General features: G+C 50.2%; 4 protein-coding genes across 15 annotated transcripts; 3 read left to right on the top strand and 1 right to left on the bottom strand.

Moving 5' to 3' along the window:
- The first annotated feature begins 10,654 nt into the window (after positions 1-10,654).
- On the top strand, positions 10,655-35,879 carry LOC123356074 (A-kinase anchor protein 13-like). The gene is made up of 12 exons (XM_044999047.1): positions 10,655-10,713; positions 10,869-11,005; positions 22,843-22,950; positions 24,141-24,277; positions 25,534-26,036; positions 30,418-30,622; positions 31,459-31,573; positions 32,877-32,934; positions 33,373-33,417; positions 33,745-33,825; positions 34,330-34,435; positions 35,156-35,879. The coding sequence occupies exons 1-12, from the start codon at positions 10,655-10,657 to the stop codon at positions 35,321-35,323; spliced, it is 1,722 nt and encodes a 573-aa protein (XP_044854982.1). The 3' UTR covers positions 35,324-35,879.
- A 12,632-nt stretch (positions 35,880-48,511) lies between these two features.
- Positions 48,512-91,610, top strand: ARHGEF18 (Rho/Rac guanine nucleotide exchange factor 18). 2 transcript variants are annotated; one of them, XM_044998671.1, is made up of 22 exons: positions 48,512-48,590; positions 52,864-52,931; positions 54,673-54,736; positions 60,066-60,210; positions 61,041-61,153; positions 61,315-61,455; positions 62,934-63,184; positions 63,980-64,105; positions 65,463-65,580; positions 66,019-66,267; positions 70,391-70,467; positions 72,947-73,125; positions 73,662-73,753; positions 75,020-75,208; positions 75,891-76,028; positions 79,311-79,435; positions 80,371-80,427; positions 80,924-80,971; positions 81,616-82,083; positions 82,914-83,238; positions 86,145-86,267; positions 86,361-91,610. In XM_044998671.1, the coding sequence occupies exons 4-22, from the start codon at positions 60,143-60,145 to the stop codon at positions 86,504-86,506; spliced, it is 3,033 nt and encodes a 1,010-aa protein (XP_044854606.1). In that variant the 5' UTR covers positions 48,512-48,590; positions 52,864-52,931; positions 54,673-54,736; positions 60,066-60,142; the 3' UTR covers positions 86,507-91,610. The 2 variants fall into 2 exon arrangements, with proteins under 2 accessions (XP_044854606.1, XP_044854605.1); XM_044998670.1 differs by lacking the exons at positions 48,512-48,590; positions 52,864-52,931; positions 54,673-54,736 and having other exon boundaries at positions 59,825-60,210.
- Positions 91,611-100,212: 8,602 nt separating this feature from the next.
- On the bottom strand, positions 100,213-118,800 carry LOC123355731 (ectoderm-neural cortex protein 1-like). Of its 8 annotated transcripts, XM_044998327.1 has the most exons (5): positions 117,342-117,472; positions 116,983-117,171; positions 113,914-114,092; positions 110,913-110,963; positions 108,381-110,009 (listed from the first exon to the last, which is right to left on the bottom strand). In XM_044998327.1, exons 1-5 carry the CDS (start codon positions 117,411-117,413, stop codon positions 109,784-109,786), a joined length of 717 nt encoding a protein of 238 aa, XP_044854262.1. In that variant the 5' UTR covers positions 117,414-117,472; the 3' UTR covers positions 108,381-109,783. The 8 variants fall into 8 exon arrangements, with proteins under 8 accessions (XP_044854255.1, XP_044854254.1, XP_044854261.1 ...); XM_044998320.1 differs by lacking the exons at positions 108,381-110,009; positions 110,913-110,963; positions 113,914-114,092; positions 117,342-117,472 and adding exons at positions 100,213-100,951; positions 102,121-103,927; positions 118,670-118,800; XM_044998319.1 differs by lacking the exons at positions 108,381-110,009; positions 110,913-110,963; positions 113,914-114,092 and adding exons at positions 100,213-100,951; positions 102,121-103,927.
- TEX45 (testis expressed 45) lies at positions 117,537-130,077 on the top strand. 4 transcript variants are annotated; one of them, XM_044998328.1, is made up of 9 exons: positions 117,537-117,734; positions 120,407-120,956; positions 122,104-122,207; positions 123,082-123,176; positions 123,310-123,425; positions 125,594-125,712; positions 126,244-126,445; positions 129,165-129,253; positions 129,807-130,077. In XM_044998328.1, the coding sequence occupies exons 2-9, from the start codon at positions 120,413-120,415 to the stop codon at positions 129,993-129,995; spliced, it is 1,458 nt and encodes a 485-aa protein (XP_044854263.1). In that variant the 5' UTR covers positions 117,537-117,734; positions 120,407-120,412; the 3' UTR covers positions 129,996-130,077. The 4 variants fall into 4 exon arrangements, with proteins under 4 accessions (XP_044854263.1, XP_044854265.1, XP_044854264.1 ...); XM_044998330.1 differs by lacking the exon at positions 117,537-117,734 and adding an exon at positions 118,803-118,917; XM_044998329.1 differs by lacking the exon at positions 117,537-117,734 and adding an exon at positions 118,853-118,966.
- Positions 130,078-139,724: the final 9,647 nt, after the last annotated feature.

A 139,724-nucleotide genomic window follows, 5' to 3' on the forward strand; every position in this document is an offset into this window, starting at 1 on the left:
ACCTGCTATTATTACACATAACCACTGATATGGCTAGAACCAAAAGACTGGAGAGAAACTGTTTCCAGTTAGTTTGCTGTGTAGATTCACTGGCCTTTTGTATAGTCTTTCCCCTCTAAGATCAGCCTTCTCTGCTGTTCATCTGGGCCTATCACAAAGCAGCAAGAGTGAGAATAATGTTTTAAAAAGAAACTGTTTGTAAAACCCATAAAAATTGATTTGGGGGAAGTATAAGACCTGAACTGCTTTTCACTCAGTTCCTCCTCCCAAAAGGACTAGATTTCAATCAATGATGGCATCTCTTTCAACTGTGTTGTCCCACCCACTTGGTCTACAGGTTCATACAGTGGACTGTCACGTGGCATGCTAGCATGTAACGTGTTGTATGTGTCATAAGATGAGTGGTACAATTTGTGGCATAGACAGTGATCTGTGATATATCACAGAATTGTTGGGTCTGGGAAAGCAGGTGTCTGACTGTAGGCTTTTGGGTGGAGGTGCAGAGCTTTTGTTCTGACTCACCCTTGAACCCAAACCAAGTAAGTCTCATGAGCCCCACTAAGGAGCTCACCAGGCTGAGTGTGTGTCTGACGCAAGTGGGGGCAGAGGCAGAGAAATCCTGCTTGGGAGGGAGCTTGTGGGCTAAGTATTATGGGCTTGTGTCCCAGAGGTGCTGAGCACCTACTGTGCCCATTGACTCCAGCTGGAGCTGTAAATGCTCTTCTCTGTAAGTACTGGCTTGTCTTAGGGCTTTCCTGGGGCAAGCCGCAGGGACGGGGGCAGGGTATGGGTGACATCCATGGTGTGAGTACTGTCAGATGCCACCAGTTAATGCAGACCATTGAAAAGGTAAATCCCTTCTTCTGGAGCAGGAACCATCCATATGCCCTCTCCAGGCAATTCAGCATGGTTCTTGTGCTCCTTTTCCAGCACCTTGGCTATGGCTACTGCTAAGTCCCCATAAGAATTCACTCAGCCCGGGCAGATGTATCGGACTCTTACCCAATGGGCTTTTCCTGGAGATCAGAGCTATTTACACAACTGCGTAACGGCAAAAGGAAAATGTGCTTTGTACCAGCAGCATGAATCCAAACTGAGTGGAGTAGGGAAGAGGAGCTGCAGCTCTGATAAGGATTCATCCAGCACTGTCTGATCTCTGGAAGCCTTGCTCATGGTGGGGGCTATGGTGGCTTGTTCTATAGATTGTAGCAAACGGTTGGGGAAGAATCTTCCCATGGCGACAGTAGTCGTGGTTCAGCCTCCCTGGGCGATCAGGAGAGTTTGGCCTAGAGACAGAGGCAGGAGAGACTGGCTTGTGCGCTGCACAGCAGCAGCCTGACGCTGTCTGGCCTGTAGCTTTAACAGCAGCAGCAGACGAGTTTGGCCTGGAAAGACACAAATTGGCCCAAAGTCTTTGGCTTGGGAGTAATACAAAAAAGCTGCTTGTGCAGCTGCTGGTGACGGGGCAGTTTAGCAATCTGCACAAACCAGATTTGCACAGTTCAGTAGTGCCAAAGAAGGCACCTCCCCCCGCACCAGCCCACAGGATCTGGCTTGACAGAGCAGTCTTAGGGCAAAGCTACTAGGGGTACCTGGCTTCCGAATGCCAGCAATCGCCCCCAGGGGCTGGAGAGAAAAGCCAGCTGTAGTGGGACAAACTGCTCTCGTCCCTCCTGGCAGTGGGTATCTGGCAGCCCACGTGGCCATACTATCTGGGTGGCCTGTCACTGGGCTCAGTGACTCTGCATGATCCCTCCTGCGTGCTCTATAAAATGCTAGAATGTACTGGAGGCCATCTCCCCACCCCATAGCCAGTCACGCACATGCCACAGGAAACCAGGAGCCGGGCACCACCTCCTGGTGGCTGCTCCTCGGGGGCTGGAGGTCTCACTCTGCAGTTCTGTGGGAGCCCAGTGGCCTGTCCCAGCCCAGGAGATGGCTATTCACTTTCTGGCCTGACCCCACCTCTGTCTTCCCTTGTGAAAGCAGAGCCTTGGGGCCAGGATCCTGCCTTTGGGGGGAGGCGGGAAGGAAGAGGGCTGGTCCAGGTCACTGTTTCCTTGACATGCGGCAGATTCTCTTTCCATCTCCCTAGTCAGGGATTTCTTGTTCCTTCCCCTCCGAGGCTGGGGGACAAGTCAACCCCCCACCCTGCTCCTTTCAGCTGAGAAGCTTCTAGTGCATTGAGCATCCCAGGGCTCGTTCCCCTAATTCTGGGAGCATTGGGGATGAGAAGATGCCAGAGTGGGTCAGACCAAAACTCCATCTGATCGGTCTCCTGTCTCCCACAGTGGCTGGCACCAGTTGCTTTTGAGGAAGATGCAGGAACTCCATAGTGGGCAGTCCTGGAAGGGTTTGTCCTAACCCCTAACAGACATTGGCTTGAGGCCTGCAGCTTGAGGCTTTAGCTGTAAAAGGCTTTGGGTACCTGTGGCGCTGAGCTTCAGAGCCTGTGTCAATTGACTGTGAGGGCTACAAATGGCAGTGTAGATGTTTTGGGCTTGGGCTGGACACCGGACTCTGATACTGGCCAGGCTCCAGCCTGAGCCCAAATATCTACACTGCAATTTTAGCCCCACAGCCAGAGTCCCACAAGCCCTAGTCAGCTGACCTGAGTCAGCAGTGGCCCTGCCACGAGTCTTATTGCAGTGTTGATGTAATCTTTGTTAACACTGTGTGCAATCATGCTTTTAGTCCTGTTCAGTTCTTGGCCATAATGACATCTTGTGACAGTGAGTTCCACAGACTAACTTCATAGTTTGTCGAAATGTATTTTCTTTTGTCAGTTTTGAATTTGCCACCTTGCCTCTGGTACTTTGCATCCCTCCCGCCTGTCATCCTGAGTGGTGTTGGCTGTGGGAGATGGTTATTTATACGTTAAGCAAGTAAACAACAAATCTGAGGAAATTCCAATCCTGAAAAATGAGAGAATCCAGTGACCATGGAGAGCAAAGGGAACAAGGCAGAACACCAAACTGAGGTCACAGGAATGGCCAGGGGCTGGGTCAGACTAAGGGCCCATCCTGCCCTGTGCCAGACTTTTCTGAAGAAGGTACCAGAATTCAGTAATGGAAAATTATAGAGCAACCTGCCCAGGGGGAAGTGCCTCCTGAAATCCTGTTAGAAGCTTGGTTATGCCCTAAGGCCAGGACGGTTTGTCCTTACAAGGTTTTTGTCCCATCATTTAGCTGTGGATGTTCTCATTACTGCAAAAGAAGGCTCATTCTCTTCTGAATCCTGCTAAGCTCTTGAACTCAGCAAGATCCCGTGGCAGTCAGTTCCAGAGGCTAATAGTGCATAGAATCATAGAATTCAAGATCAGAAGGGACCATTATGATCATCTAGTCTGACCTCCTGCAAGATGCAGGCCACATAAGCCGATCCCCCCACTCCTTTAGCAAGCGACCCCTGCCCCATGCTTCGGAGGAAGGCGAAAAACCTCCAGGGCCACAGCCAATCTACCCTGGAGGAAAATTCCTTCCCGACCCCAAATACGGCGGTCAGCTGAACCCCAAGCATGCGGGCAAGACTCTCCAGCCATACCCTCTGGAAAAAGGTTAAGAATATCATATCATTGACCCATTGTACTATTTACCAGTGTGGCACTTAATTAACCTATTGACTAAGCCCGGTATCCTATCATACCATCTCCTCCATAAACTTATCTAGCTTAATCTTAAAGTCATGGAGGTCCTTCGCCCCCACTGTTTCCCTCGGTAGGCTGCATGATGTAAAGAAACAACGTGAGACCTTTTATCAGTTGTTTAAACTTCATTGACTGTCCTCTTGCCCTTGTATTGTGAGCCAAGGTAGCAATCGAACAGCAGACATGAGCCACCCTGCCTTGTCTAAGACAGGGCCTTCCCATGTAGGCAGGAAGCCTGGCTAACCGTGAACTCATTTCAGAACAGGTGTGAGTGTCACAGCAGCTGACCTGCCCCTTCCCCCAGCTGCTCTAGTTCAGTCATTCATGTTTGTACAATGCACTGCAAGGTCCGGTCTGGAACGTGATCAGCTCCCAGCTAGAACTGCTGTCTGGACCAGCTGCCTCTTCACCTGCTGGCTCACCCAGAGGGGACTCGCTCTTGACATGCAGCAGATGTTGGCTGGCCCTGGGAATCTCTTCAAATGATGAGCCCATGACGGAGGGGTAGCTGCCTCCACGGCAGGGTGCGGCGCTGTTCATTTGGAGGCTGCTTTCTCATTTTCTTGCTCTCCTCCTCCTCCCCTGGAGTGAGTTCTAATCCTTGGGGGCAGGGCAGGGAGCTTCTGCCGGTTTATGCCCGTTTGTTTCTAGGGGCTTTCCCAGACAGATGGGAAAATGTACCAGTGTTCCACAGAGGGACACACATCAGCCCAAATCAGCAGTTCCTGGGGCCATCTGTATTCTGGCTCCAGGTCCAGTCAGCTGGTCTGATCAATGCTAGAGACGGCCGTGCCCAGTAGCTGCAACATCAGCCGCCTACAGGAAGCACCGTTGGAACCCCGTCTCCTGGCCGCATGCTCAGACTTGTGGTTGGCCCTTCCCGCTCTGCTCAGGCCTGGTCAGTGGGCTTGTTGATGATGGGTTGAGGTTCTGTGGGGTTGCAGTGCTAAATGCTTCAAGAATAATGCTCTCCGTCCTCTTAGTCCCACGGTCCTGCTGCTGAGCACCACAAATCCATCATGCTGTCAGAGCCAGGCCCAGTGGCAGACCTGGCCTTTCAGGCCCCACTATGGCCGGTGCTCCCTAGTGCTTCCTGCCCAAGCCCCTCACTGCACTCTCCTGTCTTGCCCATCGCCAGATGTGCCAGGTTCCTTCGTTAGTACTGAGAGCCTGCGTCACGTCGTGGAGCTTAGTCCCCCCGAATGCCATCCCGCTTCTGCAGTTAGTGCTGTGTAATCGGTGCTGCTGCTCTGAGCAATCCCCAGTCCCAGATCGCAATCTCTGCACGCGCAATTGTGATGGTCTTGGCCCCGTCTTGGCTCACGCTGCCCCTGGCCCACAGAGCACTTGGCTCCTATCCCTGAAGGCTGCTGTTCTCTTTGTACTGTTACGAAACACAGGGCAGCGTGTTGCATTTTATCAGTGTTTCCCTCACCCAACCGTGCTGGAATCTGCCAGGGATGCACATGGAGAGAGAGTAACGGGCTGAATAATCACCATGCTGTACTGATGCCATCTAGTGCCTCTAACAATACGGGGAGAAGCCCTTTGGTGTACTTGCAGCTGGCTGTGAGTCTGGGCTAGGGGCGCCAGGTAATAGTCCCTGATACAGAACTCACATTAAAATGCTTGAAATGGCGCAGCCACCTTTCAAACTCTTCCATTTATTCCTTCAAATGTGACAGCAGCGTGATGCACCTGACTTCTAAACTAAGTCAGGACCCGGCATCTGGTGTGCACACATCTCCCCGGACTACAAAGGCAGACCAGCCTGCTGGGCCTCAGCCACAGAGTTCAGATCCAAACCTTCAGGCTCTTCGGTGTCACACAGGAGCCAGGTTAGATGCTTGTATCTGGATGGGGGGTTTCTCTGAGTTTAGGAGTGTTTGGTTCAGGCTCATCTCTCGTTAATGGGAATTCAGGGATACGTCAGTCCTAGTGAACTCCCCTTTCTTCTTGTTGAGACTCTGCCTGGAATATAACCAGCATCTGACTTGGTTCTGGGGCATCGTGGATTCCGCACTACAGAGCCTCTTGCACAAGGTCTTCAATCCGCTTGATTAATGCACGAGGGACACCACATGTGGTCTGCAGATGTGGATACTGCAGTGCCTACACTGGCCTTTTCCTGAGGAATTCCCCACTGTGATGAGAGGTGCCGGCCTCCTAGCCATTGTCCCTGGAATTCTAGCTGCTCCCAGCAAGTTGTGATCACACTAGTAACAACTCTGGCATGGGGAGGCTGGAACAATTTGTACAGTGGGGGGGGGGGCGGGGGCTGAGAGCCACTGAACCAAACTGTAAACCCTCCATATAATGGAAACTACTTAAAGCCAGGGGGTGCTGCAGCACCCCTAGTTCCAGCACCTACGCTCTGTCTACCCTGGTGTTGCCCCCACTAAGCGGCACCAGTGCTGGCAGCGTCGGCAGAATCCCTGCCAGCATCAAAGGGGGATTGCTTTAAAAAGAGCAGCAGTTGGCTTCGGTGGACCTTCTGCAGGCGTGCTGGTGGAGGGTCCGCTGGTCCCGTGGCTCCACTGAAGCCGTGGGACCAGCGGACCCTTCGCAGGCACGCCTGCGGGAGGTCCACCGGAGCCGCGGGACCAGCGGACCCTCCGCAGGCACGCCTGTGGGAGGTCCACCGGAGCCGCGGGACCAGCGGACCCTCCGCAGGCATGCCGCCGAAGGCAGCCTGCCTGCCGCGCGACCGGCAGAGCGCCCCCCGCGGCTTGCCGCCCCAAGCACGTGCTTGGCGTGCTGGGGCCTGGAGCCGCCCCTGCTGGAAAGTATTAGGCAACCTCCCCTAGGAGCCTTGCTGCTCCCTATGAGTGCTGGAGGGAGGTGGGATGCTGAGCGCTTGTGCGCAGGCAAGTGCAAAGTGGTTTCTCTTCAAGCGGAACAGGAAGCCATTTGTGGCAGTCGCTGGCCGCACATCCACTGCCGACTCGGGCTGTGCTGTGAGCTGCCACCTGGGGCCCCTGGGGTGCTTCTGGGCCTCTCCTGTCCATGTCACCCAGCAGGGTCACTGCAGGTGTCTGCAAGCAGCTGAGCTACCTTGGTCTGGGCAAATCGCAGGCCAGGAGGGGCGGGTTTGTTTGTGACTCAGGAAAGGGGAAGTGGCAAGACGACTGAGCCAGCAGCTTCTGAGATGAGTCCTGATGCTGTGTCTTGTCTCGATACCTGGCAGAGAAGCCCGGGGCATGGGCCGATGAGACTGCTGCCACAGCGTGCTGAGGAGAGGCCTCCCACGTCTTGGGTAAGTCACACTGTCCGGGCCCTGTGTCGTTCTTTGATTGCTGCAATGGCCTGTGGGAGAACCGACTAGCTCTGGGCTGAAAGGGCTGGGTCGTGGGCTTTGGTAACTCACCCCCCCACGCCTGCCCTGCGGCAAGGACTGGCCCGAAGGCCCCTGGGATGCAGGGCTCCAGGCCAAGACGGGGGATGTTTGGGGTAACAGGGGAGAGGTTGAGGGCAGTGGTTGTAACCTGAAGCCTCCCCTCTGCCCCAATCTGTGGAGGGAGCTGAGGCATTCGGAAGCACTGGGCTGGTCAGCTGCTTGGGGAAGATGCTCGTGGCCTCAGGTAGTGAAGTTTCTGGTGTTGGTTGGTTGTGTGGTCAGAGGGGTCACAGTGCAGCTGGGCGGCAGAGGCAGCTGGGGTTTGGGCTCCAAAGCAGGGTCAGAGTTGGCATGAGGTGTGTCTGGCTGGATGTGTGTCTGGCACCGCACAGCCCTGCACCCGGGGAGGGAGGGATGGCCCCCTCCCTGATCTTCAGTCTTTCTTGCCTGCGCCCTGGCCCGGGGGTGCTCCCTGCCCTGGGGTGCTAGAACCCTGCTGGGATTGGCTTGTTCTTCTCTGGGACCTGGGAGCGGTGAAACGTGCTGGGCAGCTTGTCCCTCTGTCTCGCAGTGACCTGCAAGCCCCCCGCAGTCCGCAGTGCAGGGGCAGGAGTCTTCCCCAGCTGCCCAGGGCCTGCCCCAGCTGCCCAGGGCCTGCCGGCCTCGGGGTGAGATGAGGCGACGGCTCACGTGCCAGCCGCCAGGTGGCAGCCCTGCATGTCCAATCACGCAGAGGCCTGTCTGCCAGCGACACAGCAGGAAACCCTGATGTGGGGGCCCCATCATCCCCACACATTGAGCAACTGGGCATCTTGTGACTCAGGCTTCCTGCTTCCCACGGTAGCCGGCCCCAGGCCAGGCTCTTGCCTGGCTGGCTGCAGACAGGGCCTAGCCCTGCGCCACCTCCCCCAGGCCTGTTCTCCTTTGCAAAGGTGCCTGCCCCCAAGCTGAGGCGAGGGGCTTTTGTGCTGCTCCCAGGTGCCCACGGGCGTAACTTCGTCAGGAGTCCCAGGCACCAACCGTCCTCCTGCCCGCTCCAGCGGCGAGGGGTAGGGCTGCCAGGCCCTATGCACCCAGCACCTCTGGCATCGCCAGAGCCCTTGGGCTCCTCAGCTGAGGGCAGCACGCCCAGGGGAGGCACCTGCGGCTCTCCCCGGCTCTCCCCTGGGGTGACGGCTGGACTGTCAGCATCGGCCTGCATGCACAGCTCCCCAGTCCCGGAGCCCTTCAGCCCTGCGGTGCAGGCTGCTGTTGGTCTGACTGTGGCGAAGCAGAGGAGGGGCAAGGGGCACCCGTGCTCTGCAGGCCATGGGCTGGGACAGGAGAAGGTTGTGGGGCTGCCCCATGGCTCCTGAAGGAGGCGCCCCACTGGACTCCAGGCCCCCAACACCCACCCACAGCACTGAGGGAGGAGGGGTGCCCTGGAGCCATGGCTGGGATTCTGGAGGAGACGCTGGCCTGGGACCTGGGCAACAATCTGGACCCAGCCCTATGGATCTTGTGCAGTCCGGCAGCTGGAGCCTCACACAGGGACTGGCTTCCGGGCATGTTGCTAGCGAGAACGACCGCGTCCCCCACGGGGTGGTGTCACCAGCCCCGTGATCTAGGAAAGGACAGTGGAGACGGGCCCAGGGAGTGACTGAGCCCCAGTCACACAGGGAATTGGGGTCAGAGCCAGGAACCCTGGCTCCCAGCTGTAAGCCACACCCTGCTAGCTCCCTCGGGGCCTGTTCCCAGGCGGCTGGACACCCCCGGAGGACAGCATGCAGGGAGGCGGCCAGGAGAGGGTAAGCTTACCCACTACAGCCTGAGGTGGCTGACTCCCCTTCCCTTATGCCCAGCGGGAGGAAGCCTGGAAAGGCGCACGGGCGCTGCATGGCCATTCAGCCTCAGAACAGGTTCAGATGGGAGGAGAGGCCCCAGCTCCCACTGGAACATCTCCTGGCGGGAGCTCGCTCGGCAGACTGGAGGGACAAGGCCTGAACTCATGCTATGGCAGCGGGTGAGAGGTCCCAGCTGGAAGCTGCGCCCGGCGGCGGGGCGAGAGGGCTCATCTAGGCTCCACTGGCGTCTGCCTGGAGCCGTGTGAAATGTCTGTGGGCTCTAGAGCCTGTTGCCTGGTGTGAGAGAGGACGGGAGCCCTTATGAGTCCCTGTGGTCCCCCACTGGTTCAAGTGATCCTGTCACGGGCCCTGGGCCTCGGTGGGGAGGGGGTCAAAGCAGCCCTGAGCATGGCTCACTCTAGTGCAGGGGCCGTTCCAGCTGAGGCGACGCTTTCCCTATTCTGGGCTCTGTCCTGCTCTGCTCTCTCCTCTGGCTGTGGCTGGGGCGGGCAATGCTCAGACCTGGTGGCTAGGGAGACTCCAGAAGCCCAGTGCCTGCTGCTCCACAGGCTTAGGTTAGCAGGGCCTCTCACCAGGCGTTTCTTGGGGAAGCAGGCTTTGGGGGAGACAGGCTGAGAGCAGGGCCTGGCCGAGGACAGGGTCTTTTCACCCCTGGTAGCCAGTCCTCTACTTTGTAAAGAGTCAGCCACGTAAGCGAGGCCTGAGAAATAGTGAGCCTAGCCGTGGGGAGCAGACTCGGCTGTAGGGAGATGGCCTAGATCAGTGGTTCTCAACCAGGGTTAGGTGTCCTCTGGGAGGTAAACCCCAGAGGTCTTCCGGGGGGGCATCAACTTATCTAGATATTTGCCGCGTCTTACAACAGGCTACATAAAAAGCACTGGCAAAGTCAGTACACACTAAAATGTTATACTGACAACGACTAGTTTATACTGCTCTATATACTATGCACTGACATGTAAGTACAATATTTACAGTCCCATTCATTTTTTTATAATTACATGGTAAAAATGAGAGACTCAGCCACTGTTCAGTAATCGCCTGGCTGGGACACTTCTGTGTCTGATTTTGTAAACAAGTAGTTTTAAAGTGAGGTATAATTTGGGGGTGCACAAGACAAATCAGACTCCTGAAAGGGGTACAGTAGTCTGGAAAGGTGGAGAGCCACTGGCCTAGAGCTCAGGCAGGCTTCCCATGGCTAGACCTCTGCTTTTCCAGCCTTGCCACAGGGCCAAGGGGCTGGGTTAAAGGTCTGGGGCATCGGCTGGAACCGAGGGGTGGGTTACCAGCTGAGTTACCAGCACAGAGTCAAGGGGTCCACTCAAATTTTGGGTGAAGGGTCAGGTCTCTTATTCCCTCTGAAGCAGCTTGAAGATGCAGGCCCTGCTTAGCCTGATTGGATGCTGTGGGGAAAATGAGCTGGAGACAGGTCTGTTCTGGGGGCAGTTTCTCCCTGCTGAGGGTGGGTTTGCTGCAGAGCCGCACAGAGCTGCTGGCTTGTCAGAGGGACGGCTTCCCAGGCCTGCCCTGTGGAACTCACTCAGGCTCTGCCTTTGCACTTGGATACGCTGCCAGCCAAAGCCGTAAACGCCAGGCCCGTGTGCACGTGGTGTTCATCCGGTGTTTCCATGGTATGAGTACACGGGACCCCGCAGCGCTGATTGAGTGGCTGATGGATTTGGCAGGCTATCATCATCGTGACCAGGAGTGGAATGGGGAGCTCTTTGCCAGCCAGGGGAAAGTTACCGATGTGCTAATAGCTTGTTTTTGTATTTAGTTTCAATCCGGTAAGTAGTGCATGGGGCTTCGGGAGCAGAGCCGTCGTCCTAGATGTCCCCATCCTGGCGGCACTCGCTGCTGCAGGGAGTGTGCACGGCTCCTTCATGCAGGTGGGCAATACGAAGCTCAAGAATTTCACTCTGGCTGCCTCTTCTATCAGCTGATACTTTTGACAAAACACTTGGCTTCTCCACTCCCGCTCTTGGCAGCTCCTGGGCTGGAGTCTGCAGAGCTGCCTCAGACCGTGCTGTGCTCTGCCTTGCAGCGACTGCATCATCGCCTTCTGCTTGGGCTTGATCCCCCAACGGGGCTCAGAAGGCTCCCCAATGGCAGACTCGCTGCTAAACCACTCCTGGCCGTCGTTCTCAAAGCGCTGGATGAAGAGATGGTCCTTTAAGCGAGGTAACGTCCCACCCGTGGGCCATGGATGCTGGTTGGAGCCCTGCTCTGTGGTCCTGGGTAACTGCTGCAGAATGGTGCAGACACCCAGACCCGGAGCTAGCGGAGTTTTGGCTTGCTTTGGCAGAGAGGCTTATGTTTGTTTAGAAATGAGCCTTTCCTTGCCGGAGGGGATGCTGCATAAATATTTGTTCATGCTTTTCCTTCCCTTTAATCTTCTTTTCAGGGCACCTTAAGTGCTTCTAGCAGCTGGGTAATTGGTTAAATATCAGTCTTCTGGTGTGATAATGAACTTGATTCATTGCTCCCAGAGGGCTGGAGAACCTAAAGTTTATAGAGGCAGCTGTCTCCAGGTGAACCTCGGGCAGTGCTGTAGGTTCTCATGCTGAGAGATCAGCTCCCAGAGCCATGTGTGCAAAGGGGATGAAGGCCCCTCTGGTGCTTTCAAGGAGACCCCCTGGAACTTGTGGGCTAACAGAGCCTCAGCACTTGACAGGAGCAGCCTGTGATTTGAGGAACGTGGCGCCCGCACGGTACTGAGTAAGGCCCCACTTTGTTAATCAAAGACCAGTGCTGTTAGTGAGCGGTGACAGAGGAGACTGATTCTGGTCTTAGGGTTCTCAGCCCCCAAACACTGCATAACTGTCTCTGAAAACGTTGTGTTGCTTTTGGCCAACACTAGAGCCGGAGGCCTGAGGAGCATGAATTCCGCAGTCACTTGGGGCGTGGCTCGTCCTATGCAGACGTTTCCCCAGTGAATATTTACAGCGTGCAACTGCCACGCTGCTCTGATGCTTCTAGGTATTTTTACCTGCAATGTCGGAGCTCTCAGCCTGCTCATCCCCCTCCTTTTCACCTGGCTCCTCTCTCCCCATATCCCTGCCTGCCTTTCCCCCCGCACTCCCCTCTCCTGAGTGAACGAGCCTTGGATACAGGGTGGATCTGAGACTCAAACTGAGCGAAACATGGAAAGTCATTCTGGGCAGGAAGAAGAAATTGACAGGGGACTAGGCTCCCAAAAGGCTGATTCAGGCTGACCCTTTCCAAACCTGGATGTGCTGTGGCTGCTGGCTGGGGCCCAGGGAGATTTGAGGCAGCTGATGAGAGCTGAATTTTGCTAAGTTCCAAATTAAGCTCATCTCCCTTGTAACGATGTCATGGTACTAACTAGCAGGAGCGGCGCCAGGGTTTTTGGCGCCCTAGGCGGGGGTCCTTCCGCGCTCCCGGTTGTTGGCGGCAATTCTGTGGCGGGGGGTCCTTCCGCGCTCCCGGTTGTTGGCAGCAATTCTGTGGCCGGGGGGCGGGGGGGCGTCCTTCCACGCTCCCGGTCTTCGGGGCACTTCGGCGGCGGGTCCCGGAGCGATGAAGGACCCGCCGCAGAATTGCCACCGAAGACCCGGAGCGCGGAAGGACCCCCCGCCGCTGAATTGCCGCCCCCCCAAATCCTGGTGCCCGCCTAGGTCGCCTAAATGGAAGTGCCGGCCCTGCTAACTGGCCCCTAGGCATTGGGTTGGAGAGTGTCTGTCTCACACCAGCCTCCCTCCTGCAGCGCCGTAGGTTCTGCACACTGGGTTCAGTGAACATTGCCTCAGAACATATTGTCCTTTGGGGCATTTGCCTCACATGCACAAGACATTCAGCTGCAGCTCCGCCCTGCAGGCCTGTGCTGCTGCTGGGGATGCACCTTCTCTGGGCCAGCAGCAGAGGAACCAGACTCTCAAAATGCATGTGAATCCCCCACTTCCCTCCCCACAAGTTACTGTATCTGGGATCTTCCAAAGTGCTTTGTCAGTGTGACAAACACAAACTGTGCTGGGCTCACGCCATGCACCACCGCCGTGCTGCCGTCTCTGGGGTGTCACAAAGGACTTGTGAAGGCAGTGTTCACCAGCTGGTGAATGAGAAGTCCTTGCACACAAATCCTTCATGAGCCATGTCGTATGGGCTCTAAGCACTCATCTAGTGGGGACTGCCTGTTAACCACATTGGTGTCAAACAGACCCTAGCTACTGGGGAACTCAGGAGCTGAATACCCCTGTGAGATTTTCCGGGAGCCTTTCTCAGCAGGACCCTGGGAAGCTCGTAGTCCAGGTGGAGCTGGTTTAAAGAACAACGCCAGCACTGCCCAGCGGCTGCCCCCACATGGTTGATGGCTGGCCTGTGGGGAGGGAGCAGGGGATTTGTGTCAAGGAGTGAGATGGGGAAAGGGCCTTGGGCTGTCTTCTGGGTCTCTCAAGCCTGGAGTGGAGTAGGGCAGGTGAACCAACTACCAGCCTCAGAAAATGGACAGCGGGTGTTTGGTTCAGCAGCACGAAGGGAGTGAGCACACGCGCCCGGAAAACAAACTGGTTCAACAGTAGCAGTCGCTGCCAGAAATCCTGACCCAGCGCGGTCAGAAAGGGTCTGGAACCTGTGACGATGTGTGGGCGTTTGCTAAAGGAAGCTCAGAGTACAGCACCCAGCAGGCTCGGGGGCTGATTTAGGGGAAAGAGGAAGAAGCCGAACATATGTCACTTGGCCCTGGGCCCACTGCGTGAAGAGTGATTGCTACGGGGAGGGGGAGGTCCCGAGGGTGCTACGAGAAACAGAGACTGGAGCTCGCTGAGATGGATCCGGCTGGGTGATCGTCTCCGGAGGGAGTTCCAATGCTGGAGAGAATTTAAACTAAACTGGACAAAGACCTAGCAAATATACAGCCAGGAACCACGTTGCCCTGGTGCCCAGGAGGGTCCAAAGGGGACCCAACTGGGGCCCCCTGCTGCCTGTCTCCCTAAAGTGGTGGTAATAGAGTTCAACATCATCCCCAGGTCCCTGGTGGGTGCACTAGTTGTGTGCGCGTTCGTTTTCTTAGCAGTCAGCTGGCCCTGCCTGAGCCCAACAGCCGGCCTGGGCATAGCCTGGAGGAGCGGCTGGAGACTCCCCAGTGTATGGCTGAGAGTTACTGTTCGAGTCAGACAGCTTGTCTCCCCAGCCCAGCCCAGCCCTCGAGCTGCTTTCTGCCACAGCGAAGGGCTGCTCACGCATGGCATTGGCACGTGCACCAAGGGGCCGCACTCATTCAGAGCCCCCAGGAGCGTCAGGTTTATTGCGCATTCTACAGCTGTCTTCGTCTGTAGTTCAAATAATCCAGAGAACCAGCCATAAAGAGTTGGCTTTGGGTTGGCTTTGGAGCCAGGAGGTGGCTTCCTGATCGTTCTTTTTCTCTCTCAAACTTGCCATTGTTATAAGTGTCCAGGAGTCTCTGCTTAGGCTCTTGGGAAATCCCCCCGGGGCCCAGCCATTCCTGCCTCGTGGAATGATTGCATGGCGTGGTATCACTGCCTTTCTTCACAGTGTCAGGTGTTACCTTTTAGAAAAAAGAAAGCAGTGAGAATGCCTGAGACGTGGAGACCCTGAGCTGCGCATACGGAATGTGCACTCTTGATTTTTCTCCAGCATGCTTCCTCCCAGACGGTTCTCTGGCTCATTCACTGAGCCTCACAAAACCCTGCACTCTATTGAGTGGGGGAAATTGAGGCCCAGCTAGGGGAAAATGTCTTGCCCAAAGTCATATAATGAGTCAGTGGCAGAGCTCGGAATAGACCCTGACAGTCTGCCTTGCTCTAACCACTAAGCAGGTGCAGCGTCTACATCGGATTCACCTGGTAGCCCAGTCTGCAAAGAACCAGGGACTGGTTTGTTAGAGGCAGCAGCAAGGACTGCACTGACTGGGCTTTAATCCTTCTTGGTGGTGGTGGTGGTGGTGGAGATTTCCTGGCACTTACACCCAGACTCTGCTTTAACGGTGGAACCTGCTCAGCTTGTCTGTATATCATCAGAGCCAAAGAGGGGCTACAGGCCTGCATGCCCTTCTGTGTGCCCCCAGAGATGGGACTCTCCTGGCCTTGGCCAGCCCTAGGGGCTGAGGGGCACAGGGAGTTAACCTGAGCCAGTGGCACAGAGTGGAAGAGGCTCCAGTGTTGTCCTGTCCTTTGGGGCCTGGGGGCAGATTCACCCAGGTCACAGGCCTGCCCTCTCCTAGCTGCTGTGCATTTGCACACGTCCCAAACTGTCTTGTCGTGCTGCATGTCCCTTCCCTTCTACCTGTGCAGGAGCGCGGCTCCGGGACCGGGTGCCAGTCGGGCTGTGGCCGAGCCTTAAATCAAACCCGGCTCGCAGGCTGCTGGTCGGGCCCTTTCCAGTTCTAGGGAACTCGGAGACCATTTCCCCACAAACTCAGCTCTGGGGATTCCACGGCCAGGCGCTCGCTCCCTGCAGCAATACCCTTTTATGGTTCCCAGCCAGAGACGCATTAAGCAACCACAGTCCTAATCTGCTTAATGTTTCCTTAAAGCAAACAGCGAATGCTCTTGAGAGCATCACTCTGTCATCTCCTCTCCAGCCTCCGGCTGAGCAAAGGTGGGAGCTGTGCTGCGCCAGAGGTGTCTATCCCCACCCCTCCAGATGTTGTTGCACTGGGCCTGCCTGCCCCGAGGAGCCTGCATCTTTCACAAAGGAGAAACACACGGAGCCCAAGGCCTGGTCTATGCTTCAAAGCTACATGGCTCTAGCTATGGCTCTCGGGGAGGGGACACGTTTTGTGACCTAAGCCCCATTGACGACGCAGCCAGGTTGATGGACAGATTCTTCTGCCTCTCGGTGAGGAAAAGCCCCTTCCGTTGCAGTGGGAAGCATCTACGCTACAGGAGCGCAGCTGCAGCACCGTAGTGACACTGTGATAGCGCCCGCAGTATAGACATGGCACAGGGCCAGCGACTGCAGGTTCCTACTCAGAGTGTGCGGTTGGGTGGGGGGAGCCTGATGCTGCGTGTCCTGCCCTGTTCAGGGCCATGGACTGGTCCAGCTCTCCCAGAGTGGTGCTGTGGATGCAGGGCCGGCTCCAGGCACCAGCCCAGCAAGCAGGTGCTTGGGGCGGCCAGTGGAAAACGGCGGCACGTCTGGGTCTTCGGCGGCAATTCGGCAGCTGGTCCCTCAGTCCCTCTCGGAGGGAAGGACCAGCCGTTGAATTGCCGCTGAAGAATGAAGCGGTGCGGTAGAGCTGCTGCCGAAGCGCTGCCAATTGCAGCTTTATCTTTTTTCTTTTCTTTTCTTTTCTTCGCCACTTGGGGTGGCAAAAAAGCTGGAGCCAGCCCTGTGTGGATGCCCCTTGCCACGCAGTCTGCTCCTGTGCTTGGCAGGCACGTGTCTTAGTCCTGCCCTGCAATGTTGCTCCAGGGTCACTCTGTCCCACCTGGGCCTGCCCTGCTCTCACTTGTGCTGTTGGAGTCAGGAAGGTGTAGGAGAGGAATCCTGCCTCTGGGGTCCTGCCAGACTACTTGGGGGCTTCCTTGGGGCAGGAAACCCCTCCCACTCAGCAAAGGACGACGGATCTTCTCAGCAGTTGCTGAGTGGCTGCTCTGTGCAAGTGTGGATTGGGCCTCGCCCAGTTGATTCTTGTGTGCACACCAGTCTGCCGAGACAAAATTTGGAAATTTCAGAGGCTGGTTTGCGAATGTGGTGCACCTGTCCACGTGCCAAGCTGTTACGCATAGTGACCAGTCTGGGTGTAGTTGATAGTGGTGCTGGCTTAGTAGGAGACTCTGTCCTGGGAGGGACTCTCAGAGCTGTTCGTGTTACGTGGATTAGATCAGGGGTTCTCACCCTTTTACTTTCTGAGCCCTCCCACCAACATGCTATAAAAACTCCACTGTTTTTCAGCCCCGCCGTGGTGGGGTCCGGCTGGGATTTCTGCCCTGGGACCCAGCCAGTCTAACGCTGGCCCTGCTTGAGAGACCCCCTGAAACCTGCTGACAGCCCCCGAGGTGAACCGCTGGATTAGATTAACATGGCTGATGTGACATGACACCCATACTCCACAGTCTGCACTGGCTCAGGCCAATCTGGGGGGTCTGTCGACTTGGGCATTTGCTTCTCTTGGCAGTTGGATGAAGCCAGTCTGACCTTCAGGGCATCAGATAAGGCTCCTCTTGTTTGCTTAGTCTTTGGCTCCTGGGAGGGTTTGCTACTTGGCTGCCCCTTCACCTCGTCTCTCTCCATGGTACTAGCTGGAAAGGAGTCACTGCAAAGGTAGCCTGGGGCTTAATTTGTCATGTCTGGCTGTGCACACATTGCCTAAAATGGTCTCCCAGCCCTATAGCTCTGGGCTCTATATGCTGTTGAGTAATGATGCCGTGCTGTGCGGGGCTGTGTTATGAAGTTTACGGGGGCTGGTGTGCAGGACTGATTTATCGAGTGTTGAATAGGAGTGTCTGCAATGCACAGAGAGGATCTATGTTGTGCTGGGGGGTGAAGATGTTACGTTGGCTGCAGTCTGTGCCTCTGTCCAGATCCCCAGCCCCGGGATGGCACAAGGAGAACAAGCTGAATGTTTTCTAGGATTCCAAGAGTGCTGGTTCCATTCCAGGGTTCCACTTCAGCGCTGAAGATTGAAGGCCGCCTTGTACAGGCGTGATGGGCCTCTTTCTGGAGCGGCTCCGGCAGGCAGGACGTGGCTCCTGCTGTTAGAGGAAAACACTTATTGGTTTAACTTTGATGCATGTGACTCAGAGCTATCACCCACATCGGTGTGGAAGCAAAATGCGTGTCAGTCTGCAGTGGCTGCCTGGTCCCTGCAGCTGGCTACCTTTGGGGACCTGCCAATTCACTTTCAGAGAAGGTTCCCTGCCTCAAAGGAGGCATGAAAACAAGAGGCTTCCTTTTTCTTCCCTTGTTCTAGGCACCTCTCATTATGAAAACAGAACTTGCTTCCCTCCCCTTGGGCACTGCCAGCTGAGCAGTCCCTCCTGCTAGTGGCATATCTGACATGGAGGCCAGTCACTGTGAAAAAGACTTGGGGGTCCTGGCGGATAATCACCCGAAGATGAGCTCCCAGTGCGATGCTGTGGCCAAAAGGGCGAATGCGATCCAGGTCCATGGGAGGGTCTATGTCAGTGTCTAGCCCTGTCCGTCAGGAGCCTCTCGTGGCTTTCATCACACGAGGCATCCAACTAACTGCCTATTTCATCTCAGCCCAATGCCTCTGCTGTACCCAGTCAGCTTGATTTAGGTTTGTGACGTGACTAAGTGTGAGATGTCATCTCCACTCCTGCTGCTACCTATTAAACATGAGGAAGTCCAGCACAATCCTGTGACAGAGTAAACAAAAGCCTTTAGAACTCCTGGAGCATTTTAATGGGGGTGTTTATGTTGATAGCCCATAAATAAAAGATTCAATTCAAATGTCTTTTATGTGGGATTTCAGTGTAATCTTTTAGGGTTTTTTCTCTCATATGAACCAATTAATACATATGGGAAAAAATAAAATAAAAAATGCATATTGCCAGACACTTGCCTCTGCTGATTGGTAGCAATTGTAATTTGAAGTCTCTGGAAGGAACACATAATTCTTAAGATTCAGGAAGGAAAGATTAACAGCCATCAAATAGCTACATCATTGCATGCCAAGTTCCATGGAACGCATTAGCATCCCGAGGGAGGTTGTACACTTTCTCTAGGACAGTTCTGTAGGGCTTACCCATCCTGAGGCTGGCTGTATACTCATCACCCAGTTCGATGCTGGACAGTCCTGCTTGTGTAGAAGATCATTAAGCCAGCCTAGTCTAAACAAGTGAACCACGTGCATGAAATGTGTGGTGGTGTCATTGCAGAGAGTGATTTAAACAAGCTTAGAGTAGTTGGTTCAGGTTTCTTGGTGTCACATACGGGGTCAGCAATAGAGATCTACAGAATACTTTGTTTCATTTCAGTTTTGAAGTGTGTTGTGTTGTGTTCCTTGCAGAGTTGGTTTGTCCTGTTGGGTCAGCTGGAGTGTTTGGCCTCTTGCAGAGAACAAAGCAAGAGACTGTATCTTCAATTATCCACCACAATGCTTGGTCCAGTGGCCTGGCTTCTGTCCAGTGTATTCCTTAGAGATGGCATCTGAATTCTCCATGGGTTAGAGGTCATGGTTAACGTTTTCAGGGTGGCTTGCTACATAGGAATGTGCTGTAGTCAGCTGGATGATGCATTGTACCATGAACCATGTCAAGGCTTTGTTTTATTTCTCAATGAGCTATCAGGTTGTGTGCATACACACACCTCTCTCTCACTCACACAAACACTGTACAGTGCAGAGGACACGGACATAGGAGCGTTCTGACACCAGAGAGTGAAATCCTTCCATGCTGCTCAGGACTGTCATTAGAACCCCAGCGTATGGCTCTAGCCTCACACCTCCAAAGTCTCTCCTGGGCTGTAGCCTTTAAGAATAAAGGATGAGAGTAAAATTGTTGGATGTGTTTAAATCTTGTAGGTTTAGCACCTGCATTCCCATGGAGGGCAGCTGCCTGTGAGCCCTCGAGCAAACTCATAGGACTAGAAGCCCCTGAGAAGTGCCTCAAAGTTTGTGACAACTATCTGCAATCCAGGTCTGGAAGAGGGCATTGCCCCAACTGCTCTTTACGTGCATTAGCTGAGAATGCGAATTTCCTCTTTTCAAGGACAATGAATCTTTCACTGTTGGGACTTATTGTGAAACAGCTTTTCATCCCTGCAGTATTCATGTGTAGGGCTGCGGATGCTGATAATGGGCGTTCGTGCCAGGAATCAGGAGGAATCCTTCCCCAGCCAAGGATGCAGATGCGAGTGACCAGGCTGGTAGGAAACAGCTTGCACCCAATTGTTCTGAGTGACTTTGGCACTACTCTGTGGAGCCCATAGGAGTGGGGGTGAAATCTGTGGGTGCTGGACAAGCCCACCTTTCTCTGGGATGATCCAGACTATGCAGGTGAAAGCAGGTTACACACATGGTGGAGATGTGCATTTATGGAGAACAGAACCTCACCTGGTCGAAGTGCTGAAGAACCCTGGCCAGCGAGGGCAGGAGATGGGGGGCACCCAAGGGCATTCCTTGGTGGAAGCCATGTTCTCCTTGATGCACAGAGTTGTCTCTGGGTGTAGCTGATCTGGGCTCTGGGCCCCTTTTCTTCAGTGTCACTTTGGCGTATCTGGGAATTTGTTCTGCGGAGAAGGCAACTGGAACGCCTGTATGGGACTCCTCCCAGCTGACAGGTGCAGGGGCCTGTGGGCTCACCGAGGGCTGGGAGAACAGTGCAGGTTGCATGCCATGGAAATCGCCTGCTGTAGCGTGAGGTGTTACCCGCACAAAATTCTCTGTCACTTGCACACTCTAGGGCATCCCACCTCTACCTAGTGCTCAAGGTGTAACCCAGTTCGTTTAGGCACCCCCACCCTTTCCCAGTTCTGAGGGCTCCAGGCGAAAGGCACCAAACTTTACCCCTCTGTGGGCTCCGGGCTCAGAGCACACACCCATTCCCTGTGCACTCACGGCTTAATCTTTTGTGGGTTTACGGGGTCTTTTACCAGTGAAAGAGTCTTAAACAGTAATATCCTACTTAACCTCTATTAACAATCGCCAAAACAGAACGCACACGCTAAACATACTGTGCTCACTGCTTCTACTCCTAATAAGACAGATGAACTTTTCTTGATGGCCAGTCAGGATCAGGTCATCTGGGGACTCCAGCTTTTGCACCATGTCATTGGCAGAGTGTTGAAGTCTGGCAGCTCTGATCTTTGGGGTTGTGTCCTGGAGTTGGTTCCCCAAAGAACTTCCTTTTGGACCCCTGTTTATATAGTGAAAGTTGCGTCCTGCTTAGCTATACCTTAACCAATCATTTTACTAAATGTTTACTAACCAATCCTAACATATTGTAACAAAATTCTCTAACTTAATCATCCCACCACCTTAATTTACACCTAGCAAAATTAATTATGTAACAGAAACAATCATGGCCGGCCGGTAACCTGGCTGCCTGGGGAGGCTAATCCCCCCCTTGTTCCCGAGGCCCCACCCCTCCCCCTGCTACTTCCCCTGCAGGAGCCCAAAGCACCCCCACCGTGGCCCCCCAGGCCCAGTGCCAGACACCTGGGGATTGGGGGGGGTGGGGAGGCCCTAGCCCAAGTGCACCGCAGCCTCAGCACCCACAGCCCCTGAGCGGTGCAGCCTCGGGGCTCCGGGCGGCTGGGCAGCGCGGTCCCCGGGGCTCCGGGCGGCTGGGCAGCGCGGTCCCCGGGGCTCCGGGCGGCTGGGCAGCGCGGTCACCGCGCCCCCAGCCTCGGGGCTCTGGGCAGTGCGGTCCCCGGGGCTCTGGGCGGCTGGGCAGCGCGCTCACCGCGCCCCGGGGCTCTGGGCAGCGCGGTCCCTAGTCCCGGTGCTCAGGCGGCCAGCGCCGGGCAGGGAGCACGGCCCAGCAGCAGCTGCCCTGGTGGCACCGAGTCACTGCCGGAGGCACGCTGGCCTGGGGGTGGGGCCACGGTAGGCTGTTTGGGGAAGCAAAGCCCCTTTCCTATGATACCTGCCGCCCATGGAAACAATCAAAGGATCAGACAGAGACTATACAGACAAACAATAGAGAAGTGGGGTCTGTAAAGATAAAACAATAAAGAAATGAGGATTTCACAACTATTGAGAAGTGATTTCTTGCCAGACAGACGCTATCAAACTAAGTTTTCTTTAACCATTTTAAGTTCTGTTTCTTTCTCTGATGGTAGGTGCTGTTAGGACAGGCACCGTCTCAGCAGCCCGATAGTACATTGTTTTAATGTAATTTAGATGGAATGTGAGCAGGACCGGCGCCAGGGTTTTTGCCCCCCAAGCGGCGGGAGAAAAAAAACACAAAAAAGCCGCGATCGGCAGCAGCTCCAACGCGCCGCTTTCTTCTTCGGCCGCAATTCGGCAGCAGGTCCTTCTCTCCGAGAGGGACCGAGGGACCCGCCGCCAAAGAGCCTGACGTGCTTGCTGGGCTGGTGCCTGGAGCCGGCCCTGAATGTGAGGATGTGACTTTCTGCTTCTTAGCTAATGGCTGCTGCTGTCTTAATATGGCTGCAGACAAAGGCCTCAGGCCTTACCATATGGCTACAGTAAATCGCCTGCTGTAGCGTGTGGAATCCTGGGAATGGCTGGCTGGCGGAGCGCGAGCTGCCTGCCTGCCCTAGCCTCTGCTCCTGCAAGTGCTGCTGTGCCTGGTGAGCTGGTGCCGCTGCCGTCTCGTGCCAGACCCGAGCCAGCAAGGAGGGGACGTGAAGGCGGCTGGGTCTCATGATGGTTGTAGGTGCTGCCCTGACAAGGTGCAGTGCAGGGGGAGTTAAGGAGCGTGGCATTTCAGGTGCTCGCAGGATGAGATCTGCCCAGGGGCCCTGCTTGGCTTGTGATTTAGATTGTCAATCCCTGAAGGTCTGTGGTAGCTCTGGTCAGAGAAGTAGCCCTGCTTCCTCCCCAAGAGCTGAAATTTGGGGTTCCCCTCCTGAGAGCCATGGGGGTCCCACAAGAAAGCTTCCCATAGCCATAGGGCTGCCCTGAATTGTCTCAGATCCTCCTCCACTCTCAGCACTCGTTCAGGAGCCACATTCGCTGACGTTTCGCTGGGTCGGGGCCAGTGGAGACATTCTGTACTTGTGAAGCACATTGTGCAGAGTTACAGCCCATCACGAGCACTCCCCTGTTCTCTGGGGATCATGAGCAAAGGAGACTTTCCATGCAGCAGAATTGCAGCCAATCCAACTGCGCTGCCCTGTGGAGGGGGCCCTGCCTAAGGGGGTCTGGGGGCACAGGAGACGTTCTGCATAACATTTATCACCTGTCGGCGGCGAAGGAAAATCGCTTTGCAAGCGGAAGGGCTCGAGCTCCCCATTTGGGCCACGAGGGAGCAGGGAACAGGCACATTCTGGGGAGGAAATGCTGCATTTACAGCACCAGCAATGACATTTGGCTTTCTCAGTGCAGGCCTCCCCACAGCCCATCGCCCTCTCTGCTGTCACGCTTGCTGTCTGTCCTCGGGCAGGTGACGGGGACACGGTCAGCACTGGAGAGAAGAGGCCAAGTTCATCACAAGGGCCTTGTGCCAGGGAGAAACTGGCCTTGTGCCTTGTGCCTAGCGCCCAGCATGGTGGTTGGTGGCTCCCATGGCTCAGTCAGGGCCTGATCACACTCAGAGGGATCTGGTTACAGATTCCTTGTCTCGTGCCATTTGATTTTATACTGAATTTAGCAGATATACGTGCTGCCTTCTCCAGGCAGGCCCCATGTGCCCCGCGCCCTCCCTGGGCAGGGACACCAGGCCTTGGGGGTTGTGCAGACCCCGTGTGCCCCACAGGGATGCCCTGCTCCTGCTGCATCAGGACTCAGGCACCTGGGCTGTTTGTTGTAGGGGCCATAGAGACTCTGCTCGTCCCTTCCCTCTGTCATGGCCAGATCTGCTGGCCACCAAGGCCCCTCGTTGGTCACCCGCTGGCTCAGTTAATGGCCCATGTGCTCAGGTTATTGTTTAAAATGCCCTCCTGCTTGGGAGTGACCTGGTGCTGGGCCAGCACGAAGGGCAGGCTCAACCCCCCTCTGCGTCCTCGGTGAGGAAACAGCGAATCCCGCACGGCGTAGTGTGGCTGGGGGACAGGTCGGCCATATGCTGGCGGGTGGGAGGGAACGGATTTGGGCCTGGGTCCAGCCTGGGGCAGTGCTTCTGGGGGTAAACCCTCTTTGAAAGGACAGGTCCAAAGGAGCAGCCTGGGGGCGAGGGCTGGGCCTGGCCTGAGACAGAGATCGGCGCTCAACTTGCAGTGCCTGGGCCGCCTTCAGCCAGTGGCTGGCTTGTCTCGCTGGGGCTTCCTCCTTAACTCCCCTGTGTCTCTCCGCAAAGGGCTAAGGAGGGCGCCCAGCTTGGGCAAGTTCTGTCCCTTACTGTGCTGTCTCCTTTCTAGGGCTTTGCTGTCCTAGTGTATCTAGTGCCCTACATGGGGAACGCAGGACCAGTGTCTGCCTTCTGCCACCAGCAGCTTCACCTCTGCTCAGCTGCGTTGGCATCTTGTCAGCAGCCCGAGGGTCTCAGTGGGGCAGCGTCTCCAGTGCACCTGCAGCGAGGTGGCCATGGCAGGCCGTTCTCTAGCTGGCTCCAGGTCGATGGCTGCTGAGGTCACAAGGGCCCCGGCACCGCCACCATGTAGGGAGCCCAGGGGGCTGCGTGTCATGTGTTGGGGCTGCCCTGTTCTGCACTCGCTCTGCGTGGCTGCATCTGATCCATCACTGCCCTTGTGGCTGTTCCTGTTTCCCTCTTGCTCAGCGACTGTGACTCTCTCTCTCTTGCAGGGTCAGACTGCAAGCCGTGCTCGCGGGAGTTCGCTGCCAGCAACATCCCCACGTCAGACTGCAGCAGCCCAGACACCTTCTCCCCATCCCTGATTGCTGAGGATGAAGTCTTCTTCACCAGCATGGCAGAGGAAAAGGCAAGTGTAGCCTACTGTTCTGCTGCCAAAGCACTGTCCTGTGGGTGAGAGTGCTGAGTGGGCAGTCTCAGCTATGCAGGGGCTAGGCTGGCAGCCCTGTGGGGAGGACTCCGGACTGGGAATCCCCCTTCCTTTTAGCACAGTATCCAGTGTACTGCCTGTCCTCTGCTCCCATCCACAGCCCCCGCTGGAAGCACTGGGTCCCTGGGGCCGCCTCTGACCTGGTGGCAGTCTCGCTGTTCTCCGCAGGGTGCTGTGGATGGATGGTTGTTTCTCTGGGGAAAGTGAGTGAGATTTTGCTGCACCAAGGCTGCTCTGCTCAGCCAATGGCTTCACTTGCAGAGACCTGACGCTCGAGCCCTTGGCTTTGGGTCTGGATCCAAGTGAAAGGGGTCAGAGGTTAGTCAGCCCAGCCCCCAGCCAGCGTTTGTATCCCCCACCCTCTGGCCTTGCAGCAGCGAAAGCTTTCAATTCGGTCTCCTGCAGAGAGGGGAAGAATGTCCTGGAGGATTTGCCCTGGTGTGAGACTGGAGAGCAGGGCTACTGGGGAGCCTGGAGGGCTTGGGAGACGCACTCCCCCTGTTCACGGGGAAATGACACACTCCCCTTCCCTTGGCATTAGTGGGAGTCAGGCACAGGAATGCCACATGCCATAGGGCAGAAGTATTAGGCATTCCCGTGCTAAGGTGGCAGCACAATTCACCCACCAGAGAAGCCCTTTGTGCCCTGCTGTTTCCCCTCCAGTGTTGAGACCAGTGCCTGCCCTGCTCTGGGCATGCAGTGCCTGCCCTGAGGCAAAGTGCAGAGAGGTACCAGAGCCCTGCTCTTGGCGCGGGCAGCACCACGAAAATCTCACACATCTGAGACGTCTCAGTCCTCAAAGCCAGCCAGGTGATCAGCCGTAGTCATCGGAAAGCCTAACTCCAGCCCTCTGTGCCTCTTCCCCCATGTCACGCCGGTCTCTGTGTGTCACATGTCGACAGCGATATCTCCCCCCACAGGGGAAGGTGAGCTGGAGTCTTTCCGAGGTGTCAGGGACAACACGTTAAGTGTTAATATTCCAAAGCCCCAGAGGGAGGGATTAGCTGCCTTTGGATGGACCCAGCTGTCTCCTGGTTTGTCACAAGAGGTGAAAGGGAAGCTAGTGGGAGTGAGTGCGTGCCCCTTTCTGAGGCCTGGGCAGTGTGGTCTGCCCCAGCCACACTCTGCTCTGCCTGGTCTCTTCCCAAGGTATTAAGCTGTTGCTCCCTTGGCAGGAAGACTCCTCGTCTCTGGAGCCGGATGCCCTGATGGGTGATGTGCACAGCAGCACTGAGGATCTCCTCTCCATAGACTTCGCTCTCCACGGCTCAGAGTATTACAGAGACCTGGGGCTGCCAAACCTGCCAGAGGCCGGCGTGACTCCAGCAATGGCAATGCTGCCAGAACAGACAGGCCAGGTGGCGCCCAGCTCTCCTGTACCGGAAGAGAAGCCTGGAGGCTTGGGGCGAACGCTTGTGGGCATTGCCTACCCCAGTCCCATCTCCGGCTCAGTGCAGAACAGGGAGACCAGCTGCCATTTCCTGAACAGTGACTCTGCTTGCTCCTGTGCGGCAGGGGCCCAGGACAGCCCCCCTGTGGGGGGGTGCCTGGCAGAGCAGGGGAAAGGCCTGGAGCTGCATGAGGATGAGCAGTCCTTCCCCGCGCTAATGAGATCCATGTCCACCTCACGGAGGCACAGCTGGGAAAGCCCCGTGTCCCCTACAGAGAGCGAGCGCAGGTACGGCAGGCTCAGCCAAGCTTGTGTGGGGCCTGTGGGGGGAAGGAGGGAGAGAGGATGCGGTGAAACAGCAGCTTTCCAGACATCTGAAATCAGGGTTCGAGCCCCCGGCGGGTGAGAGGGGGCTGCCGCTTCCTCGGCCTGGGATGCACCTGCACTTGCTGTGTGACCAAAAAAAACTCCCCTAGGCTGGGGGTGGGGCCGGTGTCCCACTTCTGGGCTTCCCGAGACTGGGAAAGGGGCAGTTCCGGGTCTTCCCCTTGGTTATTCATGTTGTGGCTACATACGGCACCCAAGGGTCTGAAGCTGACCATGTCCCCAGCAGGCTTTTCAGTGTAGCTGCTGTAAGCCCAGTGTCTCAAGGAGCTGGCAGCCCCAAGACGCTGCTTCCTTCCCCAGCCGGAACTCCCCAGAGCTGAGCGCTGGCTTGTGGCTGTTCGCTCCAGGCACCAGACTGGGCCCTGGGGCCAAGCTCCCTCTAGTCTGAGGTGGCAGGACCCGGCTGGGAGGAGCTGCTGGCTTGACAGTGACTGTGCCGTCTCTGTTCTGCCCCAGGACAGCCCAGCCCCAATAAATGTTCAGGGAAAGGACTCCAATTCCCCGGGTTGCCCTGAGCCACCCATCCAGTGGGCCTGCTCTCTGCCGACATCTCCGCTCCTCCTCTGCAGGAGGCTGGCTGGTGCAGCCCACCCAGAGCCGCAAAGGCCTGTGCAGCGCTTTGGCTGGAATGCTCAGGCAGCCCAGATCTCTCTCTGCTGCTGGGTGGTCCCCCTCCCTAGTCAGCCTCTGCCAAGGGAGGTCTGGAAGCCTCCCACTCCCTGTGCTGTGTGGGATGTAAACTCTTGCAGGAGGCCTGGGTGTGGGGGGCTGGGAGAGGCTTTTACACCATCAGCCGCTTGGCGAGGGGCAGCAGCAGCAAGAAGGTCCTTCCCAGCAGGCCCAGGAGCTGGAAAGGGGATCTCCCCTCCTGGGATGAGCGGGGTCCCTGCCTGCATCCTTTTGCCCCAGTGGGGGAGCTCTGGAGAATGGCACCAGCCCATCCTTGTCCCCTCAGCTCCGGCCGTGCCAGCAGGAGGTGTTGGGTGGGCAGCTCTGCCAAACCAGCTGCTCTCCCCTGGAGGGAGCCAGCTCATGTGATCCCAGCACTGACCCTGTCTGCCCTGGCAGGCCACATCCTCCTCTGGGTTCCTGTGGCTGGAGAGCGGGTGTTCTGTGGGTAAGGCTGAGCCAGGCCTGGAGCTGCCTCCTCTGCACGTGCTTTGTCACACACAGGCCTCTGGGCAGGATTTCTGTGAACTTGTGTGTCCTTGGGACGAACATATTGATCTGGCTGCCGGCAGGGAGGGAGCTGTGAGCCAGCAACGACTATTTTTATCTCCTCCTCCTTATAAGGTGGCCTGGAATTATCTTGGGCTGAGATCTTGGCAGTTCTTTATCAGGCGCAGGCTTCGGTCCTAAGACCTATTGTTGTTCCATGTGCTATGTATCGTTCACGGCTTACGCTGTGGCAGGAGCATGTGATCTCGTGCGCAGGCGGCCGGCAGCAAGCCACAGCCTCGGTCAGTCCCCTTTCTGGGTGATTTACGATGTGTGGAGAAGGGGAATGTCTGGTTCTCCCAGGACCTGGGTCTGGGTAGCAGGAGCCAAGTGACACGGATCAGCACCTAGGTGCCCACAAGGTAGCATCAGATTTTCCATTGGTCTCTATTCATCACTCGCTCCTTTGTGGCTGGCATCCTGACAGCGCTGTCCCTCAGCACGCTAGGAATCACCAGGGCCTTGGGGGACACGGGAGAGTTATCCTGCCCTGTGGCCCCTGAAAGAGAATTTCTTTGTCCTGCCTATTTAGCAGCCTCCACTGTAAGTGGGTGGTGGCAGGGTTTACAGGGCAGTTTCATGGCAGTGGATCCCTGCCTGGAAAATCAGGCGTTTCCAAAGGGAAAGCCCCATGTGATTTTGATGGTGTTTTAGCCAACAGGAGAACAGCATTCAGACTGAGTCAGGTCATGCTGCCTGGGCAGCTGCCCACGTCTGTCCCAGAACCTCACAGGGGCTGGGCAGGGGTCAGCAGTGTTTGCTGGCACAGTCTGCCCTGCAGGGGTATGGGCAGGTCGTGGACATGCTGAGGATTAGAAAAGCTGATCTATACAGTCTAGAGTGATGCACCAAATGCACCACAGAGGGCATAGCTCTGGGCACTGTGACTGGGCATAACAGATGCCATCTATGCTTACCATGGGGTCCCCCATCATTTTGGGGGTGGGGGTGTACAGTGGCTGGTGAAGTTGGGCTGGAGCCTCTAGACAAATTATCATAATCCCTCTGATTGTAGGGACTCTACAGATCACTCTGGTTTTGCTCTGAGTTACACAGTGTAACCAGAACCCTGGAAGGTGCAGCTGTAGCAAAGTTGTTATCTCTTGCATCATCTACCCTGGTCCTCCACCCACCTGCTCTCCATCCCCACCTCTGGTTGCATTCTAAGCTGCCCTGCAATAATCCCTCCTTTGCAGGCATATGTGGGATTTGGGCAAGCAAACCTGGTTGCTGTCTGCTTGGTGGTGGAAACAGCTGCAGTGTAAATGCAAGCTCAGCTCCGTCTCCTGCTGCATAGTCCCCTGTGCAAGGGAATGTGTGTGCAGGTGTGTCTGTTCTGATGACTCTCTAACACAGTGTCACAGTTCAGGGCAACTGCACCAGTGTCCCCCTCTGTGGTCCAGTAAGGTCACCCACTTTTAGGCTCCCAGCTCCTCAGGCCTCACCTCTCTTTGGGCAGAGACCCGCATCTCTCTCCCTCCTGACTGGGGTATGCCCAGGCTGCATGGTGCTACACGATAGCCCCAGCTAATCAGACGGCCTAAGCAGTCAGCTTCTGCACGTTGCTTTCTCTACAGAGGCTATAAGCAGCATAACTCTGAGAACCACTCGGCTCTTTCCAAGCAAGCACGTCTAGTTCTAAGGTGAAAGCAGTACAGAGAAAACATATTAAAAACACTAAAAGAGCCTACAAGCAGGCTAATGAGCTCACCAGAGATCACCCCTAATGCCAGCCAGGGCTCTGGCCGGCAGACAGTCCCTCAACCCCCCAGGAGTTTTATGTGGTTACAAGTAACGGCCTTAGCTCAAAACAAGAACCACCATGAATCGGTCGTGCTCTCCTTTCTACAGTTCAGGCTTTAGCGCCTCAGATTCCAGGGTAGCAATTAGCAGTCAGTGGTTCTGTCCTCAAGGCACAACTGGGTCTGATGGTGTGAATTTACATTCACCCCCCTACACCCTGAGGCATTTCCTAGGAACCCACTTCACTTTGTCCCAAAAGAGCCTCCGTGTCTGGCCCCTGGTTTAGAACAGACCTTTGAGGCTCACAACACTTCACAGGGTTTACTTTGCCACATCTCCCCCTAGAGAAGTTGCTTCCTATTCCACAATAATCCATAAATTTAGCGTTCAATACAGTGGACTCTACCCCACAGATCACAGATCTGAATTAAGTTTAAGTTAAGTGTTGGGGCCTATCTTCTAGCACCCTCCTCCTACTTACCAGGCCAGGTTTTGCTCTTGGAGAGCCGGCTTGCTGCCTGTGGTCATTCTGTCTGAGCTCCCTTCAGAGAACTCAGGGAAGCAGTTTCTAGCAGGGTTTGCTGTTTGTTTTAACCCTTCTGAACAAAACAAATCAAACCGCATGGATTCTTCCCTCAAAGTCTGTGCAGGCAGAGAGGTCCCTTCCCCACGTCTGGCCCTCACACCAATAGCTTCAGCAACCCAAAATTCCTGGCTCTGACCTCAGAGCCTCAATAATCCAGGACTTCCCACAGTCTCCAGCAGCAGTCCGTTAGGGGCACAGCCCCTTCCCCTCAGCTTTCTGGAGTCTCTCCCTCTCTTATAAAGATCAGCTAATTAAGTTTCTGCTCTCCTCTCAGGTGCAGCAGGCAGAGCTTGCAGGCAGCCAGCTGCAGGCCTCAGACCCCAAAGGGATTGTACCCTTTATACCTTCACAAATACGCTTTTTCCAGGCTATGGCAGGAAATTGCCCTATCTGTCACCCCCAGGCTGCTGTCCAATGTAGTTCGTGCCTGTAACAGGCCTTTCTTGTCCTCAGCTGGCTGCCCTTGAACGGGGACACAGGTGTGGCTTTGTTTGGCCAGCCTCTGCCCACCATCCACAGGCTAACGGCACGAATCACTGGCTTGGGCCCTCACTGAGGGCCAACAGCCTTTGTGGGACAGACGGGTCTGGTGCAGAATTGGGCCTGGATTTCCTGTCTGTCCCTGGGGATGAGGCCCTTGGACAGGTGGCTGTAGAGGAGGGCACGGACCGGTGTCCTCTGTCGGCCCCCTGCTGCCTTCCTGTGGTCTGAGCTGGCTTCTGTTCCCTGAACTAGGCTAAGCCTGGATGCCTCCGAGATGGCCAGTGACCTGGAGCAAGAAGAGCTCGAAAGGAGCCTGCCCTGCCTGGCTCCCCGTGTGTCCCTGGAGCTGCCCACAGCTGGGGTGGAGGCCTGGGCAGGCGGTGGCAGCACTCTGATTAAAGTGGAGATAGAGCCCCTGCACCTGAACTTCGCCATCGTGCCCGATCACGAGGACACAGTGAGTGGGCGTGAAAGCCGTGCCCGTGGCACGCTGTGGGGAGGGGGAGATGCTGGACTGCAGGACACGCAGGCTCAATCTATACCCCGTCTCTCCAGGCTCTGTTCCTGACAGCACTACCCCCAGTGACGTCAGCACCTGTGAATCCTCAACTGTGTCCTCGCTCTGCTCTGGGACAAACCGCTCCAGCCCCTGGGCCCCGAGGGGTCACAGACACATGTTCCTGAATAATAATAACGTGGGTCACTTGGCGGTTTCTGTGCCGTGAGGCTCACAGACCCCATCAGAGCCCCAGAGAGGAGGGACATCTGGGGGACCTGATGCAGAGGTCACCGAGAGTCCAAGCCAGTTAGGAATAGAGCCCAGTCTCCTGATTAGCAGCTCCACCCAATATCTTTGTTTCTTTCTATTCACTATATGTAAAAAGGAGACCTGTACAAAAGTTCTAGGCACCCTAGCATGGAACCAGCCGGAAGATAGCAGATATCACAGCAGCATATACTTCTTCCACGCCATCCTAAAGCCCAGACCCTCAGCCCTCCCTAGAAACTCTAGTAAATAGATGGCTTTTCCAGCATGAGCTGTGATCATAACTCTGACCCCCTCTGGTATTTGGTTAAATACCAAAGGGTGGCATGGGATGTCAGCCTATTCCCAGGGTTTGTTTCCAGTGTAATCGGTTTTGAAGGGAGGCCCTGATTTATACTGTGTGGTAACTATCTGGCTGTGACTTCCACCAAGACGGTGGGGTGGGGTCATCAGCAGAACCCTGCTGGTGCTCAGGACCAGTGCAAACCACGTGCCCCTGAAGCGTTGCTGATTCTGGTCTTTTCCAGGAATATGGCAGCAGTGGGAAGAGACTGAGGACAAAGTCCGTCCCTTCCACCTGCAACAAGGTTTCCTCTCCTCAAATCTCTCACAACCTGGAGGTGTCGCTCCCAGTTGCCAAAGGTGAGTAAATGCCTGGCATGAAATAGGTTAATTGTACAGACGTAGTCTTAGGAATGTGCACTAGCAGGAGATCCTGTGGAGAATCCTGAAGTCTGTGCAGCCCTGGGTATGGACTCAGGCAGCTAGCCCATGACGCTGCCTGTTTAGCTTCAGCTACACTGTTGCATGTTAGCTGAGTCAGAGCTAGTGTGGTTATGTCTTCCCAAACCAGAATTTACAGCCTCAGGTGCAGTGTAGATGTACCGTGAGTCTGATCGAAGGAATTTCCATAGCCCCTGTTACCGTGGTATGTGACGTCGTAGCGGTCTCTAATGACACATTGCCACAGAACGTGTCCGTGGCTGGGTGCGGTGTCGGATCCCTGGTTGCACACAACAACAAACAGTGCCCTATGGACAGAGAGCAGCATCCCAACAATACAGTTTGTACATGAGCCTCAGTCCCACCTGTCAGGGGCACAGTGCAGGCTTCCCCTGGTAACCCAGCTTCCAGAACGGCCAGTGATGTGCAGCCAGCAAGTACTGAGCCTGCCTGAGATGGGATAAACCAAGGCAGGGCGCAGCCTTTAGAGCAGAATCGCAGAGATTCTCATTCCTGGATTGGACAGGCTTTAGGCAGGCTAGAGAGAGAACTGACCATCGCCTTGCTAGGTATCCTGTTGGGGTTTATGATCCCTTTGTGAAGTTCCCCAGGAAAAGCTGCTGACACACAATCCCTGCCCAGAAAGAGCCCCTTCCCCTTGACTCCTGCCCATTCAGAAACCCCTTGCTTCAGAGCAGGGTGACGAGACAAAACTCGTTCGAGAGCACGAGGAACCCACGAGAACACCAGGATTTGACCATGGCCTGTCACCTCCAAAGCTTCCCACCTCACGGGAGCTCTGTTCCGTCCACACCCAGGGAGCCTGCTGCTGAAACCTCCATTAATGAGCCCACCAGGCTGCCATCAAGCAATCTGCATGTATCTCCGGCCCTCAGCTGGGAAGAGTTGGGGAGGGAGCAGAAAGAGATGCATCGGAGAAGTAGTGCAGGAGGTCAAGTAGCTTGGCACATATGTGATGAACTGAGCTCTTGCCCTCCGATTTCAAGGAGCATGTGAAGGAGGCAGAGCAGAGAATGGAGCTAAGAAGGGACAGGTTGGGAAACCAAGGCAGACTCCACAGCGACGCTCCTTCCGCATTAAAGGGAGAGTGGGAGCCCAGCAGGCCCAGGGTTAATTGTACCTAGCTTGAAATGTGACACTCTGCCAAGGGACAGCCCAGGGAGCTAGCATCCCCACTGACCATGTTCTCCCTGGGTTCCAGGTATTGAACCGCCTGCGCTGGAGACGATTGAAAAGGACCATGTGGCCCCAGACCATGTGTAGGTGTCAGTGATCCTGGAGCAGGGGGTGGGTCAGTGATTCTCTAAGTTCTTCTGAGTTGCTGGGGATCTGGATTCAGCCTCTAACTGTAAGAGAGCAAGAAACAGCAGTGCCATGAGCCGTGGCAGTGCCTGCTCTGGGACGCGCCCCGGACCCAGGGGATGCTCTGGGATGCGTCCTGGGCTCACTGAGATTGTCAGCCAAACAGCTGGTGTTTCATGCTGTGTGAGGCACAGTGTGGCCTTGCAGGTGGGTCTCCGTAGCTGGCATGCTCCCTCCATCAGCTGCTCCTTCCTCGTCACCAGGGTACGAGGGAAGCATTTTGCTGGCTCTTGCTGTACCCCCAGGCATGAATCTTGTCCTGGGCTTGGCTGCGCGGGAGTTTGGAGCAGTGGCCGGTGGGGCGACTTCCTAACCCCTTTCCTCCTCCCTGGCAGGCTGATCGTCCAGCAGGTGCTGCAGGAGCTGAAACAGTTTCACGGGTGAGTGTGGGGCTGGGAGACAGGACCTGGGGGCTGGATTAGTCTCACGGGCTGTCCTACCTCCCAGTGCCCCCTGGGGAAGCTCCCATGCAACAACCCCCCAGAGTGCGCAAGGCCCACCAGGATCCCCCCAAGACCTTCCTGGGAGCTGACATCCACATGGCCCCCAACACCACCCTGGGAACAGGTGTGCAGGGCTTGCCAGGGACCCACACGGGAACTGCCTGCTGGGGTCCCCCTGGACAGGCAAAACTTGCTCCCTTCAGAAGCTCTGGGGCAGTTTACTCTTCCTCCCAGTCTGATGCCTTGTCCTGTTCCACTGCGCAGGGCGAAGCAAGGGGCCTGCCCCGCTGAGGGCAGCAACGAATCCCAGCAGAACCTCACCTGGTTCGAGTTCCTGTCTCATGAGTAAGTGAGCCATTGGCATGGGTGCCCCACATCCCCATCCCAGCTCCCCACCTATTCAAGCGTCCCAGCCAGCTGCCCCAGGCAGGATCAAGGCCCCATTGTGTTGGGTGCTGCACAGATGCAGCCCCTGCCCCAAGGAGCTTACTGTCCAAATAGGCGGCAGGGTTACTCTCCTCCTCTTGTAGACAAGTGCTGCGTCACAGAGGGGAAGTGACTTTCCCAAGGACATGCAGGAAGTCAGTGGCTAAGCTGGGACTTGAACCCAGGTCCCTGGAGAGCTCAGCACCTTCACCACAAGGCTGCAGCTGTGGGAGGTGACTGATGCTCATGAGATTTGGGGAATTCAATGTTGGGGGGCCCTCGGGGGGCCTGACAGTGAGCTCCATCGGGAGTCTCTCCTGGGGGCATTGTGCATGGGACACATGCCTGTCCCAGGGCTTCCCTGGCACTTCCCTCCCCCCTTGCCTTCCCTTTAGACGAGACTCATTTCCTGGCTTGTTTCAGGGCTGACGACAATGGGAAGAGTGACAAGATTGAGAGAGGCACGAAGGTGAAACGCCGGCTGAGTTCCCTGCGGAGCCGTGTCACTGGGTCCTGGCAGAAGGATAAGGTGAGGGAGAAAAGCAGAACCCATGAGGGGCTTTCAGCACGGTCACCAGAGAGGACGTAAGCTCCCCGGGGTCTAGGGTAGGGTCTAGCTGGGCTGCTGTGGGACACGACAGCAGCCCAGCCCCTAATACCACCTGCTAGGAGTGTCGCTCCCTGGGCTCCGCCCTGGGCTGGATTTGCTCAAGACTTGTCCCGGCTGCTCCAGCATGGGCTGCCCAATGTGCGGGGGGTTCCAATCAGGGAGGATGTTTCCTCCAGATGACAGCACGGCCTCCTGTGTGGGGCAAGGGTGAGGAGAGGTCTGGCAGGGCTGGCTGCTGGGCTGCCCTGGGGAAGCTGTCCTCTTTCCAGTGCACGGACCCCGCCTGGGGCACAGCCCTCCCCAGGCAACAACCCCTGGGCAGGGAGCAGGTGTGAGTTTATATTCTAGGGTGTGGTGCAGATGTTTTGCTGCACACAGACTGCATCCTGCCCTCGGTCACAAGTGCACCCACCCTAGGGGGGCTGCAGAGACTCTGGGGCTGGCTCCGTCCCTGGGGAACACATGCGGGCCAGGCACTAACCACACAATTGAACTAGCACTGATGAGCCCAACGTCCCTGCTGAGGGGTCGTGTGTGTGTGTGTGTGTGTGTGTGAGGGGTCAGCTGTGTGTGTGTGCGCGTGCGCACCAGAGCAAACTCCTGCTACTCTGTGCCATGACACTGCTTTCCCCCTTCTAGGGTAAGAACAAAGACCAACCAAAAGAGAGAGAAAAGAGCCAAAAGTGGAAAAGGGTCAATGGGCACCAGCTGGCGCCAGGGACGTTCTCCAGCTTCACCAGCTGTTCACTGTGCGCCAAAACTCTGGTGAATAAAAATGGTCTGCAGTGCCTGAGTGAGTATGGCTGATACCATGGCCTGGCTGTACCTGTCCACCCTCCCTTCTGGCCTGGCTTGGCCTGGTTGTGCTTCCTGTCTGGCTTGGCTGTACCCGCTCCCCCATCTGTGCCTGGCCTGGCTTGGCTTGGTTTGGCTTGGCTTGGCTGTACCCTCGATTCCTGCCAGGCCTGGCTGTACCCAGGAAGCCTGGCCTAGCCGCTTTGTTCCCAGACTCCCAGGGCATGGCACCCTGTTCATTCTCATTGGTCTTAGCTGCCCAGGCATCTCCTGTCTCTTTCCCAAAGGAGGGTTCCGGGTCAATTTGTTCCTTTAAATTTGATATTAACAAAAAAGGGAAGGTCAGGAAATGCTCTGTCCTTTCTGAGTAGCCCTGAGAGCATTTTTGGGCCTGCCTGGGGCTAGCCCCGCTGGGCTGCCTGGGCCCAGCCTTTCCTTTCCAGAGACACAGATGTTTCAGCTCCACATGTGATGTGGGAACAGACACGGGGAGTCAAAAAACCATCCAGGGCTTAGTTAAGCAAAGCCAAAGTGAAATGCTGTCTCCCCCGCCACCCCCCCCACACTCCCCTCCCCTGTGGGGCTGCATGGAGAGTGCTAACCCTGTGCAGAGGCAGGACACGCTCAGTGCATCTAAAGAGAGGGGGAAACATCCCTAGGCTGCGGGGGGAGGGCTCTCCTCTGTGGAATGTGCTGGGCAGACAGGACTTTATCCTACGTATGTTCTCACCCCTGGGCCTCGGCCCCCTGCTTCCTGTGCTTGGTGCGCGGGTGAAGCCGCTCGGGGCACTGCAGAGCATTGGCCTTCCAGAGGGAGCAGCAGGAGTTTGGAAATGGCAGGATCTCTCTCTGCACCCCATGCCCCTTGGCAAAGCTCACGCCCAAGCGAGGGATCTTCAGAGGTGCTCAAGGTCAGTAACACCCTTCGAGGGGGAGGAAAGGACTGGCCACCCCATGCGCTCTCCATGGGAAGCATCTTTCCCTTTGTGGCGCCTCGGTCTGGCACTGAGGTATAACAGGGGCTTTTACAGACACAGGTGGACCCGCTCGCATAGGGCCTCTAGCCGGGTTTGTAACACAAGCTCTGATTATTTTGCATTGCGGTAGCTCCTAGAGGCTGGGGGCTGCACAAACAGGTAACAGTCAGGTGGCCCCTGCCCCAGAGAGCTTACAGTCTACAGGTAAGACAGAGGAACAGAGGCAGAGACAATGAGCCCAAGGAAAGAGTGAGACGCTGCTGGTTGGACTGAGAAGCTGCAGTTGGAGTTCCCCAGCTGCCTGGCTGTTGCATGTGTCGTAGGTATCACAGCTGAGGAAATGTCAAGGAGGGGTTTGAAGGAGGCTTAGCAGATGTTTATAGGGAGTTCCTCCCATGCAGGAGGGGTGACATGGTTACAGTGAGGCCCTGGAGTGCTGGATCTTGACTTTCCAATGAGCTACATCAGCAGTGACTTAGTGTATAGTGCTCTGTGCTGCCAGGCAGGAGATTCCGCCTTGATAGTCAGGTCAAGCCTCCTTCAGGAGCTCAGACCTGTGCCACTGCTGGCCAGGTTTCTTTGCACTGCCGTTGGGATCCTGGGTTCATTTCCCCAGGCTGGCGTGCCTTAGGGGCTCGGGCTCTGGTCTGCTGTGTAGGAGAGCCCAATGCCTGGATCATCTAGATGTGTACATGGTTCAGTGTGTCGCAGTCTAGAGCAAGTGCCCGGGGCTGTGTGTGAGCTGGAGCTGCACAAAGCTTGGATCTGAGCTGTGCTGGAGGAGATCTGTGATCCTGCATCTCCCATGAACATGCAGACACCAGACCCTGGCACAAGGGAAAGGCTCTGAATCTCACTGGGCCTCTGTGAGTGTCTCCTTTGGCTTTCCTGGGTGCTCAGGGACGTTGAGCTGCACTGGTTAACATAGTGTGGTGGGCTGAGGCAGCGAGAGTTTGTTCTTGCATGGTGTTCCCCTCAGGCTACCTCGACAGGAGGTCGAGTCATTGAAGAGAGCTCTATGACAGCTGCTGTAATTAGCGGCCCTTCTCCACCCAGACCAGGACTGAGACCAGCATTCAGATTGGGCTGGACAGCTGCTGGGACCTGGAATCTCTGCAGGCTGCACCGGTGGGTCAGTGATGAAGGCTTACGCCATTGGCTCCATTTATGCAAAGTAGGGATGGCCCTGGGGCTCCTGTGATGTGGCCCTTGGATAGGCAGCGCTTTGGTCCCTCTCCCTCCCCTGCAGCAGCACAGCCAGAGTGATCTCCTTCTTCAGCAGTGATACCGATGCCGGCCAGGTGGCAGTCCTGGAGCAATAGATCATTTTCCACCCTCTCAAAATAGGCCCTCTGCCCCACACATTGGCTGTTCCTATTGTTCCTGCTCAGTAATAGCAGTGAGGAGCCCGCACCTGTAGTCCCAGACCTGCCGGCTGCTGGTGCTATTTCTGTGTTGACAGCGTTTTAACAGCAGTGCCACCACATGGCAGAAGAGAAAACAAGTTTAGATGAGCAAGCAAATTACAGGAGAGGCCAGAAAGAGAAGGGACGGAGGGCTGGGTAAGAGGCCCCAAGTCTGTCTTGTTTCCCGTGGGCACAGATGGTCTAGTAGCTACTCTGAGTGGACTATGACCTGGATTGCCAGTGAGAATCAGAGCCCTGCCCCTTTATGTAAGAAGCACAAGCAGGACCTGTGCTCCTAATTCAGAAAGGCAAAGAGGAGTCATTTTGTTGCTGGTAACATTAATCCATGCTATGAAAGAGGAAATCATCCTAAATAGCTCCACACAAAACATACTTGCCTCCCTCTCTCCATGAGATCGCACCAGCCATGCCTGGAATGAGGGACACCTTTAGGTATAAAGTTCCTTAATGAGGGAGGCGAGGCAGGCAGCTGGGTGCCAGCTTAGAACCACGTGGGGTTCAGAGCATGACTAAAGAACATTTTCTGGAGCCCCTGTTTCAGGACCGAGGGTGATTCACAGACTAAGCCCTGGTGGAAAATCCACACCTCTGTGTGATGTAGTTATACCAACCAAACCCCCGGAGTAGACAGTGCTCTGTTAACTGAAGGGCTTCTCCTGTCAACATAACTACCGTCTCTCAGGGTGGTGGAGTACCTACCCCGATGGGAGATACTCTCCCATTGGCATAGTCAGTGTCTTCACTAAGCAGCACTGATGCAGTGCTGTAAGTGTAGACAAGTCCTTAGAAGTGAGATGCCAGCAGGACTGACTAGGATTCAAACTAAATGGGTCCTCTGCAGCAATTGGGACCCCATCACTGGAGTCTAGATGGAGACAGCCCCCATTCTCAAGTGTAGAAAAGGTGGTGTGTCTAAATTAATCCTTTCTCATAAACATGCTCCCAATGTTTATGTAACAGGAGGTTAGATGAATCCCAGGAAGCCACTGCCAGGAGCAGAGCTCTCCAACTTGGCTGTGCCATGGAAGGGAGCCAAGGGTTTGCCATTGAATGTGTTACAGCAGGATTGTCTCTGTTCTAATGGATTAGGTTTGACCATTGGGGGTTTTCTGCCCCATGATGAGTGACGGGTTACATGTTGAAGGCTCTGTGAGGCAGTGTGCAGCCCTCAGTCCCATGGGCATACGAAAGAGGGTCTGTAGAGATCTACCTGCCAGGGACATGCTGAAATCTATAACTGCGACCAAAGCACTTTGCAGATTTCAGGGAAGCTCTTCTCCCCTTTGAGATTCGATGGCACTAAACCCTTGTGAATCATAAAGGCTGGGGGACTGTCTGGCTCAGGTATCAGCAATGGCATATAAAGCCTTTCACCTTGATATCACTATTGCCCGTCTGTCCCAGTCTGACCCCTTGCTGGCTGGCTCTCAGTGGAGGGACTCAATGGGCCTTGGAGAATGAACTCCTGCTTAGACCCCAGTGCTGGGCTGAGGAATATTGGTGAGGGAGGCTTGCATTGCTCTGACCCATGTTATATCTGTTCTGTGGCCATCGGTCTCTGGGGTTCTTGGGCCAGCATCTTTCACTAGTGGTGAATTAATTTCTGAAGAAGAAAACAGGCTCAGGCGTCTCTTCTTTGTCCCATGCTCGGGTTCTGACATGTTAAAGTGACCCCTCGTCTTGCCAGTTGTGTTTAATATATTGATGTCTGCACATTTTTGCCCTGGGCTCCCCAGTGCAGCACCAGTAAGCTAATGTAGGCAGGCAGTGCTTGGCCTGGAAAAGGGCTGAGTTCTGTGAATTCCAACAGGAAACTTCTGCTAATAGCCCTGACAGAGGACTCTGAAAGCCAGCAGTCAACTTGAAACTAGACATTTCTAGAAAGAGACAGCTGCCTAAAAGCTTCTATTTAGGGAACAGAGAGAGAGAAGAGGTTTGGCTATTGTGACATGGGGCCAGTGATAAATGTGCTGGGAATCCCATTTGGAATGGGAAATTACTGACAAGAGTCCAATAAAACAACCAGCAGAACCAGAGAGCCCACGAAAGGCCATGATGATACTGTGCTAACCTTGCTGTAGGCCGGAACAAGGCGAGACTTCAAGCAATCTGTGAAGCTAACTGGGAATGTGCTGCCGCATATCTGCATCCTAGTGGATGCTCATTGCAACCCCAGGAGTTTAGAGGAAGGGGGCAGGCTGGCTCTGTTCAGTGCTTCTCCTTTTTACGTTTCATCTTCTTTTCCTTTCAGTTCAGCATTGCTTTTTCACTTGCCCCTCCTATTCCCTGCGTTGCCTGACACAGCTCCAGGATCTTATCTCCTCTGCCTGGGGAGTGGATAAGCAGGCCTGATACTGATGGAGCTTCTCTTGATGACATGTCTGGGTTGTTCCCTATCTCCTATTTGTTCAGTGCCAATAACAAGTGTTTTATCGTGTAGATTATTAAACAGCATTGGAAGGATAATGCTGTTTTCTTTGTCACTATCCAACCCTCATTTGGATTTGGTGACACAGTATTTGAACTGGTTGCTGTGCACACTCTATACTGACGTTGTCCAGATGCCCACAGGACACATGCCCCCAGCATCAGATGTTTTTCCTGTGCCAGTTTTGAAAAATTATAGTGACACGCAGGGCTGGATTTAGGAGCAGGCGAAAGCCTGGGAGGGGGTGGGGGTGCTGGCCTTGGGGGGGGGGCTGTTTTTGTTGTTAGTGTTAAAGGGAAAATAGAATGTTTGAAGTAAAATGTTTCATGTATTCCATATGTGGATTCATTTTTCACTAACCTCCTAGAATGTTCCTGGACCTTTGCATGCAAATTTATTGTCTTATATCACAGGGATAAATCATGCATGCAAATCATTCATCAAAGTCGTGAATTGGGCTACAAATACAACAAAAAATAAGCAGCAAAGAATCCTGTGGCACCTTATAGACTAACAGACGTTTTGGAGCATGAGCTTTCGTGGGTGATCAGAGGTGGGCGTTGACATTTAAATAGTGAATGAGAGAGCATCGTCAGGGTGGTGCTAAGTCATGAAGTCAAGACAAGCAGTTTGTTTGATGAGATAGAGAAAGAGAGCAGTGGAGGGATTCAAAGAGAGGGATGTTATGGTCAGGGTAGGGCTAGGAAACTGATCTTTACAGCAGTGTTCTGAATGGATGAGAGTAGGGCAGGATTGCATTTGTTGAGGTCAGTGGAAAAAGTTGCATCTCATCATTAGGCCAAACGCAGTTATTTTCAATCCTTGTCATGTCTGGGTCCCCTCCTGGAATCTGGTCTGTCATGACTGAACTTAGTATTATGAAAATAACTAGGAGAGTTAGTTGTTTCAGTTTGACAAAGCTGATGGCAAAATGAATTTAAGTGTCTCAGGTCTTTTAGGGCCGTGTTTAATCATTGACATTCAGAACTTTGTGTCTGATCAGTTCAGAATCCAAGTAGTGAAGAAAATATTTTAATAATGAGTCTGTAGGTGAATTATGCTTTGTTCACTGTAGGATGGCGTTTGAGCATAGACAATGATTGAACAAAATACTGCAGTGTCTCATCCACTTGTATATGCAGCTTTGGAACCATTTCACAAGAAACAAATAGACTTTATAGTTAAGGACAGTATTTTCATTCTGAGTTGTGCTTCTACACAGCTTTGCTAATGCACCTCAGTACCATCTGAGGCACCCAACTCTCCTCATCATTGCAGTCAATCCTGCACAGCTTTGTTGACCCAGCCAAATCCTGTCATGCAAATGACATCCTAGATTTGCAGTCCTGGGCTTCTCCTGAGCAGACCTAGACAGTTCCAGATTTTAGTGTGTTGATTCTGTGATAACTAGGCTGAGACCCCAAACTTATTTTGCTTTGAATACATGAGCTTGTGGTTTTTTTCCTACAGGTATTTTAGTAGCCAGGTACTGAAATCAAAGGATTAGCTTGCTTGTCAGAATCCTTATCAATAATGCAAAAATAAAAATAGATTTTTATTTCCAGCAGAGTGAACGTATTCATTCATATAGTATAGCATACAAGCTCTGCATCAAATGCGGAAACTAAACTTCCTTTACTGTATAATGTCTCACTCCAGGGCAATAGTTGCTTTGGAAATACATATTCATATTAATGCCTTCCACTCTGCTGGCTGCATGGGGCACACTGTAACTCATGGCTGAATTCTGCTTGAAAAACTTCTCCATTGCTGCCGGATGCCTTGCCCCTGGCTGTAATTGTCTTAGCTGACAAAGATTTCAAATACCACTTTGGCGCTGTCTTTACTGAATGGAAAATTGCATCATAAGTTTAATACCACATTTAATGTAAAGCCCTAAATGATCTTTACACAAACATATGAACTACCTTGCTAAAGCTGTCAGCTGAGGTACTAAACACCATTAATTAAAAGCCTAGCTATTTGTTTCTAGTCACAGACTTTTGCTGATGAAAGGCAGGGCTTCTGGAAAGCCCCTTTGGTGAAGATTCTGTTTATCTAGACGCTCCTATAGGTCAGGTAGCTCTTTGAGAGGAAGAAAGTTTGTCATCCATCTCTAGGATTAGGTTCAAATAAGTTATTGGCCTTGTTTATAAAATGCCAAATGTTCATAAAAAACGAATGCTATTCTTTCAAGTATTTGAAGAGGGAACTGACTTGCTGTCTGAGCATGCAAAGAGACTGTGAGCAGTGGCCAGTGGAAATGGTCAGGGAACCTTATAGAAGGGGTAAATAGCATCTCCTGTGGATTCCTCTCCTTTGCCTGTGAGGGATTCTTTGAGAGTCTGGATGGACCCTCATTACCTGCTGCTCTAAACCTGCACCCTCTTGGAGAAAGCATGTTGATGTGGTTCAGAGACGCCCCAGAGGGATCAGTTCTCCATGTTCTTTTCCCTACAGATCCTGGCTTCCCACAGGCTTTGTAGGCCAACCTCCTCAGTTCCTGAAGGGACCATTCGAAAGAAATGCTGAGATGACCCTCACAGAATGACCAGAACCCCTCACTCTTCTGTCTTGCATCTCACTGATAAGTAGGTTTAATGAACACAGAGATAGGGTGGCCCTACACAGCACATGAAAGCCAGTGTGCTGGAAAACAATAGTGCACAGCATCTTGCTGATTGGGAACCTTGGTCTGAGCACGCAGCTTGCATGCGCATTTCAGCTCTGGCCTTGAATCTTGCTATGCAGCTGGGCCCACTGCTCCACCTCCCCACAGGGTTTGCAAGCTGCTATAATGAGCCCCTTTATACAGATATAGCTCAGTTAGGGGTCCCAGACCTCTGGCTTCAGGCCAAACCTGAATGTCTACACTGCAGTTTTACAGCACCACTGCCTGAGCCTCAGTCAGCTGACATAGGCCAGCCACAGGTGTTGTACCACAGTGTAGACGTTGGTCTCTCCTTGGAGGCTGACTCGCTGAGTTGTTTAAATTCTATATTGTGGCAGCGCCTAGAGGCCGTTGCGATTGGTTTGATGTGGTCGGGACATGGCCGGCCCCGGCCCCGCAGCACTACTGGTGGTCGTGGGAATCACTGACAGGCCCGGCTCTCTGCGAGCCTCCGGGTTCAGGCCTGACTTTAAACTGCTCCCCCCCAGTCTCACCCCCTGCTCCCGCCCAGTCACAGACCCGCCCCCCAGTCACACCCCGACCCCCTGCTCCCGCCCAGTCACAGACCCCCGCAGTCACACCCCGACCCCCTGCTCCCGCCCAGTCACAGACCCCCGCAGTCACACCCCGACCCCCTGCTCCTGCCCAGTCACACCCCCTGCTCCCGCCCAGTCACAGACCCCCGCAGTCACACCCCGACCCCCTGCTCCCGCCCAGTCACACCCCCTGCTCCCGCCCAGTCACAGACACGCCCCTAGACACTCCCGCTGCTCCCGTCCAGTCACCGTCCCGCCCACAGTCACACCCCCTGCTCCCGCCCAGTCACAGACCCGCCCCCAGTCACACCCCCTGCTCCCGCCCCAGTCACACCCCGACCCCCTGCTCCCGCCCAGTCACAGACCCGCCCCCAGTCACACCCCCTGCTCCCCCCCGTCACACCCCCTCCTCCCGCCCCAGTCACACCCCGACCCCCTGCTCCCGTCACAGACCCCCGCCCCAGTCACACCCCGACCCCCTGCTCCCCCCGTCACACCCCCTGCTCCCGCCCAGTCACAGACCCGCCCCCAGTCACACCCCGACCCCCTGCTCCCCCCGTCACACCCCCTGCTCCCGCCCAGTCACAGACCCCCGCAGTCACACCCCGACCCCCTGCTCCCGCCCAGTCTCCCCCCGCCCGTTCAGGGTGGGGGTGTGTGTGTGTGTGTGAAAGACACACCGCCCCCCCCCATCTGGCGCATGCGCAGTGCTGCTCCTCTACCTGCCCCGCTGTTTCCGGGTCATAGGGGCATTTCCTGTTGCCTGGCGGCGGCTCCCCCCGGCCCCTCGGTAAGTGACGGGGACGGGGGGGTGTCAGCGCCCCAGGCCTCGCGCTCCACCGCCCGGCCACTGCCCGTGAGCGCAGCCGCCGCTGGGCCGGGCCCGTTGGGCTCCTTGCCCCGCTGCGGTGCGCGGCGAACCCGGCCCGGGGGGCGGCCGGGCCCAGGCTCTGCCCCGCGGGCCCTGCAGTGGGCGCGTCCCGGGGGGCCCGAGCCTGGCCCTGGGGCTGCGCTGTGCCCGGGCGGCCGGGGCCGGGGCCGGGGCCGGCGGGCAGCGCAAGCGGAGCTGCCCGGCCTGCACCCGCGGGAAGCGCCCCGGGCTCGGACTGTAGGTTTGTCGGACATGCTCGAGCCCGGGGGTGGCGGAGCCGTTCCCGAAACGTCCCTTTCTGGAGTGCGGGGGCCGCGGGGGGCGGGTCCCTGGCCCCTGTTCGCCGGGAGCCGGGAATGGGCGACAGGGGATGGGTCACTGGATGATTAACTGGCCTGTTGGCTCCCTCTGGGGCACCTGGCACTGGCCGCTGTCAGCAGACAGGACACTGGGCTAGATGGACCCTTGGTCTGACCCGGTCTGGCCGTTCTTATGAGTCCTCCTTGCATTCTGGCATTGGGTTTCAATTGACTGGGCACGCCTTCCCTGACACCAAAGAAGAAACCAGAAGTTTAGGATCCCTCACCCCCTTATTGAGGTTTGAAGTATGTCAGAAAATCCTAGAGTTTAGGGGTGGAAAAGCCCCAGCAGGGGGTCTTGTATCTCCTGCTTATGCAGGATTGTGCCTTGTGGGGCAGTCACTTTCTCATGGTGGAGACACCCATGTACTGCCTATCTGTGTAAATGAAAGGGTTTTCTTGTTTTGTTTTGTATTCTAGCTGTAGTGATTGTAGGTACAGCACATTTCCAACTCTTCAGTAGCTAGGCGGGTAAAAACTCTTTCTGTGGACTGCTGCACTGTGTCTCTATAACTTGTATTGAGTAAAAAAAAAAAAAGGAGAAGTCTGGTGGCACCTTGCAGACTAAGATTTATTTGGGCATAAGCTTTCATGGGTAAAAAACCCTTCTGGGAGCTGATAGTGTACTAAAGTAGAGGATAACTTATTTTAGTTGATTTTATGTTGTGATGTACATAATCAAGTTGGGGCATTAGGAGATGAGCCCCTGTCTTAGAAAGTTGACCATCTGGGATGTTTGAGGGAGGTTATTTTCTCATATTTGGGCAGTTGCTTTATATATCATGTTAATTCACTTTTCCTGTAGGTCAGACAGGACTTTTATTTTTTTATCTGTGTAGAACATGAGTCTTCAGAACAGACTTGCAGGAAGAATATGTAATCTTTGCCTATTCAGTGTTTTTATAGTATAAAATAAATAGAATAGTATGAAAAAAATAAGTGGAGTTAGTGTCTTGTCTTGCTATCAGATATGTGGGATTAGTTGTATAAATTTTCCTCTGTACTTAGTTTTCAAAAGAAAATTTTATACTGCAGTTTTTCGTTTTTGTGTTGCAGTATCACAGACTGTGTATGTGTGTCAAGTCTCCTTAGTTACTAAGCAGAATTTAGTAATGTACTGTCTATCTAAGAGTTTTATACTGCATGCCTGTCACCATAATATCTGGGCTTCTTCCACCTAAAATCAGCAGCAAAAGTGAAGTCGCTAATGGACTTCCTAGAGTCTTTGGCACATCTCCCTTATTGAGGTTAAAAACTCTGCTTGAGTGGTTGGTTGGTTGGTACTTACAGCTGCAAAGCAAAAATACATATATGAAATATGACTCTCAAACAGGAGCTATCAGACATTATGTGCTGCACTTCCACTTAATGTTCACCTATCAGATGTTTTAAATATCTTTTGTAATTATGTCTCAGTTGCTAATTCACTCCCTTAGCTATAACTCCATAATGCTCTTAATAGCATGTTTAGACACACTTTCAGCATTTGTAGTTGGAAGAGTCTGAGAAACTAGAAATGGGGAAAAAAAATTAGGTTAAAATGCTCATTTTGTATTGCAACAGTTAAAAAAGAAACAAAGTGCCTGATCTGAATCGGTTTTGTTATTGAGTTTGGGTTTAAAAAAAAAATTTTTTTTGTGGTGGTGGTGGGAGGGGGAGTGATTTGAAAATTACTTATCTAACGTTTAGAATAGAATTTGTTAAAAACAAATACATTGAGAAAACATCCCCTTGCTTGTTTTAGGAGAGAGAATAGTCTTAATAAGGAAAATGAAATGACTCAATAAGTACAGGTTTCATTGCTTTTCAGTGTAGCTTGTTCCTGCTGCTACATCAGATTGTACAGTTTTGCTTCTGCTCTACTCATTTAGGTGTTAGCAGAACAAACAGGTGCCAGTCACTGGAGCCACTAGGACAAAGTTAAATCTGTTCTGAACTGATTATGATACATGGCCTGGATTTACTGAATTCAGAAACTGCTGCAAGTTCAGCTGAAACTCCATCTCCCTGATGAGATTGTCACAGACAGTTCCCTTTTCTGGAACTGTGTACTACCGGTAGTAACAAAAGAAGCTGATTGCGTATCTTCAGGTCTATTCAGCTACCTTGGACTATGGATACATCAAAATGTTCTTATGTAAGATCTATGAAATATTATAAACAACTTAATTTCCATAAGCATGTGGTGGTGTGTTTTAGTGGCTAATCCTAGATGCACTGGTGTTGGAAAGCACAGTTTGTGATTTAATTCTAACTATTTGTGCTGTGAATCAAAATGGAGTTTACAGCAAATTAGTGTTTTAAGGCGTACTTTTAAACAAATACCTGTATAGTTAATCCTCCAGAAGCACATTCATCATGAACTACATGACATTTCCTGTAGAGTCAGGCTAGAGAAATAATCTTGTATTTCATATGGAGAGAAAAGGTTCCTTTTTGGTTTCTGAAGACTCCAAGCATGTCTGACAGCAGAGGAATCGTTAATGTCAAGGGAAAGGTATTTGGTTCACAGTTCATTTCTGTTAGGTCAGATCCATTAGGTAGTGAGCATATCCTTGGGCAAGCTCTGTACCTTTGCAAACAGTGACAGAGATTTCCAAATCTTATAACTGAATTGTGCTTCAAGGATGTTTTCAGTCTTTCTCTGTCTAATTTAAAAAAAAACAAATGCACCAGAACCACATCGTGACTATTAGCAGTAAGGATTCAACCTGATTACAGCATACCTAGATGTTAGCCACAACTGATTTGCAAATGACCAGTTAAGAGTGATTTTACTAGGTAAAAGCAGCAAAGAATCCTGTGGCACCTTATAGACTAACAGACGTTTTGGAGCATGAGCTTTTGTGGGTGAATACCCACTTCGTCGGATGCATGTCCAACTACAGAAGCAGTTTCTCCTCCCTTGGTTTTCACACCTCAACTGCTAGATCAGGGCCTCATCCTCCCTGATTGAACTAACCTCGTTATCTCTAGCTTGCTTCTTGCTTGCTTATATATACCTGCACCTGGAAATTTCCACTACATGCATCCGACGAAGTGGGTATTCACCCACGAAAGCTCATGCTCCAAAACGTCTGTTAGTCTATAAGGTGCCACAGGATTCTTTGCTGCTTTTACAGATCCAGACTAACACGGCTCCCCCTCTGATACTTTACTAGGTAATGCATTTATTGTCCAGGGGGCAGGGTCATGCCCATTCATCATGCCTGGTGAGTCATAGCTCCACATAGGAGCCCAATATTAATTATTGGACATTCTCGTATCTGCCTGTCAGTCTTGTACTAGTTGCTGTGGGAGGGAATGTATTGGCAGGTCCAATTTGGCTTAATGGGTCAGTGACTTGTCAGATACTGTGGGTCAGCATAACCTGGCAACATCTCTTGGGCTACCTAATGTGTTGTCTAATAAAAGCACTCCTACATGTTGACTTGTAAATTGGTAGTGCCAGTAGCTGCATACACCTTGAGTAAATATTAGCTGAATCCTAAATTGTCAGTGGTGGTTCCAGAGCAGCTGGATTTTAATAGGTGCTGAAAGAATTTCCGTATTCTCAAATTGTGCTAGATATCTTGTTACATTTTAGCCTGTTGGGCTTATGGTACTGTTGTAAATATTGTTATGAATCTCAATAAGTCTGGGAGAGAGCTGTTTATTTTTACATAAAGCAGAATTTCGGATCAGTCATCCACCTCAAATGTTTTATTTAGCACTTTGTATTGTATAAACTAACTTTTGGGAAGGCAAGGGGAAACTTTTATATTCTACCAGAAAATAACTTTAATATCTTTGGTCATTAAAATGATCTTTTATGATGTTTGTTATTGACTATTTGCTCTGGAACATTGGAATTGCCATACTGGATCAGACCCATTCTCCATCTTGTCCAGTATGCTGTTGATGAGTGGCCAGCAACAGATGTTTCAGAGGAAGCAAGAAACTCCACAGGAAGCAGATGTGGGATAATCTGCCCGCCCTGAAGGCCTCATCTTAATCTCTAATAATTAGAGGTTGGTTTAAATCCTGCAACATGAGGTTTTAGTTCCCTTCCAATACTCTTTTTGTTAGTGTTAATTGTTATAACTCTGGGTACTTTTGTTAAGCATATAAATGTCCATTGCTTCTTTGAATTTTGCCAAATTCTTGGCTTTAGTAAAATCAGGTGGCAAAGAGTTGCACAATCTAATTATATGTTGCATGAAAAAGTATTTTCTTTCGTCAATTCTGAATTTGCCATTTTTCAATTGCAGAAGCTCCCATCTATCTTTTCTAGACAAGCCATTATTTTATTTACTTCTTATTAATCTCCTTTCTAAGGTAACAGTCTCAATCTTTTCAATTACTCGTCATTTGAGTTTTTCTATGCCCCCAATCATTCTTGTTGCTCTTCTCTGAACTGTCTCTAATTTTCCAATATTCTGTTCAGAAAGGTGCTCTGAAGGAATAGAGAATGCTAAAAGATCTTGTGTTTAGAGAGAAGAAATCAAATCCACCAATCTGCAAGAGAATGAGCAAATGTATATTATTTCACCTTTAACTATAGTGATGATGCTGCTGCACTACAGTCAGAAGGGTGTCAAATAGCTATAACAAGCATATTTTATAAAATTTGGTGGGATTATAAAAGGCTTTATCAGTTTCTTTCACTCTGGTTTTTTTCACATTGAGTGGGCAGTTTTAGATACAACACCTGCCCATGAATTCTCTTGCCAATCTTTGAGGCTTTACAATTGCATTTTTTCCTATTTTCTAGAGTGTTTCTCTCTCCCTTGCTGTGTGAAAGAATTCTACAACAAGGGAAACAAACTGACAATACAGGGAAACAATGAAACTGACTGTTCACACGGTACTGTCAAATAGATAATTAATCTCCCAGATTTGGTAATTTTAGGTGTTGCTTGTAACAAAGATAGGTGAACAGTTTTCCACCAGAAGTATATTTTTCAACTGATGTCTCTTTTAAAGTTATCTTAACAAATACATAAGTCTAGAGAATAGGACATAGTCTTACTAATGGTTAAAGAAAAAGGAACTGTTTAACCTAATCACTAAGGGCGGGTGTACACTTAAAACACTGCATCGGCACAGCTGCAACACTTATGTGAACTCCCATCAGCATAGTTAATCCACCTCCCCAGGAAAAGCTCTCCTCTACACTGGGGGTAGGGTTGGTATAACTACGTCGCTCAGGGGTGTGGATTTTTCAAACCCCTGAGCAATGTGATTATACCGATATAGGTCTAAGCATAGAGTGATACAAGTGTCCAATCAGTTTGATCAATTGAATGTTCATGGTAGCTTTTTGTATTATAACTTTTTGTAAGTGAATAAAAGATTTAGAGAGTCAATGTGAAGATTTCCCTTTTTACAACGTTTTAAATATATTTTTAGTCTTTTGTGGAAGTTTATTCAAGCTCACCCAAATAGTTATATATGGAATTCTAATGAAGCTTGTAGGTGCTTATAGCCAGCATTCCTAGGTGTACGGGAAGCTGAGAGATTACTTTTACAAAAACATGATATTAGCAAACTATAAAATGCATGTGTACTGATGACCTTACACCTGTGACCTTTTGTAAGTGGAACACCTAGATTTCAGTTTAAACCTATCAAGCACTGTAACAGTGGCATAATATCCTTATTGTTAATTTCTTTCTTTCTTTTTTTTTTTTTTTTAAATTGGATTGTGTTTAGCTGGTGAAAGGTGCTAGATTGACAGCTCTGGACACTGATTATTCACACAGCTGGTATAGCACAGGCAGCGGTTGGGGCAGTGTTGGGGAGAAAGTTATCCAGTGTGCCTCAGTCCTGCCCCAAGCATAAGAAGGGAGTTCAGTCTCCAGGGCCTGTTCAATCACACATAATGTCATTAAATACTTGGTTTCTAATTCGAGTTTTATGGTGGTTTCATTCAAAAGTTTACTGGTTTGTTGCATGGGTGCGTTTGCCATTAGGCTCTTCATTATGTCCATTGAGAAATCCATAACAAATACTGAGAGCTCTTTTGGCATCTTCCTGAATCTGCTGATTTTCCCTTTTTTCTTTGAGCTCTTCATTTTGTGGGGTGCTTGTGTTGTTTTAGTGGGTTCATCAGCTTATACCCCATGTCGAATGGCTAATACAGAATTCTTTCTTTGGTTTAAAGTTAGGATTGAAAGCACTTTTAAAACATTTAGCATCATCCAGTTTCAGTATCTAGTTCATTTTTTGCAGTATTTCTAGTTTTAGTTGCCAAAATTAAGCTTTTTGCAGAGATATTTTCTATTGAAAATTCTGTATGTGACATGCACTTACACTTCTCACGTGTGGAAAAAGCATGCACATATGCACCTTTCATTTCCAGTTGTCATCTCATCCCCAATGGGCCTGAGTCTGTGACTGTTATTAATTTAGTTAGACAGAGGAGGGTAAAGTACTATCTTTTATTGGACCAACTTCTGGTGGTGAAATAGACAAATTTGGAGTAGCACAGAGCTCTTCGGGATATTACCTTATCCTCCTTGTCTCTCTAATAACCTGGAACCAACATGGCTGCTAACATTAATTTATGTAGATATTTGGCCTGGATAAGCATGTTGTTTGTATTCTCTTCTCAGACATTTATTGTAATTGTGGAAAATACTGCTGTGTAAATGAGCATGTAGCTATCTTACACCAGCAATACTTAAAACAGGCCACCCTAGGTGCTGCTGACTGGCACCATAACAGGAGTTATATTTCTGCATGGATGAACATTGCTTGAACAGTTTTCCCCAGTGCATTAGGCACAAACAGCCTTTTCTCAAGCAGTTACAGTGCAAGTGTTCCTGTTCTAGCTGTCGTCATAAGCATGTTTTGTGTCCATTGCAAGAAGAAAAAAATCAGCTTTCCCTTAATATTTGAGTTTCTGATGTCCTGCTTCTATTGTCTCCAGATAAGGAAAAATCTTAATTTACAGAGGGCCAGGGGAGCTACTGGAGGATGTGTGAGAGTGGTGTCATCCAGTTGGTCCCCTCTGCCTTGCCCACCCCTTGGGTTATAATTATTTTGATGGGAAAAGGGCATTGGATTTAATCTTGGTTGGAAAGGTCTTGTGTGTTATCTCTTATCTCAGGATGCTCTAGTGCCATGATGTGGAAGCAATTGCCTTATGCCATATAAAAGTGGTGGCATCAGGATCATTGACACTACTTTGAGGGTCTTCTGTTGCCTATTTCAGTTAATTTAATCAGTTCCTATTCACCATCCACATGTAAAAAGACACTGTATACATTGTACATGAAGAATTACCCTAGTCTCTGAATTTGTTTGGTCTATTGCCTGAATTAGGTAACTTGATTCAGTTTGCCTTGGAATAACAGTTCAGAATCTGAAGAATATGGTGCTCTGACAGAGGTGGTAATGAACCAGAAGAATATTAGTGAATAATGAGCTCTTTACAGAAAGCAGTGAGAGCTTTTAACAAATATCCTCCTTACAAGAGTTTACTAGAATTAATTACATTTGTTATTTGCAAGATTTTCTGACAGTTATATTTTTGTTTGGGAGTGTGTTTCTCTCTTTGTAAATGGGCATGTAATGCTCATTTTTCATTTCATTAATGTTTGTGAGAATGATTTGAAATATGAAGATTGTGTATACTTTTCATTTTGGTGAGGTGGGGAATCTGAGGTGAGATCAAGGAAGAAAACTGGTTGCTGGTTTCTTCATTAAAGTTTAGTTAAAAGATGGTGGCAAAGGAATAGACTTGATTAAACAAGAAATGGTTCGTACATCATATGCATATGCATGCATGCACACAACAAAAAGAATAAACTTGCAATATACAAGGTAAAAATATTGTAGAAAAAGGGAGTAATTAACTGCACTTTTGTAGGAGACTGAAATATTTCATATTGTCATTAGGAGACCATGCAAATAAAGAATATTGTTCTGTGCCACTGAATAACAATATGAATCTGCTATATCCATTCTACTGTACTAGGGTTGGAACAGCAGTATATTTATGTGGTACTGTTCCTGCCTTAGGTTGCCGTCTGGAGATGCCCCAAAGGTACTCTGGTAATGGTGTTCTTTCATACCCACTACATCTTGTTGGCACGAGCTTTTTAAATAATGGCTCTTATCTTCATTCTTACAAGTTTGAGCATTTTGGTGTAAAACCAAGAGTTGACATTTCACAGTAAGTATTCCCAGTGGAATACCTGTTGTCATTTCCTGATCCTTTCAAATCTGAGAAATTGGTTATTTCTCTCTGTTGAAATGGGGAGGGTAAGAATAACTTAAATGTTTTGTACATTTCAGACTGTGCAGTAAATGTCCACAAGAACTGCAAGACCTTACTGGCTGAATGCAGCAGTACCAGACCCAAGGTTGGTTTTACAACTTTTCTTCCTTTATAAGATTGGAGTAATATCACCTAAATAGTGTATTGTATTCAGTGGAGTTACTCTGGTTTACACCAGCTAAGAATCTGACACTATATCTTCAAATCCTTGAATAGTTACTAACTGGTCCAGATAGTATCCCTTGATGGTTTATGTATGTGTGGGGAAACTGAGGCAGAGAGGCTGATTTACCTAAGGCTACATAACAAGTCAGTGTTAGATTCACCCTCAGGAATTCCTGGTCCTTGAGCCCATTATTTGTTCCTGAAACATTCTCTCTCTCTCTCAAAGCAAATCATACATATTCTTAATTTTTGGAACCCCTGTTTTTTTAATGCCACTGCATGGATAAATAGGTAACACAGCATTGTTGGTCCATGTTTGAGGATGCTCACATGAGAGGAGGGAGGCTTGATCAGAACAGTTACATGCTAATTATAATCTGAGCACTGTAGAAATAGTGGTTTTGTGTTCTAAACTGTAAAATCATCTTCTTCTGAATCTTTGCAAGCCATGGCTCAGTGCCTTGACTTCTAGCCAAGCAGTTCATTTTTTACTTATCTCTATCAAAATATGCTCCATATAAGGTTACAGTGTGGTCATAATCAACTATGTATTTGTAAAAAAATTTTTAGTACATTCCTGTGTTTTAAAACATGGTATTTGAATATAATTTCCTCCTTCACTTACCTATTGAGACTTGCATTCAAATTTTGGTGTTTTTTTCCCCACGTGCAACTGTTGGCTTCGGAGACCTAAGGCAGAGCAGGGAGTAATATGGGAAAGAACAGAGAGCACAGAACAGCCCAAGTCTTGGCAGTCAAGAGAGAAGGAATCAATTTTCAGCCCAGTCCTGAGGGCAGAATTATTGTTGGTTTTCTACTTTGTATTTTCACATCATCCTGTGTTGTTGTTTTTAAACATGCAAACGCTATTGTGCCTATCTTCTGTGCAATAGAAATGTTCCATTTGCAGATACAACGTTCTACAAACTCTAATACATAACCAGGCTCCCACAAATTACTCTTAGAACAAGAGGAAGGAGAGAGAAGTAGGCTGACAGAGAACAGAAGACACAATAAATAATGAAATGCAATGAGACCCCCCATAATAATTACCTGCTACAGAAATGTATTATTTATTTTTCCTGCATATTGACATCTTGGCTCTTAACAGGTTGACCTTTGGACATTGCTGTGTCATATGAATGAGGACTTGTCTGTGTGAGAAAGTTGTACTGATGTAATTAAAGTTATGATTTAAATTGCTTTAACTAAACCTGCACAAAGCCCTGTGCAGACACTCTACTTTTGGTTTAAACCAGCTTAAGCCAATTAGGAATTGCTTTAAAATAAACCAAAATAAACTACCCTTAACCTGAAATAAGTGTCCACATGGGTTTTCGTGGTTTAAATAAAGCTATTTAAATCACACCTTTAAACTGTGCAGCTTTCTGATGTAGGCAAGGCTTAGTCCTGCTTATACTCTGCAAAGCATTCTTATCATTTGTTTGTAATTTTTAAGTCTAGATACATTTTGTTTTAGAATATGAAAAAAATTAAAAACTTTTTCTACAAAAGCTTTTGGTTTCCTAGTTTTAAGTATAAGGATCCACCTGTAATCTGTAATTCATGATGCTGAAAATATGGTTCACTGTGAAATGATGCTCTCATCTTTTTAGTTAAGGGCACCCTTTAAGAATTTTTTTATTTTTTTTCTCCTATAGCAGAAGGATTTGCAACACAGACCTCCTGGATCCCCACAAAGTTCACCCCAGTGCTTTTACCCAGGTTTGTACTAAAGAATGATTTCTGTGCTCAAGGCTTGTCTGTTGAGTTCTATACTTTTTTCTTTAATTTGTTTTAGAAACAATATATAGTGTATTATTGAAGGTTAGAAAAGGTCTCTCTTAATAAGATGACTTCATTTTTCCCCATTGGGAATGAGCTAGTAGCGCTTAGAAGTCTCCTGTGTGTTTTTATCCGTTTATATTTTTATTCTATTTTATACCTTCTTGCTGTGTAACCTCAAAATATCGCAGTGAAGAAAGATCGATAAGCTAGTTTCTCATTGATTGCCTATTCTCTGGCTTCTGAAAAGACTAGAACTGTGAACTTGAACCTTCATTTTACATCAGATTTTCATAATTGTCTATTAAAAATTTGCCTGCAGCTGGTGTTAGCTAGCAGTCTCTGAGACAAGCAGGCATTAGCCATCTGAAAGATATATCTTTGTTGTCATAAATTTGGAAAAGGGATTGGGGAAAAATATTTGAAAAGAGCAGTTATTTTGAAGTATAAGCTCTGAAATAGCTTTTTGCTATTGCCATGGAGCTTTCAAGCACTGTTATCCAATAGACAAATCATTTTTCTCCCCCTATCCCACCATGGCTGTGGTGCTGAAGCTGTGCTGAGGCCTTTTGGATCCCACCAAATGGGCATTTTCACCATCACAGAACTTGCTCTCATCAAACAGTCTGTAAGATTCTGCACCTTTGCTCTGAGTTGTTTCTAGAATTCGGATACTGGTATTTATTTTGAGGTACAGCTATTCTTTTCAATCAGTGATTACATAAAATGCTAACAAGGTGTTCTCCATCTAGTGGGTCAGAGTCAGCTCTCTGTTACACTGATGTAAGTGTGTTAGAACTGTTCTGTGTTTGCCCATGTAAGTGAGATCACAGTCCAGCCCTATGTGTGCGTAAATACAATTTTAGGTGGTAGGAGTTGACAGGTGTGTGTTTAAGGGGAGAAACAGACTCCTCAGGTTGTAAGATGACTCGGTTGATAACAAGGACAAAATTAGTCTCTGCCTGGATGCATTGGTCTCTGTTGAGTTGTGTTACTTACTGAGACACATTGTAGATGAGGATGTCTGTTATCTGGAGTGCCAGTGTGTGTATGGTAGGTGGTGGCTGACTTGCATTTCAAGGTGGTTTTTTTTTTTTTTTTTTTAACGCTTTTACTGAGGAAACAGCACAGGGGGACTAATTGTTAGAATAAGATAGGTGACTGTTTTTGTTGCCAAGAATGGCTTTGTCTCCTTATGGGGAGGTTTAGAGACTAAAATAGGAAAAATGAAAGAATAATGAAAATGGAAAAAGTTAATCCTAGGTCTTGTCATTGGAACAACTCTGTGGTATACAGTCTGGTCTGGTGTGATGGGCTAACAGCAATCAATGATGACTCTCAGCAGTGTGCAGACAGTGCTAATTGAACTCAGAAAATGACTTTTTCTTTAGTGCAGACTCTGCTAGGTAGACTGAAAAATGGGAACATAGTCAAAAGTAGAAGGGCTAAGAAGTTGAAAAGAACAGCTAATGCCATGGGCAGTACATGTCTTTACTCCTAGTATACGCTGTATTGAAAACAGTAAGTTGCATCTAACTGGGCATTTTTTTAAGTGAAAGTAATTTCAGGAGTAGGCCTTAAGATGCAAGGAAACAGCACTGAAGGATCCAAGATTGGTTTGACCTTATTGGCATTTAGGAATATTTTGTGTGTGTTCTGCTTGGTTTTGGCAGTGAAAAGATAAAAGCTGTTGGATTTGCTTATAAATACATATTGCAGGACTTTTGGAATGTGGATGACGATTCTGAAAGACTGTATCAGCCTCTTTAGTGCTGTAGCTTTCCTTAAAGGCACTACATCTGCCACATACACTCTAGTAAATTTGCAGTCTGAAATTCTCAAGGAAATTGGCATATACATGAAAATATTACACACTTGGTGAACAAATTTGCTTCTAGCCTGATGGTTCAGCGGGCTACCAAAAAACAATTTTTGCAACCTTTGTTTACCAAGTTCTAGTCCTATCTAGTGTGACATTGGCTTAATGTCTGAAATATTGTTTGTTTAGAAGATGATGGGTACACTGCACTTCCAGGGGATGGTTTGTTTGCACTCTTCCTTCTCCAACTTTTATAAAAGGACCAAAGCTATTGCATCAATAAAAAGAAGAAATTCACTTTTAAGCCAGGAAAGTCTGAAGTCATTTTCTCAGTATAGTTCTGGAGTTGCTGTAGAAGACAGCAGGTTGCTGTGAATTGGATCATTCCTGGCTGGTGAAAGCAAGCAGGGAAATACTGTGCCTGTTGTTAGTTGAGGTTGTCATCATTTCCCTGCTGGAGACTGGATGCTAGCTATCCTCAAGAAAGCTATTATGAGTCCTTTGCTCAAGAAGCTACCCATTGACGCTGACCTTGCTAACAATTGACTAGTATCCATCCAATCTTCCTTTTCTGGCAAAGTCACTGAGTTTGTGTCAGGAAGCTCTGGCTTCTGACTGGGCTGTGGAAATCAGTCAGGTTTTGGACTTAGGAATGAGACACATAGGTTCCATTGGTAGAGGATTTCCTCTTGTTGGTGGATGATTCTTTTGGGTCTGTCAGCTGCCTTTGCTACAACTCACCACTAGGATTTACTGATACATCTGCATTTCCTAGCAGCAGGGACAGAGTTGCTTGCTCTACTCCTTTCTTCATGAAAGGGTGCTTTGGGGCAGTTTCTCTTTCGCCTGGAGGCAGGGCACCGTAGGGGTCTGTTTTATTATTCCTTCTGTACATGGGCGGGAGGAATAGAGGCTACATTGTTTTCAGTATACTGATGATCTTTGGATCTGTGTCTCTTGTATGTCAGACTTGGCTGGTACAGTGGGATGTGGATGAGGGCTTGCTGAAGTAATGTTGGTAGGATGTGGGAACCAACCAGGAACATTAAGGAAGATGACATTGTCCATCCAGTGGAGGCAGCGACCTGTATTAGAGGTTAGCAAGTTCAAGGTTTTATAAAAGAGGGAGTCCGTGGTTGCTTAGGTAGCAGCTGAGGCCCAGGGCACTCAGTCATGTGCACCTGACTCTGTCAGATACGGACCTTGCCTCAGTTATCCACACCTTAGTCTCATGTCACAGTGATGATAGTCAGCATTCTATGGGAGGCTGTACCTTGGGACTGCAAGGAAGCTGAAGTTAATGCAGAGCACTAAGGACTTCTGTTAAGCAGGGTTTCAGTCAGGGGACACATAACCTCTGTATCTGAAGAAGTGGGTATTCACCCACGAAAGCTCATGCTGCAAAACGTCTGTTAGTCTATAAGGTGCCACAGGATTCTTTGCTGCTTCTACAGAACCAGACTAACACGGCTACCCCTCTGATACATAACCTCTGTAATTTGCACTCGCTGTCTTTTAGCTGCCAGGTGGTGGTCAGGGTTAGTAAACAGCCTTAAGCAGTTTGGGACTTGGCTACCTAGATTAGGTGGCATCACTTCCCAAGTAACACTACCGTGTTTGTGATCAAGCGCTCAAGCTAGCACTAATACTCCGTTTTCAGAAAAAAGGGGGTAGAGGCAGTGTTATGGGAAGGATGTCTGACTTTGGAACTCACTCCCTGCCTTGTTGGTCTGCCGGAGACTAGATAAGAACTCCAAACACTGAACCTCTAGAGGCAGAAAAACTCTTTAATTCTCGCTTTTTTGTTATGATCACAGCATTAAAATATTGTGTTCATGATAACAATAAAATGATCTTCCCACGGACTTTAATCAGGCTTTTGATACAAACCAGCTGGCTTTGTAAGCCAACATTTGGCAATAAATGGAACATTTTCTCATGAAAGGCTGGATCCTGCCACGTCTTATGCACTTAGTCCACTGAAGCCAGTGGAACTCTTCCTATGATCAAGTGTTTGTGGGATTGGGTCCTAATATTGAAATTTATTTTGTATTTAAAGACTTGTAGTCTCTTCCTCTAAAGAGGCATTCAGTAGCCATTGGCCCTCCTCGCGTGGAAGTCAATAAAACAATACACAAAGGGAAATCTCTGGCATTTGTATATTTAGTGGAATAGCAAGTTGAACATGATCCATCTGCTGCTTAGCTGAACACTAATGTATGTAGCCTGGAGTAATAAAGGCTATACTTTCATTGCCGTGTTTTGGTAGCTTCATGAATCAAAAGACTGATTTATACATGTCACCAGAACTGCAAGATGGAATTAAAGTCCCATTCTATGCACATATTAGTGATTATATTTAATAATCCCTGGTTTTTAAAAACGTTACCCATATATCTGTCCTTGGCATCATCTTACTCCCCATTTGGTGGAATCTGTGCTGCTCCCTTCCTCCCTTGAGTTCCCTTCATGAGCTTTCCACCTCTCCTCCTCTGGCTTTTCTTTCTGGGAGTCCACGCTCTTCCTGCCCCTCTCATTGCAGCAGAGCAGTCCTGTGGGTATTATGAGCACTTGGAAGAAAGGGCAGCTGCAGATTTAATCAGCGATGTGAAGTTTTAAAGATTGTGTCTGGCTGGTTTCTCCACCTGTGACTTTTCTAAAATCATTATGAAAAATAAGATAATGCACTTTGTCTCCAGTTCCTTATTCTACATTACAGGCATTAATACTAAGAAATTATATCTATGCCAGGCTTCCATGCATTGTATTAAATATCTTTCCAGTTTGCAGTCTGTATAGATTTTAAAAGAATTGAAAAGTTGAAGTATTAAAATTGAGTTTAGCTGTGGTATCTGTTAGTGTGTGTATAAATCACGATGTAGCAATAAGCATGTCAGAGAACTGTTGGGTTTTTTTGTGATCTCAGATTTTTCTTGTTTGACATGAAATGTTCTATGCCCTTGTACAATAGGGTGTGAATAATTGTGTGTAGATTATGGTGTTTTACTAAAGGAGAAGATACTTTGCAATTTCCACACTAAATGGGCACAGCAGGGACCAATTTCCTGCACTTCAGACCTGCTGATTTAGCCAATACAGTACGTTAAGTGGCAGCTTTACATTTCTAGAAGGATCACAAGGTAGTATAAAAACAGTGCATCTGTGGGGCCACTTTACTGCGCTAAATCTTAGGGCAGCCAGTTGCAAGCATGGGGAATACAAATTCAAAAAGCAGTGGCAGAAACAACACAATGCCAGCTCCTCCTGAGCTGTCTTTTTGTAGCTCATTTTCAAGAAAATGGAATGAGAATGTCTTTTTGGACAATGAGCTCTTGACATCCAAGATCTTGTCTGCTCTCCAGCCACGTTCAGAGAGGAGGGGTTTGAGAGCAGGCAGTTTGCAGTGTGCTCCTCACTTTTTGAGCACCAATTCAGTTTTTGCTTCTGTAGCAGCTTCTCTGAAGGAGCAGCCCCGAAGTGCCCTTCTGGGATCGGATGGCACCCCAGTTCTGTCTCGGCATCTCGGCATGACTATCACCCAAAGAGGAAATTCGCAGTCTGCATTGAATACTGCTGATTCTGTTCATAGATTTGGGTAAGTAGACAGCTTCTCTTTTAAGCCACTTTGTTTTTACAGGTACAGCAGGAAAAACAGTTACGGAACTAAATCCCTTCCAAATTAAGGACATGCATTTATTGCAAGCTGTAGAGAGTATTAGATGAACCCTTACTGCTGATTTGCATTGAGAAATGCTCTCCAAATGGACAGCTGTTTGTTTCTTTGTGAAGCTGCAAAGTCTCTGTAGTTCCTTTCTGCTATAGATGAAATACCATGGATTATGGTGAAATTTGGATTGTGGTATTTGAGTACCCTTGTCTAAGCTTTATTGTCCATTAAAGTCCTTTGCCTCTAGGTCTCTGGAAACCTAGGAATAGTTTCTTAGGCTGAATTTTTTGGGCCATGTAGTGTAGTTGACAATGCTGTTTAAATTGAAACAGTCCTCTGTTTTAATCAAGGAATATTTCAGAGCTATGTATCACATTTCTGTTTGCCACAATTGTGTGTCATCTTATTGATGGAGCTTTTAGTTTTGACCCTACATAGGCTCAACATAAAATTAGGTGCCTTTTAATGTGTAGTACCAAAAGTTGTATAAGAGTTGATTGATCAAGAGAAGAGAATAAGGGACTTTAAATTTAAACTGAAAATTTATCCATTGAGTTTCAGTGTTTATTACCAAATTGAATTTGACTATTTCATGTAAAAAAGCAAGGATAGTCTTTGTTCAAACTAATTAGCTCCACAGTAAAGGAAGAGTGCAAATTAAAATGGTTTGTTATAGATAACTTAGTTGTGCTTTTCTCTCAAAAAATTAATATTCTATGTTAAAGTAACACAGTTGTATAATTTTTTTGGCTATTTAGACCAATCACAGGAGAAATGGATGAAGGGGATTCGGGATTTATAAAATTTAAGCAGACATCAGATGATGTTGTCTCACTTGCACCTTCAACAGCAGAATCCATTTTTCTGGAAGGTATGCAACTTCTGTCTTTTGAGGATTTCCTGCTGTTGTTTTTACAAATTGAGTCTCAGAGAGACTATTGAAATGTTTTAACTCTCTTTATGTTCATAAAAGTTATTGGAGGATATGTCCAGGGCATAATGTTAGTTAAATGGAATGTGCTTTTGATCTAGATGCATACTCTTCCTCTCTGAGAAGTGAGATAGAAACAGATGCTCATGAGTTTGAGGCAGAATCTTGGAGTCTCACAGTGGAACAGTCTTATGCAAAGGAGCAAAAGAGAGCAGTTATAAAAAGGCAAGATGTCATTTATGGTAAGAACAATTTATTTCTGTCATTTACATAGTGCTTCTATTTTAAAATGTCTCCTATTGCTATTTTGATTAGTATAACAGGATTCAGTGATTTCAGTGCCTCCCTGTTTTCCCTTGTGCTTAGAAGCCAGGATTGTGTGAAGATTTTCCCTTTTCAACCCCTGGACATGCTGTGTACTTGGGTTCTGATTTGTTATATTGTTAAACAACTTGTGGTTTTCAGGTTGCTAATGTAAGCTGTAAATTCCACCTATAAAACAAGGCAATATCCATAGCCACCATCTCGAGCCACGATCTGAAGATATCATAATCCTAATCAGGGTGAAACTTGGTCACTACTTGGTTGGAAGATTTCCAAGGAAAGCGTCGGTACCCTAGTAGAGCAGTGATCGTTCTTCAGTACTGATCCAGGGCCCCAGAATGGTGTTTTTATGCACATCAGCGTGGCTGAAGGACTATCCTTCTAATGAGACATAAACTTAGAACTCCATGTTCTTAAGGATCCCATGGTTCCTTTTGCAAGAGTAGGCTTGTCAGGCCAAATTGCAATCTATAATCCTAAAACTCCCTCTAGGGTTTTAATTGGATTATAAGGAGTCTTCATTTCTCCTTCTAGAAACCCTTTCAAGAAGTGTTCCTGGTTCAGAATGCTAGCTTGATTCCAGCCCAGAGAGGAATGAATTTTTTTTTTAATCCGGAAGTTCTTCACAAATTGCGTGAATAGGGATTATTATTGCTGTCGACATTGATTACTGTTTTTGCGCTGCATATTTCAAAATGTTTACAGTTGCTTCATAGTGCAGACTACAGAGTTTTAGACAGACTAGAGAATTTAGCTGTCAGATTTGCACAGTCCTTAGAGTTGTGTTACATACCCAGTTTTGAGCTGATCTGTGGAAAGTCTTTAGCACTACCATGCTGGTATATTGCTGCTATAGTCCTTGGCACGTATTGGTGATACTGCTTTATTACTGTCTGGGAGAAATCCAAAAGCATCATAAATGAGTTTTCCTTAGGCGCTTCCGTAGCTGTGAGAGTATCTCATGTCCCATATTTCTATTCTAATGAGATGTTTAGATTACAGTAGTTCAAGGTTTCCTAAGCTTTGACTTGAATCATAATAGAAGCTGTCAGTCTTCACCCGACCTCTGTAAAAATAAGGATTTTTTTATGGATACTGAAAGCACTCCCTTCGGGAAATGCACAAACTTCACAGCATCCAACACACAACAATAATATATTGTCTTTCAGTTTATCTTGCCAATAGGAAGTGGTGGATGTGTTTTATAAATTTAGAATGAAGTAAATAGCTGAGCTGTCGATGCCTATCACTATTTCAATGCTGCCTTTGCTAGCCACATGCACCAGAAGTGTGGTAAGTGGCTTGCTATGGCTGCTGACTTTCACAGCCTGCTCTGCTAGGTGCTTGGCCAGCCGCTGCCTAACATTTCTAAATGACTAACATGTTTTCTCTCCAGAACTCATGCAGACTGAAATGCATCATGTCCGAACACTGAAAATCATGCTGAAGGTGTACTCCAAAGCACTGAGAGAGGAGCTGCAGTTCACGAACACTGTCATCAACAAAATCTTCCCTTGTGTGGATGAATTGTTGGAGCTGCATGGGCAATTCCTGTTTCAATTAAAGGAGCGACGGAAGGCATCCTTGGAGGAAGGCAGTGACCGGAATTACATTATCCAGAACATTGGAGACCTCTTGGTACAACAGGTGTGAACTAAGCTCTAATAACATTAGTTAATGCTATATTTAACTTCTAAGAACTTAACTGTAATATTAAAGTTGGGTTGTGTAAAGTTTGAATGTAGTGGGCCCTTGACAAAACACTGGGTTTAAAGTGCTCCGTCCAATACCACATTTGTTTTTGGCTTCCAGAAATGCAGCTGGTCCCTAATTGTGTGAAATATTGAACATTTCCTTTGTGTATTTATGCATAACATGGCATGCTGCTGGGAAGGGTGTGGTTCTGCTTCTTGTCCTCTCCAAAATTAAAGCAGCACACCACTGAAGTCCTTCAAGGAGAATCCTCACATCCCTCCTGATCACAGCTTTCCTGCATCAATTGCCAACCCTCTTGGGTTATAAAGACCCTTGCTGTAACTAGCCTTCTCTTCTTTCAGCTACTCTATATGCTCTCCTTGACTTGGAATGAAGCTACAGAAACTCTCTTACATCACCACCAATTTGATGTCCCCCTCGCCCTTTCCAGCTCCAAAAAAGCTCTGAGTTCGAGTCCCAGAGGCTCTTACTCACATTTGTTGTCTGTCTGACAGGAGTAAATGAATATTTGGGTACATCACTGTGTCTGAGCCACTCCACTTGCTCAGTCTCTCCTATTTCTGGTGCAGGAGAAGAAGCTGGAATAGCAAAGAAATTTGATCCCAAAAGTCAATCAGCACAAAGCCTAATTAAACCCAAGAGTGTTATACTAGCCAAGCTCTCTAGGAGTAACTGGCAGCATTTTAAACTGGCTAATTTAATGTCCTTCCTCATGTTTCTAATTAGTTTTCAGGCGAAAGTGGAGAGAGAATGAAAGAAAAATACAGTATGTTCTGTTGTGGTCACAATGAAGCTGTCAGTCACTATAAGGACCTGCTGCAGAGCAACAAGAAGTTCCAAAACTTAATAAAGGTAAAAAACCCATCCAGTGACCCAGTCTGTCCCATTTCCAAAGAGCAAAATATCTGATTTCTTGGGTTTGGTTTTGAACCAGACTTAAAGCTGAAAGGAGTGTGAGCTTGTTACTTGGCTGGAACTGCCGCTCTAGAGAGCCCTGGTGGATAGAGCACTGGACTGGGTCTCGGAAGATCTAGGTTCTAGTCCTGGCTCTGCCACTGGCTTGTTATGTGACCTTAGGCAAGTTGCTTCACCTCTCTGTGCCTCAGTTTCCTCATCTCTGAAATGCAGATAATCATTCTTTGAGCTCTGTATAAAAAGCACTGTATAAGAACTAGGTACTATTGTTATAGTTTTGCCCACTATGACATATCTCCAGAATCAAGAGACTGGCTCCAGGGCATGTCAGTCTCTTGTGCACTGGAATGTGCAGCCTTACGTGGGTAGAACAAAAGAAGCTGCTGTATGGAAACATTTAAATGTTTCCAATTTGTAAGGAGTTAACCTGAATCTTAGAGGAACGTTGCACGGTCCAGATGGATGAAATTTTCTAAATCCTCGAGTTCAGTAATTCGGAGTATTTCCCAGTATTGTTCTAAATTATAGATCATCTTAGGTGGTGTCTTTTAAAGGGGACAGTTCATTACTGTCAAGAATTTAAATGATGAGTTTAGAAGTGCAATGCTTTCTGTTTTCTGAGAAGAGAGGATCCATGAATCTGTAATCCATTCTGCTGCCAGCATCCCAGAGTACCTGGAATCGGACTGACTGTTGGGGTTCTGATGCTTTCATTCATAAGTGGATATGTACTTATTAGCATTAAACTCCAGAAACCCTGGTAAAGGAGACACCTATAAATCATTCAGTAGCAAGTGTAATTCAGTTCAGTTATATTGTTGAACCTGATTAGATGATGATTATAAATATATGTTTTAAAAGTGGGCATATTATAAAAGAAAAAAGAAAATCTATCGTTAAATGGGAAATCCAACAATTTGAAGTTGGATTTTGCTCTGCTTTGGTCCAGGTCTGTTTTGCACTAGCTGGAAATAACATTTAAAAACACATTATTTTTCCTGTGATGCAAGTCAAAATAACAACTTTGGTTTACTGGCTGCAAGAGGTGCCTCTTGCTAGTTTGTGATTGGGGCTGTAGTGCAAGAGTAGCCACAGGGTCGTGTAGTCAGTGGAGATCTTGTTGCACAAAAGAGAAATTTCAAGAGGTGAGGAATGTGTAATTGGCGTGGGGAGGAGACAGAGGGCTATCTCAAATGCAGATTGTATCACAACATGCAGTTTATGCCACATAGAGTTGTCTAACCACTTGCTTGGTTTCTGTTTTTTTTGTTTGTTTGTTTTTTTTGCTCCCTAGAAAATAGGTAACTCTTCTATTGTGAGGAGACTTGGTGTCCAGGAGTGCATCCTCCTAGTCACTCAGCGCATAACGAAGTACCCGGTGCTGGTGGAGCGTATTATTCAGAATACAGAAGGTATACGAGTGCCCTGTAATACCTGCCCCCCCCCAGCCCTGGCTGTCTTCCTTTGCACCACCCTCTTCTAAATATGGAGGGTTGGGTGGGACTCCCTTTAGGCTCTTCCGCTTCACTCCTTTATCAGTTGAAGGGTTGTTATTGAGCCACAAAAATTACAGGCTCAGGGGCAGCATTAGATTTAACTCTAAAGACAGGAAATCTTGGTGTTTTAGCCTCTGTTTGATCAGAATTTGATGCTTTGGCTTTTTTCTGACTTTATGCTACAAAGAAACACTTTGAGCTCCTAAGCACGGAGCCTGTCTCATTTGGTGATGTTTGGGATTTGTTTAGAAGGGGCATTCTGTGTCCTGGAAATCTAAATAACTTTCATTTTATGAATTATTTCCTTAATTTCTGCAGCAAAGTCAGACTAACCAACACTCTGCCTCTTTATAGCTGGCACTAAGGATTATGAAGATCTGTCCCAGGCACTCAGTTTAATTAAGGACATGATCACTCATGTAGATGCCAAGGTAAATGAGTGTGAGAAGAGGCAGCGTCTTAGAGAGATTATGTACAAAATGGAGCTGAAATCATCAGGGAAATTCAAGAATGGGCTGCTCTTCCGGAAGAATGACATGGGGCAGCGGCAGCTCCTGCTGGATGGGACACTGTTCTGGAAAGCCGCATCAGGGAGGCTCAAAGGTAAATAAAAGTGCTGAAAAGAGGGAAAATCACAACTGGAAAACAAGATTTCCATTTTGTTTATTACTGATCAATTGAGTATAAAGTCAGATGATGATAACCTGTTAGTTTCATAGGGTACTGGAGGAAATAGCACTTGTTCTATTCCTGACTTGTCAAATAAGCAATTCTATAATGGTACACGATAAGTTCCTTATGCAGCTTGCTTATAATCTCTCTGATCCTTTGCCCAATTCAAATGGGAGGTCTTTAGATAGATGACAAGGTGTTGAGTCAAACCTTCTTAGACTCCTGTGGAAAGACATTATCTTGTGCGAGCTTCGGTTCACGCTTTGAAAAATTGTCATGTCAACCTCATGACACCTTCCTTCCACAAACTAACTGACTGGTCAGAAAATCAAAACTGCTTCCGTAAGCTGAACATGTTAACAATTTTGTTGCTGAAAAGTACAAGAGGAGAGCCTCATTGGCTCATCTCATGTAGCCAGAGATATCTGGTGCTGTGGATTTCACACAGTTCCATAAGATTTTGCTGCTGGGACAGAGACATGTTCCCTCATGAGCAGATTGGGGTTATATGTTAACCTGTGCCTCAGGAGAGCTTTTCATCTTTGGATCTCTTTGCAAATATTTTAATGTGTTCCTTTTTGTATTCCTGCAAAAAGTACATTTGATTGGGCTGTGTATGTGACCATTACAAATTTAAAGGAATAATGTATCTGATATTGCGATGCTGACCATATGAAAGGCCTGTTGAACAGTGTTTAGAATAGTTGTGAATAGTTAGCAAGTATTTCCACTTTTCCCACTTATTTTTAAATTTTTGCTTCTTTAAACCTAGGCTTTTCTTTGGGATGGAGGTCCATAATCATCATGTATTAGAAATAACTACATGGAGCTGCAGATAGGTGTCTAATCTATATCTGATCTTCTGATATAGGCTGTGCCTATCACTAGTGTCTGAGAGCAATAAGTATGATCAATGCCCTCTGTATTTGATGTTGTCAAAGAATTTGCTTTGGAATCCATCTGGTTGCAGAACCTGCTCCAGAATCTAAGCTTTCCTTATTTACAAAGATTGTTGTGGTAGAAATGACCCTTACATTCAGGTCATGTTTTTAAGCAATGCAGTAACAATGGCTCTGTGGGGTGATCTACTTCATTCCTCTCAATAGGCTTTAAATCTCAACCCCAACTAATTACAGTTAAATGTCAACATTCTTAATTACTTCACTGCTGATCACTTTAATAGAAACCTGCTGATCTCATCCCAGGATCCCAAACTGCCTAACATGCCTTCGTAGGGACAAAAGCCCCAGCTAATCAGCCTCTGACTTGACCCATGACAGTTAAGTGGTTTTGATTTTAGTCCTAAGTGGATCACAGGATCTGGTACAAGAGGTGAATATACTTGAACCGCTCGATAATAGTGGCCATAAGGTAAATAAATTTAACATCCTTGTGGGGGGAAAATGCCAAAGAAACCCACCATGGCAGCATTTAATTTAAAAAAGGGGAACTACACATAAATGAGGTGAAACAGTAATAAAGACAAACTGCCTGCAAACTGCATGGAGGCTACTTGAAAACTCCATAATGGAGGCTCAAACTAAACCTCTTACCCACCCATCCCCTGCTCCCAGACAAAAAGTAAGAGAACAAAAAAATGCCACTATGGGTAAACAGCAGAGTAAAAGAGGCAGCTAGAGGTAAAAAGGCATCCTTTTAAAACTGGAAGTCAAGTCCTAGAGAGGACAGTAGAAAGGAGCATAAACTCTGGCAAATGGAGTATAAACGCGTAATAAGGTAGGCCAAGAACGAATTTGAAGAATAACTAAGGACACACAAACTATTAGCAAAATTTTTTCAAAGTACATCAGAAGCAGAAAGTCTGCCAAGCGGTCAGTGGGGCACTGGACACTGGAGGTGCTAAAGGAGCACTCAAGGAAGAGAGTGGTGCTGCAGGGAAGCTAAATGAATCTTTCATATCGTACCAGTGCAGAGAGTATAGGAAAATCCCCACACCTGAGCATTCTTTTTAGGTGACAGATCTAAGGAACTGCCCCAGCTTGAGATGTCAGTAGAGGAAGTTTTGGAACTAATTGCTCAATTCAGCAGTATAAGTCACCAGGACCAGATGGTATTCACCCAAGAGTTTTGAAGAAACTCAAATATGAAACTGCAGAACTACTAACTGTGGTATTTAACCTATTGGTTAAATCAGCCTCTGTACCAGATGACAGGCGGATAGCTAACGTGACACCAATTTTTAAACAAGGCTCCAGAGGCGATCCTGGCAATTAAAAGCCGGTAAGTCTGACTTCAGTACCAAGCAAATTGGTTGAAACTATAGTAAAGAACAGACTTATCAAACACAAAGATAAACATGGGGAAAGAGTGAACACCACTTTTGTAAAGGGAAATCATGCCTCAGCAACCTATTAGAATTCTCTGAAGGGGTCAAGAAACATGTGGACAAGGGTGATCCAGTCGATGTAGTGTACTTGGGCTTTCAGAAAGCCTTTCACGAGGTCCCACACCAAAGGCTCGTAACCAAAATAAGCAGTCCTGGGATAAAAGGAAAGGTCCTCTCATAGATCAGTAACTGGTTAAAAGATTGGAAACAAAGGGTAGGAATAAATGGTGAGTTTTCACAATGGAGAGAGGTAAAAGGTGAGGTCCACCAAAGATCTGTACAGGGACCTGTGGTGTTCATGCCTTTTCCAGATAATTTGTGAATATGATGAACAGTGAAGTGTCAAAATTTGTAGACGATACAAAATTACTTGGATAGTTGCGTCCAGAGTTAACGGTGAAGATTTACAAAGGGATCTCATAAAGCTGGATGCCTGGGCAAGAAAATGGTAGATGAAATTCAATGTTAAGTGAAAAGTAAGGAATCCCAACTATATGTACAAAATGATGGGATCTAAATTAGCTGTTACCACTCAAGAAATTGTGGAGTCATCGTGGTTGGGTTCCTGAAAACATTCGCTCAATGTGCAGCAGCAGTCAAAAAAGCTAACAATGTTAGGAACCATTAGGAAAATGATAAATAGACAGAACTAGCATAATGCCACTGTATAAATCCATGGTCCACCCACACCTTGAATACTATGTACAGTTCTGGTCATCTCATCTCAAAAAAGCCATGTTAGAATTGGAAAAGGTACACAGAAGAGCAATGAAAATAATTAGGGGGTATGGAACATCTTCCATGCGAGGAGAGATTAAAAAGATTGGGACTGTTCAGCTTAGAAAAGAGATGACCAAGGGGGATATGATAGAGGTCTATAAAATCACGAATGGTGTGGAGAAAGTGAATAAGGAAGTGTATTTACCCCCTTCACATAACATAAGAACTAGGGTGACATGATGAAATGAATAGGCAGGAGGTTTAAAACAAAGAAGGAAGTATTTCTTTGCACAATGCACAGTCAACGTGTGGAACTCGTTGGTAGGTGATGTTGTGAAGGCCAAAAGTATAACTGGGTTAAAAAAAGAATTAGATAAATTCATGGTGGATAGGTCCATCAATGGCTATTAGTCAAGATGGTCAGGGATGCCACCCATGCTCTTGATAGCCCTGACCCTCCAACTGCCAGAAGCTAGGACTAGACAACAGTATCACTTGATAATTGCCCTGTTCTGTTCATTCCTGATGAAGCATCTGGCACTGGCAAGTGTCAGACAGGATACTGGGCTAGACGAACCGTTGGTCTGAGCCTGTAGGCCATTCTTCTGAGGCCATTCAATACAGACCAATATAAAATAAATAACACAAGGGCTACTTTACTGCCTAGATTCATTTTAGCAAAAGCATCTATTTGTGGTTTTGTTTTAAATGGAGCTGCAGAAAATGAGAGTCCTTGCCACATAATTGAGGTCTAACTTGGTACGGAGTACACGGGGCCTTGATTATAATCCATCCAGATAGGCTGCATCACTAAGTGGCGCATCACAATGTAGAATAGTCCTGAAAGGCTTCTGGTACCAAAACATTCTCTGTAAATCATCTGTGCTGTTAGACAGTTACACTGTAGTCTTAATTCAAGTGGTTGCTTGTCTGCATCAAGTCTTTTGGCTTTAAAACCATTTCATTTTTCTCCTGTTGCCTTGGTAGATATTCTGGCTGTCCTGTTAACTGACGTACTTTTGCTGTTGCAAGAAAAGGACCAAAAATATACTTTTGCATCTGTGGTATGTATTTTTCTGCTTCATTAAAATATTCGTTCACAGTATTCATGAAAGTGACTTAAAAGAAGAATGTTGTTGGTGGTATTCATATTAAATATGTATATTATGGTAGTGATCAAGCTCCCCAATTGAGATTGAGGCCTCATTGTGCTGGGGGGCTGCACAAACATGCCTGACTGGCCTATGGAATTCAGACCCATATACCAGCTAATATGGAGAGACTGTCTCTGTGGGTTGGGAATCTGTCACCACTGGAAGTGCACGTGTCATTGTACATAATAGAAATATAAGAGTAATGAGAGCGGAGTTTTTTCTAAACTAACGCCCCCTTGTGAGCTTCAGGGGCACCCACTTAGAGGAATCAAAAAGAGAAAATATCTGAAAAAAAAAATATTAGAAAACAAACCAGGTATCTTGGGGTCACGTAAGCCAAACCTGGTTCAGCCCCAGAACTTTTCTCTTTGTATGGAACTACTAACCCAAGCAAACTCTCTAACGTTGTGGCACTGAGCACTGTTCTTCGTTCTGTTCACTGCTCCCCGTATTGCTGAGTTCTGTCCTGAGTTGTGTATGCTGGCAGCATATGAGGAAATGTGCTAGAATCCTGCTTTGAAAGGCCCCTATAAACAGTCTTTTAGAGAAGGGGGGACTCTGCTGCTCAGCTCTCTTTCAGTGTGTTAATTTGCGGCTCGATGAAGGGGAAAAAAACCTGCCATGTCATCTGGGGAAATGGTAAACTGTGACTAGGGTAGCCTCCGAACTGCTGGCAACTGAGATTTTATTATGTAAATGTAATGAGCACTAACCCATATGTAATTACCGCAGCAATTTGGAGCACTTGTGGATTCGCTTGTTTTTCAGGGCATTTCCTAGTTCTTAGGGCAGTTTGTTAGCGAAGGACAGACGTGTACATTTGGAACTGACCAAAGTTCAGTTGTGACTGTACCAGGTTTTACTAATTACAATTTTGAAAGGGGTTTTTTGTTTTAAATTATTTACTTTGTCCTGATATTGTTCAACGTATCAAGACACGGGCTGAATTTCCCTGGCAAACCATATCACTTGATTTCAATGGGATTTAAGCATGTACTTAATATTTTAAGCATATACCTATGATTTCTGGGTACAGGTATTTTTCTTGAATTGAAGTTGCTGCACCTGGGCTCTTACATCATATTCATCCATTCATGATAACACACCCACTGTTTGGCCTTTATAGCACCGGAGTAGAGAGGAATATTTGCTTCTGGTCTGTTTCCCAAAACATACTCATTCAGGTTGAATGTTAAACCCAAATATAATGCTTGCAAAAATACAGCTGGAGCACTTGGATAGTTGTCATTAGGAATGTTTGAGTTTCCTCCTCCACCCCTCTGTGTGGTTTGCAGCCTTTTTGTCCTGTGGGGCTGTTACTGTATTTGCAAATCTACTTCACTAGCTCAACTCCTGCTACAGAAAACCCTAGATACCATGTGTTAGAATGCTAAAGAGCATGCAGCCTCTCGTCCTCACTCCAGATCTCTAATCCCTAGTGGAGGGTACCTTGCCTGGTGGAATATTGTCTGTCCATAGTCATGGATTGATCTGTTCTTGGCACCTTTATATTTATGGGATCTGTTTAAAATAAGCTAAATATTAATCTCCCCTAGATAAAGTAAGAGAAGGGAGGGGAGTGAATAGATCTACCTGGCTCTCCTGCATTGTCCTAGTGACCTCAGCTCATGATCTGAGCCAGCACACAGCTTGCAGGGGAGCCTGAGAACAGTTGGCAAAACTTAGTTTTCTTGATGTCACAGTTTCAGGAATCCCCTCTGCTTCCCCTCAGGATTTATGCAGTAGAAATGGAGCATGTTCAGCAACCTGCAAAATAGCTCCTTTCTCACCTAGTGATAGGTTATCTAAGTGATGTACATTGGCTGAAATACAAAGTGTAGCTAGGGACACTAGTTACAGATATAACCCTTTTCGAAACCGTTTATCACAGAGAGTTGCTGTTAATGTTATGACAGAAGGGTTTTACCTTTTGGACCTGGTTTCAGTTTCCTAGACCTGAAGGTGAAGCCCTGTCCTATGAGCTAACCTGCCAACTTGGCACCAGCATTACTTCCTCCTGTTCTCTCCTTTCATTTTTATATCCATCTATTGTTAGGTCCATTGATATTGGTTTTTCCCCTGTTCTGTTTTTATTACTGCCAAAAGAAGCAAAGTCCAAACTAGTTCATGCTGCCCTCCCTCATAAGGAACTCTGAAGAGCCAAAATTCACAACTCGCAAGTCTCATGTTTTTAGAATGTAGGTCCTTGAGACTCCTCTGTTGTGTGCCATCCACAGGTGCAATATAAAATGGCCTCAGCAATAAAACTGCACCGTTGCAGTTTGTCTTCATTGGTCACAGACAGACAAGAAACCCTAACCCTAAAGATGCTGTGTGATCTAGTGCTTCAGCAAAACTTAACACACAAACTTATATTTTTGTTCCGCAGGACTCTAAGCCACCAGTTATTTCATTGCAAAAGCTAATTGTAAGAGAGGTAGCTAATGAGGAGAAAGCAATGTTCTTAATTAGTGCCTCATTAAAAGGACCAGAGATGTATGAAATTCACACCAGCTCCAAAGAAGAGAGAAATTCTTGGATGGCGCACATTCGCAGAGCTGTGGAAAGGTAAATTATGACTGAAAGTTGGAGGGTTTGATTTCCTGATCGGGTGTTTGATCTCTCAGCACAGCTGAAAGTTCTGTTTGTCAGGTAAAGATAAATTTGACTAACCTGGTCCCTCAGGCTTCATTTCACATCCTTGCTAAAGTATATACTAATCATGTCAGTGTGGCTTCTCTCAGGAGGCCAGATAGATTTGACTGTCTTTTAGTTTTTTGTTTTTGCTGTTGTATTTCATGCTCTTTGTAAGAGTGGAGCATGTTGCTTTGCACATGCTTACCTAAAGGAGACAGACCACAGCAGATATGAGAAGATTAGGGGTTTTATTTGTCAGTAACTTGACCTGGTCAGAAGATTCAGCCTCCCTAGGAAGTGTGTTTGCCCACTACCTGACATAACAGTAGCATTATGGATGTGAGATACAAACAGGCTGCAAGATAAAGCACCTCCCAAGCAAGGATGCAGGATTTGGGCCAAGGCTTTCAGTAGGTTATCTATGCATAGATCAAATCAATCTCCTCCTGCCTTTCCTCATTTTATAGCTGCCCTGATGAAGAGGAAGGAACCTTCAGTGAGCCTGAAGAAGAAAGGAGACTGGCTGAAGCACGAGTTGCTAAATTAAAAGAATTTCAAGGTAATGGTTTATGCAAGCATCTAGTGAACAACTTCGTAGTATCACTAACTCTTCGTGACCCTCTTATTCTTGGTGGACGCTTAATGACTAAGAATGTGATCCCATCCTGTGATAATTTCAGGCAAACTACTATTGTAGGATTGCAGGTAAATTGGGCTTTTCCTGCCGTTAAATAACACATCTAAAAAATCCCTCTCACTTTTTGTTGAGATGTGAGAAAAATGATGAAGGGTATGGAACAACTTCCATATGAGGAGAGATTAAGAAGTCTGGGACTGTTCAGGTCTATAAAATCATGACGGGTGTGGAGAAAGTGAATAGAGAAGTGTAACTTACTCCTTTCCATAATACAAGAACCAGCAGTCACCCAGTGAAATTAAAAGGCAGCAGTTTTAAACTAACATAAGGAAGCATAGGTGCTGACTCGGTGGGTGCTCCAGGGCTGGAGCACCCACGGGGAAAGATTAGTGGGTGCTCTGCACCCACCAGCAGCCAAGCTCCCCCCTTCTTCTGCCCTGCCCCTGCAGCGTGCTGCGTCTCTGCTCCTCCCCCCTCCCTCCCAGCGCTTCCCGGGAGCGGGGACTCGGAGCGCTCAGGAGAGGAGGCAGGAAAGTGGGCGGGGCTGGGGTGGGAAAAGGCAGGGTGGGGCGGGGACCTTGGGGAAGGGGTGGAATGGGGGTGGGGTGAAGGCAGTGCAGGGATGGGAAGAGGCAGGGCTAGGGGTGGGTGCGGGATTGAGCACCCATCGAGGACAGGGGAAGTCAGTGCTTATGTAAGGAAGTACTTCTTCATACAACACACTTGTGGAACTCATTGCCTGGGGATGTTGTGAAGGCCAAAAGTACAACTGGGTTCAAAAAAGAATTAGATAAATTCAGGGAGGATAGCCAAGATGGTCAGGGATGCAAACCCATGCTCTGAGGGTCCCTAGACTTCTGACTGCCAGAAGCTAGGACTGGGCAGTGGGATGGATCACTCACTAAATGCCCTGTTCTGTTCATTTTCTCTGAAGCATCTGGCACTGGGAACTGTCCGAGATAGGATACTGAGCTTGATGGACCATTGGTGTGACCCAGTCTGGCCATTTTTATCTGCTTCCTTTTCTGCCATTTGGCTCTTTCTGGCCACTTATAATAGTAAGAGCTTCAAACAAACAGAAGAAATACAAAATAAATCAATATGATTTTCTGAAATTAGCATTATGCTTCTGATACTGATTTTACAAACAGCTTTGTAGGGTTTAAATTAGTTTGTTTTTCCCCCTAGACCGCCTGAGCATGAAAGATGATCTGATTTTGCAAAGTCTAAATGAGAAACAACAAATTTATCTAGAAATGTCTGAAATGAATGGGTTTGAAGATCTTTCCCAAGGATCCCGATCCAGACTGCTCTTCAGGGGGGAGACCTCAGAGAATCTGCAAGGAGAGGTGATCCTGAAATCTGCAGTGACAGAAAGTAAGTGCAAAACAGGAACGCGTGTGTGTGGGTAGAGAGATACAGCAGCAGATAATATATGTCCTGTATATAAAGAGAGAGAGGCTATGGGGGTTTAATGCTATCTAAAAAGTTAGTACTTGGGTAGTGCTGTTCAGACTCTTAATTCTCAGAGCCCTCCTGTGAAATGGGTAATGTGGACATTCCCTACAAGTTAGAACAATATTTTTTAAATATTTGAAAGATCAAATTATGGAGCGTAGACATGAGTCTGTTCAGATGTGTGGCTAGTGAGTGCCCTGACAGCATGCCAGCGTGTACTGAAATACCATGCAAGGGTCCCAAATTAAGGGAGGTTGGGCTGCCTGTGAGAGCAATGGTGGCATGAGCACAGATAACAAACATCACCTTAATTGGTGACTGATGTGTGAAGAGTTATTGATTTAGCCTTCTGAAAGCCCATCCAGACTTGCCTAATGACCTGAGTCCCCATTTGAAGATGAGGCGTCATCTTCACACGCACCTTTTCGTTTCAGAGTATGAGGTAAGGGAAAGCACGTCTGTGCTGTAAAGAGGCTCAGTCTGATCCCTCTAAATGCATGTCAGAGTTTTGAATCGTTGTATACGTAACATAATAGCATGATGCCAACGCCTCATTGTATGGACATGACTCCTTAAAATGATCTGTGCTCCTCTTCCCTAGTTGAGAATCTCCAGAACCTGATCTTCACACAGTTAGCCAATGTGACGTGTCATTCTGAAGACAGCTGTGGGTTGGGGCTACCCAGGAGAGCGGAGACCTTTGGGGGATATGACAGCACCACCACAGTGCCAAACAAAAGTAAGACATTGGGCCTTCGGGGATCCAGTGCAGGACTGCAGACCCAGTGTGTCAATGAGAGGAGCTGGCATTCTGGTCACCTTGCTAATCTTTTCGGTGAAAGCCCAGGATGTCAGCTGTTCTCCAGCACAGTCTTTCTGGTACTAGCCCCATAGGCTATGATGGCTGTTGAAATTGCTGACATGGATGGTAAGATGGCTTGGTGTTGGTAACCGTGATGCGGCCATTCCATGGTTGGTGGCTTATGCACATTTCTGACTGTCAGATCGCTGATCTTAAGGTGATTGAGTAAAGCTTGTGATAGGCATGACCTGGACGGAATCCTTAAGGTCATGTTTTACAAACATTGCAAGTTCATATTTAGGGTGATGGCTTGCAGACACAAGGATGGATCTGTTGCTGTTTGATCAGTGGCCTTCACTCTCCAGGTGTATTTCTTGCAGTGCAAGGACGTTGATGTTTTAAGTCTGCAGAATTGTTCTGATGTCATTGCACTTTGCGAGGGACAGGCCCTATTATTGAGCTGTATAATTTGCAGCGATGTGTCTATTGGAAGGAAGGTTTGGCCCAGACATGTGCAGTTATTGTCTTCGCTTTGCTTTTCTCTCTGGGAGGACCCTTAATCACTTGGTTACTGATTTGATGACATTCATTGCGTTTTTGCATGTAACGGGATACCGTGTGAAGGTTGTCATCTCCGCCCCCATGCCATCCTACCATCCACATGAGCAGTTTCAATAGCTACCATAGCCTATGGGGCTATAACAGGAACGACCATCCTGGGCTTTCACTGAAGACCAGGACCTCTTTTTATGATGCCAAAGACTGTGGCACATTCAGGTCAGCCTGATGGAGGAAGTGCTACACTCTTGACCTTTGTTTTGTGTCACATAATATTAGCGGCCATATGTTGTATACAAGGTCAGTTCTCAATTACTTTCCCAACAGTCAACACCATCTGGCTGTGATTTGTGTAGGCCTACAAGTTCCTCTAATTTGATTCCCTCTTGAAAAACCACTAGAATTTACAGTCTGCTGATTGGTCCTGCTATGAGGCGATCTTAGAGGGATTGATAAACTGGATTTCCCACCACCCCCTGCATCTGGCTCATTACCACCACTTTATAGGCCTACTAATATTGGCCACCAAATCAAGCATTGCAAGAGGCTTCAGAAAAGCATTCACTCCTTGCTCGACAGAAGAGAGCGAGGCAGTCTTCCAGCAACATCAAGCCAACAAAAGCCTCAAAATTGCAATGGCATTGAGTCTTTGAATGCAGTAAGAAGGAAAAGGTTCTGTGAAACCGTGACGGCTCTTGACGTCATGAGGTCCAGCCACAACGCCTGGAAGTTCCTCTGTCTTTTAGGCCATCTGGCTCCAGCAGCTTACAAACCACCTCAAGTAAGTGCAGATGCCATCACTGCAGTTAACTGTCAACTTCCGTGTGCCGATGGATAAAAACATAAGGTGGCAAGTTCACAAACAACTTTACTGCACATTTAAAGCAGTGCCAGTTGTCTTCATTCCTTTCCGCCTTCTACACAGTGGATGACATGGACAAGGGCCTCTCCAATACTAAGTCCGGGAATGCATCAGGAATGAACGGAATATTTCCAGAATTCCTGAAGAACCTTGGCCCGAAGGCAAGAATGTGTCTGGCAGACTTCTTCCATAACAGCTGCTCTTCTGGTCGAATACTTATAGCCATTTTGAAGCCCGGAAAAGAGGCCACTGACCAAAAAAGTTACCAGCCCATCTCCCTCCTGAGCTGTTGCTATAAACTGTTGAGTGGCTCCCACTTCAAAGGTTATAGCCAGTAGTGGAGCATTTGGTTTCCAAAGAGAGCCAGATTTAGAACCAGTCGCAGCTGCTGTGACCGGGCGCTGGCCTTAAGGCAGTTACATAGAATCCGGCTACTAGCGAAAATTAAAAAAAGTGGCAGCATTTATTAACCTTCCTTCCACATACAATACTGTGTGGTGAAAAGGTCTCCTGCTGAAGTTTAGTTTTCCTGTGCCAATCAACCATCACACTTATCACAGAGATGCTGAGTAATAGAAGATTTACCGTACACTTTGGTGACTTTACTAGTAAATTATGGAGATTGAACAACAGCCTCCCAGGGGGATTGGTTTTTGTGCCTGCACTGTTTAATATCTGTTCCAGCAACATTCTGGTAACATCGTCCCATAAATTCATGTGTGCAGTTGATATTGCATTAGCAATGCAAGTGTCCTCTCTGAAGGCCATAGAAAAGGGGATGAACAATGACCTCTGGACACTTGAGACGTATTTCAGAGCTTGGCAACTGAAACCCAACACTTGGAAAAACACTCGTCTTTGCCTTCCACTTGAACAAGCATGAGGCCAGAGTGCCACTGAAAGTCAACTTTTGTGGTCTGCCTTTATCACATGACCACAATCCGTGGTCCCTTGGCGTTGCCTTCATTTGGACGCCAAGCTATCGTCAACACCGAAAGAAAATAAAGACAAGGGTTGGCACCGTTCAGAAGCTCACTAGCACATCCTGGGGATGTGATATGCACATACTTGGAACATCTTACAGGCCCTGGTGCCCCTTCCCCGCCATCTTTTATCTACAGGAGCTGTTTTACCTGCCTGTTAAAGGTACACCAGACCCTCGCTAGAACGTGTGTCTATATAGCACGAATTCACAGATAATGCGGTTGCAGCCATGGATCCCAAATTTAATTAATTACAATTCATTTGAACGTGGTCCCTGCTATAACGCGGTCCCTGTGTTCACGCAGTACCGCGCATGGATCCCAAATCCCGCGTTCTAGCAAGGGTCCGGTGTAGTTTGTGTGATGCAAAAAGAGCACACTGTAGATACTCTCCTTACGAGACTTGGTTTTCAGTTCCTCCCCAATCCACCACAGTAATTGGTTCAGGTAAGATGTATGTAGCAATAGATATCAGAGGGTCTGTTTTAGTAACCACTGATGTTTTCAGTCTTTGCCTTGTTGCCAGTTGTGTGTTAATATGTACACGGGCTATTTTAATTCACTGTCACTATTTCCCTTACTCTGTCCTCTTTGGGTCTCTCTCAACTCTCAGATGGACCTGACTCTCCCTGTTCCCTACTTTCATACATATTTTTAAATCAACAAATTGCAAATCTATACAAACTTCCAACCCCAGAGTTGTTCTGCTTTTGCCCATTAAATTGTTTCAATTTCTACATCTTTTTCCTAATAGAAAGTACCCAGTGTTGCACAAATCATCTCTGTGTATGTTGACTGGGTTACTTGCTTTTTCAGATGGGAGTTTTAAGATGACGGTCTGTGGTAGTGACCAGAGGCTGAGAGACCGCAGAGGCGCTGTAATAAGTTCAGATGTGCAGCTCCAAGACCTTCCTCCTGATGCAGAAGAAGGACCTCACACTGTACGTTAGTCTTCACTTCTCCTTGTAAATGCATATCCTGGTAGTCCTAGACAAAGATGGTGGAGTCAGAGGATAAGTCACTGAAAAAGAGAAGTCCCAAAAGCTGACGTTGTCAGCTCCTTAGCAGAGTCCTACCTCGTGTTAAATAAGTTGGTTCCATTAAGACTACAGTTCTTTAAGGTTGAACTAGTGGTTTGTAGTTTTACATTTGAAGTGCAAGAATCTACATGTACTTACATTGGCAACTTTTACATTTGTAGTGCTTGTCCATTCTGTACTGTATGTACTGTTGTTTTTAATGATTGTGCATCTATTTCAACCTGGCATTTGACTAAAATATTTCCCATGTCCCTCCTCAGTGTGAGAGCCCTTGGGGAAATTGCCTTTAATTAAGGCCATCTAGGTAATGCCACACAATGACGTATCAGGAGATGTGTGTCTTAATGGTCCCACTCCCTTTACTTTATTTTTTCTTCAAATTAATGTACTTAGCACTAAAATGATTTGAGGTGTTTCATAGAATAGAACCTAATGTGACTCATTGCTTTAAATTGGATTCTTATCAGCATTAGTCATCCATTTCGAAATGAATTTTTAAAAAACAAGAAAATTCTCTTTTGATACTTGAGAAATAAATTTATTGGACTATTTCTCTATGGTACTTTACTATTTACTTGTATTGAAGGAATATGGTCTTCTAGGTCTGCAAACACTTGCAATGCTTTAAATGGGTCTGACACTGCACAACTGAAATAGGGCTAATCAAATGTTCTCTATTGAAATGATGGTTGTAAAACTTCCATCTAAATATGCCTGCTCCCATTGTAAAGCTGAGAGAGTGACGACAAAGCAGCCTATGTGCACTGACGCTGAGAAGAGCTCTGTGCTCTTATCTACAGTATGCTCTAGGACATCTGTTGCTTGTCTTTTTCCAGAGTGATGTAATGAGACTGGATTACAACAGCAGTTTCCAGCCCCTCCTGGAATCTGAGGTACTAGAATATGCTATGTTTGTGCTTTAAGACAGTGTAAGGAGGAGTGACGTCTGACTCCATAGTATACAAAAGAAAATATAGCATTTTAATGTCCATAGACTCAGAAACTTGTCAACAACCTGGACCTTGCAGTTAGTTACTTGGCTATAATAAATGCAGAGAGTAAAATCCAATTTGAAAGCGAAGTTGAGTTTTAGGTATAGTGAGCTAACTACTTCCCATTCACTTTCATTCTCAGTCCACTAAGGTGAAACTGAATCTCTGAGAGATGGCCCAGGCACCTGTGTATGTGTCATAGCTCCATGCTGCTGTGTTGGAGGAAACCAGCATCGAGCCCTTAAACGGAGGAAAGCCTAACACAAGGATTGCTGCCCAGAATCCCAGTGTGGTGTTAGTGGGCACTGATACTCTAGCTGGACAACAGATTAGTACTGCCCAAATGAATGTTGCCACCATAACCTCCCCAGAATATAATGCCTTTCTCTTTCCTCAGCTTGTCCAACGGATACAGAGGTTGTCACAGTTGCTCCTCAGCCTTCAGGTAAAATGCTTCTCTCCAAGAGATTCGTTTAAAGCTGTACTAATCAGTCTGCTGAAATGTAGGTAGTAATGGTCGTTTTAATACAGCACTGGAAACCACAGAATTCCTGCGTAGGCTGGGGAGGCTGCAGGATTTGTCTGAGACTTGGGTGCCAGCCTAACCAATACTATCCCCAGTATTTCAGAGGAAGCCTAGCCCCCTGTGCCTTTATAGAATGAAATCCTTCGCTCCTTCTGATCTAACTAGCTCCCATCTTTCTACCTCTCTGAGCTCCAGTTGGTTTCCTTACTGCGGAGATAGACTGTACTTCCCACGATGACTCTATAGAATACACACACCATGTCTATGTGGATGTGTATAGATAATCCTGTCAGATACAGACTGATAATTAGGTTCAAAGGATGGATCATTTTGAATGATGCAAGTTAGTTTTTTTGGCTCAAGGTCACATGTAGTACCAAGTTAATGGTAACCACAGGTTCCAAGTGGGAATTTAGCCCTCTTGTGCTGAGGGGAATGGGTTGGGTAACCTAATAGGTCTCTTTACCGTCTGAGATTTATACACTGGTAGACAATGCAACCTCACTTCTCCTGTATTTTTCAAGCCCATGTGTCTTATGACTGAGCTGTGTTGTTTTTTCCAGGCAGTGATATCACAGCAGGACAGTTACATTGAAATCCAGCGAGCCACCATCATAGATCGGGAGAAGCAGTATCGGCTGCAGTCCACACGCGGGAACCTGCTGCTAGAGCAGGAGAAGCAACGCAACTTTGAGAAGCAGAGAGAAGAACTGGCCAATGTGCAGAAGCTTCAGAACCAGCTGAAAGTGGAACAGCAGCGTTGGGAACGGGAGAGGGACCGGCAGCAGAGGGAATTTGAAAGTATAGAGGCACGGTTGCAGGAGCGAGAAGTGGAAACTCGGCAGCTGAAGGATCGCTTGGACCAGGAGAGGGAGGAGCTGGAGAGACAACGAGAGGCCTATCAGCATGACCTGGAGAGGCTACGGGAAGCACAGAGAGCAGTTGAGAAAGAGAGAGAGCGTGTGGAGCAGCTAAAGAAGCTGAAAAAACAGAATACGGTGTCGGGCGCGTTCTCCCCAGAAATGGGACAGGTAAGGACTGTGTTGTCTTGTAGCTGGATGCTTGATTTCTAACTGCCACCTTCACATATACTTCTAAATGGAAGTCTCACTTCTTTACAGTAGTTGCTACATCTTAACCATGTAACTTTCCCTGGGCACACAGCTGCCTCTTGCAGGGTTTGTCATTGCACCTTCCTCTGAAGAAGCAGGTACTGGCCACTCTTGGAGACAAGGCAGCTCCACTGGTTCAGCCCCTCTCCAGGAGGAGGAATCCAGCCACAACAGGCAGCGTTGAAATGACAGGGCTGTAAAATAGGTGACCAAGCTCCCTTGCCATTTAGAGGTGTAACAGGCCTGGATACCCCGGGCAGAGTTGCAGGTGATAGTATCTCAGCCCAGACACTTCTTAAAGCGTTAAAACTCCATTTAGTTTTCAATGCCTATTTGAGCCCAGAGCACGTCTGCCTGCTGGATGTCTGTGGGGATAGGTGAGGTTCTTAGCCTGATTGTAACACAGGTGTGTGCTGTACTTCCCCATTCTTAGTGCAGGCCTCTGATCTCCTATCACTTGTCTTGTTTTACTTCCTGCCCTATTTGCACTTTGTTGTCAACCAGCCGTCCCTTTTGAAGCCCTCTGCTAGGGATGATATTAAGCAAGGTCCAAAGCTGCCAAGATATTTTGTTTAGTTTGCCAAGATTTATGCAGACTGAGTTTTTCTTGCCTCTTCTTTTGTTCGGTAGCATAAGGGAGGGCCCAGTGTTGGCCACAGGAAGGTTTGTGTCTTTTGTTTCCTCCCCTCCTCAGTCCTTGGGGGATGTGAGGTATCTGCTTCATGTAACACAATTCTTCTCTCATTTAGAGTCAAATGCTGAACCATTCCGTCAGTTTCAATGGAGAAGGGATAGAAGGGTCTGTGCCACACTTGAAGCCCTCTGGGAGGGCTAGTGTCTCGGGAGTGGATTATGTGGAGCGGCCAGAGCTGGTTCGCAGGGACAGTGCCATATTGGAGAATCGTCCAGTTCTTGCAATGAAGAATGAAGTGCCAATCCACCTGCTGAGTGCAACCAACCAGATACAGAAACAGGCTGCAGTTCAGCAGCAAATCCCCACCAAGCTTGCCACCTTCACAAAAGGAAGCAAAGAGAAGGGGAAGAGCAAAGCATCGCACAGGACAGACAGCTCAGGTGAGTGCACTAAGCACATCTCTGAGCTCTGCTGAGATCCCAGATGCGCACAACACCATATGGAGCAAATCTCTGGCCACCTCCATCCAGCCAAACAACCCCTCACAGGAATTCATAAGCCACAAAAAGCACTAGGACCCTGCTTGGGGTGGAAATGTAGCTGAAAATTGAATGTTCTAAGTAAACCAGCATGGAACTTAAGGCTGATTCTAATCGTATGTCTCCCTGACCCTGTCCTCAACTACTGAATGTGGAAATGGGGGGAGGGGGTCGCAACTAGAGCATCCAACTCTGCTTTGGGCACACACACATTTAAACAAATCTGCATGAATCTCACCCCAAATCCTAGCTTGTTTTGTGACTGCTGAGCAGTATCTTATCCTCGTGGTGGTGTATGGAATATTCTGGGCCTCTCCTCCTCGCCATTGATGGGTACCCCGGCATGGGGGAGAATTGGCTTTCCCCCACCTCCCTGCAGGCAGTGGCTTGTCCAGGAAGATGTCTCGCTTGCAAAGGCCGTTCTGGAAATTCCAAAGGGGAAGATATGCACTTCCTAGTACAAAGCTGCTGGCTAGTACCTAGCCGTGTTCCTGCCTGGAATCTGAAAGGCAGGAATCTGCCAACGTTTCTCACCCTGTGAACATGACTCTCCAGGCCAGAACAAGGGTGCTGAATGTACTGCAGAGCTAAAAAGAGCTAATTCTGTCAGAAATAGAAAGAATTACAAATGCGGTCACAATGCCATGGTGTAATTTCTGCTTCTAAGAGCTGGGTACTAAAATAGTGGCCTTTGACAATGACAGACAATGCAAAAACCACAGTTTTCCAGCCACTTGAAAGCACTTTATTTCCAGCTGCATGGAACAGCCTTTAGTTCTGAGTTTTATATAAATATCTTTTTAGTTCCATGCCAGATTGTCCCGTCAAGTTTACACATCCGACAGGTCCATGTTTATGTAGCGTGGCTAGTGTCAGGCTTCTCCCGGTGCATTGTGGGGGTATCGTCCACCCGTGCTCTCCTATAGTACTGGTGTTCTGACTTAACTTTATTTTCATAAAATGAATTGGCTTATTTCCAGCTCATACCTGTAACCTCGTATCCCCTTACCACTGAACCAAGTGGTGACAACAGAGAAAACAAAGCTGTAGTGGTACAACTCCCCAGCTTGATTTTTTTTAAATTGCTTTTACCAAGGTGGATAAAAATCAATTATTTAAAAAAATAAATAAAAAAGATTTTTTTATTTAAATCAGATTTTTTGGATAAAATGCTTCTTGAGGAAAAAACCTATCTAAAGATACATTATAGCTCAAAGATATCTCATGGAATAGGGATTATAAATTCTGATTCCATAGTATGAGACAATATATTCATGTCAAGTTTAAGAAAAGTTTTGTAAATGAGTTCCAATAGTTCATGGATTAGGGACCCAATCTTATGAGGTTCCAGGGGCTTCTGTATAGATTATTTAGGTTAATCTTTCTATCTACCCAGTGGGACTCAGTGCTCAGTCGAGAAGATACCATCAGAGAGGCTTAGTTTTGCGGTTCTCAAACTGTGGATTTGTGTCTCCAGAGGTAACATGCTTGTTAATAGCAAAAATAAATAAATAATTAACTATATAGAGGTGAGAAATAACAGATCTCAACCCTATGGTCCTTCTGCAGATTTGTGTACATACAGTCAATCCCTTAACACTCTCTAAAAGTGCAAAGTTTCGAAAAGTTCAATGAATAGAAGATTGTTGGGGACGGAATAGATCTGGAGAGGGAGAAGTCTGGAGATAAATGTGAGAAGGGAGGGACAGGCAGTAGAAACAAAAGTGAAACTGTTTGAGCAGCATATTCCAGAAGTCTTGAGGTCTTTCTGACTGTAGCCTTCGTTGATTTGAGATCTACCACACCATTCTCTCACTAGAAGGGAAAACTTATAATGGCAGCAGGCCGTAAAAGAGACCCAGTTTGACGTTCCTCTATCTGTGAAGAATATGTATAAGGCTATAACAACCAACAAGAATACACTTTTATGTAGAAATCCATATTAAATCGTGTCTTCCTGACTAGTGATTTAAATCGATTTTAGGGTTAGGGCTAACCCTAGGTTAAACCTAGGGTTAACCTAACCCTAACCCTTAAATCAAATCCATCCTGGCTTTTACATAGTGTTGTGTACAGTGGAAATGTACTTGTTAGTTTTTCATCAGCTTATGAGCAAGGTGTGAAACCTAAACCTATTGGGTTCCATTCTCATCAGCACTAATGGGATGTGCTCTTGGATGTAGATCTGAGAATAAAATGTAGCAAGATTTCCTGCACCGGGGGCACATAGTTCAGAACTTTGTGTCTAATTTAGCTTGTAGGATGCTAGGAAAGGGATGGGCACTGGGATGTGGAGGCCTTTGGGACTGGAGTGATTCAATTCCCATTGATTGCTTTTACTTTTGGAATAAAAATATTGACAAACTAGCCCATCAGAGCTAATGTTTTTCCTCACTGCTGCAGCTGCATTGCAGGTAAGGAGCCATGGGTAGATTTGTGGTGACCTTTCTAGTCAGGAGAGTGGCAAGAGCCATTTGGGTTCTGCTTGTCTGTGCTAAAGGGGTTTCTTGACAATACCAGACCATCGTAAAAGTAGATTAAAATCTTCAATGGTCCTTGGGGGGCCACTTGGGAGTTGGATGTCTGTGTGTAACTAAATAGAAGCTGCAGGATGGGGGAGAGGGAGGGTGAATGCTCATGGTCTGAGCAGTTGAAGAGGTAAATTAAGTTTATTAGTGCCAGCCCCTTTGGGTGTGTGAGGAGTGGGTGTAGTGGGTAAAGGTGTCTGAGCCCAGGCTTGAGACAGTGGAGCTGGCAAAATGCTACCAGGATGAAGTATTGATGTGTAAAGCAACTTTTCTTTTCAGCATCTGTTGACCTGAAACAACTGCTTACACCTAAGCTTGTTGGGAAAGATGAGGGTGCACTGAAGAACAGACGGTCAGCGAGCCCGGTCCTCCCAAACAGCCAGAGCATTGCGTTCCAGCCAGGTAAGTCTTGCTAGCAAGCAGTGAGCGGCCTGTCTGTGCTGAGACATTCTTGTGTACTATGGTGAGTCTTTCCTCTCCCTCTTTCTCCCCTAGAGATTTACAGCCCAGCTGACAGCCAGCCCGAAACAGTCAATCCATTCAAGCCCAACAGTGTTCACGTCCACACCTTGGTGGCCTCTCTGCCAGCCCTGAGAAATGCTGAAGACGATACCTGCAAGGAAGATGTCATTTTTTTCTAAGTGTTTCCTGTTCAAGAAGGTCCTTGTGCCATGCCGTTTCAAAGAATGGAAGCTTGGCATTGTGGATGTCCTTCCACCACTGATCCAGTGCAGCAGGATTTCAGTGTTGCTTGGTTGGCTTCTCTACTGACAGCTCAAAATGAGTTCACCATAGTAATACACTTTTCCAAGCATGGGAAAGTATTGACTTTTATATGGCTTAGATGTATAAATTCAAAGCCTGTTAAAATGTTGCCATCTACTGTAATTTGCTCTCTTTGGTGAATTTGCAGTAGCTCTTGGTAGATCTTTTATCTTGTAAAGCAAGTCAGTTTTAGTTGATGTTGGGCCTCTCAGATTTTTTATGTAGAAGTTTTAACAATAGGCCCTAAATGGCTGAGAAGTTTAATTCTGTCTTTACAGAGCAGTGATCAGTGTAATAGATTATTCATTTTGTTTTAATAACTAGCCAGACAGCAAGCCAGTCTTCTCTCAACCAGTATGACAGAGGAGAGCTATCCACTTGCATGAAAGGAATAGCATCTTGTACCTTTTCGTGAGTTCAGTGGAACATGGGCTCACTGCACATGCACAGTGTAAGAGAGGCTGTAAACCTCTTAACATTCAAAAAATCCGAGAGCCAAAAAACTCCCCCTAGTTGTGCTAGCAAAGGGTTGGACATGTATAAATTCTCTAATGTGGTAGTGAATAATTGTGCTAGGAGAGCACATTCCCTGGCCATCACTTGCACTGGGTCTGATGTCCATCTTCGGGAAAGGCTCCTTAAAGACACATCAAGTAGAGAACCATCTCCATGTCTGTGAGTGTGTATAAATTCCCAAAGCAAAAACCATGTGTTGGCTCAAAATTAACTGAGACTGGGGTTTTATTCCTGCTGAAGATGCTGACCATAAAGAGCTGGTTCAGCATGCAGTTGGTTACTGTCCTGTCTAACCTCTTGTCTACTGGATCTTTGTCTGTCTGCCACCTCAGTGGACATCACGCTGAGGACTGGAAGCTGCTGTTACTGCAGAGAGTGCAGGAATGAAGCGAATAAGGAATATTTAGAATAATTTACTATTAATTAAATCATCTTACAGCTGCTTTGACATCTCCTCTTATTGGGTGGGTCGGGTTTAGTGAATCTTGGGATGGTGACAAAGTTAACACCGTTCTGCTCAAATGGTAGTGTGCATTTCAGGAAATCATTCAGCACATTACAGGACTCCAGTATGTGGCTCAGTTCTTGAATATGCACTACATTTAATGAACATGTAACCTAGTACGTGGAAGTGTCTGGTCAAATATACTGCGTACAATGATATGCACCAAAAGGGATTGTTCAGAGGGGACAGTGCCATAGGAAGGGAAACAGGTCTTTCTCGACCTTAGCAAGTTTGGGGAAATGCTTCCCAAAATACGATTGGTGTAGGTTGGGCGCACAAAATCCAGGCTAAAATCATTTCAGCACAAGTTAGGGCAATTTCCCAACCAGAAGCATTTGGATATGCTGATTTATTCCGGCCTGAGAGGAACGTGAGCTGTTTCTGTTTTAAATATACAGTTCCCTCTGAACGGGCAGAGCACGTGACCTGCAAATAAAATACTCTATGGCAGTAACTTCAATTCAGCCCAAGTATTGTCGACTGTTCAATGATGGAAGCCCAGGAGGTCTTAGAAAGTGTCAAAAGTATTTGCTGCAGAACAGTCTTGGTTTCAAAGTGGCTAAATGGTATAAGCAGGATTATTGCCCCAAACAAGCTCAGCTGTAATTGGGAAACTCGCACACTGGAAATCTGTGATCAGTGAGGGAGAAACACACATTTGGAAGCCAAGTGGCACTGTGCCGGGCAAGTGCCATCTCCTGTGGTGCTGCCTTCGACATTGCTGGCTTAATTCTCCTCTCTGGTGCAAATCAGGAGCAATGCCATTAAAGTCAGTGGAGTTACACTGGTGTAAGTGAGAAGAGAATCAGGCCCCCAAGTCGTTTGGTTTATCTCCAGAGAAGTGCCCTCTAGACGCTCCTATTGAATTTGTTTTGTTTTGAGACAAGTTGTTTCTAAATCAGGCCCCTTTGGCTGTGGTGTTGAAGTGCTGCTTGCTGATCTGCAGCTTTGCAGAGCTTGTGCAGTTTGTTATGGAGCCGAGGTGCAAAGAGCTGTAAAGTCACATCAAGAGACCGCCTGATGTTGGCATCGCAATATTGCGTTACTGTGACCCAGTGTGTCCCGTTATTAGTGGTCAGGACATAGGACCATGATGGGTTTGTGGCTCTGTCTTCATTTGACACCCTCTTGGCTGTTGGGCTGGAATTTCTCCTCTCCTTAGAGTAAGATGAGTTCTTATCTAACCTGTGGACTCCGGAGACCTGCACGAGGGCACACCGAGCCGCCCAGTGAGGGTTGATTTCTGTATTTGATCTGTTGATGCTGCAATTCCAGTCCTGTGTAAAAGAGAGAGACACATTTCCTTATGTGAACGTACATCAAAGCAGCAGGAGTGCAGGGCTGCTCTGTTCTCTCCATTCCAAGCTGAAACTCTCTTTGGCCATTCCCTTAGAACCCGTGGGGTCAGGAGCTTTAGCACAGAGCTACGGTTATGTCTGTGGTCCCAGTCCAGGGGGTGGGGTGCGGGGGTGTTAAACCAATTTTCCAAAACAATTATGTCATTTGATTTGTGTCATTCTAACATTGTGGGAGATGAATAGTGTATGGATCTACAAGGCTTGTTTAGCGGCTGCCATCCTCACCCCTCCCTGCAATAAATGCTCTCAGATGCAGAAGTGACACCTGAAACTGCTAGGTCTGTAACGAGATCTCATCAGAAATATAACCCGAGTTTTAAACATCTGCTTTATCAGTGTTGTTCCCAGGAAGTGATTGTAGCTACGAGTGAGCAGACATGGTGCCTCTTGGGCGGCACCCCTAGGGCTCCCTCCCAGATGGGGCCTTCAGTCCACAACTAAGGAGCTACCTTAAGAGTCAGCATCTGCCTCAATGCACACGTCTCGCTAGCGTTTGTGGAGGGTGCATGCATCTGGTGTGGTGACTGGACCCCTTTGATTCTTGGTCTCTTGAGTCAAACTCAGGTTTGTTTGAGGTTTTTTAAGTGCCGAGCTAGGCATTGATGTGATTTTTCTGTAGGGTGACTGGCCTGAAAAGACGTGACAGAGAATTAGCAAATGATGTGCTATCTTAATGATAGTGTGTGTAAAATCTGTAACTGTCCAATGCTCCAGACCAAAATACGACATTTACCTACCAAAATGCAAAATAAATCATTTGTGTGGAGCTGAGGGAAAAAGGCGATTAAAAAAAATCACCTATTCATTTGTGCTAAGTCAGAGGCCTTGAAATTTCAATAAATTCCTCCAATTTCACTAGATAAATTTTGTCATAAAAAATAGCTCATTTGGGGTATTTTGCCCAGCACTAGTTTTTAAACACATTTTTTTTCCTGAAGCAGACTAGATTCTACGGTGCTGTTCAAGTCTGGGGTAATTGACATATTCCTAATGATCTTCAATGAAGAACTTACTTATTTTAAGTGGGGGACAGGGGGAGAAGCTCACTACCAAATGTTTGCTTTTAAATACTGTTGATACAAATCAGAAGCTCCATGCTGCCCTTCACCCTTTGGTCCTTTACTGCCCTGAGGTATGGTGGGAGTTTCAGCATGACCTTTGAACTACTTGGGTGTTCTTCGCTTTGTGTCACAGCCTTACCGTTACGGATCATGTGTGTGTTTCATATTGTGGCTTTGAAATGTTAAGGTTGCTTGTAGTGTTTGATCTTCAGTTTTAAAATCCAATCCGAAGGCTGCTTCCTTTTTCCTGTCAGTTCAAACTGATGTCACTCATGTTTCATGCCTTTAGATTCCAATCTCTTCATCAAGTTTTCGCTCACTCTGACGCTCTATCTTAAGTGCTTTATTAGCGTCTGACTTTCCTAGCTGTGAATTGTAGGTGCATTAGGTCCAGCAAGTTGACTTTTGAAATCTGTGCCCCTGCGTGGGGGGAAGAGTTGCTGATTTCTGGAGATGCCTGTTCACTGCATACCTGTTACCAGTGTGCCGGACAAGCAGGGGTAGCTCCAAGAAATGGTGGCAATTCTGCCTTTCTAAATTGTCCTCCGTTGTTAGTCCTGTAGCCAGATGCAGACGACTGAGTCCATTCATGGCACCTGTTAAAGCAAATGGCAAAATACCTAGAATCAAAGTAGCATATTAGTCTGGAATAGGGTTTAAAAATAATTAATAAAAAAAATCCTTATACTTGATCCTGCAGAATCTAATTAACCTGAGATTCTGCTAATGCTAATGAGTGACGTACCAGTTCGTTGCATAGATTCCTCTCCACAAGAGAATGCAGGAGTATTTTGTCGTCTTCCCAGTTCTCAGCATTTTTTTAAATTTCCCTTTGCAGTAGATTTTACCTCTGCCATGGCTGCAACCCTGCTCACTGAGAAACCAGGAGAACAGCCTGCCCCCGAATTCAAGGCCAGTCCGGTACCTTTGAAATCGTTAGCTGCCCTCTATCCGTTGTGTGTGCATGTTACTTGTCGAATTCCATTTGTGCCATGTTTCCAGTCAGTGTTTTATATTTTTGTACTGAAAAAAATTGGAGCACTTTAGGAAGGTTTATTTTAAATTCCTCTTCTGTTTGTCCCAAGGTAAATGCTCATGAAAGTAAATCCTGTTGTATCTCGCTCAGTGAGCTGTGAACTGTCTTAACGCTGTTTAGTCTTAGGTCTGGTTTAAAGGCACCCTGCGCTGCAATGATTCATGAATAATCATGATTTATGGTTACATGGGATTTAAATTGACTATTTTGTTAGGGGAATGTCTTGGTTGTTTTCCTTTTGTTAGGATGTAAACATTGTAAATAGTTCCACTGTCAATAATTCAGTAATTCAACTTCTTTGTAGTCCTTAATTTTATTTGTATAGTCAATGGTTAAATGTTAATATTCTCTTGAATTGTGCACTTCTTGGTTAATTGTAAACGTGATCTTAGCACACCAAACAATTTATTTTTTCAATGATTGCAATGTTTCTCCACTGAAGGGTTTCAGAGTGGCAACAGAGCTGAAACCAACTTCCAGCAATAAAAATACCCTCAAAAACTAGCTGCTTTAAGGCACTTTTATTTCTATTTAAGATTAAATGCTGTCCTAAAACAGATCTGAGAAGCAGCCATTTCTCATGTGCATCTGGTTTTCTACCCTACAGACAAAATTCCTAGTGTGTTAGAGTGACACCACATTGGCTGCCTAGAAGAAGGGGGAGGCATATGGTGAGTCAAGGCAAGTGTAGAGATCTCTAAGGGCTGAAGCCTCCACGAAGGTCTGGTCCCAGAATGGCAGAAAGACAGCATAGTGGTGGGAGTGGGACAGTAGGAAATTACCTTACATTGGCAGATAGCAACTTGGGGCCAATCTGGTTTGAGATGCTGCTGGTGCCGCTTCAGTCAGTTTCCATCTGCAATGTATTGAACTCTTTCTGTGCCAGCCTGGTGGCTGCTGCTAGGTATTGCCAGCAGGGAACTCATTTGACTAGTTGTATTCGGCCCCTGCTGCAAGTCTGACAAAGTGCATTCGGTGGGGAGCTCCTCACAACACTCAGTATGGACAGACTCCAAAGGAAGTCTCAGTCAGCCTGCCTTGGCCTTAGGTAACGCAGGGGATTGAGGCTCAGGGGATAAGATAAAGCTATTAGACAAGATAAAATGAGGGAAAGCAGCAGCAGGTTCCTGGACTCCAGCAGACTGAAGGCATTTTCCATTCACCCATTCCATATGGAGTCTGCTGAGGAACCCTTTTGGCCAGATGTGCATACATGTGTATGAATGTAGCAGACTCTAAATGATTAGGTTTGTCTAATAATGCTAAAATCATATCAATCTCAAAGTGGTATCGAGGGATCTGGGAGCTATTCTTCACCTGTGAAATGTTCTTAGCATCTCAAGTTGTGGGTCTTCAAAGTTCATGTTAGATTGAGGGTCCCAAGTATTTTCCCAGCATATGTCAACACTGATGGATGTATCGGTAGAGCTGAGTGACGCTTCAGAGGATGGAGCTCCAAAAGGCGTGTAAATGGATCTGTACTTGCATCTGCCTTGAGGACAAAACAGTCTCATTTGTGCTTATTCTGGCCCCTGGTAAGCTCTCTTGGCGCTCAGCTGCAGTGGCACTGGAGGTCACTGTTCTGTGCATTTCCTGTTTGCGGGGGTAGCTCGCCAAAGTGCAGGTGAAGAGTCACTTTCTTTTTTAAATATTGTACAACAGCAGAAAACCGAGTTCTGGTGGGTGACAGCTGGGGGAGGGGCTGTTTCATGGCTGGAATTAAAAGGCAGGTGCTGCCGGTAGGGCTGGAGTCTTCCCAGCTAGCTCTTGGGGTGTGAGGTGAGGAGGCCCAGGCTGGGTGCAGTGTTCCCAGAGCAAGAGCCTAACAAACAGTGGCCAAAGGAAAATTCAGGCTGACGAGGACTTTGCTGCTAGTGAGACTAGGGAGCTGCCTCTCAGAAGTGCTGAGGTCTCCGGTGCTGGAGCAAGTTGTGGGTAGATGGGGCGAAGTGCAGGGCTCTAGTCTGTGCTGCAGGGAAGCAGGAAGGTGGGGGCAGACAGGCTGGATGACCTGCACGAACTACAGCTGCTCCTTTAGTGTCCCAGGCAGCGTGGGGGAGTCCCAGCAAAGACCCCAGGGGAGAGAGGGGAGAAGAAGGGCAGGATTGGGGGTGGACGAGACGAGCACAGAGAAAGTGGTTTGGAAAACGAGGCAGCTGCGGTGCTCAGGAGGCCCAAAGACCAGGGCTGGAGATCGGGAGGCCGCTGCAGCGGTGGCGTGACTGGCAAGTGTTTGCAGCTAGGTAGGAGGGGGCCAATTCCAGCCTGCAGCACAGGCTGAAAGTCTGCCATAAATTCATTGAAATTGCTCACCCACATCTGCCATGCAGATGTGCCAGTCAGGCAGCGGGAAGGGAGTATTTCTGCCAGTGACGACGGCCTCACTAAAGCCCAACGGAGACTCAGGGCAGTGGCAAATAACTCTCTCACGAAGGACAGGCCATGGCAAGAGCAAGTGGCTGGGAATGGAGACCCCGTGGGGTCTGTTCTCAGCTCTGCTGCTGGCTTGTGGTGAGGCTCTGTAAAATGAGTATAAAGATACATCAGCCCTGGCCTCCCCTCACAGGAGAGTTTGTAAAGCCCCTGGCCAGCTGGGCTGCTGCAGGCTTTCCTGGCTAGTCCTGCCCAGAGCCTGCCTCCGAACCAGGTGTGAGCAAGTAGTAAACTGAGTACCTCAGCAAGGGCAGCAGCTCCACCTGCCTTCGCTCATTTCACATCTGACACTGATTAAACTCAGCCCAACCATCGCCCCTTCTGGAAGGACGGGTCACTTGGGCCATGGGGAATGACAAGCTTCATGCTGCAAATGTTCCCTTTCATGTGGGGGAGGCTCGGCTGCACGTGCCTCTGAGCGCCACCGGAGCCAGATGTTGAAGGAAGAGCCCTGGGTCCATCTTGTGCTGCTGAGAGGGGGAATATGCTGCTTCATCACCTCTGTGAATCAAAACCAGTCCAGTTTCCTACCCCAGGAGGGGGCCAGTCTGCTCTCGGCATACAAGGGAAGGGGTGATGCCTGAGGTGCTTTCTTCTGGCACCGTGGGGTGAGATCAGAGAGGGACCCTTCCACCCCTTTGGAGAAGCAAGGTAAGTGCCCACCTGCCAGTGCTTTGGGCGACTTGTCTTGGCAGCTGGCAGCACTGGAGTGTCACAGGGATGGCATCAGGCCAGGTGCACCGGGATCGCTCACATTCTGTTCCAGGGCTGCTTTTCTTAAAAAAGGGCTGAGAGTAAAACTACAATCTTGAAACATCCTCGGGAGGGTGCCCTGGGACGGGCCAGGCCTGCCCCTAGCCCTCTGGACAATAACAGGCGTCACCCCTTTCCGGACAGTCTGATGTCTCTTTAATTCTTAACATGAATTAAGCAATATGGAGTAACCACAACTACCCTGGAGTGCTGAGATCAACGGACAGACCCAGAGGCTGGCACCATGCACGACAGCTAAAATATTCCAAGGGATTTCAAATGGGTGAGGAAGGTTCCACTCTCAACTGCTCAGTGTGCTCCAGAGTGGATCAAGTTTAAATATTATCAAAGCAAAAAGAGAGAGAGAAAATAACAGTAAATACAATACGGGAGGCTATTCCCATCCCTCTCCCTGACCGGCTCTGAGACTTCGGGCAAGTCACTTTTCCTCTCTCTGTGCCTCTGTTAGAGGAGAGAAAGAATAACAGGTAACAGCCTCACATGAAGCGAGTACTGACACGACCACTTAATACATTCTCACACCCAATAGAAACTGTGCGCACAAGTGCGGGTATAACTTTGACAAATCCTCAATACGCCCACGGTCGCTGGAGTTTAGAAAGCATCTTATTTACGTCCTGTCAGCTCCTCAGCAGAGCCACATCTTCCCGATACAAAGTCCAGTCTTCCAGAGTTGGCTCAAATGGAGTTTTCCCTCTAGGAAGCAGAACACTTCACACCCAGCACTGACATTGGCTGGGGGCGGGGGTGGGCCTGGCAGGCAGCGTACCCCTGAGGTGTGATGGCCAGCTCAGCGTGGATGACGTTGATCCAGTATTTCTGTGACAGGTGCCTTGCCAGTTATCTGAAAGTTCTTTTCCCTTCAGTAATGTTTGGACAAGACTAAATCATATGCCCAGTAATTAATGGTGTGGCCCAGGCATGTAATGGAGACCCCTCAAAGTGAGGATTAAGGCGAAGCCTCTGCACGCCTTGGCTAGCAGGATGGTGGCTGCAGCACAGGGCCTCTTGGGGCTGGATAACCAGGACAGAACTAAGTGTGAGCAGAGGCGTCTTAGGAACACCTCCAGCCCTAGCTTACAAGGCAGCAGAGGACGATGGATAATGAACGGAGTCCTGGGTGAAGTGAGAGGTCCCAACATTTACTGCTCTGTCAGAACGGATAACGTGGGCACCCAGCCTGAGGAAGAGGAAGGCCTGAGAGCAGCAGGGCTGGCCTGGTATGTCCTCCGCTCCACGGGCCAGTAGCAGGAGATGACTCCCAGGGTGCAGCTGAGAAGCCAAGGGAGGAATTGTGGGAATGTTTGACTCAGCATTTGGTTCTCTAACCGAGGTGGCTGCTGCTTGTGACTCAGCGTGTTCCCCGTACTGCAGCCACCCAACCGGGCACCCTAGCGATAGCCTGTTAGCTATGGGCAGGCCCCCCACACGCCAGGGCTGGCTGGTAGTGCCAGCTGTCCAGATCAGCCTGGGCTCGGCTTCCAGTTCTGTGACTGAGGCTTCTCAGCTTTTTATTAAATTCAGGATTTAAAGATAAAGACTTGGTTGGTCTGCGGACTGGGGTCTCTTGGCCCTTTGAATGCCAGCTGCTCCACTTCCTGCTGAACATGGGGCCACATGTGCCACTTGCCCGGCTGTGTGGCATGTGGCCGTGGGGGGCAGGGTGTTGGTCTGTCTAGTATCTGGAACCTGTCCAGTATTTAAGAATCTGGTTGTGCAGCTCCCAGGCTGTGGGGGGAACGTGATATGGGAGTGTGAAGTCACAGGGCTGGGCTGCGAGGACTGTGAGGTGTACAGCCATTGTTCTCGCTTGGCAGGAGTGCAGCCTGCCCGGTGGCCAGGTCAGGCCTGTCTCCATGCAGTGAGGGTCTCGCTGTTCTGCAGCACAGCTGTTGTAGGACATCCCGGTGCTGGAGGGACTGGCCACTTCTCCGATAGCTCGGGCCAGCACCACAGGAGGCTTTGAGGTGAGGAGGAACCTGTGGCTGGGAGCTGTTATGGGGCCTTCTCTCGCTGCTCACATCCCAGGGGAGGGAATGGCAAGCCTCGTGCTTCCTCAGCAGGTTCCTAGGCATCTGGAGCCCTCCAGCTAGGTGGGGTGGGAGAATAGGGACTACTCGGCCCAGCAAGCAATCTGGGTTCCTGCAGCATGAAGAGCTTGGTTGACAAAGCAGTGGCTGCCTGGGGGACGCTCCTATTCCCCAGGCCCAGTCAGAGCCAGCGAGTGCTGGGGAGACCCAGGCCCAGGGGGTTCTGTGCACTGCCCTTGCCGGGGGCCAGACCTGAGAATTTGTCCTGCCCCTCTCTGTGCTGAGGCTGGTGGACAGGGCTTGGATTGCACTGGCAGTCCCAGGAGGCAGGTCCCTGTGAGGGGAAGCTCTGTCCCCAGCACAGCAGTGTGCACAGGGGAGGGAGGGAGGGAACAGACTGGCTCAACACGCCAGGCAGGTTTGGCTTTCGGGTGGGGCTGGGCCGATAACTGCTATGAAATATTTACTGTTGTTTCTGCAGATAGCTGCTGCCTGGAGGGACTCCCTGGATCTTAGAAGTGCTCCAGATAAGGCAGGCCAGGGGTTTCGATAAACATCCTGCTTAGAAAGGAACCTTTACTCCCACTGCCTCTCCCCAGCCCCCAAGCAGAGCGGCTCGGCTGGACTCGTAGCCAGTCAGTATAATGCTGTGGGAGGCTTAGTGCTACTGGAGGAGAGGGGACTCTTAGCCTGTGGCTGCTCGTAACTGAGATGGCCCCGGTGGTTCCCAGGGCTGCCTTCCCTCCAGGACTATGGCTCCCGGGAGTCCCTGGGCTAACCCAGCTATCAGCTGTCGTGTGACGGGAGTAATAGAAACATTGTCCTATGCAGGGCCAGCTCCTGCTTCTCCTGTTGCCACCTGCACGAGAGCTCAGCTGAGCGAGGTTCACAGCCTGGCACAGTGCCCTGCCTAGCAGCTGGGTGGTGACTCACTGGGGCACCAGTGAGTCACAGCGCTGAGCACTGCGACTGCTCAGGAGCTGGTTAACCTGCTGGAAATAACCTGGCCTAGGCTGGCTGCTCATTAACCTGCTAATCCTTGGGCTGCTGATAAGATCACAGAGCCTAGCTGGCGATTGAGGGAACAGGCGCCACAGCTGCTGCGCTGGCATCGGTCAGACCGGGCGGCTGCTTTGAAATGTTCACTGCTCCTTCCTGACGGATGCAAACTGGTTTGTGCTGCTGAGCGGTTTAAATGTCCCCAGCCAGGCCCAGAACATCCAGATCCAGGGTCCTCTCCAGGCAATCACCCAAACCAAAGAAACCGACTCAGGAAGGGAAGCTGCAGCAGCTTTGGAGGCTCCTGGAACTGAGCTGCAGGGCAGCTATGCAAGTCAGGCCCAGCGTGCTTGGAGCTTTGTGTACAATCAGGCCCGGACATTAACACTGCACCCATTATGTGACCAGTCTGGCTAAGGGGAGGCACACGCCCAGCCATGGGAGCCTATGCCCAGGAAATCCCATGGCTGCCAGTGGCAGAGGCTGTCTGGTTCGAGCAGTGTTGAGTCTGGTATGGTTAGCTCAGGTGGGTTTCTGCTCCAGTGAGCAAAAGTGGATCTGCAGCTGCTGCGGAAGGACTGCAGCCCTTTCAGTCTAACAGGTGCTGAAATGGTTACGATGCATTTCCCAGATCCCAGGTCCATGTGCAGCTGCCAACGGAGGAGCTGGAAACTCCAGCCAGGAAAGCTGGTCTGCGTTGCGCACAACTGGGGCCCATGGGACACAGTAAATAATGGGACTAAGCCTTCCCCAGGTGTCCCCTCTGTAGCACTAGAAGCCACACTTGCCGGGGAGAGGGCAGAGCTGGGGGCAGGACAGTGCTCGGTGCGAATGGCAAGGAGGCCAGAGCGACCCACTGCGGTTTTTGTCTTTATTACACAGCGGCCAGGGCCCTTTGCCGAGCAAAGGGATCCAGCGATGGAGGAGGAGGCCAGTGCCGTTCCCCATGAGAGTAGCATTAGCTCTAAAGATAGTGCAAGGCGAGGAAATGACTTGTGGATGCTTATGAAGGCAGGAGAAATAACCCTCAAAGAAAAACGCTGTGCCCAGAGCTCAGATAACATCCCAGTGCCCAGGGCAGGAAGCAGACGGAGACTCAGTGGTGCTGCAGGAGCAGGAGGTGGCTGAGAACCCGAGCTCCGTTGCCTGGCAGCGTGAACAAAACAGGCTCATAAACAGCCAGGAACGAAACCTTGAGTGTTTGAGCTTATTGGAGTCAAGCTGGACTTTGCCTGCCCCTTGAAAGCAGCCGCTGGTTTAAAGGGGAAGGAGAAGCTTCCTGCTCAGTAACAGCTGAGATTAGATAAGGGAAGGGAGGGAACCCAGCTCTGCAGCTGTCTGGCATTGGAAACAGGCCTCAGCTCACCCCTTGGTGAAACCCCATTGGCACATGCCTGCCTGCCCTGCTCAATGGCAGAACCAGGAGGTGCAGAGAGCTGCAGCCCTCATGTGACTGCGTTTCTAGCAGGCTCTCCCCAGGATGGACCCCAGGGTCCTCTCCCTACCTTGCGCCTGGCCCCCCATCTGGGCTGCAGGCTCAGCAGAAGCATGGGAGGAGACACAGCGTGAGCAAAGGTTACAGGGAGAGGAACCCTGGCACACAGGCAGGGGGCAGGAGCCCTAAACTAGACTGCGGCTCAGGGGACGAGGATGCAGAAACCCTTCCTCCCTTTCACACTAGGCTCTCTGCCTGCCTGTGATGTTGAGTTCAAACCTAAACTGCACTTTTCCCCGATAGTCAGACACTTGATTGCACGTCCAGTTTGCTTCCTGTGAACAAGTTCTGGTGTTTCTAAACTTCAGCCCAAATCTTTATAGCAGGCTGCTGCTCCAGACTCCACTTGCTGGTAGCAGGGCCCCAGAGCTGACTCTGCTGCAGGAGACAGAGCGAGGGCAACGAGAAAAGTTTCAGCCAACCAGTGCTGTCCTTAGACGCTTCTGCGCGTGCAGCCAGCACAGCGGCTCCTTGCCGAGCAGGCTTCGGTTGCTGATACAAACCAGAGTCCTGCAAGGAGCTCGGTTTTCATAGGAGCAGTCAGAGCTCCACCCAGCCCCAGGCTGTGCAGCTGGGGTGGAAAGCTCAGCCAGTGGGAAGGGGCAGCCTGGGGCAGTGGGGTTCTGCTCCCGCTGCTTCTGTGCTCTGACACTGAGCAAGGCCCTGCCCAGCCTGCCGCCGAGGTGCTTGTTGTAGGGAGAAGGGTTTTGTCACATGCACGGTTACATGCGGCCCCCAGCTCGCACTCCATGTAGCCGCAGGCCGGCTGTCCCTGGAAAGAGCCTCCCAGCTGGTGCCACCTCTGGCAGCCAGGGCAGCCTTTTGTTCCCTCCTCCATCGCAGACCAGCTGGAGTGCCCGGGGCACCCGTGATACACAATGGCCTGAGATCACATGAAGCCCATTCCAGGCAAGCACTCGGCTTGAACGCAAACAGCCGTTTTAAAAGGAACTAAAGGTGATTTTGGCAGGGCACTGACCAGCCACGTTTGCACAGCTCCTAAATGCTGTATTTCCTTCCAGTGCCCAGGAGCATGGCACTGCAACCGAGAAGGATTAGCTCTTAGCATGTCTCCTCCCTCCCCTCTGCCCTGCCACTGGGAAAAGGACCATGCTAGGCACTACGTGTGAAAGGCAGGTAATAGCTTCTCTCACATGTAGGATGGAGGGAGCTTTACCCTGCATCACGCGTCCATCAGAGAAGGAAGGTGAATGTGTGACCTGTCCATGCCAGCATACCAGTCCCATCAGCACAAGGTTTGGGCTGTGCAATCCCCTCTGATGCTGCTACACACTGTCTCTGGGGCCGGCTGGCGAGTGTGAGAGAAAAACCCCAATCACGAGTGCAGCTGTTGAGCAGTGACCTCAAGAGGCAGTGGGTTTTATTAGGATTTATTGAAGCAGCTCCAGGCTGCTGTATAAAAAACATTGTACAGAACTAGCTCGCGGGCCCTTGACAAAGTGTTAAGACATTTCATGCACTTGTCACTGGTGCTGCAAGAGAACCCAGAGGCCAGCTGCTCCTAGCTAGGAATCTTGCTCTGTCCCTGCCAGTGAACAACAGTTCCATTAGAAATACTGGTTTGCTTACTCACAGCTGTGAAACACCCACCTGCCTCCCACAGTGCTGTAGATCCTGGTGACAGCACGCGTTACTGGCAGTGCAGGGGCAGCTGTGGGAAACACAAAGGGATCCTCCCGTCTTAAGCTTATGCCTGCACTGAAAAAAGTGACAGTGTCTGTAAAGGAAAAGGACTACATCCCCGCAGCTCCTGCTGGGAGATCCCTTGCATGTAAGGGCAAGAATGGAAAATCTGTCCTTCCCTATCAGTTTCTCAAGGGAGAGCCGGGCAGCCAGCCTGGCTGGAGCTTTGCCCACCAAGCCCCCTTTAGAATCTATCCTAAGCCCTCCAAAACCAATGTGACTTTGCAACCAGTTATTTGACACCCAAAGGGACTGTCCTGCGCTGCACGCCTGGTGCTGATGGGTTCCATGTCCAGCGGGAAGGAGGACTGGATTGTGGGGCACCCCGATGACTTGATAGGTTGTGCTCCAGGTCTTGTGTGCCAATTCTTGGGGAAGCGGAACATGAAACTTGTTGCTCCTGGTGAAACCTGTAACGCAGAAGGGGCTGTCGTGAGAACGCTAAGCACTGAAACCAGAAACTGAGGCAAGGTCAGTGCTTAATTTGTGCCAGGGCTGAGCCCCGGCACTTCTGGGCTTGCTGCATCAGTTATGAATGTAAAAATAACATTGCGTAAAGCCCAGCACTTCATTACAAATTAAGCACTGGGCAAGGAGAGTCCACTCCCCTCAACCTGGCCTTGTGCAGCAAGCCTGCCCCCATCCAAAAAGGAATGCCCTATAAGGTGCAGGATTTTACAGGGAATATTTGGCTGCATCTAACAAACTCATCCAGACACAAGGACACAGGATCATGGGTAAGAAGTAGAATGAAAGGCCTAGTGATCTGTCCCACTTTGGCACCAACTCCACTGAGAGAGAGTCCACAAAGGGTTAATTCCTGTTCCAACTTTTTAAAAATTAAAATCTCCTGCAGCAGGAGTAAGTGGCATGAATGGGACCAGAGGATAATTAGAAGGAAGAGGCCTGTGTTTATATGCAGACAGGGCTTGTCTTACAAATGCAATTACAAGCCATACTGGGACTAAATCCCAGCTGTAATCTTGTTCTGGCACCAGCTCTCCTATCCCCACAAGTGACTGCTATTTGAGTGTTCCTGGCAGACTGACCCTGGCACCGTGAGGAGGAGTCTGCGCTAAAACAAACCAGTCTGTTATTTATGGCAACCAGCTCTATCTTTGGGCTGCTGCCGTTTGTTGCTGACAAACTGGGAGTTGCTCCATGATAACGTAGTGATCAGCAAGCCGGGCTGTCCCATACCGTGGACATCAAATCCCATCTGCAACAGCATTCCCCAAAGGCTTCATCTAGTGTAGGACTCTGGGGAAGTGCAGAGATGCCAGATGGAGCATTCTCCCCCTCCAGTTATGTATACAGCCCTCCTCTCTCTAATATCCTACGGCCTAGAGGGACTCTTCCTCCTTCACTGGTTGGAGTCTCCCACATCTGAAAGCTGGGGTTTGACAGCGAGGCTGCTGGGTAGAGAACTCGAGCCATGACAGAGCTCCCTCCCCCAGCGGGCAGCCCTTCTAGAGAGGCCATGCCAGCATCTCTCAGCCTGGAAGGTTTAACTGTCTGCTTCTGTGCCCTGCTGGAGCAGAGAGGTCCCCGGGGGTCAGCGTGAAGGGTAAGGACTTACTGTTCCAGTCTCAGGGCGAGGCTCAGGCAGACAGGTATTTCCAAGTGCTGACGAAGGCGGTGGGGATGAGGGAGTAGGGCACGGTAGTGACACTGCTCCAGGTGTCGGAGGAGGGGTCATAGCAGTCCAGAGTTTTGCAGCGCTGGGCCCCGCAATAGCCCCCTACCACGTAGAGCCTGTTCCCAGACGTGACAGCGCGACAGCTGATGCGTTTAGCAGTCACATCTCCGAATTTGGACCACTGGTAGGTGTCGCTGTGGAAGCGGTACGCGGAGCTGGCTGAGAACTCCGTGTCTCCCCCGATCACAATCACGTGGTTGCCCACTACAGCCGCAGCCGTGTAGCGCCAGGGCTGGGGACAGCTGGCAGGCACCGTCCAGCGGTTCTGGCCAGGGTCGAAGCACTGCACTTTGGGCAGCTTCTCCTGGTTCACGCTGGTGCCACCAAAGACAAACAGCTTCATTTTGGCCCCTACCACAGCAGCGTTGCTCACGCCCTCCCGGAGAGGGGCCACCAAGGACCACTTGTCCGACTGAGGGTCATAGTGTTCGACCTGCTTGAGAGAGACGGAGGGCGAAGCTGGGAAGGAGCCGCTCACCGCCGTGTGGCCTCCGACTACATAGAGACAGTGGTCCAGCTCAGCAGAGCCATGGCCAAACCGGGCCACCAGCATGGGCGCAGCTTTCGCCCACTCATCATGGAGAGTGTCATAAACCCAGACGTCTTTGGAGGCGCCGTTCTCGGAGCCCTTGCCGCCGGTGACGTACACTTTGCAGCCGAGGGCACAGGCGCTGCACTCCTTGCGCGGGCTTGGGATGTCAGTGCGGGGGATTATCTCGCTGGTTTGACGGTCAACCACATAGATTTTGTCACACACGAACGTCTGGCCCCCGAGCAGCAGCAGGGCCTGGCTGACCTTCCGAGGCTGGGCACAGAAACCCGTCACCAGCCCATCGTTCTGAAGGATCTTCATCTTGCAGCGCACGGCGTCGGCCACGATCTCCCCTCCCAGCTTGTGGCTGGTCACCAGCTCCTCGGAGGCCACCTGGTTCCGCAGGTAAGACTCTGGCAGGAGGGCCAGGCGGACTGAGCGCAACAGCTCTGGCAAGTCCTCGTGCCGCTGCGGCAAGTCATACCGGATCCAGCCGATGACAGCCTCGTACACCAGGCTCTCGTCCTCCACCTCCAGCTCCTCGCTCTCCACCAGCTCCAGCAGCTTGTCTTTGGGCAGCTGCAGGAAGTCATCAGTCCGGTAGAGAGACGCGAAGTTGGCCAGCGCCATCCTCCAGGACAGCTCCAGGAGCCTCTCACAGCAGTGGGCGTACGACAGCAGCAGCATGTTCAGGCAGTTGGCTGGGTGCAGGTTTTTCTCCAGGAAGTCAGCCGAGGCGTCGCGGATGTCCTGGAACTGCAGCATGTCTCCAGCCTCCAGCAGGGACTCTGCGTTCTCCTCGTTGATCAGCACCCGGGCCGAGTAGACGTAGTCCAGCAGCAGCTCCAGCACCTCCGGGTGCAGGGAATTGTGGAAGTTGACTTCCGTGTCTTTGCTTTCCTTCAGCCCCCCGCTGAACATGGCATCGAAGTACCGGCTGCAGGAGGCCAGCACAGCCCGGTGGCAGTGGAAGGCTTGGTTCCCCGCCCGGAGCACCACGTCGGTGAAGAGATGCCGCTTGCGCAGCAGGTTCAGCTGGGTCAGGAGGCTGTCGGCATGGCCCGGCTTGTGGAAGAGCTGGATGTTCATGGAGCCGGAGCTGGAGCGGGACTTGCGGTTCTCGTGACTGCTGACGGACATGGTCACAACGCTAGTCTGAAAGGAAAACAGCCGTGACCCTGGGCTCCAGAAACAAAATCCCCACCTGTTTCTCTCCTGCCTCCCCCAGGCGGCTCTGCGATGGACTCACACGGCCCCCGCTAAGTACCACATCCGCCCTGTCAGCTCCTGGAGAACACAGGAGGCAGCACGTTTGGCAGCACGGTGCCTGGAGCGTAGCCACTAGGCTCTGCTGAGAAGGTGGGTTCAGTGGAGTAACCCAAGTCCCAGAAGGAGAAGAAACTGAAGCAAAGAGGGGGAAAGTTCCAGGAAAACTGTGATTGCGGCCGAAGTGCAGGATGGCCAAGGGCCGCGTCCAGCACTAACGGTACCAGGGGCGGCCCTGCCAGCAGCAGCCTGTTCTCCGGTTCCAGCTCCGCCAGGTGAGGAGAACTCGACAAACCCAGGCAGAGCCTCCGTGGCGCCTCCCCCGCCCCGCGGGCAGCAGGGGTCGGGCCAGCCCCCCCCCTCCACCCAGAACGGCCCGAACACGCCCCCCCCCCGTCACTCCGGGCCTCTCTCGCGGGGCCCGGGGGGGGCAGCGCTGGCGGCGGCAGCGGGGGGCAATGGCCCCGTGCTGTGAAACAGGCCCCCGGGGCCCGCGGAAGCGCAGGAGGAATTAACCGCCCCCCCCGCCATGAACCCCCGCCCCGCCCCGCCCCGCCCGGCAGCGGCGCTCGGAGCTCGGGCCCGGCCCCGGTGACGGAATTGCTGCCCGGCCAGACCCGCGCCCGGGACGCCGAGCACCTGCCCGGGGACGGCGGCGCTACCCCGGCTCGGGGGGGGGGTGGTTCTGCCCGGGCGGGGGTCGCACCTGCCCTCCCCCCCCGCCGGGCGCTCGCAGGGCAGCGGCCCGGAGCCGCGCAAGCCCCAGCCTGGGGCCCCGACACGGGAGTCACGTGACCCGGGCACCGCCGTCCCCCCCACTCACCGCCGTCCTGGGACACGCTCGCTGGGCCCCGCGCTCGCGCTCCGGCTCTGGGCCGCCACCGTCCGCCTCGTGCCCTTCCCGAGTCGCCAGCCCCGCCCCCTCGTTAATATGCAGTGCCCTGAGCCAATCAACACCCGACGCCTGGGGCATGCGCGCTCGCCCGGCTGGAGGGGGCGGGGCCCCGGCGTCCTGCTCCAGCCCCGCGCCCGCTGGCCCCGCCCGGGCCGCCCTTGCGCCAGGCCTGGGAGCAGATGGGCGCAAAGCGCCGAGGCTGGAGCCGGGCCTGGCTACGGGGACTCGCTAGACACCAGCCCGGCCCAGGCTTGCGGCTGCCCCCCCCCCCCCGTAGGGCCGCCCTGCCGAGAGGCGGGTGGGCGCAGCTGCCGGTGCCGTAGGCATCCACCATTCCCACGGGGCGCCTCGTTCCGCAGCGGGCCCTGCGCCCCCAGCAGCGGGCTTGTAAGTCCCAGTGTGGCCAAGCGGTTGGAGCCCTTTCAAGCCACCCGCTACCAGCTCTGCCTCAGCTACAGCTACGCTGCCAAAAACTCCGAACCACAGGCACAGGCCTCACCCTCCCGGTCTACAGCCATAGGCGCCGGCTGTGCCGCTCCATATAGCCACGTAGGGGGCTGGAGCGTTGGCTCTGAAGCCAGGGAAGGGGGCGCAGCTGGGGGGAGGTAGCCCAAGCCACAATGTCTCCATGGCGGCCTTTTACTGCCCTAGCCTGAGCCCACGTCCATAGACCCAGGCGCAGCTGGGGGGAGGTAGCCCAAGCCACAATGTCTCCATGGCGGCCTTTTACTGCCCTAGCCTGAGCCCACGTCCATAGACCCAGGCGCTGAGATGTGCTGCTGCCAGGCCTTTTTTTAACCCTTTGCCTTCTAGCTGCACCCTAAGAGCGCAGTCTGCCAGCAGGCCTGAGTGGGGCGCGTTGCTTCTCCTGAAGCGTAGCAGCCACTGTAGGGGGCACATTCAGAACTGGCAGCACTGATGTGAAACTGCAACCCCCCTGGCCTGTTTTGAAGTGTGACACTGCCTTACAGTGCAACCCGGCCATACATAACTGGCTCCCCACTTGGAAAGAGGGGGCGGGGGTGCTCATTACACTCACCTCACCTTTGGGAACGGCTTTGAGTTCCACAGCTGGAAAGCAGTGCGTCGCCACAGTACTAACAGAGAAAGGGACGGTCATTTGCCACATAAGGACTCATGAACCCTGGCCTTGAAGACAGTATCTGAAAGCTGCATGGCCTCTGAACCTCTCCACTTGCAGTTTCAGAGCAGGATATCGTTTCGTTTCCTATGGGGGAGTGTTATTGACAGCTGGCCCTCAGTGAGCACAGATGTTCACTGGGTCTCACTGATAAAGGGCCATAAATGCAGGCACCATGGGGCTGAGCCATCACGATCAGGCACACACTATAAAGCTGAGTGGCTGATGGAAGGCCTTCCAGCACGTAGCTCACTGACACAGCATATCCACAGCCAACTAATCAGTTAAACCACTCATTGCGCAGCAAACATGCTTTCCTGTAATGTGGTAGACCAGGGACTGAATGGGCACAAAGGCCTAGTGGCAGTTGCAGAAGGGGAAAATGTATTACTGTTTCTCAGGCTCGTTCTGTGGTGGAGAGAGACATTCACCAGTCAGTGACTCTGCCTTCAAATCACTTGCTGGGGCATTTGGTGTGCAAATAAGAGCAGGTGAGCTGGAGTAAGTGCAGGGCTGGATAATCTCTGCAGCAAGCAACAGCTGCCTAATCAGTAAGTGATAAATAGTCAAAGGAAGCATTACTCTATGGTAAATTCTAACCATTCTAGAAAGGGTCATAGCTGGGGCCAGAACTAATTCAGAGAGCAGCCTTTACCATTTCAGAACTGGTCCGTAGTAGGACTCCAGCTACAGACACCCAAACTGATTTAAACCATGCTTAATCTGCATTAAGCTAATGCACCTCTCTCCCCGTGGCTCAGTGCTATAGTATCTGTGCTGCTGCCCACTGCTGGATACAACAAGCATGTGTACAAGGAAGCAGCTGTAAAATACTCATGAGATACTGTGGTGAAAAGTGGCCAATCTGATAGTAGCAGTGCAGCACTGATATGTTTAAGCATGGTTACTGCAGCCAAGGACAGGGTGCCACCTACCCACCCACTTCAAGGGAACAATACTGTCCCAGAAGTAGGGTTACTCAGGTCACCCATCCAGTTGGAGTGCACTGGAAGGTCCGAGACTAGTGATGCAGGGAGGGAAGAAAAAAAAACCCTCATCCAGACAAGGCTCTTGTGTGTCTCTTGCTGATGCTCTGCAGTCCAGATGCTTTGTTTCCTGTCAGTGACAGCAAGTGCTGAGCCAAGTCCAGCAACATGCTTCTTCCATGCCAATCACCACATGGCAGCAGGATGAACCAGGCAAGCAACCATGCAGAAAATAAGGTGAACCCAGAGGCGAACTTCCTGGAACGCTGGTATGTGATAGTGGCAGCTGCATGTTCATAGAATTTAAGTCAAGAAAGAACCATTAGATAGCTCACCTAGTCTTCTCTCCTGGATATCACAGCCCATTAAATTTCACCCAGTTACCTTGTACAGAGCCCCATAACTTGTTTGGCTAAATCATAACTTTCAGAAAGGCAGCCAGTGTTGACCTGAAGACAGCTAGAGATGGAGAAACCACCACTGCCCTTGGTAGCTTGTTCCAATGGTTAATCGTGCTCACTGTTAAAAAAATTGTTCCTTATTCTAATTTTAATTTGTCTGGCCTCAGCTTCCAACCTTTGGTTCTTGTTCTGATTTTCTCCACTAGAGACACTTTAGTGTCTGGTATTTTCTCCTGGTGAAGTACTTAGACCCTGTAATCAAGTCACCTCTCAATCTTCTTTTTGATAAGCTAAACAAATTGAATTCTTTAAGTCTTTCTCTATAATTTTCTCCAGCACCCACATCACTTTTGTGGCTCTTTTCTGCACCCTCTCTAGTTCTTCATTTTAAAATATGGACACTAGAAGTGGACTAGTATTGGTCTCACCAATGCTGTATACAGAGGTAAAATCACCTCTCCCACTCGCTACTCCCTTGTTTACACATCCAAGGATTGCATTAGCCCATTTTGCCACGGCTTTGGCCTGGGAGCTCAGATTCAGTTGCTCGCCCACTATGACCTCTAAATCCTTTCAATCATTGCTTTCCAGAATGTAGTCCATTCTGCGAGTATGGCCTTCTTTCCTTTTTTGGAAATGTAGAACTTTGCATTGGGCTATATTAAAATGCATTTTGTGTGGCTAGGCCCAATTTACCAAGTGATCCAGATCACTCCATGTGACTGCCCTCGTCTCATCATTATTGATCAGTCCGCCAATCTCTAGGTCATCTGCAAATTTTGTCAGCAGTGATTTATCTTCATCTGGAAGTAACTGTTGAATAGCTTTGGATTTAGCACCAATCCCTGCTGTTTCCCACTAAAAACACCCCCATTTGATGATGATTCCCCACTGACAACTACTCTGAGATCTGTCAGCCAGTTTTTAATACATTTAATGTGTGCTTTATTGATACTGTATGTTAATGTGCTACATGGGAGATTCAGCACCCCTCGGAACAAGCAGGTGAGCAGCACAGCCCAAACAATATATCTCCAAGACATCAGCATGGAGGCCATGGAAAATCCTCTGTGATGGAAGGTTAGATAAGGAACAGTCTGCACCTGTCCTTGGGCAGGTTTAGCTAACACAGTACAGCTTCAGCCATAATATATTCTGCTGTTTCAGAGCAGCTTGGAACCAGCAAAGGCCAGATAAAAAGAGTTTCTCTCTAGCTCTGAACAGTAATGATCAAATCCTCAGGCTATGCTTTGTAGTGTTCACTTCCTTTATTACTGGCACTGCCAGAGAAATAATTGTAAATATGATCTTTGGTGCAAGCTCTGATCTTAGCATTCAGTCAGGTTGATCCATTACAAGGATATTAAATATGTATTTGATTTATTTTTTTTAAGAAAGTCTGTTGGCTGGGGTGGAGCCTGACAGAAGAGCACCCACTGGAGAACCCCATACTGCGGCTGATGTTCCATGTGACAGCATCTGAAGGTACACTGGATTTGACCAGTACAGGCAAAAGGTTTCCATTTCTAGCATAAAGGGCTACCTAGGATACTGATAACTAGCACTTCATCATATCACATGCGGCCTGAGCAATAGAGAATGCCATGAAAACAGACCCTTTAAACATCTGCTTCTGTTTTGTAGCTAGCAGCTCTGACCTTGGGGGCCTAGGACCAGGATATTTTACAGGAGAAACACCATCTCCATAGACTGAAGACAAGCAAGCAAAACCCACTTCAGATCAGATGTCCCTGGCTGCGCCTGCCAAGGCAATTTGGAAACTGACAGATACTTGGCATGCTCCTTTACAGCTCCTGGCATCAATCAGGAATGCTTAGATCAGAGCAAGAGGGTAAGCTTGTGGAGTTCTCTCTTTTGAGTTTCACAAGTCATAATTGTGTCCATTTCCCCACCCCACAATGAGTTTCCAGACTTGTCTCATGTTCAAGACAACACGGGAGGTGACATCACCACCTTTTGGGGGTGTGGGGACAAAATGAGAGAAGTCACTTGCTGTTGCTGATTTAATTTTTCCCATCTTTTGGAAAACCTCAGAGTCAGTCTCTCCTAATGGTAATCATCATTTCATTCGCCCTCATACCACAGAGCATATCGATCAGAGCTGAGATTTCTCCCTATACAGAGGATGCAGTTAAAAGATTCCTGCCCTGATGAGGAAGAGCTATCAACACGTTAACCCTAAGTAATCATATTACAGAGACCTTCTGATCACATTCTAATTACATACTGCACTGATCCATAACGGGAAGCATTCATACTTTACCCACAAAAAACTTAGCCTCCTGAAGCTGACCCCATGGTTCACACAGCCCCAGAACCTGCCCCTACAGATGTTTGATAGACACCAATCAGGGAAGATATGGTCCCCATGAGACCCACTAGCCATGGAGGAAACTGTCCAGCCCAAAGAAATCCTGGAGGCAGCCAGTGGACAGCATTGGAGAGATCTGCCATATTGCTGAGGATGCTCAAGACTTCAGATTTCACTTGGGTGTCTATTTCCTTTTGACTCTGCTCCAAGGATTCACTGTGGGGAGAAAAAGGCAGAAATATATCCATCCTCCAGTCTGCCACTAGGGACTCTGGCAGAGTCACATGGCTGAAATCCCCATGATGTGTGCAGTGACTTTCAGAGAGGAAAAGTATCAGAACAAATGATTCAAGCATGGACAGGAGGATGTGTTTACATCTGTAAATCTATAATTGTCTATTCCTTGCCCCATCTGCCTGATAGACTCAAAATTATTGCAACAAATCCTAGAAGTTCTCTGCTGAACAACAGTTCTTTTCTCTGAAAATTCAACATCTGCTTGGAGTAGTATTCTCCTGTCCTGTACCACCTCAGCACAACGATGTCCATTACCTCTCCCTCATCTTAGCCTCTTGAAGCTGACCCCATGATTCACACAGCCCCAGAACCTGCCCCTACAGATGTTTGGTAGACACCAGTCAGGGAAGATATGGTCCCCATGAGACCCACTAGCATCTGGAAGATTAGCATCCTCTCTTTCATTGCAAGGACACCTGCTTTTGGTCCGATATCTTACTAACCTCAAAGGCACAGCATTACTTAAAAGAGTATCACATATGTTGCAAGGGGATTAATTCCAGCTCATTTGGGATCTACAGCAATAGCTGTGTCTCTTCTCCTGATCCACATTTACATTTGGGAAGCCAGTGAGACCAGATAATAGCAGAAGGTTTTAGGAAACACTAATGTGTATTGTGCATAATTATAAAGTAGACACAGAGGCTGAGAAGCATCTTCTCAGGAAATGTTAACTGATCAATTATCAGTAAGCAAGTTTCTGAGTACAGGCTTCCTCATTTGAGATTGATAAGTAATAATCAGTTTCACCTTGGGTGAGCTACTTCAGGCGATAAGGAGTATGTGTTAAAACGACTATATTACATAGGACAGAATGCATACCCAGTGCAATTTCTCAGCTTCCTTCTTAGCTGAAACAGAATTCTGAGAGACCTGAAAACAAGAGAGAGATGATGGTAAGAGTCCAAGCTGTCTGTGACCAAGAGAGACTCTGACACCATCACCCCTTGAATGCTAAGGGTCCATCTTAATAAGAACCACCAAATGCTAGCACTAGTCTTTGCCATAGGTAGAGGCATCCTTGTTATAACAGGTTGTATTGCCTACAGGAACGGAAAAGCATTGTTCTACAACAATGATAAGCTACAGGGGGTTAGCCTTGGGCTAGATCAGAAGCAGCATGATACTCTCCCTCTCAAGAGCTCAAATTCTTTCTTGCCAGTCTGATCAAAACCAAATTCTAAGCTTGGTACCAATTTTTCTAGATTTACCTGAACTTTGGGCTTCTAAATAATGTAAGGAATATGGAATAAAAGGCCAGGGACAATAAACTGTACTTAGTGAAAAAATGTTTTAAATAACATCTATCATGCAGCAAAAACAACTGCTGGGGCCCTACCAGGGAGAGAAGATTCTGATGTCCTTCATAGCTGTAAAGTTGCTTACAGCTAATTTTGCAGAGGAAGTTTGTCTGAATCTGCCACCAGAGCTTCTACATGGAGCAAGCAACTGGAGTAATGTTCAAGCTACTCAATTTAGCTGGAATAAAAATGCCCTTTTAAAATTGTATGGATTAATGTAGTTCTTAGATCAGGGTTTACTGATGGATAAGTAGTAGGGTTTCAGCCCCTCACTATAACTCAGAGAATTCTTCCTTCTCCATGTGGGAAGGAGAATAATGTGGAAAGTTTGATTTTACTAATGCATAAGGACATAATTATGGCCATACTATGGCAGATCAATGCCTGTCTTGCTCAGTAGTCTGTCGTTTGCCAGTGGCTGGTGCTGGATGCTCCAGGAGTCAATTGAAAAAGGCAATTTATCAAGTGATCCATCCCTGTCAGCCACTCCCAGCTTCTAGCAGTCAGAGGTTTAGGGACATTCAGAGCATGGGGTTGCATCCCTGATCATCTGGGCAAATAGCCACTGATGGACCATACTCCATGATTTTATCTACTTCTTTTTTGATCCTAGTTATACTTTTGGCCTTCACAACATCCCCTGGCAACACATTCCACAGGTTGACTGGGCATTGCGTAGGCTTGCCAGCCCTCCAGGATTGTCCTGGAGTCTCCAGGAATTAAAGATTAATCTTTAATTAAAGATTGTCATGTGATGAAACCTCCAGGAATATGTCCAACCAAAATTGGCAACCCTAGCATCTATATGGCATTGTGGGAAGAAGTACTTTAGGCTGTTTGTTTTAAACCAGCAGCTTATTCATTTCACTGAGGTGACAGAGTCCTGTAGTATCTTACAGACTAACATATATTGGAGCATAAGCTTTTGTGGGTGAACACCCGCTTTGTCAGATGCCAGACTAACACGGCTACCCCTCTGATACATTTCACTGAAGGTGACCCTGTTTTGTGTAGCAGTAAATAACACTTCCTTATTCACTTTTTCTACACCACTCATGATTTTATAGACCTCTATCATATCCTCCCTTTGTTGGCTCTTGCTTAAGATGAACAATCCCAATATTTTTAATCTCTTTTCATGTGGAAGTTGTTCCATACCCCTAATCATTTCTGTTGCCCATCTCTGAACTTTTTCTAATTCTAATATATGTTTTTGGAGATGAGGTGACCAGATCTGCATATAGTATTCAAGGTGCAGCTGTACTATGGATTTATTAAGTGGCATTATGATATTTTCTGTCTTATTATCTATCCCTTTCCTAATGCTTCCTAACATTGTTAGCTTTTTTGACTGCTGCCATACATTAAAGCTGCTGTTTTCAGAGAACTATCCACAATTACTCCAAGAACACTTTCTTAAGTGGTAACAGCAGAAAGTTAACTCTTAATGCGGAAACCAGAGGATTCACTTACTACACCAAGAAAAACGGAAATGGGGAAAAACTATTTTGAGATAATTTTACAGAAGAATCCAATTTGGTTTACAATTGAATCATATTAACCAGCTAAACATCTGGCTAACGGAAGGGAGGGCTCTTTCAGGATTCCCATGTTTTCCCACTTGACCTCATTTGCTTGTGTTGGAAACTGAATTGTTTTCCCCATTTGCTATTTCATTAGATGGGATAAACAACGTAACTAGGAAACAGCTCACATAAAAGTGACCTACAAACTGGGTGTGACTGGAAGGATGTGTATCGTTTAGGGATCAGAAAAAAAGAAAACCATCTGAAAGGGTTTTTATTGTCAGAAGAGGAGATGGGGCAATTCTGGTTATGTTTTAGTTTAGAAACAGCACATGTGCCAGCTCAGTCTTCCTCAAAACATATACAAGAACTGAATCTTTAGTGTAAAATAGAAGATGAAGAAAACTTAAAATCTTCCAGGCCTTCACTTATAAGGCAGCCAAAAAAAAGGGCATCAGTCCCATCTCCTTCCCCACACACATTTGCAGGCCCCTTTTAAGGCAGAGCTTTTATTTGCCTCTTCCCCTACAACAAGAAATAAATTGATAGGTGTGGAAGATATTTATTTTTTCATCCTGGTGGGTGGGTGGGTGAGCAGATTGTCTCTGGATTAGAAAAGTCTCATGATTATTTAGCAATACAGTAATAATCACCTCTAAGGATTTACCAATACCCTACAGGCTAGGAGGATTTCTAGCACTATATTTTAGGATCACTCAAAATCCCCTTAGTTTCCAGGGTGTCTGTTACAAATAGCACAGCTTCCTTCTGAAGATGGATGCCAAGGCTTCTAATTCTGAGGAGGAGTTAAAACTTCAGAAGAGTAACAACAAGGTTAGTAGATAATCCAAAGCCACAGTGTTCCATTGCCCAGCCCCCAGGAGCAGCCAGAGCCCCTCCTAAGATCTGTGGCCAGTAAGCCTTTCTGCCAGGCCCCAGAAGCGGAGAGAGTGTTCTCCTCATACCCCTTTAAGAGCTGCATCAAGTGAACATTACCGTACAATGCCCAGGACTAGGGAGAGCCCCCAGAAAGCTGTGCTTAATGTCCACCACTTGTGTGAGTTTGTGCGAATAACATCAGCATCAGCAGCCCATGCTACGTGCTCACAGGGGTAGTAGAGCTGATCAGCCAGGTTATTGAGGACAGAGAGCCAGCGGACAATGGTATCTTCTTCCTGTAGCACAGAGACAGGCAAGAACTTAATACTGGCTGCTTTCTTGCATAAACACCACAGGTTAGACCAGGGGTCTCAAACTCAAATGACCCCGAGGGCCGCATGAGGACGAGTGCATTGGCCCGAGGGCCGCATCACTGACACGCCCCCTTGCTGCCCCTGGCCCCACCCCCAATCCACCCCTTCCATGAGGCTCCGCCCCTGCCCTGTCTCTTCTCCACCTCCTCCCCTAAGTGCGCGGCTCCCCGCTCCTCCCCCCTCCCTCCTGAAAAGTGCTAAGCACCACCAACAGCTGTTTGGCGGCTTGGCGGCGGGAAGCGCCAGGAGCCCTCTGATTCCCAGCCGCTGCGGGCAGCTCGGAGCCTTCTGATTCCCAGCCGCGGCTGGGAGTTAAAGGGCTCTGGGCTCCCCGCCGCGGGGGGCAGCTCGGAGCCTTCTGATTCCCAGCCGCGGCTGGGAGTTAAAAGGCTCTGGGCTCCCCGCCACCGCGGGCAGCTCGGAGCCTGCCGCGGCTGGGAGTTAAAAGGCTCTGGGCTCCCCGCCGCCGCGGGCAGCTCGGAGCCTTCTGATTCCCAGCCGCGGCTGGGAGTTAAAAGGCTCTGGGCTCCCCGCCGCGGCGGGCAGCTCGGAGCCTGCCGGGGCTGGGAGTTAAAGGGCTCTGGGCTCCCCGCCGCGGCGGGCAGCTCGGAGCCTTCTGATTCCCAGCCGCGGCTGGGAGTTAAAAGGCTCTGGGCTCCCCGCCGCGGCGGGCAGCTCGGAGCCTGCCGGGGCTGGGAGTTAAAGGGCTCTGGGCTCCCCGCCGCGGCGGGCAGCTCGGAGCCTTCTGATTCCCAGCCGCGGCTGGGAGTTAAAGGGCTCTGGGCTCCCCGCCGCGGCGGGCAGCTCGGAGCCTTCCGATTCCCAGCCGCGGCTGGGAGTTAAAAGGCTCTGGGCTCCCCGCCGCGCGGGGCATCTCGGAGCCGTCCGATTCCCAGCCGCGGCTGGGAGTTAAAAGGCTCTGGGCTCCCCGCCGCGGCGGGCAGCTCGGAGCCTTCCGATTCCCAGCCGCGGCTGGGAGTTAAAAGGCTCTGGGCTCCCCGCCGCGGCGGGCAGCTCGGAGCCTTCCGATTCCCAGCCGCGGCTGGGAGTTAAAAGGCTCTGGGCTCCCCGCCGCGGCGGGCAGCTCGGAGCCTTCCGATTCCCAGCCGCGGCTGGGAGTTAAAAGGCTCTGGGCTCCCCACTCTAGAGCCGGCCCTGGTGGGGGAGCTCCGCGGGCCGCAGGGAAGAGCTCCGCGGGCCGCATGCGGCCCGCGGGCCGCGTGTTTGAGACCCCTGGGTTAGACTGTACACTACACCTTGCAGCAGCGTTGCTAATCCAGTTTCCTTGCAGCCCTGAGAACAAGTTTACCTCTTTCTGAGAATGGAGAATAAAAACAAGGCACATCACTAACATATCCTGTATTTTATATCCAGCATACGGCAATAATCTTGCACACAGTTTCTGATGAATATCCATCAAGCAGGGACTCTCAGCTGAGCCAGCAAGGGACATCTCTGCAGGAATTTCCACAAAGGCCAGCAAGGATTTTGCTCTCACCCTATTTTGTTGTTGTTTAAAAAATAAACATTTCATGATGATGAAAAGTGAGGGAGTGAGAGCCCTGGAGGCTGCTGTTCTGCTATAATTTGTATTATGGAGCCCACTGTGCTAGGCACTGTGCAGGCTGAATACAAGTACGGTCCTTGCCCCAAGGAGCTTACAATCTCAGAATATGAAAAGAAACAAGGGATAGAAACAGATGTGGAGTAAAAGGAAATAATGAGATGCAATTGGTCACTATGATAGACCGTGGTCTCAGCACACCAGTGATCTAGCTGCTGTCAAGTTTTTTGTAAGCATCATGCCAGAGAAGAGTTTTAAGGAGAGATTTAAAGGTGGATAATGAGGTAGCTTTAAGTTTACAGAGCACGCCTTCCATGTGAGGGGCAACATGGGAGAAAACAGGAAAGTGGCTGTTTGAAAATGTAACAAGTGGGTGAGGAAGGCTGGCATTATAAGCCACTGGGAAGTAGAAGTCAACCTTTTGCTACTGCAAGATGATGGGTAGGGTAGAGATAGGCCTTGGAATTGAAGGCTGGATTGGAACCAGAGACTTCCACGGCCTTTTAACACTCCCCTGAGGGAGCTAGGCCAGGGTCCCACACTTCTGAAGTTGCTTGCACTTGTATAGCAATTACAGGAGAAGCCTGTATTTGTTTTGAAATACAAAGAACATTGAAGTTTACAAATACTATTTCTTGGAATGTGCTTAGTCCAAAATACATTTTAGTGAACAGGGTAGCTTGCAAGCTTGAGAAAGCGAGCCTAAGCACGATCCTGTCTGTAACATTCGCTTTGAAACGCCACTGTATCTTAGTACAGTCGTGGAAAACTCTAAGGTTAGAGTGTGAGTTGCCAATGGCGACAGGGCCCATGTCTTCCTGGGGGTCTGTACAGCACTCAGTGCGACAGGGCCTGAGCCCAATGGGAGATACCACAATTCAAATAAACAATACAAATACTTCAGAGAAATACATGGTAGCTGAGGCCCCTGGGCACAGGAGAGGTCCTTACAACTTAGGTAATGCTGCACAGCAGGCCCAAGCCTGCAGGGGGACCAGATGTCTAGGTATCTGTATGGCCTCCATCACCTGCATGCGCTGCTTCCTCACAGTCAGCAGAGGGGGGAGCGCACAGCATTTTGCAGGATTAGGCCCTTGGATGTCGAGCGCCACAGGGCACTTGGTCTCCCACAGCACTGGGTGCCCTGTCTACCCCTGATCCCAGGGGAGAAGGGGGGCAGGCTGCACCTGCTGTGGGGGAGTGGCTCAACCTCCCACGCCTGGGGAATGGGGCAGGGGGGCTGGTTACCTTGGCACCCAGCCCATAGTGGCGGCTGTAGGCGAGCATGGCGAGATCATCAAAGAGGCGCAGCACCGTCCGGCAGTGGCTCAGCTGGGCCGACACAGCCAGGAGCCTCCTGCCCATCTCTGACTCCGTGGGGCTTTTCCGGGCCAGGACCCCCCCGGCCAGCTGGCAGCCATAGCACAGGGTCCGGATCTGGGGGGAAGGGGACGGTTAGCGCCACGGTACGGGCCAGTGACTGCGACTCGCAACCGTGCCCCCCATATGTCCCACGTCTCCCCTCGGGAACCCGACCGCCCCCCGGGGGGACGAGACAGCACCGCTCCCGCAAACGCCGCCTCCCGGGCGGGGGGGGCGTCACGCACCACTCGGTCGCGGCCCCGGTACGACTCCAGCACCGAGACCAGGCTGCTGAGCGGGTCCGCAGCGGCCGCCATGGCAACACTTCCGGGTTACTAGCAGCCATCAGGCCGTACGTTAGCAGCGTGATGACGTTAGGGCACCCAGCATGCAACACGGGGTGGCGCGGTGCCTGCTGGGGGATCGCTGTCGCTATGGGGACCGTGCCCCTTCCCTGTGTGCGACGGGGCGGGCTCTGGCTCTGGCTCTGGCTAGGCCGCAGCTCCCCTGCCACGAGCGGCCCAGAGGCAGCCGGGACTGGCTGGAGCCTGGGCGGGCAGGGCCTGTGCGTCCCCGGCCCCCTGTAACTCCAGTGCCCCTCAGCAGGCGGGTGGCGCCTCGCTCCCCCAGGCCCTGTGGTGGGTCCACTCGAGACGCCGCTGGGGCGAGCGCCACGTGCTGTCTGTTACCAGCTTCCCGGTGATACTAATCCTCCAGGCCTGTTTCCATGGGCGCTCCCCCCCCCCAGCAGCTTTTGTCGGGGGGGGGTCTTGTTCACAGCCGGGGGGCAGGTGGCATGGGGTGGGTAGCCAGTGGGCTCGCTGCAGCCCGAGGGGTCAGCGCAGCCCTGGAGAGCAAAGTCCTTCACAGCCTGCAGCAGTGCCAGCATTGCCAGCGTACATCCTGCAAAGGAATGAACACCCTTCCTGGGTGTTACTGCTGAGGCTGCCTGGGAGTGCCCTTTCATGGGCAGCGGAGCTGGTGGCTGAGGATTTGTAATCCCTATTGACCTGGGCCTGAAAGTCTCCATATCCTTTTCCCAGTCTGTTGCTGCATGATCTGGTAGTTCCCAAACCCTGGGTGAAGAACACTGGGATTGTGATATGAACTAGCAACTTCTTGAGAGTGTGTGAGAAACAGCTAGGTTGTGTAAATGTGATGTGTGGTTCTTCTACTCTGAAGCTGACCTCATATCCCCTTCTCCCACATTACTGGTTCAGCCCCTGCCAGCCCAGGGAGCAGAGCTACCATACTCTGCACATTTCATTCCGTATCTGTTCTGTGTGTACCTCCTGCTCAGCAGCTTTGCTGAATCAGGCCTCATGTTTGTGAATGAAGGTATGGTAGCTCTGCTCTCTGGGCTGGGATAGAGGGCTGTTAACTGGCTGATTTACCTTTGATGTCACAATTCCACAATGTCACCACCAACCATGAGCTTTTTGGGGGGCAGGAGACCGGGGTTTGACAGGGATGGTACTGATCTTGCCTATGCTAGGCTTAGGCTACCAGTTCATAAGCAGACGTAGCACTGCTGCTTCTCTGAAATCTTGTGGCACTGGCACCTGTAACTTACCCTCCCGGACGCATGTTCTTCTTTTTAGCCCTCTTACTCTCCAGTAATTTCTGATTCTTGTTCTCACTTTCTCCATCTTTGTTACTCCAGATATCATCATCTTCACCTCTCCGCTGCTGAGATTCCATTATGACATGATGCTTTTATGATAATGTCACAGGACACTGAAAATTCTGCAGTTGATTGTTTAGCTTTGGCTGGAGATGAGTTACAGTCAACTTTTCTCAAGCGCAATGAATGGATGAGGGGTACCGTTTGAGGGTTCAAAGAAAGAGAAACATTGATTAGCATTATTGTGTGAGGCCACACTTCTGTTGTCAGATTCTAGTTAGTGTGTGAACTCCTGCTGAGCCAGCTCCCTTTTTAGGATTTGCCCCATGGGCTGTTACTCACTGGGTTTACGTTGTCTTCAGTTTTTCTTTTCTAAGTCTAAATAATTCCTTTTCTTGTCTGGGGTTTTGTGTTTGATGCATATGGCCAATTTATGGCTATTTAGGTTGTACTCTTGGGGATAGGGCCTATTATTTCCTTGGAAGCATGTACCAGCACAATGATTGCTGATTGGGGTGTAAGGAATAATAATAATACACTGATCAAAGTCAATCACCTTGGAAAGATAATTTAATCTCATTTATAGGAAAGACCAACTCTGGTACGCATGCAGCTGTTTATTAAACACGCTTACATGCTTTGCATTAATTTGGACCATAGAGGTGCAAAGCCAGCCCTCTGCATAGTGCTCTGGGCTAGCGTCCACAGATGCCAGCTGGCATATGGCTCTATCCAAACTCACGAGTCACATGCATGGCCATTTATATAAGAGAACCCATTCAGGCTCTCCTGTGAGATGTGGGAAGCGCCTCTCCCAGCCGAGACCAGCTTAGCATCACTCCTTTGACCAGCTTGGCCATGGGAAGTGAGTCCCAGCTGAGACTAGTACAGCGTGGTTTTTACTCAGCCAGAGGGGAGGTGACTCCCAGCCCAGCTTAGTACAGAATGGGTCTTATTGGTTTGCTTTTGGGGCAGGCTGCCTTTGGTTCATTCTATACAACTGCGATCTGAACTATCTGTGGCCCAGTTTGAGTCTCAGTTGTGGTAATGGGCACCAACTGTACACATGGCACATCCAGTCCTGGATGGAGGAGATTGGCTAATGTCCCTCTATCATCTGGCCCCATTTGGCCATGTTTTAAAATATCACCCATTTGGTTCCAATAATCCTGTTAGAAATATCCCAGAACCTGGCATGGGGTGATTAGCAAGTAGTCCAAAAGGCCAACTTCCTGCATGCTAAACTCCCATGAATCCCTGAGATTCTGTGGCCCAGATTCTTCCCGGTAGTAACCCTGCAATGTCCATGGATTGACAGCAGAGATGAATTTGTATCTGAGGCAGGACAAAGCCCCAGTTGCTTCTGGGCTGCTCTTATCATGGCAGTATCTAGGGGGAGAGCAGGACAGCTCCATGGGAGGATGTACTCGCAGTTCTGGGATTGCTGGGAGCTCATTTCATTGTAGAGAGTGCAAATGTTTGCTGTTCAAAAGTGGCTGCTTCTGGGATGATGCAGGCTCCTCCTACCAAGGGCCTTACTTGGACATCTTGTAAGGAACAGTCAGAGAATAAAGATCCTTATCTCCTGTTCCTTCTTATCTCTTGGAGGCTCTTGCTCCTTGTTCTTTAGGAAGGGACCAAGGCAGCGATGCACCTGAGTCTGATATCATTTCTCTTCCTTTCCAGGGGAAAATGGCAGCCACTGGCCAGTCGTTAATCCCAGCCCCGCTCACAGGGATTCCCTTCCTAAAGGCCTCACATTTTCAGATAGGGTTTGACCATAGACCACAGGGAAATGTTGTTGAATCTCCTTTCCGCACTGATTTCCCTCTCTTATGGGGCAGTTACAAACCAGACCCAATTCTGCTTCCAAACTCCAAGGGTGTTTTGAATCAGGATATGGATAAAGCCAGGGAAACCTGGTCAGAAACCCACCTGGCATTTCCAGTGAGATCCCTGGAACCAAAGCCCAAAATCTGTCCACCAGAATCTCACCTCCAAATGCATGCAGATTCCCAGACCAAAATTTTCACCTCAACTGCAAGGGAGAGCTACCCTTGGCCAGACGTGATGCTGCAGGGACCAGCCTCCACCAGAGCTGATTACAATAAGGAGGAAGATCATTTTCCTTGTGGAGACAAAGACAAACTAAAGCTCCTGCCTTCTGTCTATCGTTTTTCATATCCAGCGTATGAGCTACTCGAGCCCATTGCCAAAGCGCCATGTGTACATCTGGGTGAGTTGTTTGGGGCTCTCTCTGTCAGGCTGTGGCCTCACAAGTCTCAGGGCAGGTGGCATTCACGGGCACTGGGGTTTTCATTGGCTTGGTTTAGGTTTCCATTACAACCAGTTTAAGTCTGTATTTACTGTAGTGAGTGGAGTCCTTTATCATCTAAGTGCTGAGATCTAGGATCTAGAACTATTTAAATATCACTGGTCTCCTTTTTATCATTTCATGTGTGAATTTGGTGATCATGATAGTGAGAGGCTTATAGCAGTGGCTGATGGTGCACGTGATACAAGCTTTCACTATGCAGCTCTGCCAGTGCACCTTCCTCTTTACCTGCAGCACTCGCTGATATTCTAGTCTAGGCCCCCACCCCATAGCTTGGCTGGTGCAGGCAGTCCTGCCTTGCAGCATACCCAATATCCCTGGTTTCTGTTACAGTCTGTGCTTCTCTTTAGCACAGGCTGCCAGTTGTGCAAAACTGTGTGGTGGTGTTGTGGTGTGCACATATGGGGTCTACCTGACACAGACACATTAGTGACCTAGTGCAGAATCTCAACCCAGACCTCCGGAGTTGAAAGGCCAGTGCCAGCCAGTGACCTCACCACACTAGGCAATTACAGGGGAGTCAAGATGCAATATTGTTAAAGAAGTCAATTCCCACTCGCAAAGCCTGTGCTTAAGGGCTTTGCTGAACTGTGGCCTCAGTTCCAGAGTAGGTCCAGTGGAATTTGCTCCTTCGGTGGGGGTCTGTTTGTTTTTGGGCCAGGAGAGAGTGATCTTTGATCTGTGGAAAAGGCCACTTTGTGCCCTTGCTATCAGACCCTGATTTTTTAGTTCTGGATACTTGCCCAACCTGAGAGCCACCATGGTCTCCTAAACGCAGTGACTGGGGGATGGGCAGCACAAAATCCCTTTGTTCTAGGCAGACAGTGCCCCAGGCTGAAGGGTTGTTAGGGATGAAGTAGCCAAGCCTAAATAGCGTTTTCCGTTAGTTTTAGTGGGTCGATACTCCAGGTCAGCGTGAGACTGGGCAGCTGTCTTGGAACCCTAGTTCCCATGTCAGTTTCTTACACTTCCTGAGAACTGTAATTGAGAATTGCAAAGGAGTAACTCAGATTTTTTCCCCCCCCCCCCCCCCCGTGTTGTTTGGCAGGAGGAATTCCCACAATTAAAGGTGACAGATGCTCCTACTATGGTACTTCTTATCAAGCACAGTTTGAGGGTGGCTGGATCCCTCCTGTGAAGTCCTGTGGAAAGGTAACATTACAGTCCTATAAATTCAGCAATGCTGCTTCCAATTCATATTTTGATGAGACTAAGACTTCTAAAACACTGCTTCCCACTCAGGCAGCCTGATGGACGTGGAGCCTAGTGATTAGCTATGGGGAGGGGAGCATAGGAATTTCCAGGCCTGTGGTCCTGTCTCTGAACACCTACTTCAGAAGAAGGTGCAGGTTACTCTGTAATGACCTGTCCATATGGGAAGCTGCTTTCTAACATCATCAGCTGGTGGTTGGCTTGTGCCTTGAAGCAGGAGACTCTGTAGCTTGTGTATATATTTTATCCGATTTGTAACGTTGGCTGTTGTCATTATCCATATAAATATCCAGTCCTTGCTTGGTCCCTTCCGAGCCCTTGGGCTCAGTATCTGTTGCAGTGAACATGAATCTTGACTGGGTGTAACAACTGCCAGGTTCTAATCCCAGCTCTACCACTGACTTGCTGTGAGACTGTTGGCAAATGTGAGTGCTAAGGTGCTATGAGTGCAAAGAATTATGATATTTCTGGGTTCATCTAGACTCTGCTCATCAGAGCTATCCCAGTCTGTGCACCCCACCTAGAGATTCACACTTGGATTTCCAATAAAACATCTGTTGATCCATGGAGTGAGTGGCCTCTCCAGCAGCATTGTTAGCTTTCCAGAATGAAGGAATAGTCTCTTTGGAACTGGGAACTCCAGAAAGCAGTGAAGGGGTGACATGTGCCCTTCATCCTCATAGTTTCTGCACTACTGGCTGGGGAAGCCTGAGTGCTTGTGGAGACAGTCAGCAAAGTCCTTGTTTCCCTTGTAATTAGCTGGTGAGGTCTGCTCTGTAGCAGGCAGCATCACTCAGAGGTGGTTTCTCCGTAGAGCAAGTCTTCCATTGTGTTTGGAGACCCCAGGAGCAGTGTCAGCACCAGCGAGGAGAAACATGCCTACACTCTCCAGGACACATGGAACCACAGGTAGCCAAGAAGTACATCTGATGGGTTGTTGCTGTCCCAGGCTCTGTGGTGCTCACTAAAGGCAAGTTGTCTTTGAGCACGTCACTCACAGCTCACTACCTTATCTCAGCAACTCAGATCTTATGCCTTGCAGAGTCTATGATAAAGAACGTGCTGCCTTCCAAATACACAAGACGAACATCAAGCCAGGGGATGGTCGCACCAGATTCTTTACTGTGGCACTGGAGTCGTTCCCACGGCGGGAGCTAGGTATGGAGGGATGGTGACCTGACACAGTGAGAGATCACATAGATAGTACTGTTGTGCCTTCCTAGTGGCCGGAGAGTATACTCCTGGGGGAATTCTGCGCCATTATGCGCACATAATTCATGTGCTGCACATATTTTAATGTTTTAATGAATGGGAGAGGCTAGGGGTCAGCCAGAGTCTGCACGGGGGAAGCTCCCTAACAATCCCTACCTGCCCCCCCGCCCCCCCAAAAAAACATGTTCCACACTTATTCCCACCCATACCCCAAAACTCTCCAAGTTCGCACCCAGGCTCCTTCCCAGCAATTACTTCCCTCGCCCTCAGCTCCTCCATTATCCCTGACTCCACCAAGCCTTTGCATTGCTTCTGAGGGATGCAGAAAATGCGTTTTTTTATTATAGTTAAATGATTACTCAGAGTTCTGTATTAATATGCCTAATAAGGAATCTATTTGTCAAAAAACATTTCCTAAATCTTTTTTGTTGTCTGTATTGTTACAGACTACTTGCTGACAGGTATTTTGAAATAAATTACCAAAATAATTGAAACTGGTATGATTATATTGTGTTATTTTGACAAACAAAATATGCAGAATTTTAAAATATTGTGCACAGAATTTTTTGGCACAGAATTCCCCCAGGGGTAAGCGTGGCATTTACAACTGTGCCATGCTCCCTGCTCGCACTGTTTTCTACTTTCTGAAGATATTCCCACCCCATTTCAAGATGTGTGCTTTGAGCACCACACCTGTTAATTTCCGTGGCTTGACTCTTCCTCTGGTGCATGGGCCGGGGAAATTTGGTCTCCCTGTTACTAGCACGCTGCAAGATCTCACTGTTATTTCCCTTACTGGGCTAGTGCAAAACTTGGGTGACTTTGTTTTTGCAAAACCTAAGCCAGTGCTTGGGGGATCAAATCTGGGGCCAGTTTTATCCAAAATTCCAACATGCTCAGAGAAATGTCTCCCCCATCGCTAAGTCTCAGAGACCATGCTGGGCCAGAGAAATGCCTGATATAAGTAGGTGTACATCAGTTGATTTCAGCGGGGGTGACACTTGCTTACACCAGTTCTGCATTTGGTCCATAGTCAGTGATGATATGGCCTCCACATGGATATCTGTCCTCATAGATTCATAGACTTTAAGGTCAGAAGGGACCATTATGATCATCTAGTCTGACCTCCTGCACAATGCAGGCCACAGAATCTCACCCATCCACTTCTATAACAAACCCCTAACCTATGTCTGAGTTATTGAAGTCCTCAAATTGTGGTTTGAAGACCTCAAGCTGCAGAGAATCCTCCAGCAAGTGACCCATGCCCCATGCTGTAGAGGAAGACGAAAAACCTCCAGGGCCTCTGCCAATCTGTCCTGGAGGAAAATTCCTTCCTGACCCCAAATATGGCGATCAGTTAAACCCTGAGCATGTGGGCAAGACTCACCAGCCAGCACCCAGGAAAGAATTCTCTGTAGTAACTCAGATCCCACCCCCATCTAACATCCCATCACAGACCACTGGGCATACTTACCTGCTGATAATCAAAGGTCAGTTACCAAAATTAGGCTATGCCATCATACCATCCCCTCGATAAACGTATCAAACTTATCCTGTTCCTACCCCTATGTTAGTCCCATCCTTGCTTTGTCCCAGAGGCAGCAGATCCTGTGTCCAGAAAGCTCAGCTGCCAGCATTCTGCCTCAGCTCAGACATAACTGGGAGCCACAGCTGCTCAACCCTGGATAGCTCAGAGAGGTGGGAGAAAGGAAGGATTATTGTTCCCATATTACTGACAGGGGACTGAGACTCAGAGATATTAAGGTGTAGATTTTCAGGAGCTCAGCTCCTACTTAGGCACCAAAATCATTGGCCAGATCTTCAAAAATGCTCAGGACCCAGCATCTCTGACTAGGAATGGTGAAGAGCCCCCACCTAAGCTTGGGACCCTATGTGACTTGCCCAAGAAAAGGCGTCTGTGGCAGAACTGGGAAATGAACCCAAATCTCTTGCTCCCACCTAGTGCCTTAACCACAAGACCAGCCTTTTTCCATGTGGTGTAGACACAGCTGGAAGGGTCCTTCCAGCTGTCCATTCCACCCAGGAATGCTGCGGTAGCGACAACCTGTTCAGAATTGGGGACCCTGACAGGATTCGCTTCTTGCCTTTACCAGCCCCCGTGAAAGTTACGTGTCTAAGCAAACAGACTTCATCGATCCCCAAAGGCGACGAAGACCTTGAGAGGAGTCGGGCGCGTGCGACCACCACCACTAGCCGATTTTTCCACACCCAGGTCTGTGCCCTGCCTTTCACCTTTCAGCAAAGCTATCACGGAGCAGCGCTGTGTTCTGAAGATCAGAACAGGATCAGAGCTGCCTCCTGCTGCAGGCTGGGGGTCTCTAAAGGACACTGTCTCCTTGCTCACTCGTAACATTCACGCATGGCCAGTCTCCTGTCCCAGTCTTTGGGCACATACTCTAGGAGGTCTGGCTCCTGTTTCGACTGCCACAGTGCACCCTTTGTCAGGGCTCGCGGACAGACTCCGGACGCAGGCTTGCAGTCTCAGAGTGGATAGTGAGGTCAGCTACAGAGAGCTCATTCTCAATAGGCCAGGGGCGAGAACCTCGGGCTCATTGTGGGGTCACCATCCCTAGACAGAAGCAATGCAGGATGCCAGAGAAATACACAGCATCCTGCAGCTAACAGTGGGGACCTGGGCCCTCTCTGTGTTGTCTGAGTGGGGTGCTCATACTTACGGCTGGAAGCCGAGTGGAGCATCTGGCTACAGCACCTGCCCGTTAACTTCTGCTCTCGTTTACTCCAGATTGACCTGGGGGAACATCCACCTCAGCCAGACGTGCCACTGTGGAGACTACAAAGCAAAGTGCCCCTGGGTGACAAACATTTAAACACCTGTTTCTTCAGCACGACGCAGCACTCGGATTATCAGCCACCACCCGAGAGCCAGAGGGAGGCGTCCAGCAGCAAGAGCCACCTCGAGAGCCACGTGCCCTTTAATTATCCCAGTAAGGCAAAGTCCCTCGGACCCTAGCGCAGCTCCCAACCCTGGGACATATCCCAGGAGCAGCTTCAGGCTGCTGTGCCGGGTGCTCTCGGCTGCTCCTCTGCATGGGATCCTGGTGCTCTGCCCCTGCCAGTCACTCTGCCTGCAGCAGGGTGAGCTGGGTATCGAAGTGGTGGGTGTGTTTGGGTGGGAGGCTGCAGGCATGTGCAGCACTGGGATGGGGGTTGTCTTTGTCAACAAGAATGGGACAGTGACCCCAAAAGCCAGGCAGGGAACTTGTGCTAGCACAGCGCCTGGCAGTGCTGGTCAGCACTCCCAGGGACTGGCAGGGGGATGTTCATCTGGAAGGCTGGCCACCTAGGTGCCACCTGTGTGAGCCTCAGGGTTGCACTGCCATCTTGTGGGTGGCTTGTAGCATATGCATTGGACACTGGAGCCAGACACTCGCTCTTCTCTTCCTCTTGCTGGAATTTCCTCAGCTGACTTCCAGAAGCAAAGGCCTTCTCTCGCTGGGTTGGAAGAGGTAGTGGAGTCTGTGAATTATAAGCTTTGTTTGTGCAGCCCCAGGCAGGGATTTATACGGGGCTTTGTATGGAAGAGGCTAAAAAGATCCCCTCTAACCTCTTGGTTCTTTGCTCTGGAATCTACTAAGTCCGGGGGGCGGGGGCGTCTCTCCATTCCTTGTTATTTGCATTATTACAGACTGCATGTATCCTGCTCACTGTAGCAGTGTGGCCACCACCCGAGCGCCCCCTTGTGGCCCAGGGTGCCTCTGCAGTGCCCTGCCTTTGTCTTCCCCTTCTTCAGGGCGCCTTCAATGACAGTCCACACAGTCCTGCTCAGTCAGTGTCCTGCTCTGGGTTTTTATTAAATGAATGAAGTTCCCAAAAGCAAACGCACAAAGAAACATCTATCCAGCCTTACACTGGGCACAGCCCCTCTGCCCTGAGGCACCCTCCCTTCCTTGGGGCTTATTGCAGGAGACCCTCTTTCTCCGCAGTTTCCTCACTGCAGGAGACCTGCTGCCTTTTCTATTTGAATCACCCGGTTCCTCTCAGATGGGGCTCATCTTCTCATCCGGGCAGGGCATTCATCCGGCTTTTCTAACGTGACTCCCTTGCCGCTGCCGAGATCGAAATGGAGATTGTTTTGTCCAGTAGCAGATGGGAGATGCCATAATGAAGAGCACATGGTCTGCCAGCATCATACCCGGTGCATACGAAGTTATGCCAGCAGTAGCAGGCCAGCATGCCCTCCCTGTGGTGTGAGCTCTCACACTGTGCATGCAAGGTTGTGCTGAGGGGGATGGGGTCACATCAGCGGGTGCAGGCCCACTCTGTTCTCTGAAGTACCAGAATGTCCAGTATTCCGGGTCCGTGTGAGTGGCTCCCCTAGCTGGCTTAGCCCAGGCTCTCCGGTCCACAAGCCAGTCACCCTGTCACGACAGCTCTGGAGCTATGCTGCTCCCTCTGCATGAGGAACCTAACACTCCCTTGCCTCTAGGCTGGGAGACCTGGGATCGGGTGCTGGGATGGCAGGCATGTGCATTGTGCAGGCTGCACAGAACTGCCCCCAGCTTGCCTCTCAAGCTGGCAGGGGAGATAGAGTCCAGTTCTCTGAAGCACTGGGAGCAGGAATCTCGGCAGGTCAAGTTTTCCTGCACTAACCTGGGAATTTCTATAGTGATTCAGAACAAAGATCCAAAGTAATCCACTCTCCTGTGTCTGACTGTGGACAGCACCCTATGCTTCAGGGGTTAACCCTATAATGGACAGTTCTGCAATAGCCTGGCTGTAAGGGTAGATTCTCTCTAACCCCATGTAGAGAGAGGTTGGCTGAGGGGCAGGAGGGTCTAACGATGGATGTTTGTGTTCTCCATATAACATCTAGTCCTGATGATGTCTGGTGACAGTAGTTCCACAGGTTGGGTATGCATTGGGTGAGGAAAAATCCTCCTTCAATCATTCTTAAACTTGTTGCCTTTGTGTCCACCTGTATATGACAGGGTGAACAGTAACCGATCTGCCTTCTCCGTGACATTCATGATTCTGTATATTGCTGTCATGTCCTCTCATTCAACGCCTCTCAAATAAAGTTACTCTTCAACATTTTTCTTTATAGAGAAGTTTTTCCGGAGCTCTAATCATTCTCCTCCCTGTCTCTGAACTCACTCTAATCCTCTTGTCAAGTATCAGAGGGGTAGCCGTGTTAGTCTGGATCTGTAAAAGCAGCAAAGAATCCTGTGGCACCTTATAGACTAACAGACGTTTTGCAGCATGAGCTTTCGTGAGTGAATACCCACTTCTTCGGATGCAAGTCATCTTGCATCCGAAGAAGTGGGTATTCACCCACGAAAGCTCATGCTGCAAAACGTCTGTTAGTCTATAAGGTGCCACAGGATTCTTTGCTGCTTTTTCTAATCCTCTTGTGTCCTTTGAGATCGGGTGACCAGTCCTGCACGCAGTATTCCAGATGAGGTGGCACCATTGATGTACAGTATGGCATTGCAGTGTTTTCCATATCATTCTTCATCCCTTTCCTTATGCACCGTGGCAGTTTTTCTGCCTGCATCTGTGCAGTGAGCTGCCCATGGTGAGGCCTGTGTCTCTTCTCCCAGTCAGTGCAGACCCCAGATAGGTCTGTGACTGAGTCAAACTGCAAAACTTGTCTGTTGCCTGCTCATTTCATGCCTTGACGTTGCTCTTTATTCCATTTGTGAGCAGGTAAAGGCGCTGTCACGACCACACAGGCTATGTTGGTCCCGCACAGACAGTGGATGCTCCAGCCCTCGGAGGAGTTGCTGCAGCAGGTATGGCAATAGCTGGCGTATGTGGCCAGGTTCAGGACAAAGGCCTGGTGAGAAGGCTAGCTGAGTAAGTGTTCATGCCCCCCAGCAGCTGGGAGGGAAAAGGACACTGCAAGTGGACCCCACAAGTAGGCGTCTCTGGAGGGAGCAGGGAAGGGTCGGGGGCTGCCCACCTCTGAACTTGGCCCAGTTAATAGCCCAGTACAGAATGTGTTGTCTTCCAGCGGGCCTGTTTAGATACCGAAGGCTCTCCAGTGAACAGACTGGCAGTGGAAGGGTGCGGGCATTACAGGATGAGGCCAGAGCCACCCCAGCTGCCATGGGGATCTGCCTCTTCCATTCTCAGCAGGGAAGCCTCTGCTTTTCTGCCATTGGGCACACAGGGTCAGAGCAAGCGAGGGGGCAGGCTGCTCAGAGCTGCTGGCTGGCATAGACTTGAACTCTGCTCCCTACAGGCTAGTGTTCAGCAGTCAGAGCTGAGCGGTGGGTTACTCCTAGGGGCTGCGAGGTTAATGATGGAATCCCCCCACCGCAATGGCCTTTCCTGTCTCCCCAGATTAAATACTCTCACCTGGTCCCACCATGGCAGGGGCAGCGCTTCTTTGGGACTGAGCATCAGGATGAGTTCACCCCCAAGTACAGCGGCCCTGTGACTATCTGCGGGGGGAACTTTCAAGTGAGCAGCGTCCCCCTGGGCACCCTGAAGAAGTACTGCCCCCAGAGGCGGATGGTCTTTGCAACATAACGTGTCGCCTTCCTATGGGGGCTCTCGATGCCACCCTCCAGGGGCTGCCTAGAAATAAACACAGGTGCCTGGCTTCTGTGAAGATGCTCCCTGGGTTCTGTAGCACCTGGCTGAGGTTTCTGTGCCAAACTCAGCTCAGGAATTGGGCAGAGTCGTAGCAAGGATGAACTGGGCCAGCTGGTGACAAACCTGCCTCCAGGTCAGCTCTGGGCTGCCCTCTGTGCTCCTGCTGACCTCCCATTCGCAGCGGGGAGGGGTCACAACCTAGTTCCGTTTCCCCTTGATGGGAGCGGGTAACAAATCCCAGCTGGGATCCGAGCACCCTTGTGCTGAGCGCTGCTCACGCACTGGGCAGGAGACTGTCCCTGCCCTGTCTGAATTGACCAGATGGACAGCGAGCGAAAAAGGGCACAGGCCCAGAGGTGAAGTGGCTTGCCCAGGGGCATGTAGCAGGTCAGTGGCAGAGCTGGGGGCTGGCTGGAGAAAAGGGATGGTCGAGTGAGTAGGGGCTTGGGAAACCCAGGTTCAGTTCCCAGCTCTGCTGCAGCCTCATTGTGTGATGTGGGGTACGTCACTGAATCTGCCCCATGAAAAGGGGATGCTACTTCCTACCCCTGTGGGGCTAAAATTCATTGGTTGCGAGATGCCCAGGCATGACTGGGAGGAGGCCAGACAAGTACCTTTCTAGAAAAGAGCCCAGGTCTCCTCAGTCCCAGGTCAGGGTCCTCTCCACTGGCCCCATCCTGTGTCTGCTGCGGAGCCTCCTCCCTTCTATTTCTCTGTCTTATGGAAGCAGAGTTTTATGGTGGCACTGTACCCACGCTGATGCCTGTGACTTATCTCTGCTCCCGAGGTGGCACCAGGGACACCATGGCAGCTTGGGCCCCTATAGTTCCGCATCACACTGTTATGTGTAGGGCCAGACACCCACAGAGAGCCCCAGTGACTGCCGTTGGGGGTTGCTCTGCAGGATGGGGACCGGGCAGAGGTAGAGCACCCAAACTCTCTGGCCACGTCCCTCCAGCTCTAGAGTTCAGGAGGTGCAAAGGGGCCAGCAGCTGAAGGGTGAAGAAGGGATTCACGTACAGCTGGAGCTGAGCAGGGTCTTTGGGCGAAGCGATTTCCCTGCAGCCAGAACCTAAATTTGTGATGAAAAGCTAAGACCAGCTGTCCTGAGGATTCACGGGGGCAGTGAGCTATGTAGGAATGTTCTCTAGGGACAGTTACCTGCTTACACAGAAGAAGAGAGAGCACCAAGTGTTGCTATTTCCTGGTTCGTTAACTGGCATCTCATGTTAAAAATGAGGGTAATATCCAGGCTGTCTGGATTGTATGGTCCCTGAGGTCGGCCAGATCCCCAGCTGGTGTAAGTCATTTACACCACCTGAGGAGCTGACCCATGTCCTTTACCTGGCTGTAACGTAGCATCCCCATCTGTGCTGCTGTAGCAATAAATCCTCCTACCAAATAATCATTAATCCCCCCACTCCTCTGATCTGGCCCAGCTGGGCTGGAGATTGAGGCAGGGCTTATTGTGAGTGAGGGGCTGAGCTAACCCCATGCTGTCGCTGAGGAGATTTGCCAGCATCCAGAATATGTCTCCACAGAGCTGGGTGAAGCTGGTGTCTGCGGAAGCAGTGTCCGGCGGGTACACCTGACTGCGGCTGGTGGGTGTTGCTACCCCGCCGGGGTTTCTGACATGCTGCTGTCTTTCCCAACTGGATTTGCACCCAGTTTCAGACAGTGAGACGACAGTTGGCTCTTGAGGGAATGGAATCTGCCTGGGAGCCTCCCCCCAAAGTTCTTCCTTGTTCTGCTCCCCAAGAGCACATGCAGGAATGGTCTGTGCTTGGTGGAGGAGAGGCTGCGCCGCAATCTTGATTTGATTCCAGTGGTGACGTTCAATCTGCAAAAGGAAAACTTGTTGTGCAGCCAATGCACCGGCCCCCTCCCCTATGCTAGAGCAGTCGGCACGTAGCAGCTACACGTCAGCTGCTTCTGTTCTGCAGAGATAAGCGGAGCTGTGTTAGGCTGAGTTTAGATTAAAAATAAGTAATGTGCCCTGGGTGTTCCCCAGCTGGCTTCGCTCTGACATGACTGAAGTCATGCAGAAACCCAGGCCAGGGCGTTCAGTGCTGGAAAGTGTTCAGATACCACAGTGATGGGCCCATTTAAGAACCAGCCTAGACTAGAGGGGCTTCTGAAAAGATCCTCCAGCAAACTGCCTCTTCCCTCATTCAGCAGGGTTACTAGATACAGCTGGTGGTAGCTGGCGGGGCCCAGCACTATGTGCTCCCTCCCAGACAAGAACCCATTTATACACACCCTTGGGCCGGGCCTGGATTCTGCTATAATTGTGCCTAGCCTGGTTCCTGTGAACAACACACAACAGCAACACTAGGACAGCGGCCTGCTCCCTGGGTGGGGGGCTCTAGGCTGGGGTGGGCAAACATCTGGGTATGGAAATTGTATGGTGGGCCATGAATGCTCACAAAATTGGTGGTTGGGGTACAGGAGGGGGTGAGGGTTCCGGCTGGGGATGAGGGGTTGGGGGTGCAGGAGGATGCTCTGGGCTGGCACCGAGGGGGTTGAGGGCAGGAGGGGTATCAGGGCTGGGGCAGGGACTTGGGACTCAGGAGGGGTGCAGGCTCTGGGGGGTGCTTACCTCAAGCAGCTCCCAGAAGCAGTGTCATGCCCCCCATCCAGCTCCTGGCCAATGGGAGCTGCGGGGGCAGCATGCAGAGCCCCCTGGCTACCCGTACGCGTAGGAGCCAGAGAGTGGACATGCCACTGCTTCCAGGAGCTGCGTGGAGCGGGACAAGCCCCCAACTCCGCTCCCTAGATGGAGCGCCAGAGCAGGGCAAGCTCCGGACCCCACTCCACAGCAGGAGCTCGAGGGCCCGATACCACCCCCGGGCCGTAGTTTGCCCACCCTGCGCTAGACCCAGCATCAGGGCAGCTGGATTCTATTCCCCCTTATGCCACTGGCCTCCTGGGTGATCTTGGGCTAGGCACTTCCCCGCCCAGTGCCTCAGTTTTCCCATATGTAAAATGGGAACCAGGTGCAGCGCGCTGAGCTGACCGCTGAGAAGGGCTGCGCCGTGCTGGGCTCACTCGTGGGCTGCTGCCCTGGAAGGCGACGAGACACGAAGCCTTAGATGGCCATTGGCGCGGGCGTGCGGGGAGCCGGGGCCAGCGCGGGGCGGGGCGGCGGCGCTTTCCGGGCGGTCCCTGCGCGGCGCAGCGCGGCGGGGCGGGGGGGTGCGGCCGGCGGCGCCTGTCCCTCCCCGGCCGGGGCGCAGCGAGACGCTGGAGCCGGGCTGCGCGGGGCCGAGCTCGCTCCCCGCAGCCCAGCCCAGCCCAGCCCCGCCCCGCCGGGGAGACGCGCGCCCGGTTCCCGGGCCCCCGCCGGCCATGCAGCACCTGGGCAAGATCCGCAGCTTCGCGCTGGAGCTGGCGGCGGGCCCGGCGCAGGGCGGCTACCGCGGCGGGGAGCTGCTCTCCGGCCAGGTGGTGCTGGAGCTCGGCGCGGCGCTGCGGGTGCGGGCGCTGGAGGTCTGCGCCCGGGGCCTGGCCACAGCGCACTGGCTGGAGAGCAGGAGCGTGGGCATGAACACGGTGTACAGCGACTACAGCGCCTACGAGCCCTACCTCCGGCGGCGCTGCCAGCTCCTCCGCGGTGAGTCCCGCGGCCCGGCCCGGCCCTGCCGAGCGGCTGCTGCAGTCCGGCCCGGTGCCCAGCCCTGCCCGCCTGCGGGAGTGTGTCCTTGTGCCCCGGGGAGCCGCATCGTCCCCCCTTAGCTGTCTCTGTCCCGGTGCCCAGCCCTGCCCGCCTGCGGGAGTGTGTCCCTGGCGCCCCCGGGGAGCCGCATCGTCCCCCCTTAGCTGTCTCTGTCCCGGTGCTCAGCCCTGCCCGCCTGCGGGAGTGTGTCCCTGGCGCCCCCGGGGAGCCACATCGTCCCCCCTTAGCTGTCTCTGTCCCGGTGCCCAGCCCTGCCCGCCTGCGGGAGTGTGTCCCTGGCGCCCCCGGGGAGCCGCATCGTCCCCTTAGCTGTCTCTGTCCCGGTGCCCAGCCCTGCCCGCCTGCGGGAGTGTGTCCCTGGCGCCCCCGGGGAGACGCATCGTCCCCCCTTAGCTGTCTCTGTCCCAGTGCCCAGCCCTGCCTGCCTGCCAGAGTGTGTCCCTGGCGCCCCCAGGGAGCCGCATCGTCCCCCCTTAGCTGTCTCTGTCCTGGTGCCCAGCCCTGCCCGCCTGCGGGAGTGTGTCCCTGGCGCCCCCGGGGAGCCGCATCGTCCCCCCTTAGCTGTCTCTGTCCCAGTGCCCAGCCCTGCCCGCCTGCCGGAGTGTGTCCCTGGCACTACCCGGGGAGACGCATCGTCCCCCCTTAGCTGTCTCTGTCCCGGTGCCCAGCCCTGCCCGCCTGCGGGAGTGTGTCCCTGGCACCCCCGGGGAGACGCATCGTCCCCCCTTAGCTGTCTCTGTCCCGGTGCCCAGCCCTGCCCGCCTGCGGGAGTGTGTCCCTGGCGCCCCCGGGGAGCCGCATCGTCCCCCCTTAGCTGTCTCTGTCCCGGTGCTCAGCCCTGCCCGCCTGCGGGAGTGTGTCCCTGGCGCCCCCGGGGAGACGCATCGTCCCCCCTTAGCTGTCTCTGTCCCAGTGCCCAGCCCTGCCTGCCTGCCAGGAGGTGTCCCTGGCACCTGAGCAGGGCGTTTCCTTCACGTCGCCCCCCCAGCTTCTTGTGCGTGGTGCCTGTTTTGGCGATGAGGGGTCCAGGTTTGTCCCACCTGGTTCTGTTGCCCAGGGAGGATTTGGGTCCGTGAGCTTGTGCTCCTTGCGGTGTGTGATTGGGCTGAGTGAGGTGGCAGTAGCAGGTGGCACCAAGGGATCTTGGTGCAGGGTCTGCTCCGCGCAGAGTCCCACAGGAGCCGCTGTTGTGTGAACAACCCAGGGGCTAACTTCGAAACACTGTGGCTCTCCCCGGTCTCCAGAGCTGGGAGGCAAACGGGACCTCGATGAGCTGTGCCAGGCTCTAGCTGGGAAGGGGATGGTGCTTGCGCCCATGTCTCGGGGTAGCTCCTTACCTCCAGTGCACTGGCACTTGTGGAAGTGTGATCTGGCCAATCAGCATGTTCCCATTTCTGCAGACAGGTAAGAGCTTGCCCACTTCATGCAAGATTTCCCACCTTTCTGCATGGGCGGGAAGGCAGGATCGAGCAACGGGAGCTTTGCCTGGACTCGCCCGTCACAGGGCTGAGGATATGACTTCTCTGAACTAGGGTGTCACAGGCAGCTGTGGGCAGTCCAGATGTGACTCCAGCCAGAGTAAGGTGGTGCCAGACATGCAGGGGCTGGGGATCCTTCCTGACTAAATACAAGCCCTGGTTTTCCAGTAGCTCAAATCGGCCCTTTCAGGGGCTGTTCCTTGCCCCACATGGAGGGGGAGTGAAATTAGCTCAGTATCAGACCCTGCAAACGATGGACAGTTCATCAGCCTCTCCCTGCCCACAGGCCCCGTACAGAAATAAGCCCTTGTGAGGAGAGTGAGGCACTGGGCTCTCACAGGAGGGCAGATGATGCCTGGCTCATGCTCAGAGCAGCACTGGCGGGGCTCTAGCTCTGGGCAGTTCCAAACTCTAAGTCAGCCATGGAGCCTAGTCAGCTCCCTGCCCGGCACTGGCTAATGCTGGTGGGCAAGGTGTCCCAGGAAGCCTTCCTCCGCCAGGCCCTGGAGCCAGGAGATGCCAAACCTCAGAGCAGGGCCAGCATGACCCCCCCCACCCAATCTCGGTGCCTCTCCCACACCTGGCAGAGAGCAGCAGTGAAACTCTGTGAGAAAAGCCTCCTGGCTCTGTGGAGCTGGGGGAGGCCAGCGCATGACCCAGGGCACCAGCTGGGGTTTCACGGGCATTCACTCCAGAGGGGCTGTTCGGCCTCAGGCCTTTCACAGAGATGCTGCTAGTGAGCTCCAGGCCTGGAGGGCTTGTGACCACAGCTCCTGTAAGGGCAGGTTTGCCCTGCGAGATGCTGGGGTGGGGGTTCAACATGCCTCGGTGCCCTTGGCTTCACTGGACGTAAGCCCTGTTTCCCACTGAAAGCCAAAGACACTCGCAAAGTGCCTCTGACTCACCTGCTCCCATGCCAGCATCCCCTCGAGGGAGTTCTCTCTGCTGCTGGCACCAGCCCTCTTTGGACCAAACCTCTGTGCCGGGGCTCGGTGTCCTGAGGCTCTTGCTTTGTTTGTACAGAGACGGGTAAACAGTGAAGTCTTCCCAGGTGTGAATGGAGCACTTAGCTGGCTGGCAAATATTTGTTCTTGTTCCATGGCTCTGGCCCCATACACCCCTCGTGGACTTCACCTTTAATCAGCTTCATAGACACAGCCTGCTCCGGTCCACCCAGCACAGTGCAGCCAAGCTAGGATGGACAGGGGTTCTGTGCTCACTAACAGCCATCAAGCCGTTAGCTTTGCCTTGTCCAATGAAGATGTTCTCCCCGTGGAGTCTCTGCCCAGGAGATACCCATGGCAGGGATGGCCCATAGGGAAACCCTGTTCTGCTTCCCAGTTGGCCTGATTCTCCCCACCCGACGCTGTGAATATTGGCATTTTGCTGACGTGTAAATGCTGACCCAGGTACCAGGTGGAGGAAGCCAATCCCTGTGAATTCACGCAGTGGCCAGGGGGCTGCAGGGGTTGAGCTGGGAGTGGATGTGTGACTGCCAAGCATGTAGTTTTCAGATCTCTGGCCACGTCTGGCATGGGAACCAGCCACTCACCCCAGAAGGACACAAGCGACATTTCTGGCTAGAAGAATGTGTTAAAACTGAATAATCAGATGTGGGATGCGAGGAATCGCTGTCCCAGGTGGGGTGGATCATGGTTGTTCCTTTGGTGAGTTGTTTTTCTTTCAGGTAAGTGCGAAGGGCCAGATCTGCTGGTTCACGCTGGCTGCTCTGTGCCACCACAGCAGCAGTAAGCAGCTGCAGCATCCTGGTGAATCCAGGCCTTGGTTTCCCTCCCCTTGAGCAGGGGCTCTGGCTCCTGCACCGCCACTCTATGTTACAGTGAAAGGAGGGTGAGTAGATAAGGGGGTTGGGGAGAGGCCCCACCATGAGCTCACACAGGGAGGTGCTCTCCTGGTTGCATGCAGCTAGGAGGAGGATGGGGTGAGGTTTGTTCCCCATTAATATGCCCTGTGATTCTCCCCTGGGAAGCCGGGAGCTGCTGTCTGTGTTTAGATTTCATGGCTTAGTTTGCATGAGCAAGAGCCCCCTGGAGCCACGGGGGAGGCACGTAGGCAGACCCTGGATGCTCTGTCCTGGCAGGACCCTGCTGTGGTGGAGCTTGGAGCTGAGATGGGTATTTCCATTGCCCTGCTGGCCCCTGGCCTCACCCAGGTTTAGCCAGGCCCTGTGGGGAGCTGCGCTGGGTTTTGCCAGACTCCAGGGTTTGTGATTTTATTGGCTACGACCTTGTGCTGGGTTCGTGCTCTCCCTGGGGCACCAGGTGTGGGATCGCTGCTTCCTGAAGGACAAGAGGAGGCGAGGGACGTGCTACAGCAGGCAGCGCACCGTGTGCTACTGAGAAAAGCCATTGTGCAGCCAAGGCTGCTGCCCTGGGGGCCCCACCCAGTGCTCATACCCCTCATCAGGAGGGCTGCAGGGGCCCCGGACCCCTTGGTGAGGACTGCGTGGGGTGCTGAAGGGTCTGTCGTCAGCACTCTGTGCACCACCCACGTGGCCTCTCCCTCCTCCTGCAGCAGCTGCTGCTTCCTGCTGAGATCTACTGGTTGCCTGGGGTTTAAAAAAAAATGCAGTGGGTGCCATGGTAACAACAGGGAGCAGAGTCCCAGTGGGTGGGGTGCTGAGCTTCCTGCTGAGCTGTGAGCTCCTTCTAGCCCCTCCCGCGTGCAGGAGCTGAGCCTGGGGAGATCTGTGCAGGGAGGGAGCGGTGGCTTCCCCCAGGGGGCTGCACCCACGTTTGTCCCCTGGGCTGCTCAGGTGCCCTTGTCCTATGGCAGCCTGTGTGTGCTAAGGAGACGACGTACAATCGTGCCAATCCCTCCAGAAACCCCAGCCTGAGGGCCCAGACTTTCCTCCCCACACGGTGCCCTGTGCCGGGGTCACGTACCGCTTGCAGGCTGGCTGTCAGGCAACGCACAGGATCCAGCTGGGTTGTTGGCTCAGGTCTGGCGTGTGCCTCCTTTGGGGAACCCTCTGTTCAGAGTATTCAGAGAGAGCCTCTACCCAAAGCTGCCCCCCCTTTTCCAGCTCTGCCATCGGCAATCCCCAAGCACTTTATCTGGGGTGTTTATTAGCTGCATTACGGTAGTGCCCAGAGAGCAGGCCCCACTGTACTGGGGCCGTGCACAACCCCCAGCAGAACTGGCCCTGCGCCCAAGAGCTCAGTCTAAGAGTAACATTTTCAAAAGCACCTCAGTGTCTTAGGCACCCACGTTTCATTGACTTTCAATGGGGCTTTGGCCTCGAAGTGCCTATGTTAGTTTTGACAATATCCCCCTGGGTCTGGGTTTTACGGTACCTGTTTCACAGCCAAGGAACGAGTGGCACAGAGAGACGAGGGCCTTGCTGGTGCAAACACTCACAAATGGACGTAACTCTGAGCACGTGGTTTCGGTGGGTCTGCTCACCTGCTCACAGTTAAGCACGTGTAGGTGTCTGCAGGATTGTGGCCACAGGCAAGTCACATGGGCACTAAAAATGGACTGTAGCATCGTTGAAGAATCCGGCCAGAGACACTAAGTCCACTTCTCCCCTGCAGTATCGAGAATAGGGCCTGGAGTCCTGACTCCCACTCAGGTTCAAGCCACTTAATCTGTTGGGCCTGTTCCCCGTTGCCCTGCACCTCGTGTTTCCATTTATACCGATGCAAAGGGAGTGCAGTGTGGTGGTGAAGTGAGCTGGGGGTGTTTTCCACTGGTGTTGCACGGGAGAAGCAGCAGGGCGATGCAGGATTGGGCCCCCGTGCACCGTGGGCTTGGCACACGGCCTGATGTGACAGTGTTTGGGACCTGCTTTGCATTGGTGTCCCGAGATGCCAGGCAGGAGGGAGCTGGGTTCGGTGCCTCTCGCAGGCTCTTACAGGAAGCTCCATTGCATTTGAGGCAGAGCTGCCCCTTGATAATTGACAGAACCCTGGTGGGCTCTTTCCAAGGCACATGCTGCGCACTCCTGGCACTGGATCTGCACATCGGGTGACTGGGCCTCTCCCTCACCTTCCGTGATTGCATCTTGTCCCAGTGTCTCAGTCCTCCTCGGCCTGCCCAGGGGTGCCCTGGCTAGGGGCGGGGCAGCACCTGGGCACAGGAAATAGGGGCCTGGGTGCTCTGGAGCCCGAGGCAGGCCCAGGGAGTGATCTGTGCCCACTTTTGTATAAGCAGCTGGGAGAGAACCGAGGCTGAAAGAAGCCAAGGGCCTGCAGAGCAGCGGGGGGTTCTAGCCACCCTCGGTGGGTACTGGAAGGAAAGCCCAGGAGAGCATCTCGGTGGCCGCTGTCCCGTACGAGGGGAAGGGAGCTGGAAAAGGGCCCTGCAGGGTTAATCCCAGGCGGGCAGATGTGGGTTATGTGTTATGGCATTGTTAGAGCCTGTGACCTCCGGGGGGGGGGGTGATGGGGGGAGCCCAGGAAGGAAGATGGGGGACTGAAGAGTCCAGAGGGACAAGAGGCAGCAGAGCCAGAGGTGTACGAGTTACAACGTGGGACTTTAGTTTCC

The sequence above is a fragment of the Mauremys mutica genome, chromosome 24 (assembly GCF_020497125.1).
Source record: "Mauremys mutica isolate MM-2020 ecotype Southern chromosome 24, ASM2049712v1, whole genome shotgun sequence".
Taxonomy (NCBI): domain Eukaryota; kingdom Metazoa; phylum Chordata; order Testudines; family Geoemydidae; genus Mauremys; species Mauremys mutica.

Excerpts from the sequence above, each read along its gene's own strand:
- LOC123356074 (XM_044999047.1), top strand. The coding sequence starts at position 10,655 with ATGTCCCCATCCTGGCGGCACTCGCTGCTGCAGGGAGTGTGCACGGCT. Across the intron at positions 26,037-30,417 it reads CCTACAGAGAGCGAGCGCAG|GCTAAGCCTGGATGCCTCCG; the intron begins GTACGGCAGGCT and ends TCCCTGAACTAG. Across the intron at positions 34,436-35,155 it reads GGTCCTGGCAGAAGGATAAG|GGTAAGAACAAAGACCAACC; the intron begins GTGAGGGAGAAA and ends TCCCCCTTCTAG.
- ARHGEF18 (XM_044998670.1), top strand. The coding sequence starts at position 59,825 with ATGGGGAATACAAATTCAAAAAGCAGTGGCAGAAACAACACAATGCCA. Across the intron at positions 73,754-75,019 it reads TAAATTAAAAGAATTTCAAG|ACCGCCTGAGCATGAAAGAT; the intron begins GTAATGGTTTAT and ends TTTTCCCCCTAG. Across the intron at positions 80,428-80,923 it reads AGCCCCTCCTGGAATCTGAG|CTTGTCCAACGGATACAGAG; the intron begins GTACTAGAATAT and ends CTCTTTCCTCAG.
- LOC123355731 (XM_044998319.1), bottom strand. The coding sequence starts at position 117,413 with ATGGCGGCCGCTGCGGACCCGCTCAGCAGCCTGGTCTCGGTGCTGGAG. Across the intron at positions 117,172-117,341 it reads ACCGGGGCCGCGACCGAGTG|ATCCGGACCCTGTGCTATGG; the intron begins GTGCGTGACGCC and ends CCTTCCCCCCAG. Across the intron at positions 103,928-116,982 it reads ACTATGGGCTGGGTGCCAAG|ACTAGCGTTGTGACCATGTC; the intron begins GTAACCAGCCCC and ends TTTTCCTTTCAG.
- TEX45 (XM_044998328.1), top strand. The coding sequence starts at position 120,413 with ATGGCAGCCACTGGCCAGTCGTTAATCCCAGCCCCGCTCACAGGGATT. Across the intron at positions 123,177-123,309 it reads CAGGACACATGGAACCACAG|AGTCTATGATAAAGAACGTG; the intron begins GTAGCCAAGAAG and ends TATGCCTTGCAG. Across the intron at positions 125,713-126,243 it reads GCCGATTTTTCCACACCCAG|ATTGACCTGGGGGAACATCC; the intron begins GTCTGTGCCCTG and ends CGTTTACTCCAG.